Source organism: Nyctibius grandis, chromosome 3 (assembly GCF_013368605.1).
Source record: "Nyctibius grandis isolate bNycGra1 chromosome 3, bNycGra1.pri, whole genome shotgun sequence".
Classification (NCBI taxonomy): domain Eukaryota; kingdom Metazoa; phylum Chordata; class Aves; order Nyctibiiformes; family Nyctibiidae; genus Nyctibius; species Nyctibius grandis.
In genome coordinates, this window is record NC_090660.1 from 102070757 (window position 1) to 102202835 (window position 132079).

The 132079-nt window shown below is 44.2% G+C and overlaps 3 protein-coding genes across 6 annotated transcripts; 1 reads left to right on the forward strand and 2 right to left on the reverse strand.

Moving 5' to 3' along the window:
- Positions 1–28465: 28465 nt before the first annotated feature.
- Positions 28466–35239, reverse strand: KLHL38 (kelch like family member 38). 2 transcript variants are annotated; one of them, XR_011047825.1, is made up of 5 exons: positions 35107–35239; positions 33083–34558; positions 31568–31673; positions 29630–30272; positions 28466–29321 (listed from the first exon to the last, which is right to left on the reverse strand). XR_011047825.1 is itself a non-coding variant. In XM_068396439.1 (4 exons), the coding sequence occupies exons 2-4, from the start codon at positions 34430–34432 to the stop codon at positions 29986–29988; spliced, it is 1743 nt and encodes a 580-aa protein (XP_068252540.1). In that variant the 5' UTR covers positions 34433–34558; positions 35107–35239; the 3' UTR covers positions 28466–29985. The 2 variants fall into 2 exon arrangements, 1 of the variants encoding a protein (XP_068252540.1); XM_068396439.1 differs by having other exon boundaries at positions 28466–30272.
- Positions 35240–43336: 8097 nt separating this feature from the next.
- Positions 43337–76397, reverse strand: ANXA13 (annexin A13). The gene is made up of 11 exons (XM_068397217.1): positions 75828–76397; positions 55668–55746; positions 52846–52940; positions 50988–51158; positions 50292–50325; positions 50132–50211; positions 48303–48371; positions 47996–48097; positions 45817–45892; positions 44865–44977; positions 43337–43654 (listed from the first exon to the last, which is right to left on the reverse strand). The coding sequence occupies exons 1-11, from the start codon at positions 76395–76397 to the stop codon at positions 43535–43537; spliced, it is 1509 nt and encodes a 502-aa protein (XP_068253318.1). The 3' UTR covers positions 43337–43534.
- FAM91A1 (family with sequence similarity 91 member A1) lies at positions 76299–103869 on the forward strand. 3 transcript variants are annotated; one of them, XM_068396098.1, is made up of 24 exons: positions 76299–76467; positions 78421–78505; positions 79229–79380; positions 80264–80321; positions 82017–82084; positions 83346–83459; positions 84354–84444; positions 86384–86446; positions 87524–87630; positions 88371–88409; positions 88515–88627; positions 89512–89630; positions 90055–90167; positions 90370–90456; positions 91223–91355; positions 91743–91891; positions 92378–92512; positions 94696–94809; positions 95747–95819; positions 97088–97237; positions 97743–97850; positions 98141–98264; positions 99374–99443; positions 100815–103869. In XM_068396098.1, exons 1-24 carry the CDS (start codon positions 76396–76398, stop codon positions 100989–100991), a joined length of 2514 nt encoding a protein of 837 aa, XP_068252199.1. In that variant the 5' UTR covers positions 76299–76395; the 3' UTR covers positions 100992–103869. The 3 variants fall into 3 exon arrangements, with proteins under 3 accessions (XP_068252199.1, XP_068252202.1, XP_068252200.1); XM_068396101.1 differs by lacking the exons at positions 98141–98264; positions 99374–99443; positions 100815–103869 and having other exon boundaries at positions 97726–97750; XM_068396099.1 differs by lacking the exons at positions 76299–76467; positions 78421–78505; positions 79229–79380; positions 80264–80321; positions 82017–82084 and adding an exon at positions 82720–82777 and having other exon boundaries at positions 83357–83459.
- The last annotated feature ends 28210 nt before the right edge of the window (positions 103870–132079 follow it).

The window sequence follows — 132079 nt, forward strand, 5'->3', positions numbered from 1 at the left end:
GTTCTTGACTACTGGTGATCATAAGGCCCGTTGGTCTCTCACCCAGCGAGCAACTTATTGGGCTGGAGGTTTAAATCCCTTGGAGAGGGGAGATCCTCTTGCGCTTACAGGCTCGGTGGATCAGCTTGTGGAGAATGTGCAAAAGGCGGCTTGTTTGCAGATGATTTATGATCGGGAATTGAAGTTTAGGCAGGAATCCCCAGTGGTGATACCGGTAGATCCTGAGAGGATGACTCCCCTGATTAGGCAGGTGTCTGCCAATGTGGGAAGCTCCACGCCGGGAGCGTTGGCTGCCCCGGCCACCCCATCTCCATCTCCTGCCGCGGCTTGCCTGGGCGGGTGTTACACGGGGGTTGGCGGGAGGAAGAGTGAAAACCCACCGGCTAAAAGCTGCCATGATTGAAGGGTGCCTGCGGCCCCTGGGGACAGAAAGAGCTTGAGAGCAGCGGAGAGCTGCAGCACATGCAAAAATTAAAATCCAAATACGAGGGCACCAGAGCCGAGGTCTCCTCCTTCTGCCCATCTGACCCACCTCATCAGGACAGCGGTCCCACCTGCCCTTACAGGCAGTGCCAGCTATTTTTTGAGAGGCAGGGGATATTGTTTAAACTGCAAGAGTGCTTTGAGCTGCAAAATCATCTTTGGTGGGTTTCTTCTGCAGTTTAAGTAAGTGCCCCGTGCTTTTGACAAGTGAGCATCTTCCAACACCATCACTGCAGGTGACACCACCCTCCATGTGCCAGGAGACCTGGGAGGGGACCGGGTCTGCAGCAATGGAGCTACTTGGGGCGATGCAACCTCCTAACAGCATCATTGAGCTTGGTGTGGCCCCGAAAGGCTGTGGCTGCCTGTCACCCACGTCCTGCCCTGCAGAGTGGGTTAAGTCAGGCAGATCCATGTCACTGAAAGTATCTTCATCCTTTTAATGAGGATCGCTCAGCAACTCTGAAGTGCAGGTCAGGTTCGGTCTGCAGAAGGGGATGGAGAGAGAAATGAGTGCTAGGGAAGGCAGATGCAGGGATTGATTTGTCCGATCTCTTTTAAAAGCCGTCGTGATCTGGGCAATAACCTGCAAACACCATCAAACCCTTGAGAGCAACCAGGGAGCTGCCAGCGGTCGGCAGCAGGTGGTCAGCTGCTGACTGAAAGCACCGTGTCAGACCATGAGCCGGCGAGAGCCGTGGATCCAACCGAGCAGGGGACGTGCTAAAAACTGTGGAGATTTTAACACGGTGTGGCAGGAGAGCTGCTGCCATCAGCACTTCAGGACAGCCTGAGCCCAAGTTAAAAAATGTTATGATTGAAAAAACAACAAAAAAACCGAGAGTGAAGCTCACTGCATGGACACGCAGGTGCAGAGCCAGTGTTAGCCAGGCTGGATCCGCCACTGGCACTGACATTTTAGAAACAGCAGCGCAGACAGAAATCAGAGCTGCTGCTACAGAGCACAGACCCTTTCCCCGGAGACCAAAACAGACCTGCTGGCGGCTGAGCGGCTCCAGTCCCGCCGGCCGGGTGCAATAGCCATGGTCTACATGGAGTGGGTCGTGGAGGGGCGGCTTTTTTGCGGTCTTCTCCGACAAGCACGTTTCCACACCGGGGTGTTGCAGGGCAGCAGCCTCCTTTATTTACTTCAGCCTTTACTTAGCAGGTACCACAGGCGCTCAAACCCTGCCTTCAGTCCTCTGCAGGCTGTTGGCATGCAGGGGTTAACGAAGCAGGGACAAACCTATACACATGCCTGGGAAGGTGCAGATATTTGCAAATGAGACCCGCAGAGGCATCGGTTTTGTCCAAAGCTGGTACGTCTGTAACCGACTGTGGCTCCATGTTTACGGATCTGGTAATTGGCAGCAGAGAGATTAAAAGCGGCATGTTTACCTGCAAAAGAACGTCCCAATTCCTACACCAGCTCAACAGCTCTTTGTAGGGACCTTGATGCAGCACATCCATCACAGCCAGCATTACCAGCTTTGTAGAAACCGATTACACACGGCCAGCCCAGTGTGCACGTGCACGTTGCACAGCGTCAAAGCAGCCTCTTATCCCTCCTTCTAGACCTCATACACACAACCCCACTCCCCAAACCTTAAACCCCTCTAAGGCTGAGCTCCCTACACTGAGCAATGAGTTTTATCTCAGGGCACGCACTAACCGGGCAGGGCAGCTCGGCCATTGCCCAAAGCAGGCTGGAGCCAGGGGGAATCAGTCATAGCATAGTTTCAAAGGGAAAAAATGAATTTTTAGGATGAGTTGGGTAGAGGGAGACCTTGTCAAGCAGCTACAGCGTGCAGCTGGGAGTGGGCACAGTCCTGGGGCAGTGGCGCAGCCACTTTGGATGGGGGGTGGTGAGGACTTTATTCATACATAGAATCATAGAATGGTTTGGGTTGGAAGGGACCTTAAAGATCATCTAGTTCCAACCCCCCTGCCACAGACAGGGACACCTTCCTCTAGACCAGGTTGCTCAAAGTCTCATCCAACCTGGCCTTAAACACTGCCAGGGAGGGGGCATCCACAACTTCTTTGGGCATCCTGGTCCAGGGTCTCACCATGGTGTCTCGACTTTGACCTGTGTAGACTCACAGTCAGCATATATAGATACCATAGAGCAAAGCTAACAGTGGAAATCAGCTCTGGCAGTGAAAATGGGCACCGAGGCTGCAGGTGAAGGGCACAGGGCAGTGCGTAACACAACCCAGCAGCGCTGGTTTACAGAAAGGCAACGGGTGCTTGACTGTTGGTCGTGACTCACTTGGGTTCCCACAGGTAAGTGGACTTTGGGAGAATTATTGATGTGGTCATTGTATCATCAATGTCTGCATTAAAGGATACATTTCCCATGTGGGGATAAAGCCTCTTTCAGAGCAAACTCTGGGCAACAAACCCTCATTTGGCACACCTTACAGGATCCTGCCCACAGACTCAGGCCATCCCAGACAGGCTCCCACCATCTGATGGGGAGAGGTGTGTAGCCCGTGTTTGGCTGTGACAGCTTGTGCTCTCAAACTTCAGAAGCAAACATATCCCCCTTAGCCAAAAAATGAGCCAGCTGATGGATATTTCCTTACGGAGACAGGCCTGGTAGCCTCTGTGCACCCATCAACCCCAGCTGGGCATGCTGGTGGCTGAGTTGGCATGCCATGGCTCACACTGCTGTGGAAGGGTTTGCCATCTGGCAAAGCCATGCAGTGGTGATGAAGGGCATCTGACTTCGGGAACAGTGAGTCATGGTGTGGCCCAGGCTTTATTTTCCTACACCTCTGTTCCCTGAAAGGAACAGGGATGTTTTAGGTGAGCTGGTTTTCCCCTGGGACTCTCTGTTTCCCCTGCCTGGATGCTCATAGGTGTCCTGTGGAGCCTTACCTTTCTGAAAATTCAATAGCTCTACTCTGGATCAGGTCTCTCTTTGGCCCCGGGCACAGGAGGGGACCCTCCTACCCCTGCCTGGCAGCCTCCTGGTGACTGATGGGGGTGGACGTGGGTCCCTCGATGCACCTGACAGTGAATCCCTTTGGGATCCTCCCAGGAAATGGATGTCACACAAACACCAATGACATAAATGCCTCTCACCACAGACTCCTGCCTGTGCATTGCCACAGCCTGGTTGCAGGTGGGCAGAGCACAGGTCTGACAGCAATAACAGCGGCACCCGGCGATGTACGCTGTTCTTCTCATCTTCAAAGCATTAGCTGGTGGAAATTAATCCCCATACCAGGCAGGCGAGTCTCATGACCCTCGCTCCACAGAAAGACAGAGTAAATGATGTGATGAGGGGTGAATCAGGTCACGGCTGTGATGAAAACATGGCAGTTCCTGCCTGCCCGTCCCGTGACCATTAGACCTTATGTACTCATCAAGGAGGTAGCTGGCATTCAGGGAGGTGCGGGAGCCAGTCTCTCTGCTGGTGGCAAGTCACACAGCCCGTGGGGAGGTGCTGGGACATGACTCACCTTTGGAAGCAGGTTCCAGCACTGGATGTGGCTGGGGAGTCACTGGGTGCATCCTCCGACGACTTGCCCCCAGGGTCTGGCAGTACAAGAGTGTCCAGTTAAGGATGTTGAAAGGCCAAGGGAAGCAGCTCCTGGCAGGATCAGGGTGCCAAAGTTTTTCTTTGTTGCCTTTGAAAGTCTGAGCCCAAGATTTTAACTCTCTGGATGGTGTCTTGGCTGCTGATGTTGGGGTGAGAGGGCCGTTTGTGTAAATCACTAGTGAGGACTCAAGCCAGGAGACCGGCACAAGGGTGGGTTTGGTCTTGCCGGCTACTGCTTGACCTTGGGCGAGTTACTTGATCTCCCCGGGGAGAAGCCCGCTCGGCAATGAAATAGGAGCGGTGCAGGACGGCAGCTCCTTGGGAACCAGAGGAAGAGGAACAACGCAGTTTCCTGGGCAAATACCTGCAAGTGGGTTTGGTGTGAAAATAGAAAATATTTAGGAAAAGTAGGACATGGAGTTGTTGAAGTGAGTCCAGAGGAGGGACACAAAGATGATCAGAGGGCTTGAGCACCTCTCTTATGAAGACAGGCTGAGAGAGTTGGGGCTGTTCAGCCTGGAGAAGAGAAAGCTCCGGGGAGACCTCATAGCAGCCTTCCAGTAGCTGAAGGGGGCCTCCAGGAAAGCGGAAGAGGGCCTTTTTAAAAGGGCAAGTAGTGATAGGAGGAGGGGGAATGGTTTTAAACTGAAAGAGGGTAGATTTAGATTAGATATTAGGAAGAAATTCTTTACTGTGAGGGTAGTGAGACACTGGAACGGGTTGCCCAGAGAAGCTGTGGATGCCCCTCCCTGGCAGTGTTCAAGGCCAGGTTGGATGGGGCTTTGAGCAACCTGGTCTAGTTGAAAGGTGTCCCTGCCTGTGGCAGGGGGGTTGGAACTAGATGATCTTTAAGGTCCCTTCCAACCCAAACCATTCTATGATTCTATGATTCTATGAAGTAAAATGACAGCCTGTCTTTACCTTGGTTAACAGAAACATACCCCTAAACACAGGGTGATGTGGTTAGGACAGCTCACAGAGAGGAGAAAGCCGCAATAGTACTGGCAGTTCCCTGTGTGCAAAAGCCAAACAGCAGGGTGTTGTCTGCGAGCCAACTTCCACATACATCTCACGTGATGAGCCAGCCCATCCTCCCTCCCCATAGGTAGCTCTAAAGGAGGAAAGAGGCTGGCAGCAAATTAATGTCAGCAAACTGATTGAAAAGAGGAGCAGTGTCTTGTCAATTTGGAAGTATATCGGGAAAGTATTTCTTGCTTATAGTAAATTGTGCACGATGTAGCTGACAGCAGGCTTAGGGATTTGATTTCATGGAAAATATATATTTTGCATGTCAAAAGGTGTCTCCACCTCCCACCTGCTGGGTTAAGCCCAGCACTTTGCAGCCGGGAGTTGTTAGTACTTGACATTCAGTTCTACAACGAAGAAGAGCAGGAGTTCGGAGCTGCAGTGGGCAAGTGGCCAGCGGTGTCTGAACTGGCCGCAGTGACAGTCCTGCAGGACATGGGTTTCTCTGTGGGACAGCAATGCACCAAGCCAAGAGCTGGATCAGCTTCAGGGCCTCCCTGAGGTCTACGGCAGTGTGGGTGCTGCACCGCAGGCGCTGGGGAAAGCAAAAGGCACCGAAAGGCACTAAGCTCTGACGGTATCGCACCTGCGAAGATCAAGCCAGCAGTGGCATTGGCTTGGCCCAGCTTTGTAGTGCAGGTCATGGCTGACATCCTAGAATAATCAGTGAGCTCCTGTAGTTACCCCAGGCACATCACGTAGTGGCCATGCCTGTCGTCTCTTCCATCCTCCTTATGGCACATCACGGCTGTGGCTCTTATAATGGGTCTGAAGTTCGTTATCGGTGCTGCAGGGTTGTCTGTGGCTTTCATGGCACCCCGTGCAACAAGCATCGCTGCCTGGTGCCCGCAGTCTCAGGGGACCCAGTTTGGTGACCCAGATTCTCTCTTTTTTTGCCCACTGCTCTTGTTCTCTGGATGCCTGTTACAGGGAGGTGGTTAATGCCAGGTACTCCGTTTTGCAGCCTCCTTGCATCTTAATTTTCCTGTCTCCTACAGGGATTTGGAGCCTTCGGAAGTTGAAGGATGGTGCAGTCCAAGGAGAGAGCCTGCTGCAGAGGATGGATGTCCCTGGAAGGGAAGGTAGGAACACAGATGGAAGGAACAGAGTGTGAAATTTCCACCCTTCTGTTCCCCAGCAGCCTGCAGAAAGCAGCTGTTTCCATGGCGTGAAGAGCCGTCCCGGGCAGGGCAGTTTCCGAAGGTGAGAGGTGGCCCCAGGCAAGGTCTGGGAAGGTGCCAGGGGGTTACAGCCCTGCCCGTCGGGCATGCTGCCCGCTCCAGGCCTCTGTTCAACACACTGGGGGAGAAAATCTGAAGGTAACCCCTTGCTGTTGGACCACACAGCACATCTGCCCTTTCTCACGGGCTCTGGAAGGACTTGTTTTTCTCACCGGCTATTAAGCAAATGCAGATTTCATGGTCATGCTATCGAAACCACCGCAGGGGAAGCATCCCGGGAAGTTGTTCCTGGCTGAATTTGAAGGTGCCCCTTAGCTGACCCTCTTGTCCCTTACGTGTTTCCAACCCAGAACTACCTGTTTTACAGAACAGCTCATTTCTCCATATGTGAGAAAGCCCTCTCCTGCACCAGCAGCTGCTTTCCACAAAAGCCAGAGCTTTGGCCGCTCAGTCTCAAGGAAGAGCCCACAGGAGTTTCTTGGGATGCTCTCCTCCATGTCTGCGGCAGGCTCCAGCCTGGGTCGCTCCACATTTTGCTTACTTCAACACCACCCTGGCAGCATCAGTGGGATGCAGCGAGCATCCCTGCCTGACAGGGAAGGCCATACAAAGCTGCTCTGGGGTGGCTGGGTCTTGTGGGTGGCCAGCACCCAGTGCAGCCATGGGATCTGGCTGCAAAGGGCAGCGGGGCAATTTGCCGTGTAAACCCCACCCCGTGGAGGGAGGAGTGTGGTTATTAGAGAGTTCCGATCCTCCTCACTGTTGGTAGGATACACAACTTTTCCTAAACACAGCCTGTCCAGCTGCATTCCTGAAGCACGCATTCCTTGCCGGCGTAGCTCACCCAGAGTGTGGCCAGGAATAGCGCTGCAGCTTCGTGTGGGACCTCTCCCAAATACATCTGTAATCGAACAGGGCCACTTGGCCCGCATGCTTGAATGCAGACCAGGAGAGAAGCATTGTCATTACCTGTCTTTTTGCCATTTTCTACCTATTGCCATTTATTCGTTATCCCTCACATCTACAACTTAAAAGCACCACCACTCTTTCAGCTTGTTTTTCTGTTTCTTGAGCATCTGACAGATGCTGTGCAAGTACCACTGCTCTCTATTGAGCTCTGCATTGGGCCAGTGCAGGTGCTGGTGAGCAGGGACACCGATGGAGCTGCCTTCTTGAGTTAATACAGTTAAGGCTTGTTGCTGTGCAGTTGGAGGTACTAATTTCTGTCTCTAAAACCACATAGCTGAGATTCAGATGGCTACTCGTAGCCACAAAGAATGCTTTACTGGAAGGGCAGTTGCCAGCTTTCTGATTTTTATTCTAAGTCTTGTGATAGCTGGCTTGCTTTTGACAGCACCAATATCTGGAGCATAGTTTTGGGCTGAGAAGCTCAGCTTTCAGTTTAAATCCAGAATGCATATTTGCAGCCCTGACAGTTGCAGAGAGAAGCTGCAAAATGACTTCCGAGTATGCTCCCATGGCTCAAAAAATGCAAAATACCCTGTGCTTTGGTTACAAAGACAATCAAAAAAGAATACTATGTTTTTTAAGGCTAAGTTGTGGTTCTTGAGTACTTGGCACTGGCAATCTCAGGGAAGATGTACCAGGCCTTTTTGTTATGGAGAAGCTACCCATAATTTTGAGATCCAGGACTGCAGGGATTTAGGTGTCCTGGAATAGGTGACAAATTCTTCCCTTCACTCCTAGGAAGTGCTGAGAAGGGCACAGCTGCAGCAGTGAGCTCAGTGGGCCACCTCTCATGCCCAGAACCTTTCAGAGGAGCAGGTAGGGGGCATGAGACCAGGTTGGCTCCTTTCCCTTGCCCTGCCTATTACTGCCCCCAGGCAACCTTAATGCCAGCACTCTTAATCTGAACACATACAAATAAGATATTTTTATAACCCTTTTCTTTTTTTTTATGAACAGTTGCATGAAAGAGGGACGTTTTCTGATCAGACCTCCTGCTGAAGACCGCCGCACATCTGAGCTTTTCCCTTCCAGTAGGTTATATGAAGATGTATCTTAGGGGCTTTGGCTTAATCTGTCTCAGGCTTGGTATTGTTCCAGTAGAGGCAAAGACTTTGTGGCTCAGCAACCACAGCTTTTAATTCTCTTTTTTGTGCTTCCCTGTGCTGTGTACAGACATAATCACAGTGGTCAGTCCTTGCTTTCAACTTCCCCCTTGCTGCCTTGTGATGTTTACATGGTGTGTAGCGTTCTGTAAGCTTCAGATAAACAGAAACAAAAATCAGTGTTGGTTCTCTTTGTAAGAGTAACCCCTGGAGTCAACAGCCATTCATTGGTTGTAACCTTTAACTCTCGCACCAAGCAGTGACTTTACAGAAGAAATAAATAGACTTTGGGTTTCCATGTGTCACACTGTTTTCACATGAAAGCATTAACAAACTAAACACAGCACGGGAATGAAGCAATAAAGCATCTGGACTTTCTCGGCCAGGCATAGAGTAGAGTGTGCCTGATTTTTCCAGGAAGAAAGTGGATTTGCAGAGAAAGTGCCAAGGAGTCAAAGCAGCATCACTGTTGTTATAACAAGAAGGGGATTTTCAGCACACTGTGCTGAAACAGTGATGGGTGGCTACTACACCTTTGCGATATTTTAGTCTTTCTGCAGGCAATGGGAGCCCAACTCCTAGAAGATACCGGAAAAGGGGAGGCAGCCCAGAGACAGCCCAAGAGCGATATTCTCCAAGGTGTCTTCCATCAATCCACAGCTGGTAGCTGCAAGGAAAGGGCACAGCATTGGTACCTGCAACAGGAGGAATTAATTCAGAGTTTAAAAGTCCATATTTCTTTTCTAAGTTGTAGCTGGGAAAGAGGCAGTCTTCTCCTTGTAAAATAGAAGGAAGATCTAAGTAATACCACATCTATCTTTATAAGTATAAATCGAGTGGTTTGATTTTTCATTTTTAAAATGCAATTAAAACTGCAGGAAATAAAGCAACTTGCTGCTTTGAACAAGTTCAAAAGACAAGTCTCGTCTCTTAATTGGGGCTGACACTGCAATTACATAGCCTGGTGCTGAGTTGCTCGTCTCAACACTTTGTTGATGCGCAGAAGCATTTTTTGGAGAGAATCACAGGTTCCTTTCCCAAAGGCTGAGGTACAAGCCGTGACAATCCCTCAAAGTCACAAAAAGGCCCCTTTATATATTGGCAGGGGTTCAGGTGTTTGGGGTTGATCAAAAAAATAATTCATCCCTGCCATAGTAAAATTGGGATACGGGGCTGCAGGCCTCTAACTCAGCAAGCTCGGTGGGCTCATAATTCAAATGAAGTCTGAGCAGGCCACCTGCATGGCTGGAACATCGATTTGGGGCTTTTTATTGGCAAGAGCTGGTGCGCATTAAGAGCCTCTGAGTTCTGCAAAAGCATTTAGGTGCTCTACCCAGACACTGCAAATCAATCCTAAAGGGGAAAAGTTACCCGTCACCCTTCCTTGGCTCATGGTAAGATATTTTCATGCCACATTACAATTATAGGCCAGTTCAGGAGAAAACTTTGTCCCTCTAATCCAAAATGCATCACCTGGCCCAGGACAGGACCTTTCTTCTGTTTTTTGGCAGTCGAGATGCACAGTTGCCTGGGTTTGACAAGTCCCCATACACGAGGAGAGCTGCAGGGACGCCGTGGCTCTGTGCTCTTCACCTGCACCAGCTTCGGGGTGATGCAACCTGCCTCCCCGCTCGTTAAACAAGGTCAGATTACCTTGCGTTTCACTGGAATCCCAAGGGTGCTCGGGGACAGTTACCGTGGCTCAGCTCACAGGCTGGAAATTGTTAAATATCGGTAATTAACTGCAAGAACGAGTCTGTCAGTTGAGTCTGTCCCAACCTGGTCTTTAGGTTCCAGGTCCTCGGGAGCAGGAGTCACTTTTATTTCAGAGCTATATTCTCTGATGTGATTCCCCACCCATATTGCATCAAAAAAAGGTGAGTGAGACCTCCTAAATTTGCATTTAATTGTAAGGTTCTTTAACTCACCATGGGTTTGCCTAGGCTAGGTGGGACACAGTAGCTGTATCAATCTGAGAGTGCAAAATAGTCTCCTCTGCTGCTGCCAGAACAGCTAATTTGGCATCTGCAGCTGCTGTTGGCGACTCTCCCACTGATATTAGTGGAACAGGTTGTGTTCTTAAATGTGTAGTCCTTGTCCCTAAGGAATACCCTAGCTTGAAACTCGGTGGTGGTTCAAATGAGGCTTTTTGCTGATGGTGCAGCGGACCAGTAGTCCTCTTCCTCCAGCCCTGTTGTCTGGAGGCAGAGCTGGTGGCCAAGAAAAAAAGATTTCCCAGGAGATACCCTCCTATTTATTGGAGGGTGTTGAGCACTGTGCAGAGTATACTAACTTTCAAAGTGTGACCACTGTAAGTTCACCAACTGGAGCACACGGAACGAAAACACTTCTAGATCCAAGTTTAGTGATCAGCTATTCCATTGAGCATGAAACTTGTGTAAGAGCTTACAGCATTCATCTTTCTGTTGAACATCCAACAAGTACTGCAGCAAAATTAACTCCAGATAATACAGTTGAGGTTAACTTAATGGAGAAAAAGCTTGGAAAGCTTTTTTGGAAGGGGATGTGTTGTGTATGTCTATGTATCTATATCTGTTATGGGAAGGACGTTAGCTCTGGTGTGGGAGGATAATGACACATGGGCCCTAACAGAGGTCTCATCATGTGTCTGTGGAAAATACATATCATCTAAGGCAGCGTATGTAGCGTAGGAGAATTAGGAAACCTTGAACAGGTGACAGCTGATGAAACAGCTGAATTTTTAGATCTCTGAGCTATTTGAAATCCAGAGACACATCATAAGACAGCTACCTACCTTAAACTGCCTAAACCCAGACTTTTCCTCCTGTTCCCAGGCACTGCAGCTTACCTTGTACAAAGCTGTTGCTGTTTTGCCTGTGCAGAAACAGCTTTTGTCATCATATTGGAGTCTAACTCCTCCAGCTAAATCAGATCACTGTAGCAGTGTAGACAATATGCAATCCTGCAAGCCAGAATGTAAATTTATTACTTTTCCCATAAAACTAATTTCACAATGTTCTCGGAACAAGCCTTCCAGCTGTCTTTTTGAATAGAGTGTTTAAGTTGAAGGAAGAAAGAGAAGGTAAATTCAACTTAAAATCTTCAGACCCCAGATCAACCCCAAAGCATTCATGTCATCACAGTCAGAAGCCACCTTATCTTCTGGTGTGGTTTCACTGTAGCTGAGAGCTTGCAAGAATGGCTGATTCCATGAGAACAGTTGATCCCTTTTCACCCTTCCCTCGTGCTGGGATTTGTGCAAGATTACATTCAAATGTATTTCTCAAAAAAGTCAACTGGGGATACCACTCAACTCCCTTATCTTGATGGATCGTGAAAGCCATTCCCCATCCCAGTACCCAGCCTTATCTTGATATAAACAGAGATGCTCAGTGCATCTCTGGGCCATCTTCCCTGTGTGGTCAGACTGTACAATCATCAGCTGTCTCAGCAGCAGAAGTTGGTGTAAAAACAAAATGGCTGAAAGGTTTGTAGGCTGTAAAGAAGGGACAAGATGCAAAGCACAGATGGACTCTATTCCCAGAGAGGAGGGGAGTGTGTGTATGGGGGTCAGTCGTGCTCCCTGTTAATCCTCCTGCACAGGGGTGCCTGGGGTCTGGATGGATCCTCCTGAGGGGGCCTTGGGTAAAGACTTGAGGATTTAGATGATGTCAGCGATGCCATGAATTCATGTGCCATTGCACACTGTCAGTTCCCTTGAGAAAGAGGAACCCATTTTCTCTCCTGCTGGGGGCTAAGTACAGAGAGCAGAGCATTACTGCACTGATCTGACTAAGCTGATGTAATAGGCTTCAAATAAATAAGTCCAAGACAGACAGTAATTGCAGTAGCATGGGCTTAGTGGTGAAAACGCAGATTGCCACAGCTATGCCCCAGCTGCAAAGGAGGGCATTGTCTCTTCCTTTGCTCCTCGCCACATAGGATTCCATTTTATAATTTACAATTATAGCTTGATTGGCACTGTAGACCAGAACCAACAGATGAAACGAAACCTGATAGTCCCTCCCTGCTCTTTAAACTGATATTCCTATCCCCCTGTTCCCCAGGCACGGATAGCACAAAGGGCAGAAGAGGACATCGCCTCCCAAATTCTGACTCCATCTCTTTCCCCTAGCTGTAGCCCGGTCGTGTCCTGACTGTTCATACAACGTGCCTAAATACTTCTACCGTTAACAAAAGGAAAAGGGAAAAGGGACATGCTCTATCAGCAGGCAAAATGCCTGGCTGCAACACTTCCAGCAGGAAAAGGATAAATTCAACTTTATGACATTTTTCATGAAGTGTCTGCTTTCCAGGAAAACTCTGGGTTTAGAAATGTTAAGAGTTCACTGCCGTGGTGATATTACCTCAGTGTGCCCCAGGAGGCAGGATTTTTGTTTCTCTGCTTTTCTATGGGCAGTCCTTCTCAGCCACAAAAGGTCTTCTGTGGTGCACCAGCGTCAATGACTACCATAACATACCATTGTCCTTCTCCAGGAGGATAGACTTAAAGGCTTCCTGGGGGTTTTGGTCTTTACCAGTGAAATGGCCCACACAGCTGGCAGCATAAAGTGCATTAACTGCAGGTTCCATAATGTCTAACAGGGATAACAAAAAAGTAAGCACTGGAATTATGCCTCTTCACATGTAAGCCTTATTTTCTGAACAACCACATGCATGACTTTTTAATTTACTTTATCCTGTACAGGCTATCAGCAGCAGTCGGTCTGGTAGCAAGCTGTTGGTTTTTCCCCCTAGAAAAAGCAACACAGAGACGATGTACAGGGTCAGGACTGGAACAAACTAACCTGATGTAAAAGACATTCTAAACAACGTGAAAGTGAGCCTGCACATAAAAGCTTTAAGTGGTGCAACACGATTCCTGCAATTAAACTGACACAGTATCAGTCAGACCATTGATCTGGCTTGCTGGACTAACAGAGGCAGATAAAAACTCAAGTTGGCAGATACCAGAGTTCCAGCCCAGAATTTAGTTCTTGGACTAAAGTCCAAGGCTAAAGTACAGCTCTGAAGGCAGGAGCTCATCCAGTAACTGGTTGATTCCTTCTGCTGGGAAGTGGTAAAAGACATCGCTTTTACCAGTGAACCACATGGATGTCTCTTCCCAGAAAACGCTGTTGTGAACTTCAGAGGCATCATGTTATGTGCAATGTTCATCTCCCTGACATGTTGGATGAAAATACTCGATCCATAATAATAAAGTCATTAGCTGTAATTTAGCATATTAAGCAATCAGGCCTCAAAAGTCATCAGACAGTACATGGGAGGATTTAGCCCCTAGCACAGGCAATCACAGCGTGCGTTTTAGTGATGCAGGTAGTACTAGAACTACCCCCTCTTGAACAAAATACAACATTATCCCAAGCACACAATCAGCATGAATCCACCAAGACCAGTATTTGGAGCGCGGAAGAATCCTGCTGTCCGCCATCATCTGTTCCAGCCAACTTTCTTCCTCCCCTCCCAGGTAAAATGCCCATTAGACCAGATCTGCAGATCTAATGGTAGAATTTGGCTCTCAAAGCTAGGAAGCTCCAATTGTAGCCAAAGTAATATCCTAAAATAGAAAGAAAAATGAGAAACCAGAAATGTTGTTTTCCTCTTTCAAAGGTTTCAGGAGGAAGCTAGCAGTGAGAAACCGCTAAAATGGCACTTTCCCAATTACCTCTCCCAATCTGATCATCGCCTGAAACACTCGAAAGATCCCTCATCCTAAGGTCCAAAGGAACCTCAATTTCATGCCTGTGGCTATGGTATCACTGGAAACCACCTTAAGGTAATTGAGCTCAGGATTTGGTGTATGAATCAGTTTTAGGGAAGCTGACAGCTACAAATCCCCATGTTTTTGTTCTGATGAAAACAGCCTAAAGACCTAAATTTAACAGTCGATTTCACAATGCTCATTTTTGACTGTAAGTAAAATCACCGTTGAAAAATAGCTTGTAATAGGAAGAGATATATTCTCCAGATACTGGAAAAGCAAACCAAAAAAAGCAAACAGGACAAATTTATCCTCATTCACAATTTATACAGCTTCTGATGGAAGCTTTCTACTCTCCGCTTGGGATCTTTGGATGAATACTGTGAATAAAAATAACGTTAGTTACAGAAGAGATTCATAATTCCTGACCCCATTTCAGGGGAAGATACAGCACATATCTGCGGTGTTCGGGTCAAGGGAAACGACGCCTGCAGATAGAATCTGTGATGTGAATGTTTTTTTCACATGAGGAAACCAGACAGAATATTTTTCCAAGATGAAAAAACTCTTCTTCATGCACACAGTTATTCTGATGAATTTCTCCTTGTAGACAAGTTATCACTATCACTTACCCCACAGTCACATTACTACACTTTAACAATGTAAAGAGACCACAGAGTGGATGTAAATATAATTTATAGTTGAAGAATGGCATAAATCACCTGCACATTATGAGGCGATTTATTATAAATGAGAGTGGGGCCTCTACACTGAAAATCTGCTCCGAAGAGTGACAAATGGCATCTTCTACTCAGCGCTTCATATTTGAAACAAGGTCAGGATGGATACCAGAGAATGACCTACATCCTGCTCCTCCTCGTGCCTTGTCAGCAGTTCACTGGGTTCCAGCCCTGCAAATTCATGGAAGAGAGGAAGATGTGCATGTGTCCTTGGAAACATGGTTTTTATTTGGGAACATCCTGAACCTCAGATGCCAGTGTCATTCATCAGTCCAGCACTTAGGAAAAAAGTCATTGCACTTATAAACTGAACGCAGTAGAGACCAGCTACTGCGAGACATTACACAGAGGCTTTTAGAATATAGTGTACCATGTCACAGCCCCTCTGAAAATAGGAGATGTGCACCCACTATGGCTCAGGGCCTGCCTTTGGCCACATCCTATTGATCAGGGGGGTGACGGAGGTGTCCCTGCTGCCTGTGCAGGTGCATGGAGACCTCTGAGAAACCAGTTGGGAAATGGGTGCCAAGGTATGGGCCAGTTGCCCTTCTGGGCCAAGTCCTGGGCCTCCTCTGACCTAGATTCCTCAGGGTGTTTCCCAGTCTGGTAGGACAGTCGAGCATGCAGGGAGACCTGAGGCATCCTCATCTTTCACTTCCTTGGAGGTGGTTGCCCCCAAAGCCATCTGCCCACTCCGGTGGGGGGGTGACACCTGCGTTCTACCACCTCTGTGAGCACCTTCTCTCCTGGAAAAGCTCCTCCTGCATCCCTCAGGAGAGCTGCTGGCAGGAGGGCTGGCACTGCAACTCCCAGTGTCGATGTGGCAGGCAGCTGGGTGCAGCCGGACGAGCCACACTCATGGCAGAAGAATGTGAGGTGCCTCCCTGGGCTTCGAGGCAGCCTGCGGGCAGGCTCAGCGCTGTGTCGGCTGCATGGCCAGTGCATTGCTCTGTCTGCCGTGTGACGGATGAGCAGGTGGTGTGGCATGCCACTGCTCTTCAGCTATCAGTGGGGCCCATCCAGAGAAGCGGTGGGCTGGTGTCAAGCATGATGTGTGCTCAGATGTCTAGCTGGATGGACCATGAGACTCTACCTAGGCTATCAGCTCTGCTCCCTGAATGCAGCTAGCTCCTTGGGAGAGGCAGGGCTTGATAAGCTACATTAGGAGGAGCTGAAGTGGGGCTGATGCTTGCCCCGCAGTCAGGTCTATGTAGCAGTCCCACCAGTAGTCCCACCCCCTTTTGCTGTGCTCCATCCTACCCCCTTACATCCCACTTCTGTTTCAGGTAAAAGTCTGGTCCTCAAGAGATAAACAGCAATAAATATAACTCTTTTTTTATTGATCCTTGACCTCAACTATGCCAGTCCCTTGGACCTTTGGTTGAGCAGACTGCAGCTTCTCTAGTCTGCCTCATGGCTGCCTTGACTTGAGTGCCAACCTCCTAATCCTGCCTCGGCTCAAACCTGGCCCTATGTTTTGAGCTTGATTCTGCCTTGCCCTATTCACGCTTACCTAAGAGGAGAAGGTCTTTCTCTGTTGGGTCCTTGCTCTTCCCTTGAGGGACAAATTCTTCCCACTCTGTGATGGACTTGGTGTCTGCCTTGGAGAACCCATGGACTCAGGTCTGAGCTCCAGCCACCAGCAGCCCCAGGCTGCCATGGACTGCCTCTTTAGGGCCTGGGAGTCTGGAGATACTTGACAGCGGAGCTGTTGTTTTGGGTATTTCTCAGCCCATATTGCCTACTCCTTGTGATAAAGCTACAGTTTCATTCCCCTGAACAGTCTGAGGTGAGGCTGTTAATGAAAATTTAAAAACATAATACCCCATGAGAGACCCCTGACAGTACAAGAACTGGTTTTGTTGACAAAGGCCAGCTCATCGGCTGGAGTTAATCAGTTCAGCATCAGTTTAGTATCAGTGAGGCTTTGTTGATTTGTACACATAGAGGATTTGGCTTCAGTGCCCGGTCCATATTATTTTACAGCAGATAATGAACGCAGCATGTCATGCTTGCTTTTCCTACCCTTCTCTGAAGCTGCAATGTCACAGACCTGAAAACATTTTCCCACTATTAAACTTTCAGTCAGGACATAAGTCCTTTTTAAGATGCTGAACACCACATGATGCTTTCTCCTTGTGTGGGAACAGCTCTGCTGTACCAAGAGGAGGTGTGATCTTGACTTTATGGGATAGAGATTCCTTGTGGCACTGACTCATACGCTGTGCGTTTGCGCTCATTTTCACATCTTCCTCCCGATCCTGTTTTAGGCTGCGCTTCCATTATTCCTCCACCCTGGGGGAGGAATCCTCAGCCAACACAGCTCTAACCCAGAAACCACAGAGGATGAAAAGACCTTTCATAGCAGTAATGATGCCACGTTCCTCTCCTCTGCAGCTGCATTTTGAAAACAAAAGATCAGGAGGACCAAGTCGCTACCCACAAGCAGAACTTTCACCTCTGCAGCCATCGGGGGCTGGTGCAAATGGGCCTAATGCAAATGCCAGAGAACATACTTCCTATTGACACCAGGGAACAACAAGAACCGAAACTATAACTTAATCTAGAGTGAGAACAATCTCTATTTTTGCATATTTAGCAAGGATAGGCTTGGGCCATGAGCTGAGAATTAGCTTTGCCCACACCCTAAAATCTTCACGTTTGTAATCAGCTGTTTGGGTCAATCTATTGTAAAGACTATGGAATGTCTGCAAAATAAGGTGGTGGGTGCACTTCTATTTTGTTGAACCTGGGTAGATACCCGTGCCTATGCACATATTCCAGCTTCAGTGTCGATGAGAGATTCCCCATGAAAGAGATAGGAAGACACGTGGAAGTACATCCAGTAGTTTGGTGAGTCTGTTGTTTAACACAAAGTGTAGAAGAACAGGTTGAAGGCCATGCACCGATGACCTCTTTTTGCTACAGGGTATTGCTAGGCCGGGTTTAGCTGTGAGCTTCTAGGCTGGAGTGCTCCTTGGGTCTTGCTTTTCCAGCACGGATAGCACTTTTGAACGGGCAAAGGGTAGATGATTGACATCAGACAGAAGGCCTAATTTCATCAAGGCTTTGGCATGCCACTTGCTGGAAAATCTATTCCGATAAGTGCCATCCAGTGTTATTATATGTGGCACTGAAAGGTAAACTAAGTCCCTGCCAAGGAACTGCCACTCTGGACTTGTTTGCTCTCTGCTCATACAGGCAGGCCTGATGTTAGTCATCGATGGGAAAAGGTCACTGGGACTAGGAAGGGTCTGGCTGCATCTGGCTTTAACTTCTGAAAGCCCCAGCCACATAGCATCAGTGTAATCCTGTAAGCTTAGTATGTAAAACTCCAGCTCTTCCTTCTCTTGGACAGGCTCAAGAGCATGAATTGGAGGCAAACTATGACTTAAAGCTGGATGGTATTTCACGTGCACTTTATGTGCCAGTGCCCACATGAGGGGTAGGATGGTGGAGAACCAAGCTCAGTGTCCACATAAGACACTGAAATGTCTATGGGAAGTCTTTCTGAGCTTCCCCAGAGACTGTGTTTCAAACCTTGTGCTAATTGTTTTCTTCTTGACCTGCGATGAGTTCGCTCCCATGGCTGCCTGGGGCTTGATAATCTTCGCCGGATCGCAGTGCTCTGCTTGGATTTCTGTCACTGCCTCTGTATGACCTGTCCTCTGCTGGGCAGAAACCTGCAGGGTCACATGAAGTGCCCGTGCTGAGATGGAAACACAGGAATGGATTATTTCTTCTGAGTCGAGTGGGCCCCTAAAATAAGGACCTCATTTCAAATAGCATTTGGCAATGCAGAATGCATTTGTCTTCTCCAACGTGAGAGATAGGGAAGAGCTATTTTCTCCCCGGCATGGAAAGGAAACAGGAGAACTGAGACACCAACGCCCACATCTAGGAAGGTATTTAAGCACTCGCTAGGATCTGCACATTGTGGCCAAGTGGTTTGTTGACAGTCACACGCAGTCTGGGACAGCAGGTGCCTAAACCCCATGTTTCCAAAGTCCTAAGGTACAGCCCTTATCACAGGGTCGGGTTTCTCCAAAGCTCCTTGCAGGACCAATCCTAGGAAAGGGCTGACGCTGTGGGTGCCAGTTCGTCTGTTTGTTTCCACAGTGCCCCATCCCTGCAGACACTTTTCCACCCTGTGCCGTGCAGGTTGCTCTCAGTGTCCAGCTCCGCTCATCCCTCGCGGGTGCCATGGAGGAACCACCTGTTGCTCTAAATCTGACGACGTTTCCTCGTCTCCCCTGCATCCCCATTTCAACTTCTGTAACTACATCTGTGTGACCTGTTCTCTCCTGCTATGTGGAAACTTGGACAGTCACATGGGGACATGTGGGGTCACTTGTATTCCCCTGACCCTGTAAATGTAGAAGGGCAGTTTATTTCCAGAAAGTATGGCTTACATATGGTTTCCCTTTCATTATTTCAGATGTCAGCTAGAAGGGCTCTGCTTGCTCCCTTCAGCAACAGCAAGTAAATACCTGACCTGTTTAGAAAAACTGGAGAAATCTTCGGATGCAAGATGCATGCTGAACTGTGTGTGACCCTCTGAAGAGAAACATTAGCTTAAAATATTAGTAAATGTTTTTTAATGAAGATAAAAGAATATTAAAGAAAATATACAAGGTTTGAGGTCAAAGGCCCCTGTGCAGTCCATTTCCCATTGAAATCAAATGGCCAAAATGAAGAGGTCAGCAGAAGTTTGCTTGAATACAGATTGAGGAAAACAAGGAAAGCTCTTTGCTCACTCCAGGCAGTGCTGTTATCAAGAGGATCTCGTCATAACAGACTGAAGCCAGTATTTTAAAAGCAGTTAATTGCTTTGCTTGCCTCGCTTGAAGCACGCTGAGCGGAGCCACTTTTGGGAAGGTGTGAGAAATGGTGGAAGACCAAGGAGCCCCATGCTAGTCCTGGGAGACTTAACCAAGGCCCTGAGGCTGCTTTGAAGCACTTGACCCATCTACTGTCAGATCAAACTCCAGCGGATAACTTAGAGACTTTTGACTTGGACAAGTGCAGATGAAGGCTGTTGAGTCTCCTGGGCTGCCAGCTTGGCCATCTCCACGCTGTGTCCCCTTTTGTGCCAAGACAGGCACACAGAGGCCAAACAATGGAGATGCTTCATGTTATCTTTAAGATTTCAGGATGAGTTGAGCTTACCAAGACAGGTGGTGCGTGCAGGGACCTAAGGAGTCGTGCTTGGAAGACAAGGTTGAAGGACTACTGCAGTTCACAAATGGTACTTGGGAACCGGATAGTCAAGTACTGCCAGTTCCTAAGATCAGCTTAACGTTAATAGAGTGATGGCAGGTGCCCAAACATCCTTGCAATCCTACATTTGCAGGCAGTTTTCATCACAGAACAGACAAAATAAAATGATTTTTAAAAACAACATACCCTGCAGGTCTCTGTCCTTGCCACTGGGCATATGAAATTTAAACTACAAAAAAAAAACAAAAACAAAAAAAGGGAATGGATTCATATAAATAATGTAGTTGGAGAACCTTGAAAGTAGAAAGAATGTGTGAGACTGTGATGCATTTTTATCCTTTTAAAATAAAACAGATGCTGAGGCGAGGTTATAAGAAGGCGTCTCAGAAAGGATGGTGCAAAAACACTGAAAGAACTGAAAAATTTGCTTTTTCCAAAAGAACCAACAAGGACCTGGTCCTACAGACCTTGGATGTAGAAATGCATGTTATGTAAGTGCCATGTTTTGGCATGATCTGAAATTGCAGACTTGGGAATAAAATGAGTGCATGGAGTGCTCCATACATCATTACTCTGAATTTGAAAAAAAGTTTCAGATGACCTCAAAGGGATGATTTGCATATCTTTGAGCTTACTTGGGAGATTGCCTCCAAGCAGAAGAGCCGTTGCTTAAGTAAAAGCATTACTAGTCCATGGGCATGATCCACCTGCAAACCCTGCAAGTGTTTGTGTCCTTTTCAGAAAGTCCATTCTCCCAATGGGTCTATAACTCCATATTCAATCCATCCTTGACTCCTATGGAAAGCAGTGTACAAAAACACATTGTAGGAAAAGGAGGTGGCGGCTGACTTCAGCCCTATTATTTATAAAAGGCTTTTCTTGACATTGGTAGTCTTTAAAAAGCATTTAGGTTTCTTTTTTTTTTTTTGGGGGGGGTAGCCTTAGTCAAAATCATTTTATAAGTCTTCGTACTTATCCAACTGATGACCAGTTCATTTAAGACCATCCCTGTATTCGTTTAAGAGCAGTGTTTCTATAGGTGTAGTTACTTCCTAAATAGCAAGTAGCTGCAGTAGGAACTGTTCAACAGCAGTCTTTGGCAATTCAGAAAGACAGCATTTTTCAGGCTTTAGTGGATTCATTCGCAATGCCCTTGTGGGGCTGGTATCAGCCTTATTTTAATGACGTGGCAATGGAGACATAAAAGAAATAACGCTCTACCCACAATCACTGAGCAAGTCCCATCCTTTCTCACTTGATTGATGATGCTGCGTAACTCCGCTGCTGGCAAACTAACTCTCATGTCCACCATTAGTGATAACCAAGAGTAAAGTAAGAAGTAAGACAAGAAATGATGAACAGAAAGTCCCCCTGTAAAGAAGGGACTCGTTTTCCCACAGCTGCACATCCGATTTGTTCCTCCCAGTTTCCCCCATTAAATGCACTCGTGTGGGTGCTAGGGGAGTCCCACTCCTGTGCCAGGCAGGGAGATCAAGGTCTGGCTCCACAGGGATGCTTTGTACTGTCCTGAAAGTATAATTTAATCCTGCGAGTGGATAAAAAGCAAAGCAGTGAGGATAATGCACTCTTGACTTTCTGGCTCCTTTGACTCCATCCTTGTCTTGGACAAACTTCCTCTTGTCTCCAAGGAGTTAACTGAGTACAGATCTCGATATTCTCCTCCCCAGAGTTTATTATGAATTTATTAAAAAAAAATCCAATCCCTTCAGCTATGAAAATTACCCTCATTTGTCTGTAAATAGGCTTAACCTCTTAAACTGTGTCAGATGCTGCTGATTCACCAATCTGATCTAGAGCTTCAGATGTTCTCTGCTCCTACAGCTCCAGGGCAAATGACCCATGCTGTTTGCAAGTGCCATATCCCACTGAGCCTGGCAGTAACAGGATTCTGCTAGCAGTGTGTCTGCAGATTTCTACTAAAACCTGGGCAGGGATTTTCTCCCAATCAAGCTGATCTCACCAACATCCTGCAGCCACAAAGCGGTATGTTGTACTTACATGAAAATCCATGTATTTGCATTAGTCCAGCCACAAATCAGCAGAGCAGAATGTATTCTAGAATCTAACAAATATGATAAAGGCAAAACCCTACTGATCCATGAAATCAGTTCCCCAGCTGCATTTCCCTTTCCTGGTGACAGTCCTAGGAAGGTCGGTCTGCATTACCTATCACCTTATCTTTGAAATTGCTTTGGGAATATGAAAGGGAAATGTAAAAGTATTTTCAGTCAATCTAAATGGCTTTTATAGTTTGTTCCTGGAAATCAGAGAGTCCTTAGCTGTCTGAATGTTTTCTCCTCACTCTATAAAGCATTTGTTTTTAAAAGCAGAAGGGATCCACTTTCCCAGTTGTATGCCCATTCCTAGAGTTGTCCCAAACCTTCTGCTGCCTTTGGGGAAAGGGAAAATCTAGATGTTGAAAAACATGGAAAAAACTCTTATCCTAAGTATGTTTTAAGGTAATGATACCCTTCTGACTATGGGGCACCTGGGGACAGAACAGGTTGGTGTTAGACAGCTAATGCCCATCCACCATGTGTTGCCTGAATTTCCAGGAAGCCCTGGACCTTGGCACTTGTTTGGTTGCATTTGTGTGCTGATCTCTGGGATGGGCTGTGGACCAGGGAGCCACAGGGAACAGATGATTTTTTTTTTTTTGAGGTGTACTTCAGTTATCCAGGTTATGGCATAAGGTGTTGCTCTTGCCTAATGAATGAGCTGGATGCTTTGAACTCCAGCTGATGATGCTCTGAGGGTCATGTGCGTCTTCTGCTCTGAATCTCTCATAAGCTCTTTGGAGTAAGGACCCGTGTATTTTACTCTGCCATCACAAATAATGGAGACTCGTCTTGAAATCCGTGATTGACTGTGCAATGTCACATTTCCTGCCATTAAAAACATAAGCTCCAGCTTGGAAGGGCGAACACGCTTTTGGCTTCTCTGCCATTTGTATTTCAGTCTGCAGGCACCACTTCTTTTACTGCATGTTGCTGTTTTTCTCTTGAGAAAATTTCCAGAGCCCCCTACGCCTGGAGAAGAAACAGACTCCATTTACTGACATTTTTTCCAAGTTATAATGAGCAGAAAGACAACTCTTGTAGGCTCTAAATGGGATCTCTCAGCTAGAAGCCTTCAGGGCTTCATCCAGCACCTCCCAAACCCAAAGACTGCCTTCTTTTAAAAAGGTCTGAATTATCCATTAAATGTCACAGCGTCTTGAAGAACATCCATAGGAACTCTTTGCTTTCCTCCTTGGTCAAGGCTTGAGCTGGTGCCCAGTTAAGATGCTGGGAGTCTTCTTCTTAGGATGCCATGGCTATGTGTGCATTGCTTGCACAAGCATGGGTTAGTTCACGCCATGGGTAGGGGGAATTTGCGATCCCATTAATGGCTAATTGAGGGGCAAGCTGCACTGAAAGGGAGTCCTAGGGCTGAAACGTGGCCTGAAGCATACGGAGGCACCATTGACACAGCCTGGGTGACGAGGAGCTCTTCCATGCTTTGGCATAGGATGAACTGTGGGTCAATGCCTTGGGGAGGAATCATCTTCTGCCATCGGCTTCCTAGGCTTCCTATCGGCAAACCTCAGTGCATGGTAAGGGAGTCTCCTCCCACGGCTCACCCTTTTGAGTGTCTCAAAGGGATGCTGTGCTGCCAGGCAGCAGTGGGCAATAGCCATGTACGCCCTGACCCCCTGGGCTGGCTTCCCATGTTATGCTTGCTAACGGTCCTCATGCCAGAGGCAAAGTTTTCTTGACAGGAGCTATATTCTGCAGTGCTCAGGCTGCCTCTAAGAGTAAAAGCCCTACCCAGGGAACAGATAAACAGAACAATGTTTGAGCCTCTGGTACTCTTTAATGTCATATTCAGAGAAATATATGTGTCATAACAACATAAAGCAGGCACAGTTCCCTTGCTTTCGATCTGCCTAGTGCCAGGGTCCACATAATTTCAGCATCAAAACAGATCCAGCAAGTTCATGGTAACTTTGTTCTCCCAAGAGCTGCCTCTTTTGCGCCCTTGGTTTGTACTTGTCTCTTGTCTTCCAGCAGCCTTCCTCACCCCTGTCAGGGGATGTCACGTACTGTTATGGTTAACATCTAATTTTCACTGGAAGTCCTTGGGAATTGGGCCCTTATCTCCACATACCATGCACTTCAGAATGGTTTAATCAACCCTATTAATTCCAGGGCTTGCTGCTGATCTGGATAAAACACTACACTTTCCCAGCACTGAAGCTTTGCAGCCAAGTTTCACATTGCAGCACCCTCCATGCAGTTTGCTCTCTGCTCCTCGAGGCTGGACATGTTCCCCTGCAGTCCCCTGGCTCTCACACAGAGGTGTCAGGGCTGTGCTCCAAGGCTCAGATTGGTTTTGGCTGATTTGCCAGACCAAGAGGATCCCATCAGCTTGAAAATTTGGATTTGCGAGTCCTTGGTGTCACTGGTGCTCTGGGCAGTCATTGCCACCTCCAAACATTGGTGCAGGGCACCTGCAGAGCACATCTGCCCAGTTGTTTGGCCTCAGAAGGTGTCCAAGAGCAGGGAGAAACCTCAGTGACATGCCAAGACCAGGGCAAAACTCAGGGGATGTCATTATAGCTGTGGCACTGGGGGACCTGAGGAAGGGGACATGTCTTTGCCCTTGTCCCAGCATGCCTGCTTTAGGGAGGGGTGGTGGGGCACGGCTTGTTCATCAGACACAGCCTGATCAAGAAACAAACTTCAGAGGACTAGACATAGGAAGATTAGATACAGGAGGATGGTTTATAGACATCTTCCTGACCAGATGAAGAAGTAGACCGGATTCTGCCACCTTTTCCCACCTCCAGCAGTATTTTACCCCATGGCTCACCCCCAGTCTAAAGCCAAATGTCTCCAACAGCTGTGGGGATGCCTCGTGTTTAAAGCAGCCATGAGGCACCCACCTAACAGCCCGGGGCCGCTCAAGACGTGCTGCTCCTTGCTTTTCTTGGAAAAGGTTCTTGCAACATGAAAGAAGTGCAGGCAAACAAAGAGCCCCAGGGAGAGAAGTGACAAGCGGCAGCTGGAGCCAGCGGGTGACTTGCCGAATGACAGAGCAGTTGGGCTCCTCGCGACTCTGCTACTATTTTGGAAACTTCAATAAACAGAAGAGGCCAGATCAATCTCTCAGTGCTCCAGCACAAACCCTGAGGAGCCCCGTTGACTTCGGTGGCAACAGCAGCCTGAGACACCGGTTTCTCCATATGCACTGTGCTTCGTTTTGGACCCTGGGCAAACTCATCAGAAATAGCTGCTGAAAACATCATTAGCAGTTCACTAATTAGCAGGTCTCAGCTCCTTTGCTGGTGCAAGCTTGCACCAAGGAATTCATGCTCATTTGTGCCATGGAGAATATGACTGATGATTAACTTCTGTGTGGGAGCTTTCAAGTAGCTGGAAAAAAAGTATAGATGTTTATATTTTTAAAAAGGGATTGTTTTTGCTGCTGTCAATTATTAATGGCTCTCAGGTCAGGCTAAGGAACAATGCCAGGGATAAATTACCCTGCACGCTATTCATATATGCTCTCCCCAATTGTTTCCTTCTCAACTAGAGGATTCACCTCACAGTGAACTCCTTGGCGTTTGGAAAAAAAGGACTGACGAAGTGATGAACTCGGAGTGCCCGTTTATTTATGCATCGACATCTTTCCTACTTTGTCAGGTGTGTTTAATCAAAAAGAAGCAGGAAATGCATTATAATTATAAACATATTACTGCGCAAGAAAAAGCCTGCCCTTGGAAAGGACTGTATTGTTTGATAAACGGTACAGTGAAAAAAAACAGGCTTAACCTACGAAGCTCTTCGCTAAGATCAAAGCAAAGCTGCCTGCCACCACAGGCTGCCTGTGCAGCAGGATTCAGCTCTGAGTTTGCAGCAAGGCAGAAAGTTAAGAAGAAAATGCAATTTCCTCCCTTCCTTTTTTTTTTTTCTGAAACTTTTCCCCTAGTACAAAAAATGACTTAAACATTAAATATTTGCTGTTAAAATTAATAGAATTAGTGATGAACCCAGCTGAGAACACAGTAATTACGGCCTACTCCAAAGCCCCTTGCTGAAGTCCATGGAGACACATTGTTTTCAATGAGGTCTGGCTCGGGTTCCTGGTGAGCCAAAGCAAAGCCGGAGTTACAGCATAACCCTGGGAGATCCTGGATCTCCTGCAGTCTTTCCATGTGACCTTGCCCAAACTTTCAAGCATTCTGTACTCCACAGCACAGCCAAACCCGAGTCAGTAATCTGCTGCTGCTGTGGAAAGCAAAAGTCCTTCTGGGCTGCGAGACCGGGAGTGCTGTAGGTAAGACACAGAAGGGGTTTATTGCCCTTCTCAGCACTGTGAGGCTGAGCCATGGCCCTGCACTTAAATAAAAAAAAAAAATACAGATTAACTGGAAATTGTCCAGAGGAGAGCAACAAAAATGATCAGAGGTCTAGAAAACATGACTTACGAGGAAAGATTGAAAGGGCTGAGTTTGTTTAGTCTACAGAATTTGAAACATCCTAATAAACTTTAAAGATGTTAAAAAATATATGGTATCAAAAAGGGTAATCAATTGCCCTTTATCTCTGTGGGGATGGCAGAAGGTATAGCAAAGAAGATTTAGGATAGAGAGTATTAAAAGCTGTGAGGTTAATAACGCTCTCAAGTACATTACTTAGGGAGGAAGCAGAGTGTCTCTCATGGGAGATTTTCCATGTGTTGGACAAGTACCTGCCACGTGGGACTGGAAAACTCTCTGCCCCATGGAGCAGGCTGCTTTCAGCCACGTGGTCCCATGGTTTCCATGATCTAATGACTGTCTTGGGACACCCAAGAATGAGACCTTGGGGGTGATGAGCCTTCACAGCACTCCCTGATTTGAAAAAAAACCAGCATGTGCTCAGCCCTTCTAAAAGTTGACCCCCAAATCAACAACCCTTTCTTAAACCCCTCTTTTCCTTGGCTTCCATGGTTATTAAATGAAGAGCAACAAATTCCCACGTCTTCATGGGGCCATCATTGTATTTGTGAAGTACCTTGCTGCTCTCCCATGGGGGATTCCCATCTAAGCAAGTGCTCAAATGCTTGGATATTAGGGTGATGAGACCTCTGGAAAAGAATGGTGTGACTCAGAAAATGTTCCAGGCAGTGGTGGCATTGCAGATAGCTCTCAGGAAAGTCCACTCCTGACACTGGAGAAAGGGGTACCTTGGTCAACCTTTTGCTAGAAGTGCTTTCACCCAAAGCACCACTGGGTACAACAACTGCAAAGCACTTGGGACAGTACTAGGTATTGCTGTAGGTGGGCCAGGTTGTGGTCAGCAGATGATTAGAAAGGCAGCATCCCTTCTCCCCATAGCCTCTGCCCCGGGGCTGCGTATCCCCTGCCCTGAAGCTGCATGTGCTGCTGCCTTCCTGTGACTGAGCGACTCTGCCAGCCTTTGTCTGCACGTTTGCCTCGGTAATGCTCAACACTGTTCTCTGGGTTCAACCCTTTTTGCAATGGGCCCCAAAAGCTCTGGTCACAGTTTGCATCAAAGCCAAATGACTACAAGACAGAAGTCTATCAGAAACCAGGCTTTGTATTTACTTCCCAGCAAACCCAAAGTCCTTGAATTATGGGCATGAGGTGAGGAGTTTGTGAAGGGAAGGAACACAAGATAGCAGCCAGAGCAGAGCTGGCCATAGCCCTTGGCATCTCCAAGGACTTGGGGATGATGTGAGGGCTCCCTGAGAGATGAGGGAAGGATGCTGTGCTCAACACTGCTGCGAATGTGCCTATTCTTTCCACTCCTCATTTCCTGCCCAGCTACAGTTGTGCAAGGTACTATTTGGTCCCTGCATGAATGCTGAGAAAATCACCAGTTATATGATATGGGAATTAAAAAAATCTGTTTGCTTCCAAGCGTAAACCAATGACTGTGGCAATGGTTTGCAAACATAGGGTTATGGCCCCAAGTCAGCTTTTTTTTCCTTGGGTCTGGGTACAGTCATGAGCCTGGCAGGAATCTGTGTCAGCTAAAATGCATGGCAGCAACTGGCGTCTCCTGGAGTTTTGGAGCTAAGCAGGGTAACAACAGGAAGGATTTTGGGAAGGCGGCAGTGCGGGGTTAGGAATAAACATCTCCCCAGAGCAGACTTTCCATAATTGGCCATGACAAGGCTTCTTTCTCCAGAGAGCTGGAGCTGGCCTGTGAGGAAGCAGAATGAATCACTGCTCCAATCCAATTTGGCAAGTGCCGTGATTTAGCCCTGCTTTGCATGGGAAGATGATGATATAGACTGAAAGACAGAGGAGAAACGTAGCCAAAGGCTTCCGAGCTGGGAGACGAGTTTGGGTTCCCACTCATTTTTTGCAGGTTTACTCAGATCCTTAGAAGGAAACCCTGTCAAAAACTGCTGGTACAAAAAAAATTCCCTTTATCAACAATGCAGAGGGAACAATGGGGACTCCTGGACACAGCTCATACAAACAATAATAGCCATTTTATTTTGCATTGTTAAAACAGCAGTTGATACGCAATTCTTCCTTCCAGCCCCCCACTTCATTAACTATTTCTGTTGCCCTTCTGCTCCCAGATACAGATTTATGGGAGGGGATCTTAGCGGTTGGTGTTGGTGTCCTGTAACATGGTGGTGACCACATGGCTGTGCAGCCTTCTGTGAAGAGGAGGGTTGAGTGTGGTTTCCTCATGCCACCCTGTACCCTTGGAAAAGTCCCACTTCCTTTCAAATATGAGGAAAAATGGGTATTGTTTCTGCCACCCTTTCACTAGATGGTGGTCATCAGTGCTATCTTTAAAGCTCCTTGCTATCTCAGCAATCTTACCAAGCCTGGTGACCTGACAGCAGTTCACAGCCTGTTCACTATCTGATGATTAATCCCCTCCCTTTACAAATATGCACTTAGTGGCAGAACCCCACAAAAATATTGGTGGAGACAGAGCTGCTTTGCCAAGTGGCAGACTTAGACTTGCTCTTCTTGGAAAGCTGGTTTCCTGTCACTGGCTTTCTCTCATTGCTGTTTTCCAGTGGTTTGGAGAGAGGAGAAAGGGGAAAAAAAAATTGTTCCTCCCAAATACCTCTTCTTTTTACATCCCCTTTCCTCCATGTGTCCTCTGTGCTATTCCAGTTTTCAGGAATTCCATCAGCCAAAGAGCTCCCTAACTAATCCTACTGCTGTCCCCGATGCAAAGGGAGAAGCAAGCTCCCTGCAAAACAAGTTCCCTCAAAAAAGAAGATGCAAACAATCTTCATTTCCATTCCACCTTCTCCTGCTCCTTCAGAGAACAGGCGATTGGAACAAAAATCTTCTCTGCACTGTGAAAGAGCAATAGTTCAGAAAAGTCAAATCTGCATCTTGTCGCAATGTGAGAGTTCAGATCAAAGCATCAGCCTTTTGCTAATTTCTAATTTGATGTTAGGAACGTTAAAATTTTATTTGTTATGACTACCATAGCTAACGCAGGCAGCTGCTGCTGGGCTGGCTACAAGACTAGAGCTTGTGGCTTCCTATTCTGAATGTTCCCACCACTTCAAATGGAAATCTTGGTCAGCACTGAGTAGCAAAGGGCCGCAGCATGCATCTGAGTTTGTATGCTGACAAATGCAGGTTACCCAGATCTTACCTTCCCTGGAAATAACAGCATTCCTCTTCACCTTTCATTTTAAAGTCTGTACAAGGCAAAATCCTGCACCAGGTTCTTACCCAGAATCTTTTTCCTGTTTTCTGCTGAGACTCTGGGTAAGGCCTCTGGGCTGGACTTAGCAGCACCACATGCAATACTGGTCAGGTGAATACGGCATGAGCACAAAGCTCGTGACCTTTCTGGCAGAGCATTCGGGGAATGACTAATGTCTCTGGTGCCTTCAAGGTCAGGAGTTTGTGTGACCCATGAGGATTCTCCATGTGCTCTCTGGAGAGCAAGGTGGGTCCTTACTGGGAAGGAAAGCACAAAACGTCCTGGGAAGTACCAAAGGTCATTTAGAGAAGGTTAGAACAGGGGACACACTGGAGTGTAAGGCACCCATGGTCAAAGAGTTTGTGTGGCAGTTTTCCCTTTAGTGTCCATGTGTCAGTCTCTGGATCATAACAGTCCAAGGAATCCAAGTCCTCGATGACATTGTCCACAGTGAGACATCGTCCACCTGTGACATACAGCTTGTTCTTGATGACAGTGGCCCCATGATGCATTCGTCTGTCCTTCATGTCTGCACATTTAACAAACTTGTTGCCTTTTGTATCATAAGCAATGATTCTCCGTGTGTACCCTAAATGCAAAGCCAGAGGTGGAAAAGACAGATGGAATTAGAGCTTATGGCCAGCAGAAGGAACGATATTTCCTGCTAGTCTTCAATAAAACCTATTATACTGGTACATAATTTGGCAGAATTAAGATATCTAAGCTGGGAAGCGACGATGTATCACAGGAATGCCTGTCTGTCTACCTTCCCTTCCTGTTTGTCCTCACCCTGTCTCATAGCACCTTGGCAGCCAAGGCTCAATGAGCACCATAAAACCCATGAGATCAGGCAAGCAACCTGACAAACACACTTGGAGTTTTCTGCATGTGCCTTCAAACATCCCAAAGTATTTCTTTTCACCCAACAGACTCCTAGAGCTTCACTCGGAAATACAGAAACAAATGGCACATGGGAAGGGAGCAACAATGCCTTGTTGGGTTGGAGTTGTAGCTGTCTACTGAATGGAGCTTGGTACTCAACAGCACAGTGCCATCGGTGCTCTCTCCCCCCTCCCAAAGCCCTTGGCGTCGTATCTATGTCTCATTTTCCATTAAATAATTTAACACATGCTTCCTCGTGCCAGCCTGTGGTCAGGGGAGCTTCACGAAGGACTGTAGAGTGCCAAACTACCAATGACATGTGATCCATCCAAGGGCCACGGGCAGAGGCTGATCCTCAGGTTGAAAAAGACATTGAGAAGTTTCCCCTCTCCGAGTGTTTCATGCCCCTTGCAGGACATTTCACAATTACCCCCAGGAGGCTGCTACATGACCAATTTACCCCTCATAGCCTTGTAGCCCACCCATCCCAACAAGCCGTCCGTGGTTTTGTGGTAACTGTGCTCTCCACCCTTCCAAGAAGAGCAGGCAGGCAGGGCCAGGCTGTGAGTCAGCAGGAGAGGAGCAGGACCCCCATGCTCTTGGCTTCCTCTCTTCCTCTGCAGAGCAGTAACTTGCATTGGCTTTTCCCCAGTCTCCCCCCGCCCAGGTCCTGCTACCCAGAGTAAGAAGGTGCCCCATGAAGAACTTGTCCCCAATTCCATGGCCATGAGACCCCATGGGAGATGTGTATGGAGGGTAGACACACTCCTTCTGTCCTTCCCAAGCTTCATGTGCTTTTTGGGGGAGCACATCCTGCACATGCCATTTGTCCTTGCAGTGTAATGGCCATGATAGGCATTGGCACTTCTCACTGCTGGGCGGGCTGGCTGTACCTCTGACCATCCCTGTCTGGAGCGGGGAGCACCTTGAGCAGGAAGGGTGTGAAATCCCACAGAAGCTGGGCAGGGGCAGGCGGGAAGGAGGGCAAAACAGAGCTCTTACCTCCTACAATGAGAATCTGGTCTCCAATCACAACAGCTGGTGCACAGACATTCTTCACCACTCTGGTCTCCATCCGAAACCACGTATTCCTGGAGACATGGTAAACCTGACAAATAAATAAAGATACACATGCAGCTGTTTATGTTGTATTTTAACTGGTGATTGTAATTACAAAGGAACTTATGTTTTTTATTTTGTCCTAATGAATACAATCCTCTGGCTTGAACTGCTTGAAATCTGAGAATTTACCCACTTATTTCCCTAATATGTCCCTTTGGAAAGAATTCTAGTTCTCCAGGCCTGTCTGCTCAGGAGATGCTAGCACACACTAAGGCAGACTATATCTGCCATATGCAAGCTTCTCGGCTGTAAATCTTTGCATGGCCATTAAATCACTGTAACTCCTGGATAATGCTCTCCCAAAGTACAAATTTAATTTAATTTTCCAGTTATTCTGTGTATTCCTGCCTTAGCCTTAGCAATTTCGTGGGCAAACAACCCTCAACTTCACCTAGCTCTGCTGGCACCCACTGTGTTTGCCCAGCTGCTATATTTGTGGCTGGTATGCACGCAGATTGGCAAAGAGACTTGTTGATGGGACTTAGAGTGATATCTAAGTCATCAATTTATGTGAGAAAAAGAGCTGTTGCCAGATGATGATCATTCAGTCATCTGTATCTGGGTGATGCAAACTTTTGTATTACCTCATCCGTTTCTTAATATAGCAAATATCTCCAGGACATCTCCCCGCTTAACTGACAAATAGATTTCCTTCCCCCTAATAATCAAGAGTGTTATCACCGTAAGGAATTATTGCTCATGTGCTGGCTGCCACCTTAACCTTTAATGATCCTTCTTAGTTAAAACACCTAAACCAGTGAAAAACACTCATGGGGAAAGTAACACTACAACATTGCTAAAGCATCAAAACAGAGAAGAGAGGATTTAATTTTTTCCTCCTAATAGAGTTTCACTGCTGAAAGCAGGCAGAGAGCCAGCAACATGTGGCAGGAGCCACATTTTTAACACAACTGTTTATACGAAATAACTGTCAGTTTAAGTTCTGGCCTTTTGCTGAGTGAGAATCTAATCGCTCTAATGATTGCCAATCTTTGCTTTCGCTGTGAGCGAGCAGGTGCGTGGCTGAGATCCCAGCTCGGCCACCAAGTGGAAAGCACTGATTTCAGTGAGATCGGCTACAGGCATGAGGCCAGGCAGGGGGGACGGCCACTGCCTGTCATAGCATCACCTGCAGCAGCCCTGGCCTCAGTGCCCGTCAGCGGCAGAGCTGACTGACCCCCAAAGAAGTACCTTGGGGCTTGTGCCTGAAAAACACTGGAAGGGGAAAATGAAAGAGTTGCAGTGCTCCTTGCAGACAAGACTTCCCTGAAGCCATGTGTCTGCTCACCCTGCAACTCACAATTAAGTATTTTGGGGTTTGATTTCCTCAGGAGGGTGATGAACTGTTGAAGGCTTTAGATGAAACTGCCTACAACAAGCAGGACTGACCATTACCTGGATCAGCCGGACAGGGTTTTGCATAATGTCTTCTCCTCCAAAGAGGTAGACCCTCTGATCTTTGGCAGCAACAGCAGGGTGAAGGACAGCAACAGGCATGTTTGCCATGCTCTCACAGGTGTTGTAGATGCTATCGTATCGTTCCACAGAATTCAGGATTTCCTGGTTTTCGCCAATTCCACCGAACGATAAAATATAATTTTTATATGCCAAGCTTCTGTGGGAGTAACGTGGAACTAACATGGGCTCAACCAACCTCCACTGATTGAGTTTGAGGGAGTAAATGTAAATTTTATCACTGACTGGGCCTTTCCTGTTGCTAACAGGCATCCCTCCGAGCACATAAATATTGCTGTGTAAGCTCACTGCAGAGGCTTTGTACAGGCGCATGGGAAGTTTGGCCAGGCTTAGCCATTGGTTTGTCTTCTCATCATAGAGCAGGACATCCCTTGTGGTCTGCTGGCTGTCCTTCCTGCCGCCAATGATGATGAGGAACTCTTGGTTGGAGTACCTGCGAGGAACGTGCAACATGGGCTTGATGTCAGGCGTGTTGGTGCTGTACAAGGAAAACATATGTCTCCGGGCTGACTCAAGGATGCTCCTGCAAGTGGGTGAAGACTGAACGAGGGAGTCGTTGGCGATGAAGTGGAAGAGGAAAGTTGGGTGGACATACTGAAGCCGGACCTTCTTGAACAACTCTTGGATGTAGCCTTGTCTTGCCTGGAGGTCATGCCGGATCCAGACCATCAGTGTCTCAAAGACCTGCTCCTCCTCCCCGCAGAGCTCATCGTCCCCAAGGTAATCGATGAGCTCCAAGGGACAAAGGTCCTTCAGGTCCTCAGAAGAGGCTACCTCAGGGAAACATTTCAAAGCCATAGCCTTGGCTTTCTTATTCAGGCTTTGGCAGTTCAAGACTTTTGCCAGTCTGATCATGCTCAGACAGTTGTCAGGAGTCAGCTTGTCTTGGAGATAGGCAGAGCAGGCCTCAAACAGCTTAGCATACTGCAGCATGGAGGCTGTCTCCAGCAGGCACAGGACATTCTCGGCGGATATAAGAATCTCCCCCGTGTAAATGTAAAGGATAATCTGATCCAAAATCTCGGCGTCGATGCCCTTCAAGATGACTTTAGCCTGGCGACTCTCTCTGAAGTCATTACAGAACATCGCCTTGAAGTATGGACTGCTGGAAGCCAGCACGTTTCTGTGGCAGGGGATTTCGAAGCCCCCGGTGCAGAGCGTAACATCAGTCAGCATCCCACTCTGCCGCAGAGCATTCAGCTGCCTCAGCAGTTCGGAGGAGAAGTCTTGGTCTTTGAAGAGAAACTCCTCAATGGATCCCTCCTCCATAGCAAAATAGGAGAGAGATGAATTCTGGACTTGGCAGAAAAAAACAAATTCTTAGCAGCTTTTATGGCAATATCCAACTCCAAGGGAACAAATTGGGACGTTGATGTTGCTCTAAATATCCATTCACTGTTACGCATAAAAATGGAACATGGGTTAAGCACAGTGGGAAAATAATAAAGAAGCTAAAAGGTCGCTAAGACCCTTTAAAATTTTCATAAAGTTATCAGATAGGTTGCAGCTCTGAGGTCAGCACTGCCTGTGTCCCTGGCAAGAAGCAAAAGCACTGAAGTTATCTCACTGATTTGGGATGAAAGCTGGATGGCTGAAGCAATGGTTTGTTCATTTTAATCATGTTGAATAAATTCACTTAGACATTTATTCACTATTTTAAAGTATTAGCAGTTTAGTAGCTTGCGCCTCTTTCCCGTAGAGTTAGTCACTCCCAAAGAATGTAAATCTGGCAGAGCTGAACTCTGCAGCAGGGCAAATGAAACCCTGGAGACTGGGAATCTGCATTAAAACGGTTATTTATTAACTCTGCTTAGCTGTGGGTTTTTTATGTTAATCAGCCACACAATGACTAAATTAAGTGCCAGGCAGAACAATATGATGAGTATCTATTGTCACAGCTAACTGCCCAACCTGCAGTGAAACAGTAGGGTAGAAATGTTTACCTTCTGTTGTCCTTCACTGCATGCACTTACTCTCTGTCGTTTATTCTCTGCTGAGATTTTCCATAGCTAGAGCCTGGATAAAAAAAACGCTATAAACCCACAGGACGTTTCTTTTCAGTAGGTAAGTGATTCATAGAGGGTGATTTCTGGACGTGTTTATTCTGAAGTCACTTTTGCCGCTTTCAGGAGCTGCACGCAGGAGCGGCGAGGTGGTGGGGCATTGTATACATTCCAGCGCCAAGAATAGGCGCACATGGGCTTCTCGCTGTTATCACATGTGACGCCGCCGTTGCCTTTTGCAATGACCTGGCCTGTACTGAGCATGCCCGAGTGGTGTTTTTCTGGCAAATGTTTACATATAATAAATAGACACGGAGAGGAAAGTTCACTTATAAAAGTCCTGGCCGTCTGTTTGGAAACAGCCGCAGGACCCTGTCCTAAAGTGCCTGGGAACTCTAGAAGCCTGTAAACATTCTGCAATGCCTCGCGCTGGGTAATGCACTGTCACCGTAGTTTCATGGAGAAGGAGGGAGAGAGAAGGGCTTCCAGGGACCCCGGTGGGATGGACCATGTCTCCACCTTATGGAGAGATCTGGGGAGGTTTGGCCCGTTGCAGTCTGGTGGGAGATGCTGATGTACCGGGACCCCTGCGCCCAGGGCTGCCCCAAGGTGGGCAGGGAGAGCCCAGCTACCTCTGCCAAGTTCACTCTTGGAGCAGTTTATGATGCTGCTTGATATTTCATATAGAAAACATCAGGTTGTGGCTTTTTGTGTAAGGACCTCAGCTCTTTGAAACCCTTAGCAAAGAACTTCTGAAGCAGGTGGCTTGAGGAAGCTCAGCGTTATGGGTGGGAGGACTGGAGCGGGTTGCTGAAGTGAGCGCAGCAAGCTGGAAACCAGGGTCCCAGGGTGGCAGGACCCAAGGTGGCACTTAGTTCTGCAGGGCAGACACCTCGATGGGGTCCTTAACTGCAGATGCCCACACATGAACAAGGTGTCTGAGCTCCTGAGCTCCTTTTGCAGCCAGTGAGGTCTAGTCAATATAACCGAGTCGGCCAAGTTATTCAGGTCACCAGTAAGTACCACCTATATTTGGGCAGGTGAACAGTCCTCCAGGCACTGCTAGTTCTCCATGGGTGCTCAGCTGCCTCAGTCACATGTAGGTGTCCATATTTAACACATGTAGGTGTCCATATCTAACACTCCCATGTAGGTATCTGCAATGATGAACCTAAATCCATCCCCAGGGCTGGACCAGTCAAGCACCTCGTGCCAGCAGAGGATCCTCCACAACTCCAGCTGGCCCCTGGCCGGGGTCTCCAGCAGGTCCAGTGTGATGTGTCCCAGCTCCGTGCCAATTTCCTGGGTGTTTCAAGAAAAATGGCATTGGCTGCCCATGCCTGGGTAACTGGGCCCCTCATCTGTGCTGAAATTTCTCCCTTTGTTCTGGGATGGGACTGAATCCAAAATGTCGTTTCTAAGCACCGCTGCCACAGGGAAACACAAGGTTAAAGCAAAACTCCTTCTCATATTTTCAAAGCCAAATCTCACGGATGAGTCATGTCTGCATCTAATCACAGGGAAGCAGAAGAGCGAAAATCGTTGGGAGCCACAATGCCCTTATGTCAACTCCCGCGCCACGCTGGTCTTTGCAGTCCTCCATATGTTCCTGCCTCTGCGTCCATGTCCCAGCAGACTACAGGGATGGGGGCAGCCTGTTCCTCTAAAAACAGCAGCTTTGCATCATGGGTCATGCCATACGTGGCCTTTCCCAGAGACTTTTCAATGCAGCATAAAAACATGGTGAAATGCCTGAAGGCTAGACAAAACCTAGCCTAGGTAGGAAGGCCCTACAGAGGGATCTGGACAGGTCGGATAGATGGGCCGAGACCAACGGCATGAGGTTCAACAAGAACAAGTGCTGGGTCTTACACTTCGGCCACAACAACCCCATGCAGCACTACAGGCTGGGGGAAGAGTAGTTAGAAAACGGCCTGGTGGAAAGAGACCTGGGGGTGCTGATCGACAGCCGGCTAAACATGAGCCAGCAGTGTGCCCAGGTGGCCAAGAAGGCCAATGGCATCCTGGCCTCTATTAGGAATAGTGTAGCCAGCCGGTCTAGGGAAGTGATCGTCCCTCTCTACTCGGCACTGGTGAGGCCGCACCTTGAATACTGTGTCCAGTTCTGGGCCCCGCACTTCAAGGAAGATGTTGAGGTGTTGGAGCGAGTCCAGAGGAGGGCGACCAAGCTGGTGAAGGGTCTGGAGGGTATGACCTATGAGGAACAGCTGAGGGAGCTGGGGTTGTTTAGCCTGGAGAAGAGGAGGCTCCGAGGTGACCTTATTGCAGTCTACAACTACCTGAAGGGAGGTTGTAGTGAAGTGGGAGTTGGCCTCTTCTCCCGGGCAACTAGTGATAGGACAAGAGGACACAGCCTCAAGCTTTGCCAGGGGAGGTTCAGGTTGGACATCAGGAAGAATTTCTTTTCAGAAAGGGCCATTAGACATTGGAATGGGCTGCCCAGGGAGGTGGTGGAGTCACCGTCTCTGGATGTGTTTAAGAAAAGACTGGACATGGCACTTAGTGCCGTGATCTAGTTGACAGAGTGGTGTCAGGGCAATGGTTGGACTCGATGATCCCAGAGGTCTCTTCCAACCTGGTTGATTCTGTGATTCTGTGATTCTGTGACTTTGAGGGTAAACATGGCAACGTGCAGCCTCTTCTGTCTCCTCAACTAAAGAGACAACCCGGAGGATGATGCTGGGGCACTGGGGAAACTGCGCCCTCCCCTCCCTACTCCCCGCCGCCGCTGCCTCACCAGCTGGCCATGATCTTGCTATAAATATTTAGAGTGGCATTGAAAACCCAAAGGAGAATTTCTGTCTCCTTGTCCAGAGAACATTAGCTACGCAAACAAAACGCCCTCTCGCTTTTTTTCTTGCTCCGTATGTATATGCTCTTGTTGCGGTCTGTTTTGATGATTGATTTAGCTTTATATCTCTGTCCTGGCTCTAACTCTTTGCTGCCTGTTTAGTTCTGCCTCTTCCTGGCAGTGGCTATGGATAATTTTTTTAACCCTTAAAGAAACAAATGATGCTGTCTGACTTCACTAATGACACTGTTTTATGGGGTTGGGGGAGGGTAGGTGGGATGTTCTTCTGCTTTAGATCCTGATAAATGTGGCATTTATTTAGAAGATCCCAGGCTCGAGGGCTTTGCACAGTTATGCAAACTCCTGCTAACCCAGAGTACAGAGTGTGCTGTTTAAATAGCTTATTGCTTTCGGGGGGGTTGCTGCTCCCTGCTGAGTCCCCACACAGGTCCCTGCCAATTTGAGGCCAAGGCTCCTGAGCGATGAAGCTCCTGCTGCCTGTGTTACAACTCTCTCTTCTTTCTTTCCCAGAGATTACGGTTTCAGACACATCTCCAACCAAAAGCACACATCAGCACTGCTTAGTTAGGACTTCCTTTATAAACAAACTAGGAACAATTTTTCATGGTATATCCTAGAACAGTATGTCCTAGATGGCCCCTACTGCTGCAGCATGACCCTTGGTGACAGGGAAGAGATGTTTCTTCTGTGGGACAGCGTAACTTGTCTGAGAAAGTCCATTCCTGAATGAGTCCTTGCGGCAGGTTTCCTAGGTTGACATGCTGTTGACCGAACCAGGCCTGAGCACTCTGTTTTGGGAGGACAGGATGCTGCATTAGCCACAGGAGTGGGGTGTCGCCCAGATAACGGGCTGGTCTGAACACCATGTGCAAATGGAAAAGTGGGCTTGTTTGCAGGTTATGTGACCCAGCAGCACTGTGGGATGTGATGCTGCAGGTCCCCTGTAGCCCTTGAGGGAGGCTGGAGCCCTTGGGGGCTGTTAAAAACAGCGACCCTCTGCAACCGGTGCTGTATGAACTCCATCGGTTTCTAGAAAATGGAAATGTCTACCAAGGAATGACCACTTTGCTGCAATGCTGTATACTCATCCTGCTCCTGCTCTCTCTCTCCTTAAGTGTTTGGGATTGCTCAGTTTTGGAATTAGGATGGCTGAACCTTTGATCCGACCCAGAGCAGCTCTTATGTTTTAAAGTAATAGGATGATGAAATGGCTATTATCACTCACTAAGCAACAGAGCAGAAAAAAGCTGTAAGCTAATCAGCCAGCAGACAGGTGCACAGAGAAGACTGGTGATGTCAGACAACTTCTAAAGCTCACACACTGATCCTATTACAATTCAGGTGAAAATGAACAAATATGGATAAGGAAAAAGGACTGTTCAGTGTATTCAGTGTTACATGTGCTGCCACAATGACTACCATCTCCCACAGAGAGAGATCATCCCTTTCCCCAAATTTGCAGTCTAAATAGACAGGGGACAAGAAGAAAATATTCCTTATTATGGTGTTTATAAAAATGGGAGAGGGAACAGAACCCAGGATTAACATTCCTCATTGTAAAAACAGCCAATTACAGGAGTCATAATTAATCAGATGCCACAAGTTGGAGAGGATGGGGAGATGCCCTAAGCAGCAGTGGTGGCTCGCTGGGGTGACAGCCTGCAGTGCAGGCTAAGAGAGCAGCCAGCACTTTCCCGGGGGATGCTGCGTGCCCTGGCAGCATGGAGCTTGGTCGGTGGGCTCTGATGAGGGTAAGATGGGCTCCTGACGCCATTTTGCTCATTTGAAGATGGAGGGGAGAGAAATATGGGGGCAGAAAGGAAGACTAATGTGCTGGGGAATTATTAGATTTATGTATCACATATTTACACATGCATGTAAATGTATATAATGAATATGTGCATTGAAAAAGCAAAGATACATCTATACCAGCAAATTACTATCAAGAGAGAGCATGGATAGGGACCTTTCTACTCAACACGTATGTCTGTATCTCACCCAGATGACAGCACCAGGAGATTTAGCTCCACATGTGATGTCTGGGCCAGACCTGTGAAGGAAATGTTTCCCCACACCCAGCACTTTGTTTTGGACACGTCCTGATACTCCCCGCTGAAGCGGCCTCCCCGAGTCTTGTCCGTGCTCAGTCAGAGCCCAGTGTGGATTACTATTTGTTTCACGGATTGGGAAAACAGCCCTTTGATCCTGTCCTCTAGCTCCCTGGTTCACTGAAGACAATGCAACTCCCCAAGCTAGCAAGCAGCAGAGAAGACATTGATAAGTAAACAGAATCCAGTGTGAATATGGGGAATTGATGGACAATCATACACAACAATAAGATGAAGTCGTTTGTGTTACTTCAGGCAATAGAAATACAATGACTATTCCACATGGCACCGCCAGGTGTGGTCTCCTGCTCACAAACTACCTAATTCTCCTAAAGTAATTGGAAGATTTGGGTATGGGAGCACCTAGGAGCTCACCTAATGCAACCTCCTGCTCACAGCAGGGCTAACCTCAGAGTTAGATCAGGTTGCTCAGGAACTTGTTCAGTTGAATTTTTCAAGTCTTAAAAGATGGAGGTTTCACAACCTCTCTGGACAACTGTCTTTGTTTAGCCCGCACCCAGGGCTAAACAACAACAGTTTTTCTCTTACCCAATATCCCTTCCCCAACTGAGAAAGGAAACTGGGAAAAAGAGGGAGACTCATGGTTTAAAATTAAACAGATTTAATAAAATAAAGAAACCAATATAAATGCTACCACAAAACACACAGAAGTATACTTAGCTACAGGTTGCAGCAAATTGTCCAGGAATAGCAATCATCAGCAATGAGGAAAAGAGGGACACCAGAAGAAAGGAGAGCAAAAACAGGCCCACGTCTCCCCACCAAGCCCTCCCTTTTATAGTGAACTTGATTGGTAATGATATAGAATACACCTGTGGGCCAGCCTGGGGCAGCTGCCCTGCATTTAACTGCTAATGGCCCTGATCACCATGGCTGGCCACAAACTAAAACAAAATCCCAATGAAACCAGGACAACAACCTGCTCCAGTCCTGAACCACTCTCCTGGCGAAGATTTTTTTCTGTATGTCCAATAGGAATTTCCCTTGTTGCAACTTGTGAATGCTGTCTCTTGCTCACAGAGAAGTCTGCTAACTACTAGTTGCCAACTATCTGGTCTTCTTCCTATTCTTTAAGTCCAGATACCCTTATGACCCTTCTCTCTCATTCCTCTGTAACTATTGCATTACTCATATTCTATTCAGCTGCTCAGCAAACATGATTTCCCAGAGTGCCCTGTCACCACAGCTGTCGTTCACATCAGTATGATACTTAATTCTGAACTAAGGCTTAGTTTAAGACTTGATCAAATTTGGCTTTGGTTCTGATTTTGTAGGTGAAGTAACAGACTAGATCTGTAGACACTGGTCTTGAAAGCTGAACTTGAATTTTGAACCCGTGACCTAAACTCTTGTTATAGAGACACAGGGACAAGTTTTACTCTTACAGCATTGGAGACACAGAGCAACTTTGCAAGTGTCACTGCCATCACTGTATGTATTGTGTACAGATAGAGAGAGATAGCATGTAATTCAATAATCACCTTGGCCCAGTATGTGTGGGTGTGAAGATGTGTGGGATCCTGGCTTGGTTTCAGGCCAATCTCTAATTAAAGAGTGAAAGATTAAGATGAAAGCAATTGTACTCTTCCTTCTTTAGTCAGAATGACCTACTAGCGTTAATTAAAACAGTCTTCAGGCAAAAATAAATTTGACTGCCAAAGTTATGTGCTTCACATTAAATAAGGACATAGCTGGGTTTAAAGTGTGCTGAGCTTCTAGAGGTTTCACAGAAATCACTCATATAGCTTTAGGCACTCTTGTTGGAATATTTTAAAACAAATCCTTTGCCTAAACCAGAGCCTTCATGTGCATTTCAGGCACCCACTGGCTATTTCTTCAAACTGCATCATTTGAGAATTGGTACCTGCCAGCTTATCTTGGACTGAACATACAGTGTGGTCTCTGGAGGATAACATATCACCAGGAACACTGGACACCTAAGTAGATTATTCATCTATCCTTTCTGTAGTCTCTGGTTACAAGAGCCCCATGGCAACAGCAACATGGAGATATGCAGATCCTGCACTGCTACGCTCTTTCTGGGTCTGAACGTTAAAATGCCTTTGATAAAGGCAAATCTGGAATCAGATGGTTCATTTCAGGTTCAGGACCTGCCTCTGATATTTTTCGGTTGCTAGAAACATTGCCAAAGGAGGATCAGGCCTCTAAAATGCTGGAACATCCTGTTACACCTGTGTGAGACACAGATCATCCTTCTTAAAAGCCCTCCATCTTTCCCATCTCCCATTTGTTCTGCCCCATCATTACCAACTATAACTAGATGGCCAGGTACTACTGCTGTGACATTGATACAAGCAGGGAGGAACAGGTCCAGTGCTTCAGAAATACTATTTTCAATGGGAATTAGATGCCATCAGCCATCATACCTCAGAGGATCCAGGTCTGAAAGACCCTTCCCTTTGCAGAGCGGTATGCTCAAAAGGGGGAAGGGGCCCAACACAGACAAATGCTCACAAGCCCATCTCCTTGACCCAGACTCTCCTCTCTCTCTAATTTGTCAAGCTCTGACATGTTATTTTCATCTACATTTTCTGTCATATGATTATAGGATTTTAGGGTAATTCAGGGAGGAAGGGACCTCCGGCAGTCTCTACTCCAACCTCCTGTTCAAAGCAGAGTCAGCCATGAGATCAGACCAGGTTGCTCAGGGTTTTATCCAGTCACATCTTGGAAAGCTCCAACGATGTCCTGAGGCCCACATCTGCCTCTGTGGGAATAGCATTTCCCTGCCTGACAGATCCAGCTCATGAAGCCCTGCCTGTTGGCCAGCTGTGCTCCTGCACCATATCCCAGGAGGTGGTGCCAATGGGGACTGCAAGTCCTTGTCTCCCTCATGGTATAACTTAGAAGGTGACTATGCTAAGAGGGCAACTCACAGACAGGGAAATCACGCCGACCTTCCCCGTTGATAGCAGGATTTTAATCAGGGCCTGATTTCAATCATTAATTCACAGCCCTCAGGTTGTTTAAAGAGCTGTGATAACAGGCTGAGAAGAAATTGCTATCCATTTTCTCTTGGCAGGACTGTAATGGCATGATATGGCACCCTTCAAATTGGGGAAAAAACAGGGATAATCTTCAGAAAGAGAGAAAGACAGAAAATCTACCCAGAAGAAAGAATGACAGAAGATTCCTCCACATATGCAAACACAAAGAGGTCAATTTAGATTTAGTTTTTTTAACATGTCTTTATTGCTTAAGGACCTTTGGTGAAATAGCCATAACATAAACCTCATGTCCAGCATTACTTGGCAACACATTTCCCAGCTGGAAAGAAAATAAATTGGATTTTTTTCTTTGTGCTAATGCCACATTTTTTGGATGCTATTTTGGAAACTAATCAAGAGGTGGCTGCTCAGCATGCCTCTTCATTCTTGATGGCTTTTTAGTGCAAAACAGCCAGCAGCAACTTTCTGAAGTCCCCAGAGGTATCAGATCGGACAGCTTCAGCTAACGACTTCTTGTACATTTGCTGGAACTTCTCCTTTATTGCTGGCAGGTCACTCTGAGGAGACACCAAGAGCCTCTTTAGAAGATTGGGACATGCTTTGAGTAATATGCCCTGCTCCTACCAGGACCCCTGGGGTCTTATCCAAGATCCACCACACCCAGTGGGAGGAGGAGAGGAGAAAACAGGAAGTCTAAAATCCTCGGAGGACCTTCCGCTTAATGTTCGGATTTGAGGTAAGCTCATGTCAGATAGTGTGGTGAGGGGACGCTAGCTGCACAGAGGGGTATGGGCCTGTGTGGAGAACCATGCCAGCATGGCCAGGGGTGTCTCTGCCCAGTGCTCAGTGGTGCCATGTGGGCACAGCCTTGGTACTGGACAAACTTGTGCAGGTCGCTGCGAGATCCTGAGGCCGGTCTGTGGTGGCAAGCAGGGAAAGAGGCACTTCCAGGAGTATGGCTAAAAGAGAGTTTTGTTCCACCCACAAAAGTAATTTTATGGTTACTACGGAAGGGAGAATTAAATGCCTTGTCTCGAACTTGCCTGTGAACAGGCAGCCATGGCACGGTTCTGATCTTTATCACTGCGATTTTAAATATTAACATGATTGGACCGTGTCTTAACAGAGAGACTACCCTGGAGACTGATTTCTCACACTGCCCATCATTGAGAAATATGCTCTCCTTGTCCTGGTGAACATCTCCTCCTCTGTGTCAAGACTGAAACAGCCCTGCAGTTACAACCTACACAACTTACAAGCAAGGAAGACTTAAAGACTGTGTTTAGGATTTCAAATGTCTTCTGCAGTTTTGTGCTTTTTAAAATGACAATTATCATCTCCTCTGGCGCTTTATTTTTCTTCCCTCCTCCCCATCTGTTTTTCCCAGCTGGAATCAGAGAGAATTGGCAACATATGTTTATAAGCAATTCTCAATTTGGGAACTGCTGCTTTATCATTACTTGACTAGGAATTTACTTTTAACATCCTATTTGGGCCAGACCTCCCTATGGGCTAGCTTTAACCAGGTACAGTTGACTCCACTTGAAATTGCCTGCATGCTTTCTGATTTACTTTTTATGAAAACAGAAATAGATGCAATATCAAAATTAGAGTTGCCCAGATACAAAAGCAGAGTGTGACCACTGATGTCATTGGGCTGAAATGGGTTGACTGAGCACATGACCTACCACGTCTCACTACATACACTCTACATTTGTATTTCTCCCAGAGCTGATGTGAGTTATTACAGGTCGCAGGATATCCTACCTCGGCCCTGGTCACAAGGATGCGAATCAAGGTCTCTTCATCAGTCCCACATCCTTTCATTGACTTGTGCAGAAGTGTAGCGAAGTAACCTGGGCAGTCTTTGGCACAGCTGACTAGAGAAAACAGTAAGAGAGTTCGTTATACTTGTATATTTACACTTCATGATACATTTTCAATGAGAAGGAAATAAATAAGGAAGAAATAAAGGAAACTCTTTAGGGTTTATGCTCAGGCAGACATATGAGCTGGTAGGGCTTTCATCCTCTGCCTGGTACCCTATCAGTACACAAGAAGTCTCGGAGTCTAAATGGGGATGTACATTTCTCCATGGGGAAAGCATGTTACACAGTGAAATGATCAGCACTGAGTACTCTGCCATTCCACAGTGAAAATTAAATGAATGTGAACAAGCATTTGCTTCTCTGGAGTTCCTCTTGCCCATCTATTCTTGGGGTAGCTGCTCACTCCGCAGCGCACAGGGGCAAGATTTGGGAGAGCCCATATCCAGATAGATAATGCAACACCAGTAAGCTAACAAGAGCCTGGGCACAGGCTTAAATACTGGTCACAGTCACCCCCCATGCTAAATTGCTGTCAAGCACCCTGTACATTTTTGTAGTGGCCGGCTAGCACACTTCCGATGATGCTCAGGGAGCCGCTGGACGTTATCAACAGCCACGGCCTCAGGGGCAGCTTGGAGGTGGCCACTGTGTTAGAAGGCAAATAATTTAGCTGCGTGGAGAGGAGCTGTGTCTAACAAGTTTTCTTTCTAAACCCAAGAGGTCGAAATCACTACTGAAAACTGGCATTTCTTTTCCTGGCATATATGTCAGCTCAGTTTAGGGCTATTTCTATGGCTGTCACCAGGCTGTACACACATCCCCAACAACCAATGATGTCAGATGACGGCAAGAACTAGAAAAGAAAGGTCTTGACACTTTTTTTTTTTTACCAAGAGTGAGATAAGCCTTCTCCAGATCTCCAGATGTTTCACTTTTAATGGATTCTTCTATGTCCTTCCCATACACCTACAAGGACAACAAAAAGGAGCCATCAGGGCCGCTGTCTGTACATGTCATCCCACTGCCATAAAACCAGCATCAGATTTAGGATCCAATGGAAAAAGGCCAATTCAGATCCTTCAGAGCTTTTCCAAGGGAGTAATTCAAGGGTAAATGAAGTCCTCCTCTGGTGTAAGTGCTCACAGATCCACTGGCACCAAGAGAAGAAGGTCTATGCAGCCAGGTAAGGCACAAAAGTTAAGAGATGGACAACCTAAATCAAGCAGTCACATGTATCTGATGGCTTCCAGGACAAAGAAGCTGCAGCTTCTTCTTGAGTGACCCCTAGTCAGGAGAAACTGTTTGAGCTTCATCTAACCCCTCTATCAAAGGCTCTGGATGGCTCCCACAAAAATAAGATGATTTTTGGAGCTTTACCAGCTCTATGAAGTTTTGTTACTTATTGTCTTTGGCTTAACAGGGAAAGTTTACAAGCACTGCAGCTGTTCCCAAGTTTTTGTATTATTCTGTTAAGAAAGGGGAAAAACAGACTTCCACTTCAAAACAGAGTTTATCCTGATCTTCTGTGAACTTCATGAACCTCAAAGCCTTTTACTTTGCTCTGTTTTGCGTATCAGGATGGCCCTGCATGGTTCAAGACTCTAGTGGACTTTTAGGTCAGAGCTGGCTGCCAAATTATTATAATAATATGGTAGCCACTGTTAGAAAACCACAACAGCTACTCTTAATGGAGACCCCAAAAGGTCAGTGTATGACACCAAAAGTGTTACAGGTACAAGGCGGGAAGGGGTACCTTCTGAGTATTTGGGCATGAGTTCTGCAAACCCTCAGCCTGGTTTAAATCTGGCCTTATTTATCTTTCCAAATGCAGAGAAGGACTGATGTTTGCATGTCTCTGATCTTGGCACACCTCTGCTTAAAATGCAGCCATGCAGGATGTGGTAGATTGGTTTGGGCAACCTGATCTGATTGGCTTTAGGCATCAAAAAGCCAAGGTAGCTTGGCTATTGGGGCATTTAACTGAATCCCCAGGGTTTGGGCCACTCCGAGAGAGAGTCTCAGTTAGTGATTGTATTTGTTCTCCTGCCAGCAACAAGTCAAAACTTGGATTAAGCTGCAAACATTTTTCCAACTATGGGTTCCTTATTATGCTGACACTGAAATATGACCTTGACTGGAGTTTTTTTCATCTTCAGTGCCTAGGGTTACAGTTTTCTGATGAACTCAGAGTCATCCTAGGGAAGTTCAGGACTTCCTGAGAACTCCAGGTGTTGGAGAGGGGACCCTCTCCTGAGAATAAATGTCTCTGCTGAGCTTCATAGAATCATAGAATTGTTAGGGTTGGAAAAGACCTAAAAGATCATCAAGTCTAACCGTCGACCCAATGCCACCATGCCTGCTTCCACCTCACTGCCAGGAGAAGGACCTTGTATTCCCATTGCTTTGACTTTCACAGGTCATTTCCAGGTGAGAGGTCTCAGTGGTGGTTGGTTCCAGGCCCAGGCATGAGTAAAATGTCCCTGATGGGTGACACAGGGAGAAGTACCAGACAGATGGGATTCTTGTGGTTGGAGGCAGAGGAAGTGCAGCAAAGTACCTGCACAGGCTGTCTGCTTGGTGTGGGCAGAGCGGAAGAGGCTGGAGATGTGCCTCTGCCCAGCCCAGATGAGCATGTGAAGCAGGGGGATCAGGACGAGAGACCTTGTCAGGCTCTGCTTTGGAGAAGGAGAGGAAAAGATCAGAAAAAGCAAAACCCTGCTTCATGGCAGGAGTTTGTGAACCTGACCCTTTGCTGGTCCTCCTGCAGGAGTGGGGACACCCACCATCGTGCAGCTGTGGGAAGGAAATGACATTGCAACATTTATTTGGCTGGATGTTGTGTGGGTTATGAAGGGGAATAGGTTCTTCACTGGAAGAAGATACAGGTTTTATCCTCTATTTCCATCAGATCAGGATCCAGTTGTATAAAAATGTTTTCCAAGATTCTTAAAGCATTCAAGAAGTTTTAAAATGGCAAAGAAAGGATCGCCTGCTCTACATGTCATTGTAGGGTCTGCAAACTACACGTCAGGCCCTATGCAACCCACATCGCAGAAGAGAATAACTCACCTTTTCGAAGGCTTGAAAAGTAGCTCTCAGCTGACTATAGCTTCTCTTTGCTAAGACCACATTGAAAGCCAGCTCCTCTGTTCCCCAGCGGCCTTCTCCTGCCTTAAAGATTGCATGTTATTTTTTTGAAGCTCTTGTTTATTCGCAGTAGAGACAAAAAGTCAGCCAGAGACCTTGATCCACCAAGCTCCAGCCTCTGTCCCCTTACACTACCATGGTCCCCATGCTTGGTGCATTTAGTCACCCCCGAGGAAGCCCTTGCTGTGCAGCAAGGGGCAAGTGGGGATTTTTCCACACTGGCACTTACTTTATACAGATCTGTGGCATCTTGCTCAGCGAGCTCTGCATTGACCTGTTGGGTCTCATCTCGGGTTGCCTACAGGAAAGGACATGACCGTAAAAAAAACAGACCAAGTACCGGTGACATTTTGTAGGGGAAGGGAAGGTTGTCAGCTGGTGGCCCTCACAAATATTTTGGTTATAGTTTTGCTGCCATCTGCTGACACTGCCTAGTAATGGGGCACGGTGGGACTTGAGTGTATAGTTTTGAACAGTCTGGTCATGTTAACACAGCCCTGGTTTTACTGACTTTAGAGGTGAAGCCTGTATGCTAGGGCTTATCTCCCAGTTTTATCTGCTGTGTGCTGGGACCCTAATGAGACTGCGACACTGATGCGTCTAGAGCAGGAAAGGACTATTGGGTTGAGCAGCTGCACCGCATTAGACTGTAATCTGTGGATGCTCCCCTGTGGCAGGGTGGCCTGCTGGTCCCCCTTGTCACCAGTCTCCTTGCCATCCCACGGGTGTTCCTGCTCCCTCCCCCAGCCAGCATATGTCCAGAGCAGAAAATAAAACCAGAGGAAAACCTGATCTGAGTTTGGAGTTAGCCTTGCTTTGGGGAGGGCCGGACTAGAGGAGCTCCAGAGGTTCCTTCCCACCTGGCTTGTTCTTTCGTTCTGCTTTCTGCCATTTTTTGTGGCTACTTTTCCACTGGTGGGAAGTGGTGGAAGTGGCCAGATGTTGGGGTGGTAATGGGGCTGAGATGTGCAGACAAAGCTGGGGCAGGATGGGCTCAACACAGCCTTTGGCTTTCACGCTCGGAGGGCTGAGCTGCTGGGTACATACAGCACCCTGGGGTCAAAGCAGAAAGTTTCTTTGGAAAGCTGCTGGTGCCTCCATAATCCAGCTACTGTGAAAAGGTTCCCAGTACCTGCAGTGAAGTGCTGCTGGTTTTCGTGGTGCTGGATATGCCCTGATAACTGCAAAGGATTTTCCTGGCTAACCCATATACTCTGAGCATTCACTAACACTGTAATTCCTGGTAGAAATTATGAAGGACTAATCTACGAAAAAGATCTATGAATAATTATGTATTTGTCATGCCTGAAAATATACCCCAAGAGCTTGGAGAGAGCTGTATCAACACTTTCCAGAATGGGAATCTAACTGTGCTGTACTCAGCAATGAGTTAATGACTGTTAAGTCTTTAAAGTTTCTTCTATTTATTGAATCTTTTCATTTCTCAGGGCTGTCTGATCAGACTGGCCACCATGTTGCATTTCTAGGTGTGATCCTACTCTTCTTTGTTATACTGTGTCTTTATGGAGATACTATTTTTTTCTTTATTTCATGTAGCTAGTTTAAAATAAAGTGTGTTCTAATGGAAAATATGCTTTTTTTGGTGAATGTAAAACTGACATAACAGCAATCTCTTTCTTATTTGTTCTGTAACTACCAGAACTGTAAATTCCTCAGCTGAGATGGAAATCAGATTTTGCTGGTTTGGGGAAAAATTCAGCATAATATAGTCATGACCTTGAGTGGGTATTCTCGCCATTAACATAGTACAAATAACAATAAACCAATGCTGTTGTCTTCAAAGTATTGAAATTTATAAAATGACATCTGATTTTATATAATCCGTTAAGTTATATTAAAAAGCTATAAATATAGAAGGCTCTTATCCTGAAGAATGCCTTTTGCTTATTATAATTAACTCATTATTATATTACATGTCATAATCACATTATTATAAATACCAGCTAATACTTATTATGATTACCCAGGGTACACAGGTTAGAGAAAATGAACTACCTCTGTCAGGTTGATGCATAAGAGGAAAGCCCCCAGCCTTACCTCTAGCACAGTGACTAATATCTTCCGTAGGGAGCCACTTGTGTCACTTTTCACATCGGACTCTAGATCCCTATCAAAGACTGTGGAGAAAAAAATCCGTGAGGGTTCACTCCATGATAAAGGCTTTAAATGAAGGTGGTTGGAAGACAATACTACTTACGCTGTTTGTATGCCTCCTTTATGTTTATAATTTCCTAGGCAAATAAACCAAATAAAAAAGCAAATTAATAAATAAGGGAAAATAATTTATAAATAATTAATTTTTTAAATTAATTAATTAGTTAATAAGCAAACAAAATCCCAGCAAGTCAGTACCATGCCCATGTTGCTCAAGGTGTGGCAGGCATGGAGGCAGGAGAAGCCGAATTCCTGCTCATGCTGGAACTCACCACAGCACAGAGACACAGTTCAAACCCAGCCCAGTTCAGGACAGCATTTCGACGGATGCCTGACCATGCAGGCGTCCCTCTGGTTTCACTTGCATTTAGGCATAAGCTAAGAGGATCACGTTCTGGTACCTGGTGGGAACTACCTTTGAATGGTCAGAGCAGTGCCAAAGCTGCCTTTAACAGGCACCTGTGGATTCCTCTGTCATTAGTGTTGCTTCTGTGCCATCCATGGGAAATATGAGCAGGACCAAGGAAGGAATTTTAGTTATATTTCAATATTATATTGAATTAAACTCTTTACTCCTGCAAGAGTTTTGGCTCCAGTATGGCAACCTTGCAGCTGCAGTTACTGACAACAGGCATTTCAGCTGCAGAAGCTGGTCAGATCTCCCCTCGTCGTCCCAGGAGATGCTCTTGATGAGCTCCTTGCCTTGCTACCTAAGGAAGGTCACGCGTGGTGTCCCTACCTTATTGTTTCGTGTGCAGAGAATCTCGATCAGCAGCGACTCATCTGTCCCAGTGCCCTTCATCGCCTTCCAAAGTTCTCGGGCCTCGTACTCACAGGGCCGGTCCAGCAGAGCCAGCACAGCCTTTTCAAAATTCCCACTGAGGTCTCCCTTCAGGACCTCTTCCAAATCCTGCGGGGAAAATCAGAAGGGTTAGTGCAAAAGCTGCAGTGGGATTAGAGTTTTTTTTTAATTTGTTTTGGGGGATTTCATTATTTCAAAACTTCCTCTGTACCAAAAAGGAAGAAAACCATAAAAGAGCCTTTAAATATGTGGACTTTTTTTTCAAAATAAATTCCCTAAAAATTTTTGTTCCATATTGAATTAAATTATTGTCCCATCTTCAAATACCAGCTGATATCAGTCCAGTTTTGACTCTTACTGGTTTAAATAAATGGAAACAAGTGTTTTTAAAAGCTTAACAGGAGACTTTACTCTGAAACACAACACAGAAACTTCCTGCTTTGAAAGAGCTGCAACAGAAGGGACCAAACTTACTAAACTTCTCTTCTAGTTTTGGTTAAAATTGACTTATTTGAAAAAAGCAACAAATTTCTACAAAGTGCTTTGGTGCTAAACAATCAGCATTTTTTTCACAAAAAAAAAAAATCAGCCTTCTGTGATATGATCTATTTAATTCAAAATTTAGTAAGAGCCCAGAGAAGAACTACCTAGTGTATGTACGCTGAGAAGGATGCCTACCAATGATTTATTTGAAGCCTTATTTGCAGTTAACATTTCCTGTAGTATGGGAAGTACTTGACAAGTATGGAATAATGAACGCGAAGCCCAGCTCTATTGTTCTTAAACATCCTCTTACACAATTTGAAGTCAACACTCAATCTATGTAAGTCAACATCTGACATCAGTGTTGGAGCTGTTCCAATGCACGCACCGTGAACCTCCCTTCTTTGAGCGGCATGAGCGCGAAATGGTACAACTCGAGGCTCCTTCCTGAGAGATTCAGGCTGCCCAGGTGAGCGAGAAGGGTTGCTACATGCTGATATAACCGGGATGTCTCATGGCATTTGCTCATTTCTAATGCCTGTTTTTATTAAACCTCATTATAGAACTAAATCGATAGTATTTATGCAACCAAAATCCTTATCATGCTTGCTTTAAGGTTTACATACAGAAGGCTTTCAGTTTCAGTGCTGCCTGCCTTATTAACATTGATTAATGACTAATGAGCAAGCAATATTAAGAAAATACCAATTTAATAATAAGCTCTGCAGGATTGAGCCGCTTACCTAAATAATATATTGGAAGCTTTATTTTTCTTACATGCAAAATCATCAAGGCAGTCTACATTTCCTCCTCCAGAAATCAAGTGCCCAATGAGAATTCTCAGTTTTGCAACGTGTATTCTGCTTCATCACTGGAAAAAGTCAATACTACTTCTATTAAACTCAACAAAAATATAATGATGTAAGATCAAAGAGTTCCTCTGAATTTGTATCTGGTCTGAGAGGGATTCTGACTTAAAATTTCCCTTTTACATTAATTCCTTTTTCTGAATGTTCTGAAGACGAACATGAAATGAAATATTTTTTATTTCAGCTATGAATTCTTTTCTAGCTCTCCCAACTTTGATTAAAATGTGCTGATCTCGTTAAGGCTGATTTCAAGAAGACTCTGAGACCTAAGATTAGGAACATAATTGGTATTCTAGGAGATAAAATAAACTGCTGAATCAGAAAGTAACTGGTGTCCTCCTTAAATCCAGTGTGCCCTTGATACTTTCAAAAGCAGGTGCCTGTAGGCTGTATTTCTAGTAGGCATGCAGTTTGAAACAGAGAGGCCATTTATTTTTAAATACCTTGCTATACAGAGCCTTATACTTCTGTTTTATTTGTTGCCTCTGCTCCGATGTTCGACTTGACAAGACTTCGATAATTTTTTTTTCATCGGTTCCTGAAAAAGAAGTTGTGCATAGGAATTATTTAATCAGAAATCCAACGCAGAGGAAAGAAAACATGATCTCTAGAGAGAAAATAATTGCTATACGTATATATCCCCACTGGTGCCAACTGGTTTGTAGCATCTAAGATTCTTTTGAGGATATATTTAACAGCAGCTACAATGATCAGACCATAAAATAAAAGTTCACCATCTCGTGCCGCTCATATTTTATCAGGGAAATTGAGGCTTCTGTTTGAGAAGGTCAGACAGTGCCCCTAAAATCAGGGTTATGCCGGTGCCCATAGGCTGACATACACATTTTGGTGGCAATGCTTGTTTGAGTAGTCCCGAGGGATCAGCCACCAGATCCAGTTCATTAAGCGCGCCAACGCTTGTGCTGGCACAACAGAACGAATGGTGTGGGGTGAGAGGCCAGGGTAGGCGAGGATGTGTTTAAATTGGGTTCATTAACCCAGAGCCTGAACGTACAGCCTGTACAAAGTAGGTTGTTCTTTGCGCTAAATGGAGTCAGGAAGAGGAGCAGGAACCAGCCTTCATGGTCTGAGTCTGCTGATGCTGTTTTGCTTGGCAAAAATGAGAGTGAAGTGGGAGCACAGGGTGCCCCGGTGATGGGCACCACAGCAGCTGCATCTCCAGGGAACCAGTGGGAACTGAACACAACATGTCTCTCCAGAAGAAAGCCCTGGGGCAGCTTTGAGCTGTAACTTATGCAATGGATGGAAGCAGCTTGCTAAAGGCAATGACCTTGTTCTTGTACTTTTCTTGCCCTCAGACGGATAAACAGATGTTTGTGCTAAACAAAGCTGCTGGAAGGCATTCATTATGTTTGTGGGTAATGGGACAGGACTACAGCGATGCCACTTGGATGTCGGAAAGACACAATAGAGTAGCTATTGCATTAACACACGTGTCCTGGTGCACTTCCACCTCAGGGCCAGCAGCTTGCCTCAGGCATTATTTCTTCAAGACAAGATTGAAATGGAGAATGTATTTCAGGAGAGACATATGACCCTGCATGCGATGGGCACTGCCAAAATGCCCATAACATATAAAGGGTTTAGATGGCAGATCAAAGGCATCAAGCTGTATTCCAGGTCTGCTGATGCATGCACATCATGCTGGTGGACACTGCCCCATGCTCTCCTTGTGTTCTTCCATCTATTGCGTCCACCTACTGGGCTTTGTGCCATGCCTCATTGCAGGCTCTCGGGAGCAGGGACCAACAACAGTTTCCGAGGAGCTACCAGTACAAAGGATAAAAATACCAATGATATTGGCATTCAGCAGCAGCTGATGGGTCTTCATCCCTGCATATCACCACCAGGTACATATAGAACAAGTTTAGGGCATCTTGTCCAGTTCTTCCTGCTTAGAACCAAGGCAGAAGGTATGGTCCAATTTTAGAAGGAAAAGCACTCCTATGTGACAATGTGGGGTTAAACTCTCAGTAGCAGAGTCCTCTGGGAAACTGTCTTGAGGGGGCTCAGTTGATAGAACAAGAACAGTTCCTGAAATTCAGCACTTAACTGATTCTGAATGTCAGTGCTATACCAGGAAGAAATGCTTAAACACATGTTTACTGTGCAAATGCCTGGAGTGAATTAATAACTTATTGCTCTCATGTGCTCCCTGGCTGTTCTTCCTCTGCTGGACATTGTCACCTCTACAGACCTGAGGATCCCATGAACACTGTGCATTCCTCATTCACATCAGTGCACAGTCAGCCAGCTTACTTTAAACTACCTTAGAAGGTGGTGGGAGCAAGTATTTTTGGTCAAAAACCACTGATGCAGATCGAGGAGCATCGTATATTCCTTTCAGCTGATGGAGCTGCAGTGGGCTCTGATGAGCATATGGAGGTGGTGATGTTTTTGATTGGTCCTTGAAGGGCTGGGAAAGGACATATAACCATGACCTTAATCTGACCTGACTACTGGACCCCATGACTGTCATATCAGCCTTGACAGCTTGATGTTCCTATCGCAGGAACCAAATATCATGTTTATGCCAATCCTCTGGAGGCAAGCAATTATCAAACTAGATCTTATCAATCTTTGAGGAACAAACTCGCTTCCCTTTCCATTTATCTCAATCATTTAAAACTTCATGGGTGTGTGTCCTGGTTTTTCAGGGACAAAATTTATAGAATCAATTTTCTGTTACACTTTGTTTCAGCTTGTGGCCAGCTGTGGTATGGTGATCAAGGCCTTTAGCAGTTAAATGCAGGGCAGCCGACCCAGGCTGGACCACAGGTGTATTCTATAACATTAACATCAGGTTCACCATAAATGGGAAAGCTTCCAGGGGCTGAGGGACTCTTTGCTCTGATCTCTTCTCTATCTGTCCTCAGTGGTTGTGGTCCTTAGAGGGACTTACCACCACTCTATGGGCTGAGTATAAGTTTGTATCTTTTGTATTAGTATTGACATTATTTTTCTTATTTTATTAAATCTGTTTAAATTTCAACCCATGAGTCTCCCTCCTTTTCCCAATTCCCTTTCTCAGCTGTGGAGGGGTCTTGGGTGATAGAACAACCGGTTATTGTTTAGCCCTGTGTGGGGGCTAACTGGAGATAGTGTGTATGTTCTTTGAGTCAGTAAGTGACAGAAAGCATAAAGATTACCTGAAACTGGTTGAAACAGTTGTTTTGCCCTAAGTTTATGTATATGCTCTTTATAATCTTGAACTGCTCTTTGTATAAAAAAAGAGCTTTCTTACCTGCTCCTTTGCAGGCACTATGTATTTTCTTGGCATCTCGGTCTGCATCAAAACCATGATGATGGCGTTTAGTGGTTGACTAGCAACAGAGACAAAACAGATACATGGGAAACAATTTTGCATTAGTATCTCTGAATGACAGCAGTTTGGGCCAGGTTCTTGCTTGATCTTTGTTCATTCCATCTAAACCATGAAGTTCATGCTGGGCTTTGCTGAAATACTACATCTATCACTAGAGTTCCTGGAATGGACCACAAATTGCTGTCACCACATGACACAGGATGCTGATCCTATATAACTTTGTTCTACCAGTTCAGGCTTATTCAAATAATTTAAAGGTAATAACTTCATACTAGGCACCTTCATGCCAGATCAAATATTATTTGTTTGTACCACTTTAACAATAGGCCAATACAAATGTCTTATGAGATGCGTACAGAACCATGCCCCATCTCTGCAGTATGTTTGTAAGTACTAGGAGCTTACAATCCCAATCAGCTGAATAAAAACTGGTCCTGCAAACCTTTCTTGCGTTGATGCAAACGCAAACAAGACAATTCGAGATATATAATGTGATAAAGCTGCTGCTTTTTATTTTGGCAAAATAGTACATGTGGTTACCTTGAGCTAAATCTATCAGGGATAATAACTCAAAGTCCACAGCAGCAGTTTACAGCCTGACATAACAATGTCAACAGAAAACCATGCCTGTTGCTACCGATCTGACAAGTTGTGAATCACAAGGGCTGAAATGTTGGTACACCCTCTGTTCTGCTGTTTCTTGGACAAGGGTAGAAGTATCTAAGACCAGGAGGTCAGTAACATTTTCAACCCTGTAAGATCATGAATCAGATCTTTTAAATGCCTAAATTCTAAAATAATACCAGAAAATAGGTCCTAAGCTCCTAAATCAAGTAGAACTATACGCACACCACATACTCAGGGGGTCTAGGCGAGCACTTAAAGTGCTTTGGCATTTCCATTCAAATAGCAACATGTGGATCAGGCTATTTGCTTTGCACGGCTGCCAGGCACTGGCACCACCACTGTTAATTAATGATACCCCAGGGCATGGCACTCTGCTCTGCACTAAATTAGGGATTATGACACCCCAGGGCACAGCAGTCTGCTTTTAAGCCCTTCTGAAAATGCCACCATCCTGCTGAAGAGCAGAAGAGGCTAAATTGTGGATTCAATGAGCATCGTGGAGTAGCATTCAGGAGGATGCTCTGCTGCCTGTTCAATTGAGCATGCCCCGTAGATAGAAGTGTGTGGTGCCAGTACGGTTTTCCCCTCCCCGTAATACCAAGTTTAACATGCAAAGTGTTTTCAACACTTCAGCCCATAATTTAACATATGACTGTTAGTATTGTCAGAGTTACCACTGTGTTGGATAATGTGCTCCTCATTACTTCTTGCATCTGTATCATGCACCCTGGAGCAATCCCAATGGACACTGTAAGCTGGAAAGACTATCCCTCCCTTTCCGCTGCGCCACGTGGAAAGCAGCTGTTTGTAGGAACAGGGTAAATACAATATCTGAATGGAGTAAATGATGGTGACATTAAGCTATTGTTATTTTGCTCTCTCTTTGTGTTAGGCAGCCATTACTGAAGTTATTCTGGAGTTATGAAGAGTTGTTGAAGTAGCTGAAAAATCAGGGAAAAAGGGACCATTCTGGAGCACAAAATGCAGAGAAAAGTGCTAACACATCAAATGCATAGGTTTGACTACTTTGTAGTATCCAAGTGCTATTCTAATTCATAGATCCCCAAATTCACTCCAGCAATATGAGTTGAGAACTGTTGCTCCATAACCACTTCCTTTTGACCTGGGACAGAAGATGCACTGGTGAGAAGTGAGAGGAAAAAGGCTTTGTCTGGCATTTGCTCCCACTTTTCAGTCGTTCAGCCTGAACAGAAACACCTACACAAATGCCCAAAGACAAGGAGCCGGTTTGTGCTTTGCTCTGCCTTACCCACCAGCAGTGCTGGGCTGTGGGTATTGCCCTTGTCATACCGATGCTGCTACCTCCGCAGCTCCCACTGCCCCAACCCTATCACAGATGCACCTGGTTCTGGTAATGTTATCACAGGCTCTGGTATGCCTTGATTGCTGGTCAGTTACACTCAGGTATTAGCAAGTCCCTAACTCCTAGGTGCAACTCGTCGTTGTAGCTGTTGTATTTGTGGGTAACACAGTTGCAACAGGTAGAAAAATGGTAGCACCCACGACTGAAATAACATTGTGGATTTATGAGGATTCATAAAGACATAAAGAAACGTATTTCTTTTCAAAGGAAAAATCATGCAGAAGGGAAGGAAGGACTGTTTCTTAATGATGTTCAGGACATGTTTGTTTTAAAGCACCAGAGGAATCTATTGAGTCAGCTCTGCTAAAGCCTCCATCTTCAAATAAATCACTGTAAAACATTAAATGATGCACCTGGGAGATATCATTCTTATGGTGCAGTGTATACTACTAGCACCAGCTTTATAGATAAGAAATCTGATACGCTGGGTAGGTGACTGTCAAGGCCAACTCCTGAGTCATTTGGAAAGCTCTGGTTAAAATTCACTACCTGCTGGGTCCCAGCCTTGCTCTTGCCCACTGATGCAGCCTTCCCACGCAGGAAAGGGAAAGCTGTTTCAGAACTGCACTGCTTCCTACCCTGTGGATTTTGACAGGTGGATTTTCCTGCATGGGATAAATGGCAAAAGAAATTGATGTTTAATACCAGTTGTAACTTGTAGGTAATCTTTTAAAAATATGGGCAGAGTCATTTTAATATAGTTCTTGTTTTAGAGTTAGGATCTTAGATTAGATTTGAGTAGTTATTGACTTACAAGTGTTACAGCAATTTTGGTGGTCGCATGATGTGGAGTCTGAAATATCAGGCGGACAGATTGCATACAAATTGTGCAGCTGGACATAGGATGTAAGGGAACTTGCTCTCATAAATTCATCCAGCTCCATTTACTCTCTTACTTCATTTTCTTCCACATTTCTCTCCAATACTTCTATGTTAATTAGTGTAACCAGAGTCCTGGTGGTAAGAAACCATCTTTTCACTTCCAGCCTAGCTGTATACATGGACTATCTACACCTGTTTTTTTTGCCAACAGTGTTCCTTAGTTTAAAAAGTTTTTGCCTCACTCAAGCATATTTTTAGTCAACAATCATTTTCCCTTGCAGCTTTGGCTAGAATTGTCACAGATTTATTTCTATTAAACTGGATGGATTATAACTGATCTAAGACTAACACTTCTACCCTGTTGTAAAGCACACCAAGTAGTTTATCCTTTTGTAAATTACATTCGATTTTAAGGACATGTAAGATGAGTTTATGGTTAAAGATGGTCTGCAATGCTTAGAGAAGCATTTGGAGACTGTTCTTTGTTATATTTCAGGATGTGGAGCCCTTCTTATGGTGCACAAATAAACAGTTTAACAAAAAGGTCAGCAAAACCAAGACAGACACGGGGCGGGGAGAATAAGAGCTCTGGTGGATTCAAGGCATCAGTAGTTAGAATTAGTGGGATGTTGCAATACATTGCAGACATTTCTGAAGACAAAATCTCATATCTTCCTTCAGCTAAAGACAATTAAGTTTGCAGTAGATACAAAGTGCTCATCAGTCAGTAGACAAGAACAGAGGAAACACTACCATGAGCATGCCCTGTAGCTTCAAAAGACAGACAATGTACCCTACCTGAAAATAGCTGATATAACAGCTGACCAATGACAGCTATTTTTCCATTTCCATCATCTTAAGCAGATGCCACACTCATGCTTGGGACCAGAGGATGATGGAGGAGCAATATCAAAACATCAGCAAGGGTAGCTGCTCAGGCTGCTGCTGACAGCGCTCACCCGCTGCAGCTCTAACACAGATCAATGCTGATAATGTACATGGATAAATGCAGATGCAGACCCTTACAAGCAAATTGCTAGGAAGAGCCAGCAGGAATGCAACTGCTGACCAAAGCAGTCGTGATGAAGGTCTAATAGCTATGGGCAGAGCTCTAAAAAGGGCTGGACTGATCCAGGGATGTTGAGTGTCTACTCCAGCCTTCATTTTTGCCATGTGTCCATTTTGTGTGCTTTATTTAGTGGATGTCTAATTTCAAGCTTCCCTTTGGTTGCTGTTTTCGTTTTTCTTTGGCTTAACAGAAATAAAAATTGAATCTCAAAATGGCAGCACATAGAAAGGGCAGACTGATCGAGCCATGCTCTTTACAGCACTGACTCCTTCACATGGTGGGGTCTGGAATAAAATTTAGGGCAGTATTCAGTTGTCTAAACACAGGTAACTGGTGCCACTAGAGGTGCCCCAGGGTAAGCTGTCTGCTGCCTATCAGAAATGTGTGGTCTCCTGTGGGACCTGCATCTGTCAACCCGGTGCGGATGTCTCGCATTATCTGAGGGCATCACCAATGGCTACTGGAGGTGGGCAACAGAACCACACCACAGCTGTTTCACCAATTTGCTTATTCTTCATATATATCCAATTATGTTCACAAAAATGCATTGGAGAAAAACGAGGTTTTAAAAAGTGTGACATAAACCAGTTCCATGTGCAACACTATGAGCTTTCCTTTCTACCAAGCAGGTGAGCAGCAGAAACCCCTCTGCCTGGTTTCCCACAGATTTACATCTCCTGTCTGGCTGATTTTGGTGCCACTACTGCCTACTGCAGCTGAAGAAATTCCTGTGATGGGCACAGGCATAATGGCTCATCACTGTGTGGATTCTCTGGTGTCTTATAAGGGTTGAGCTCGTGTCTCAGTCTTTTGCTCAGGGGATTTCTAATACAGTCTCTCTCTTCTCAAGATTTTCAACAAACGTAACAGGCACCTAATAATTTTAAGACTAACACCCTGCTGGTAACGTAATCTAAAAAGTGTCCAGTGGGTTCAAATATTTTTAGCTAGAGTAACAGATATATACATACTGCAGTGTCATGCATCCTGTTTCTTTAGGAAGTCAAGCCCCAAATAATCCATAATGTCCCAAAGGTGAGCACAGGAATGTCAGAAAAACAAACAGATGAGCCATAACAATTGAAAACCCATCACAGATAGGAAACTCTGGAACCTGTCGAGATTTCTCAGTTCTCACCGTGCACACTGACTCACCAGTTCAAAGACCTTCGGGGAGCCTTGGCTCCAAGTAATGAGCCAGTTCTCCTCCAACTCAGCACTGCTAGAGCTGCCAGGGCTGGTTTGGGCAGAGATGATCTTGCTGGAGGCAATGGATAAGTGAGCTGACCTCTCAAGGTGCCTTTCAATTCTATGATTTTCTGTATTTCTGTTTTGTGTGGAAAGGAAAATCTGTTTTCTCTGTCTACCAAGAAATGTTCCAAACAATCTAGTCACCTTGTTAGCATAATAAATGACAGGACTGAGGTGTTCAACTCATTAGTTAAATTGTATCTAATATACTACGATCACGGAAGACAGCTTTTGGCAAATCAGCACCTACATGATTAATTTTTTATCAACACACATATACTCAAGATTAATTATTTATCCTTGCAGAAGCCTTTAGTGAGCTATAATGCAACTAGAATCCAAAGTTAACTAGACTAACAGTACTGGATAGGAAAAGAAAAAGGACATGTTTTCTTAGACCCTGTGGTTTTAGTCTTCTAGTACATTACAGGTTGTCAGGATAACATCCTGTTAACAGAACAAACTCTGAACTCCCACTCAAAGGGACAGTCTTACTGACAAACAGCCCAAATCTCATCGCTCATTTTCAAGAATTTCCGTTTACATGAATGAAACACAAGAACAAACATGGGACTAGGCTGCTGTATTTTGATTCTCACCTACTTCCAAAGACAGACTGAAAACATGATGCTACGTTTGTACTTCATCAATATTCTGATTTACTAGAACAGACATTTCCAGTCATAAATATTTTTTTCCATATTTAATGCTACCTGAGGGCCCTTTGAACTGGATCAATTTTTGGATCATAGTAGAAGGTATGAGGATAACAGGAATAGTCACAGCCTTCTACCCTTTATAAGGTATATTATTCTTTTATAATATTGTCACCTTATTTTAAACCTATACATTCCTAATAGAAAATATATCTGCCTGCTTGTGTAGGTATCACACATCTCCGAGCTGTGTGTGGGAGGGCTCTCGGAGCTGGCAGGCAGAGGATCGCCTCTCCGCCGGCAGCCTCCGGCTTTGCTGTGGGATGTATGAGGCAAACTGGCAATGGGGCCCGGCGACCTGTGACTGCTTTCAGTGGCAGCGAGGCCAGCACAGCCCCATTCCTGGCCGTGTCATCCAGTCTGGTGCAGGGCTGCAGATATTCCTGGGGAATAAATGGGTGACTTGCTCAGAAAGCTCCAGACCATCAATCAGAAAGGCTAGAAAAGCAGATAAAACCCATTTTGTTTCAGTGTATGGGTACTTCCATGAGAAAAACTTCCAAATATTAGAGCTCTTCAATATAGCAGAGAAGCAAAAGAAACAAAGAGCAATTACTAGTAGGCAAGGTCAGGTATCATCCAACTGGGAAAGGCTGTCCTTCGGTGAGGATACCTAGTTATTAGCAGATGGTGGGTTCCCCATCTCCTGTCATCCTTGCATCAAAGAAAGATGTTCTTCGGCAAGTTCGTCTTCAGTGAAATTCAAATAATTGAGCTCAATTATTCAGGAAGGAATTTACAAGAAATGTAAAGGCTACTAACATTTGAAAACAAACAGAAGCAAACAGCTGTGGCGTGTTGGCAGCGAGGCAGTATCAGCAAGCACCAGGGTTTGTGCTACGGTAATAAAAAGGTGGGGCTGATAAACACCTTTTTGACATACATCAATTGGCAAGTGCTACCTTAAGGACTATGTGTGTCCTTTTGACCGCAAGGTTTCTTCCTCTGCTGTTTTGTAAAACATACCTATCACTTTTTGTTTGTTTGAGCAATTTTCTCAGTCAACCACAATATATAACTGGAAAATTGTCATATGCCTCCTTGACTGCTCAGAGAATGGTATCGGCGTCTCCAAATGCCATCTGCCAGGCAGGCTGTCACTCTCCCAAATCCTTACGGCTGTTTTAGGTCTAACAGCTGTCCGACAGCAACCTGTACTGTCAGGCTAGCTTGTTGCTGACAGTGTGTTGCGATCATGAACAAAATAATTTCTATATGAATTCTATACTGGACGATACAATAAATGTAAGTCACATAGATTAGACTTCATTACTCAACAGCCTTTCAATGTCTCAGTGACTCTTTCCAAACTGAGAGGTGCAAATAATCTTGTTTTCTACATCTGAAACTAAAACTACAGTGACAAGAAGATCCTAATAGAATTAGTCGCATTTATTTTTCCTACTACAAACAAGTGGCAATAGTGAAGCTAATTGCTCTGACAGTTAATTAAACTGCAAAATTTAAACCATCTCTGTCCTACAACGTCCCTCCTGTTTCTAAGTATCTGTTAATATATCATCTCATAATAGCTTATGGCTAATTTTTTATCCACTCAATTTATTCATGCTCATCACCATGATAAAGTAGTCCACAATGAAGAGAAAAAAACGCTTGGAGGGGGTTGTCTCATGGCTGAATTTTACATTGTCTGATTTTAATGTGTCCAAACCCTCTTGTGGCTGGTGGAAATTCTTAACACAGATTACATGAAAAATCTGTTATCGAGCAGGGTACCATGCAGTGGGAATGCTGAAATTTCAAAACTGCACATTTTATTTCTAGAGGGTTCAATTCATCTGCTTAAATACAGACACCTTTGAGATGTCCCAGAGCACCCGGCGTCTGCATGGGGCTGGCAGAGGTGACACAGGGCTGACAGGGACCTGCCTCCCAGGTGTGGCAGCTGAAGCTGAGGCAGGAAAAGATGGTAGAAATCTCCACCATGCCTGTATTTAGGCATGAGTCATGCCTCACATCTCATCCTTTTAATACTTGTCCTGCAAATGGAAGCCACAAAAAAAAGGCAAACAAATGGCTTTATTCACCTAGGATAAACCTAGAATTCTAAGTCTGGAATAATTCTCTCTTACACTGGAGGTGGATTTGTCTACTTTTATTTTATTGACCATAATCACTGTTTGGAAAACACTTTGTATGCTGGGCCATTAGGTATAATGATAACTAAAATGATTGGAAACTGGCATATTCTGCCTCTTTTTCAGCTGAGATACCAAATCTCTGACTCGCATACTGATACAGAGCTAGCTCAAGTGTTCTTACGTCTTATTAAAAAATTTTACACTCATTACCTCAACTAAGTCTTGTGATGAGTTCTGGTAAGTTAACGTTGGTGGAACTGAAGTAAATTTTTGTGTATGCCAGTACGAAAGCTAACATGACTTACGTATACCTACGCAGGGCTGAAATACACAGACACAATCTTTGGGAACATCATGCTGACTCTTTCACATATTTTAAAGCTCAGTTATTTAAAAGGAGAAGAACTTGAAGGATGTTGCACCCCATCAGGGAAGCCTCAAGATTACATGCTTCTCCTCTTGGCCCCTTCATTGTTTTTAAAACATTCCTCTGCAAGATGCATTATCTAAACACCATCTATGTATTCATAGACACATAGAAGGGCTGTTACTATACAGACATTGCAAGTTTAGTGTCCGACAAACCAACTGTGTCTACTGAACTTGGAGGTTTCTGTGTCTAACTCCTTTCCATCTCACAGGGTGGAGGAGGTCTCAAGATACCCCCACGTCAGCCGAGTCACCCAGAGCAGCAGTAATCAGTCCACTGCTTCAGTCAGTAGTCGTAGTTAACAATAAAGGCAGAGTAATTTTTCTGGATAGTAACAACAGAACTTGGTAGAATATACTAAAATGTTGTATACAAAGGAGAGCGTTAGAGTGAAGATATTTTGGATTTTTTTATGTTTTTGTAAAACATAATTGTTTGACCTGTTTACATTATGTAAAACATAAATGTAATGACCCTTTGATACTTCAGATGGGTTATTTTTTTTTGCCACAAATGCATCATAAATTTTGCATGGGTAGACACTTGTTAACACCTACCACAGCTGCACTCACAGGACAGCCTCAGACCTAAAAGGAACAGCAAATATCCTGGATAAAAGGGGACCATGGAAATGAGAAGAATCTGCCACAGCTCTTCCCCAGTGTTGTGTGGCTGAACAAGAAGGTATTTCTGTTTTCTGCTGACTCTGGGCTTATGGCCAGAGACTGAACAAGAATCGACTGTCACTGAATATTGGTCTGCCAGGGAAAGAAACAACTAGCAATTGTTGAGCTTTTTAATAAAATCACACTGTGGTAAGTAATACTTGTACTAAGGAAACATTTCTACAAGGATACAAAAGTCCACAGGCAACACAGAGGCCCTTGTGATGTTTGTGAATTTATGCCCAATAGGACTTCTCAGGCAGATATGTTCTCCACGTTATACTTACTTTTTTTACCTTCAAGTTCTCAAATCATCTGGCCCATGACAACCTGCCACCCCCCCTTCTTGCATTATATAGTCCTCCCTGGCAGAAGGTTTGGGCTGCTTTACAATGAGAAGATGAAACTCAAGGGCATCCCAGAGAATCTCAAAAAGTGGTTTAAATTAAAAACAAAGAATTCACCCACCCCCCAGATTCATTCAAGTCACAAACATACAAGAGAACAACAGAATACCACATGAAGAGTCTTCCTGGGTTCTTGAGAGACAGAAAATGAAAAAAACAACTACACAGTTTCACAAAAGTCAAAATCCATCAAACTTTTCAAACTGTCATACCACCAAACCCATTGCTGCTATTCCCAAAATGTCCCCAAAGCACCTTTCTTACAGCAGAGCAGCTACCCAGATTTCCAGGTGTATTGATTCTACTTGTGGTAATTTTGAAGACAGCAGAAATACAGATAAGCTTGATGCAAAACTGCAAACAGAGAAAATAATTAGAGACTTTAAATCTCTAAGGATGTGCAGTCAAAAACTTTGTTTAATTGTAGAAAAAGGGACCAGATCGAGTTCAGAGAGCAAAAAAGCGTGTGGAAGTATGCAGATTTGGAGCTGTAACATTGCATCAGGTGCAGCTCTTAACCTAGAGCTCAGTTTCTAAGAGAAAAGTACACTTTAGAGCTGGTTGGAAATTTTTTGTTGAAAGCATTGTTTTCAGTAAAATTTGTTGCTTTTGTTCAAATTAACATGTTCAGGAAGATATTAATTTTGATGAAAGCCCAATTTTAACATAAGACATTTTGATATAGCTGAAAAGTTCCATTTTAACATCCATGTAATGGAACCTTTTCTTTGAACAATGCTTAGCTTTCAGTGAAAACGTCATTTGATAATGACATTTTTTTAAAAAGTTTTAAAACCTAAATCCATTTAACCAAATAAAATACCTCTTCTGACACAGATTATTAATTTGATATTTCTCCCAGCAGAATTTGGGCTATTCAAAAAAATTTCACTTCTGAAATTTCAAAGCAGACAACTTTTTGGAAAGATGCAGTATTCAACAGCATGAAACAACGCAGTTTAACCCAGCTTTCCAGTGCCAGTCTTGACCATGAAAGAGGAGTTGCGTTTGTGCACTGCAGTGCCTCCCAAAGCCACCACAAACCACAGCAACATGTGCTGCAACACCACAGTGCCCCTTTCATCCTTCACAACAGAAGTGCTTACTGGGTCATCTGCTGACAAACTGGTAGTCCCTATAGTTGGTTTCCGTATATCCTCTGTGAGTCTGTAAGACTTGCTCTGGAGGTTTAAAAAACACAATACATAAGACACTCATGAACCTATGGTTGCAAAACATGAGATTAGGAGAAAGAACAAACTGAAGCTGAAAAGCTCTGTTAAGAACGCAATATTTTCAGGCTGTTCCAGAAGCTGTTCTCTGACACAGATGCAGGCATTTCTCCAAGATTACCTGTAATTTCCTAGGGACAAACACAGAATGATGCAATTCTCAGTTGAGTCATGGGATGAATCATGAGATTCTCTTCCAACATGGGCTCACACCTCTTCCCACTGAAGCCTATAGCAAAACTCTGGTGCACTGCACATCCAGGCTACCTAGTCCAGCATGAAGCTCATAAAACTGCTAAACCTGCCTGAGATGCACTGCTGTGATCTCTCTTGCCATAGATAGACCTCAGCTGGCTAGTTTAAACCTAAATTGAATGTGCTTTGCTCTACACTGCATTCAGTGCATTGTCCAGTGAAAGGCTCTCCAGGGTCAGGACGCTCAGGAGATATCTGCCAACAACCCTATGATGTGTGCTTATCACAGAATCACAGAATGGTTGGGGTTGGAAGGGACCTCTGGAGATCATCTAGTCCAACCCCCTGCCAAACCAGGTTCCCCTAAAGCATGTTGCACAGGGTTGTGTACAGGCAGGTTTTGAGTATCTCCAGAGAAGGAGACTCCATGACCTCCCTGGGCAGCCTGTTCCAGTGCTCTGTCACCCTCTACCCTATGTGGAAACATGGGGCTGTGCAGCAGGAGCCTTCTTGGCCTTCTTTCCTATGCAAAGATAAGTTGCTGAACTGCTCGCTTCTTTCCCCCTACACAAGCAGCCAGGCCACAAAAGGATGGTGTGGAGATGGGACCATCCACCCTTTCACAGGGAGACAAAAACTCCTTTGCTCAGTAGCTGGAGCTTTGTGCAAATGGTGTGGGCTCTCTTGCTCAGTCTGTCAAAGAAAACGTCCTGGAGTGCCGTCCAAAAGCAGCAGATGCTCGGCATCTCTCAAGGTCTTGCTGAATTTTAATTAAAAAAATAGTCACGTAATAAAATAATGTAAATCTTAGAGAAACTAATGTAACATTAGCGTGTATCAACAAACAGGCTGTCTTCTATTGATACATACTGTAAAACTGCAGGTTTTCAGCACCCAAGAAGAAAATGTGTTGCTGAATAAATATTGCCTTTTATTCATTAGGTTTAAAATTGGAGCTAAAAGCCCCCAACTACTTCAGCACAAGTGACTTAACTTTCAGAAGCACCAATCATTCACAGCTACCACACAAACTTTTGACAATCAGGTTGTTTTGAAGTTAAATATCTTTGTGCAGATTTAGATATTTATTATTAAACACCCAAATGTTAGCTAAAATTGTCTCAGTCAAAACTCATATGGTAATCTGATGTAGTAAATCCTGACACCTGAATTTTAATCAGGTCCTTCTGTGAGCACCACACTTGGAGATTACTCCTGTCCCTACTATTCAGTGGTAAACTTATGCAAATTTTGACAGTGTTGGCCTTTGGGACAGGATGTTTTTCAAACATCTTTAGGGAATTATTTTAGTGTTCAGAACGTTCCAACACAAACGTGCTAAACTAACTAAAATTAGATTTCCCATGACATCCTACGCATAATTTCTTTTTCCCAAAATTAAAGTGCTGTCCTTTTTAACTAAGCCACAATGAGTGTTAGAACACTCCAAACCTGTATGTTACAGTGATAGTTTCATTATTCATGTACTGCAATTAAGCGATGTTATCAGCTACATACAAGTTTCCCACCCACACTTAGATTAGATTTTGAGGTAAAGTCTTCATTTGCAGCTGTATTAATGCCATTTAAAGTGAAAATGGACAAAAATAAAACCAGGAAATTGTTGCATTCTTGACAATCCAAATGAAATAACTACTTACATGTGAACTGCCCATTTTTGCTTAGCCTGAGTGTGGAAGATGCAACTCTTCTGCTCTTCAGTAAAACAAGCATTCAGATGGAATAGTCAACTTTTACTACAGCAGCTAAATCCTACCCAACCCTGGGTTAATCAATAACTTCTGACATTATTTAAATTCTAGTCATTTCAAGGTGGGGCGTATTCATCATTATATGGTGGCTTTATTATCCCTACTATCTAATATCACATCCTATTGGGTCATGGAGCTGGCTGGTTTTCCAAGGAAAATCAGGATTTCACAATATAAGCCTCAAGATTAGACATACTCATTTATCTAATTGTTATTAAATGATTTATAACATATAGCTATGGTAGTGCCCAACACAAGCTTTCAAGACATTTTAGAAGGAAGGATGTCTCCTCTGAAGGGTTTATATTGGATCTTATGGGATTTAGTGGTATTTAATATGTCATTGAGGACCTCCATCTCCTACAAAATATTTCAAACAGAATCTCACTGCTTTTATTGGGTTTCCATGACAAGGTTTTGGTAGTGGGGGGGTTGCAAGGGTGGCCTCTGTAAGAAGAGACCAGTGCCAGCTGACTCCAAAATGGACCGACCACTGGACAAAGCTGAGCCCTATCGGCGACACTGGTGGTGCCCCTGTGATAACATATTTAAGAAATGGTAAAAAATACTGCACAGCAGCTGTGAGAGAGAAATGAGAAAAATGTGAGAGAAACAGCCTGCAGACACCAAGGTCGGTGAGGAAGGAGGGGGAGGAGGTGCTCCAGGTGCTACAGCAGGGAGTCTCCTGCAGCCTGTGGAGAAGACCATGGGGAAGCAGGTTGTCCCCCTGCAGCCCACGGAGGACCCCACACCAGAGCAGGTCGATGTGCCCTGAGGGAAGTGGCAGCCTATGGAGAGCCTGTGCTGGAGCAGGCTCCTGGCAGGAACTGTGGTCTGGGGAAAGGAGCCCCTACAGGAGCAAGTTTTCTAGCAGGATCTGTGACTGTCCTGGTTTCATTAGGATTTGTTTCAGTTTGTGGCTAGCCATGGTAATCAAGGCCCTGAGCAGTTAAATCCAGGGCAGCTGACCCAGGCTGGCCCACAGGTGTATCCTATAACATAACATCAAGTTCACTATAAAAGGGAGGGCTTGCTGGGGAAAGAGGGGGGGTTCTTTTTGCTCTTCTTGTCATCTTCCTGCTCTTCTTCATTCCTGAAGCAACTCACAAGTGCTCTATAGATAAGTATAATTTTGTGTGTTCTGTGTTGGTTTTGGTTTCTTTATTTCATTAAATCTGCTTAACTTTAAACCTGTGAGTCTGCCTCTTTTTCCCAATTCCCTTCCTTGGTTGGGGAAGGGACATTGGGTGATAGAAAAGCTGTTTATTTTTTAGCCCTGGGTGTGGGCTAAACAGAGACAGTGACCCTGTGGGTTAGTCATGCTGGAGCAGGGGAAGAACATGAGGAGGAAGGAGCAGCAGAGACAAAGTATTATGGACTGACTGCAACCCCCATTCTGCATCCCCTGGTGTTGCTCAGGGGGAAAAGGTGGAGAAGTTGGGAATGAAGGAGTGAAGTTGAGCCTGGGAAGAAGGGGGGCAGGAAGGTGTTTTTAGTTTTGTCTTTGTTTCTCACTATCCTGCTCTATTTTTAATTGGCAATAAAATAAATTAATTTCCCTAAGTCAAGCCTGTTTTGCCCATAATGGTAACTGGTGAACAATCTCCCTGTCTTTATCTCAACTCATGAGCTGCTTCATCTTATTTTCTCCTTCTGTCCTTTTGAGGAGGGGGAGTGAGAGAGCAGCTTGGTGGGCACCTGGCAGCCAGCACAGGTTCTGATTTAGACCTCAGGTAGGACACTCAGAGAAAAATAAGAGAAGAAAACAAGTATACTTTAATTTATAGCAGTTCAGGGGAAAACAAAAATATCTATGTGATTATCTAAGCAAGCAAAAGAAAATCACTGTGTTACTGAAAGTGAGGTAGTAATTCCAGGTTTTAAATAGTTTGATAGACAGTACTTTCCTGCAAAGAACTCCCTACCATTCAAACACACTTAAAAATAAATAGTCAGCTTTGATTATGGTGTTCAAACACATGCAATGTAAAAATCAAATGTGAGTATGAAGAATTTTATCCATAATTCAATGCTTTGTGGTAACATACTGTCTCAAAAGCATCTTCAAAGCCTTTGAGCTGCGAATTACCAACTTCTTTAATAATATTTTTGGGAATAAAGCTGTCCCAAATGACATTAAAGGAAATTCTAAAGTTGGAGAGAAAGCAACTGCAGGGTTTCTCTGGAATGGAGGGCACTCATCAGCTCAAATACAGACTGGTAATCCTACTGCTTTTGCTGGTTGTGAGTGAAATACAGCAGCCCAGAAGGCACAACTCATTAAGGATTTAAAACAAGCAGCAGATTGAGTCATACTATATCATGCTGTGCATGCAAATGGTCTATCTAAACATGCAAATAAGGTATCAATAGGAAAACTGCGCTACTCCCACTGATCAATTTGGTTGACTTAGTTTATGTACTGGGAGTTTAAAAGTTTGAATAATTAATAAAAATTAAGGATTGTATGGTACTTTTCAGCTTTGTAAATAACAGGACTGACTCCCTGCAGAAGACCTGAGGGCCCTACTCCTGTGAGTGATAGACCCCAGGCAACAAGATATCTAGTGAATGGAGTCTGCTTCTACCTATTTCTTCCTTCTTTTGCCAGCAGGATGGAGAACTGAGGGATGGGTATTATGCCATGGCAAGGTCAAGCAGGCTGGATGTAGAGGACAAGAAGGCACTAAGGGCTTATCAGAAGGTTGCCTATCAACATTCTCCTCTGAAAGGTGGAGCAGGGAGAATTCAGAAAGGTGAAAAGGAGATTAAATATTATCCCAGGTAAGAAACACCAAACACTGCATTGCATAACTGTTGATTGTCAATGTTGCTACTCTGGAGATTATTGCTGGTGGCCTAATCACAGCTCTGCTCAATTATTCTGCCCCTCTGAAGATCTACCCCATGTCAATAGTTTCTTTCTAATTGTCTCATTTTTTCTTCCCTTTTGCCAGTGCAATCACTGAAAAGTCTGAGGCAGCTGATAATGGAATAGGAATACTGCATACATTACTGTTACCCTGAGCACTTGAATTTTTAGCTTGTGCATTCTTGTATCTGTGTCTTACTAAAAGTATTATTCAGGTGCTGGTTCCACTAGCAAGATAATTTACCTCAGAACCATCCAAGAAGAAAAAAAAATTGTCCTGCCCTATCGAGAGGTGTGTCTCATTACTGTTATCAAAAGCAAACAGACAGTACCAGCCAAAGACCCATACCATCTGGTTCCTGTGGCAATGGGCAAGGCAAAACGGGTTTCTTATTAATGTCTTTTCATACATCATTTATAAACCATTGTACGGTGTGACAGAGAAAGGCTCATAAGAAACCTAACTGGGGTTGAAAGAATTAAGGATGAGGTCAGGTTGGCAGGCTGTGACCGTGTTCCTGGACTGAATCCTGCCAGTGATATGAGCAGGGAGGCCTTATGTGAGACTCTGGAGATTGTGAGCTGCTCACCTTCTCCTCAGCTGCAGGGATCTATGTGTATCAGCACCATGGGGCATGTCTGCAGGCTGAGGCTTTGTGTCTCTGCAGTTACGCAGAACTGTGATCATCAAAGATACCGGTGACGCCAAAGAAGTAGAACTGGGTCTGCAGTTCTCTGGGGACCTACTTGAAGATAACAGAGCACGGAGTTTCCTTCTGTTGCTTTCAGCTCTGTCACCACTGCTCCAAGGTTATTACCAAGCATGCAGGATAACAGTCTTAAAAAAATCAATGGCACAAGTGATCAGGGGCTCACTTGCTTTGTTTATTCTGCTTATATATCAAATAATTCACTAAAATGTTGTATAGTGTTAAAAATACAGAGACCTTCCCCTATCTGTAATTCCCTGACACTTAAGCAGTAAGAAAATGCTTCTGCATGGGAAGTTGGCACTGATTTTGACACTGGTAAGACTTTAAATGACTCACAAAACCCAAGCTCCTAAGACAAGGAGGGGCACCTGCTGCTATTTTCACAGAATCACAGAATGTTAGGGATTGGAAGGGACCTCAAAAGATCATCTAGTCCAATCCCCCTGCCGGGGCAGGATTGCCTAGACCATATCACACAGGAACGCGTCCAGGCGGGTTTTGAATGTCTCCACAGAAGGAGACTCCACAACCTCTCTGGGCAGCCTGTTCCAGTGTTCAGTCACCCTCACCGTAAAGAAGTTTTTCCTCATATTTAAGTGGAACCTCCTGTGTTCCAGCTTGCACCCATTGCCCCTTGTCCTGTCAAGGGATGTCACTGAGAAGAGCGTGGCTCCATCCTCATGACACTTGCCCTTTACATATTTATAAACATTAATGAGGTCACCCCTCAGTCTCCTCTTCTCCAAGCTAAAGAGACCCAGCTCCCTCAGCCTCTCCTCATAAGGGAGATGTTCCACTCCCTTAATCATCTTCATGGCTCTGCGCTGGACTCTCTCTAGCAGTTCCCTGTCCTTCTTGAACTGAGGGGCCCAGAACTGGACACAATATTCCAGATGCGGCCTCACCAGGGCAGAGTAGAGGGGGAGGAGAACCTCTCTTGACCTGCTGACCACACCCCTTCTAATACACCCCAGGATGCCATTGGCCTTCTTGGCCACAAGGGCACACTGCTGGCTCATGGTCATCCTGTTGTCCACTAGGACCCCCAGGTCCCTTTCCCCTACGCTGCTCTCCAACAGCTCTGCCCCCAACTTGTACTGGTACATGGGGTTGTTCTTGCCCAGATGCAGGACTCTACACTTGCCCTTGTTATATTTCATTAAATTTCTCCCTGCCCAACTCTCCAGCCTGTCTAGGTCCCTCTGAATGGCTGCGCAGCCTTCCGGCGCATCAGCCACTCCTCCCAGTTTTGTGTCATCAGCGAACTTGCTGACAGCGCACTCTAATCCCTCATCCAAGTCATTAATGAATATATTGAATAGAACTGGTCCCAGAACCGACCCTTGCGGGACTCCGCTAGACACAGACCTCCAACTGGACTCTGTCCCATTGACCACCACTCTCTGGCTTCTTTCCTTCAGCCAGTTCACAATCCACCTCACTACCCGATCATCCAGACCACACTTCCTCAGTTTAGCTGCGAGAATGCTGTGGGAGACCGTGTCAAACGCTTTACTGAAATCGAGACAGACCACATCCACAGCTTTACCATCATCTATCCACCGGGTAACATCCTCATAAAAGGCTATCAAGTTGGTTGAGCATGACTTCCCCTTGGTGAAGCCATGCTGAGTGCCCCTAATGATCCCCCTATCCTTGATGTGCCTAGAGACAGCACCAAGAACAAGTTGTTCCATCACCTTTCCGGGGATGGAGGTGAGGCTGACCGGTCTATAGTTACCCGGGTCCTCCTTCTTGCCCTTTTTGAGGACTGGAGTGACATTCGCTTTCCTCCAGTCCTCAGGCACCTCTCCCGTTGCCCACGACTTAGCAAAGATGATGGAGAGTGGCCTAGCAATGACTTCCGCCAGCTCCCTCAGCACCCGCGGGTGCATCCCAGCAGGGCCCATGGATTTATGGACGTCCAGGTTGCTTAATTGGTCCCTGACCCAGCCCTCATCAACCAAGACAGATTTCTCCTCTATCCTGACTTCTGAGGCCTCAGGGGTCCGGGGCTCCTCAGGACAGCCTCCAACAGTATAGACAGAGGCAAAGAAGGCATTCAGTAACTCTGCCTTCTTTTTATCCTCTGTCTCCAGGGCCCCCACCTCATTCATCAGTGGGCCTACATTGCCTCTAGTGTTGGTTTTACCTGCAATGTATTTGAAGAAGCCCTTTCTGTTGTCCTTGACCTCTCTTGCAAGGTTTAATTCCAAGGAGGCCTTAGCTTTCCTAGTTGCCTCCCTACATCCTCTGACAACAGACTTATAGTCCTCCCAAGTGGCCAGCCCCTCCTTCCATGATCTGTACACCCTCTTCTTCCACTTGAGTTTGCCCAGCAGTTCCCTGTTTAACCATGCAGGTCTCCTGGTACCCTTCCTTGACTTCCTACCTGTTGGGATGCTCTGATCTTGAGCTCGGAAGAAGCAGTCCTTGAATGCTAACCAACTATCTTGGGCCCCCTTACCTTCTAGTACCCTGTCGCATGGGATTTCCCCTAGCAATTGCTTGAAAAGGCCAAAGTTGGCCCTCCTGAAGTTCAGGGTTGTGATTCTGCTAGCTATTCTGTTCCTGCCACATGAGATCCTGAACTCTACCATCTCATGGTCACTACAACCAAGGCTGCCCTCAACCTTCACCTCTTCAACCAGACCCTCCTTGTTAGTGAGGATAAGATCCAGCAGTGCTCCTCTCCTAGTTGGCTCATCCACCATTTGCATCAGAAAGTTATCATCAACGCACTGGAGGAACCTCCTGGACTGGGGATGGCTGGCTGAGTAGGCCTCCCAGCAAATATCAGGGTAGTTGAAATCCCCCATGACAACCAGGCCCTGTAATTGCGAGACTGCTCTCAGCTGCCTGTAGAAGGCCTCATCACCTTCCTCATCCTGATCCGGTGGCCTGTAATAGACACCCACAACAGTATCACCCCTGCCAGCCTGCCCCTTAATTCGCACCCACAAACTCTCAGCTCAAGGAAGCAGCTTCCTTGATGATATTAATCCACTTCCTCAAGACCCTGTATGAATAAGACAGGCTGCTGTTGGCATTCAGGTCTGCACGCTTTCAGTCCCCACACTATGCAGACCACATCCACTCAGCTGGTGTAGCCCAGGGCCACTGCTAAATGAAATCATCTTGCTCAGTCCTTGTTGTGAAATGCTTATTTCTGCTCCTGTACCTGCCCTTGCTTTGTGCAGTCACTAGCATTTGTCCAGGTGTATTGTGAACTGCGCTGCCGCACCTTGAATTCTATGTTCAGTTTTGGGCCACTCACTACAAGAAAGACACTGAGGTGCTGGAGCGAGACCAAAGAAGGGCAACAAAGCTGGTGAAGGGTCTAGGGCACAAGTCTTATGAGGAGCGGCTGAGGGAACTGGGGTTGTTTAGACTGGAGAAAAGGAGGCTGAGGGGAGACCTTATGGCTCTCTACAACTACCTGAAAGGAGGTTGTACCGAGGGGGGGTGTCAGTCTCTTCTCCTAGGTAACAAGCGATATGACAAGAGGAAGCGGCCTCAAGTTGTGCCAGGAGAGGTTTCAATTGGATATCAGGAAAAATTTCTTCACAGAAAGGGTTATCAAGCAGTGGAGCAGGCTGCCCAGGGAGGTGATGGAGTCACCATCCCTGGAGGTGTTTAAAAGACGAGTAGATGTGGTGCTTAGGGACATGGTTTAGTGGTGGACTTGGCAGTGTTAGGTTAATGGTTGGACTTTATGATCTTAAAGGTCCTTTCCAACCAAAACAATCCGATGATTCTATGAACCTAAGGTTAGAACTAACCAAGCAGGTGAGGTGTTCCAAGCTTGGATCTGTTCCCAACCTGTGTCAGCCCGCGGACGGTTGTGTTGCTGTACGGCAGAAGTGGCCAAGGTGAGGGATAACCTTTTCGAGGCACAAGCACCTGCGACTCCAAGGGCCCGTGGAAGTACAGCGCGGGCAGGGCCCGGACACCACCGCCGCCGCTGGCCGCCACGCACAGCCCTCGCCTCCGCTTACGGCGGCTTAGTAACACCGACCGAAATAACCTCGCCGCGCTCCCCTGCCGCCCGACGAATCGGGCGAAGGTAGCGGGGCTCCGGGGCTCGCCCCGCCGCGAAGCCGCGTTCCGTCCCCCTCCAGGCCACCGCCCGCAGCCGCCAAGGGGCCGCCCGCCAGCCCCGCGTCCATGCGCAGCCGCGCCCCCACCCCGCCACCGGCCGTACTCCTCTCCCCGCCGGAACTGACGTCTGAGGAGCTTCCGGGGGCGTAACGCGGAAGGGGCGGTGGCGGGCGGGAGGCGGTGACGGGGGCGCCGAGAGCAGGGCGGCCCCGGGGCTGGAGCGCCTCCCGGGCTGGAACGTCTCCCGGCGGCGGGGCCCCGCGGCGCGGCCAGGCCCGGCCTCCTCGCCATGAACATCGACGTGGAGTTTCACATCCGCCACAACTACCCCTGGGCCCGGCTGCCGGCCAGCGTCAAGCAGGTGCCGGCGGGTGGATAGGGCTCGGGCTGCCGAGCTTCTGGGCCGGGAAAGCGGAGGGCGGGGGGGGGCGCCTGGCAGTGTGCGGGGGGACGTGGGGACTCAGCCCTGCCTGCCCCGGGGGAAGGCGGGCGGCCATGGCCACGGGGGCCGTGGGACGTCGGCGTTGCGGGGGGAGGTGTGTGGCTGTGGGGAGAGGGGGGATATGAGAGCGGGCTTTCTGTGGGGAGAGGGGGCTATGGGGAGGGTGTGGGGCTTTCTGTGGGAGAGGGAGGCGTGAGGAGGGTGTGGGGTCTGCATGGGAAGTAGGGGAGGCGTGGGGAGGGTACACGGCCCCTCTGTGAGGAGGGGGGGATGTGTTGGAGGTGTCTGTGGGGAGAATGGTGTATGAGAGTGGTGTGGGGTGTGTATGTGAGGAGTGGGGCATGTACACGTGTGTTTGGGGGGGCCTCAGTGAGGAGAGGGGGACATAGCGATAGCTTAGGGTCTCTGTGGGCAGAGGGAGATGTGGGGGTGTGTGAGGTGCTCTCTCAACTTGTGCAGACACAAGGCCAGCTCAGGCAGGTATCCCCCATGCAACCCATGAATAGTGTGAGCTGAACCAGGACAGGTGTCATCAGAGACTTGTGCAGCCCTGTGTCTCAGTAGCCAGGGAACTGTTGCAGTGAGTGGCTCGTGGAAAAGAAAACCTCATGAAATTTTGATTTGCTGGGTTTAGTGGGCCTCTGACAGCAGAGAGGAGGTATTGTGTCAAGCTGAAGGGATGGTCTCGTCTCCAAAGTCTTATTTATGCTGCTTGAAAGGAGATGCTGAAAAACAATTCCTGCTCTTGTACAAAGGAAGGATGGAGAGGATGAGTAGTGGCTGGAGGCCCCGAGTAATTGAATTCCTTGAGTTTGAGATTTCAGGAGCTGAATGATGATTTCTCTTTACCTGCCTAGCAGAGTGCCATACTGTTGGCTACGTGATTCAGGATAGAAAACGTACTAGTATTTGGTGCATTATTTACTTTAATGTAACTTCTGGAATGCTGTTTTGTTTACTGGAGTGTTAGAATATTCCTTAATAATTTTGTACTTTGAATGAATACTTGGATTCCTCTTTGGATAGTTAATCAATTATGGACCCTGTCTGTGATATCAGGTGTTTCTTTTCTAATACCTGATTCTGCAGTATGTGTGCAACTTACTTGTTTATCCCATGTATGCAGTAAAGTACCTTTTTATGTAAGGATCCTCTTTAATATGAGCATCAATGAAGGAACCAGGAGAGGGAAAAAAAAAAAACCAAACCAGATTGCTTGTTGTTGATGCAGAGTAGAAGAGTCATGTGAAGAGTTTTGAGGGGAGAGTTTTTGAAATAAGGCATTTAAAGCATCAGCTAAAGTTCTCTTCTAATTTTCTTTCATGACAGTCAAGTAATGTGCTGTACTTACACCTTAATCTTGTGATCTAAGATCACTTGATTGCCTTACTTGTGTGAAGCTACAACTTGAGCTGTTTCATTATTTATTTTTTGCATTATACATTTCTTAGGTGCAGCAGTTGAAGCTTCACGTGTCATTCACCATGCTTGGTTTATGCTACGCTATTTCTGGGTAATTCGTCAAGGCTGTAAGATGCTGAATACTTGGCTAAATGCTTGATCCTTCATATATTACAAAAGACAGTTTAAAACCTTTGATTTGAGATTTAGATGCTCCCTTTTTCATCAGAATGGTCCTAGGAAAAAGAAAATCTAAAGATTATTGCTTAAATCTGTGTCCTGTGTAGTGAGACCTATTTAACTAAAGATACTTTTGAGCTCGTACAGAGACTGAAGATCCTATCACTGTATTGAACTGGGGGACTCCCTGAGTAATAACTGCCTGCATGTGTTTCCTCATAAGACACATTGCAGTGGTTTAACTGAAAGGGGTTTTGTGCATGTCAGCTAAAAGGCCTTTATGTTTTCAAGGGTCTTGGAAACTCTCAGAGGGAATATGAAAGGCAGGTCGTACTCTACAGCATCCGCAATCAGTTACGATACCGGAATAACTTAGGTGAGTAAAGAAGCTAAGTAACTTCTAATTGCTACCCAATTCTTCTGTGTGGAAGCTTGTCTTTACTGTAGAACTGCAAGAACTAGCCCCCTTCAGAGGTCCCTCCTTCCCTGAAAATAAGTACTTTTAAATGATAAAACACCAAGAAAAGTCTTGACTTTTGAGTCCGTTTGTCAGCTTTTCTAGCAAAGCACTCTTTAAGGTTACTGAGTTGGCAGGTGGAACTGAATTCCTGCTGTAGTTATGCTGCCCTTTTCCAAGAAATTAAGAGAAGATTTGACTAATAAAATAAAGCCTGTCACTAGATGAGATGCAGACAGTTGCCCTGGCTCACGTAAGCTATTGGCTATGACTTGTTTGCAGACTTTCAATTTATTTTGCGTTGACTGCATCCCCTTTTGTCTTCCCAAAGTAGATAATAGTTTCACTAATTAAAAGATAATTTTCTACAGCCTGAATGAGTTCTGTCTCAATGGGCCACTTCCTGGTAACCTGTAAAATAAATCTGCTCTGTTCTAATGTCATCTTTAAAGGCTCCGAGAGTACTTCTATCCTATGTAGAAATCCCTGGATGCTGAATGCCCTGCACCACTCCTTTATTTTGTTTTTAGTTTTCTGTCAATTGCCATTATACTATTTTTGATCCTTTTATTGTGACACTTTTTTTTTTTTAATTCAACTTCATATAACAGCGTAACTTACTTTTTTTTTTCCCCCTTGTAGTTAAGCATGTGAAGAAAGATGAACGTAAATATTATGAGGATCTCTTAAAATACAGTCGAGATCATCTCATGTTGTACCCTTATCATTTGTCTGACATCATGGTAAAAGGTCTGAGAGTAACACCGTTTTCATATTACACGGGCATAATGGAGGTGAGTATGAAACTATGGCGAGAATATGTTGTTTTCTGTCCTAGAGATGTTGGTGACGGCCCTGTAATGCATGCAAGGCAGTGTCATGTAGTTTGTTTGCTTTTGGGTAGGGTATGCTAACAACTAAGGAAACAGTAAGGAACCTTTCTAGAGAACATCTTGAACCTGCAGATTTTTCCCTTCTGCCCCTGTAAGCCTTTCAAGAGCTGAACTTTGTCATGTGGAACAGGGGTGGGACTCACTCTGAGGCCAGTCTTTCTCTTTCGATGTTTGAGATTGTGACTCCTCACTTCGAACGGTAAAAGAAATGGATTCTGTTAGATTAATAAAACAAAGAATTTCCATTTTTAAAAAACAGTGCATTTGAACAGTTATTTTCTTTTTTGAACACTTAACCATGTTAGAAGCTTTTTCAAAAGATTGAAGCAGATCCTTTTCTGTGAGAACAAAGATGGTTCTGTTTTCTGTCAGCACTCTGGCAACCTTATTTTCATTGGATATCGGAAGTGCTTTTTTTATTTTCGTATAGTGATTACAGACATAATGGATGAGTTGTTACCTTACTCTGTTATTAGCGTTAGCAATTCCGTGTGCCGGTGGGGTTTTTTTTGTGAAGACAGATACAGGATTTTATCTTTATAATTCTGTCAATCAGCATTTTTCTTTGTAAAGCTTACATTAAACAGAAGTCTCTTTTTTTATGTGTTCAACTTCTTGTTTAATGATTAATCAAGTAATTGGCAAGTTCGATAAGGTAACTGACTAATAGATTTGTTTTAATTTCATTTTGTTCTTAAAAAAAAAAAAGGCAGGCAGAATTTTGGACCTGCTTCTCTGAAACAACTACTTTCTTGTTGCAACTAAGTTTTCTTGTCTTATTAAGGATATAATGAACAGTGAAAAAAGCTACGATTCATTACCCAACTTCACTGCTGCTGACTGTAAGTATTATGTAGTTGCGTTACTGCTTTCAATGAGTTGGGAATAAGGAACTTCTGAAAGCGGTTTTGCAGGCATCTGTTTGCTTGAACATAAGCATGTGAATGAAGGTGCAGCATTTAAATAGTGATATTAAGGAGCATGTGCTCTCCATACAGAGTTCTGTCCATATGGTCAGCACTGGAACTGGGCTAGTTTGAGTACAGATAGGAATGATGCAAAACCTTGTGCAGCTGCTGTCCTTCCTTGTATTGCTTTCTTGTTTGCTTGGACTTCTGGATGGAAAGTCTTACTGGCCATTGTGCATCAGTAAGCTGAGCTCTTGGTCCTTTCCTAGTGCGGTTTTTAGCATGTGTTAGGCAGAAAGTTTTAGGAAGACACTGAAAGGCTATTGACACTCATGTGAATTATCATTAGTGTGGACTGAGGGATGATGTACCAGAAAAGAGAGAGAAGAGTATCTGGTATTTTATGACACTCCTGGATGTGTCAGATGTTTTAACCTGCTTTCTATTAGACTGTTGTGGGTATGAGATGGGGAGTTGAGGAAAGCAAAAACGTTGAACCTGGTGGAGGAGAACAGAGTAAGAGCAATAGCCTACTGATAAGTCTTATAGAGGAAAATGCAAACTGCTGGTATAGGGAAGGTGTTAATCAAACCTGCCACTGCTAAGTTATTTATAGCTAAAGACTTCAATCCTCACCTTCGGTGTGAATTTATATAGTTCTCTTTAAGGATAGTGTGTAGATAGGTGAGGAGTAGCTTGCACCTTTTGAAAACAGTTGGGTTTTTTTGTTTTGTTTTGTTTTTTAAAAGGATATTGTCAGTTAAGTGTACTAATTTGCCTCTATGTAATGTCGTCACTGGGGAAACAGATAAGGAAAAACTTTTTTCCTCAGCACCATGTAGCTTGTTGGAAATCTAGTGTTACTCAGGAGTATGAAGAGAGGAAAGACTTCTCTGTGGTGTTTCCCCCCTCCCCCAGCAATTCTGTTATTTTAGCAGCAGCTGTAGGTCAGTGACTGTGGTATAATTAAGTTAAACATATTTGTTAACATTTTAGCATAAAAACTAGTGTCAAGCTAGAAAGAGTTAAAACTGAGATGTAATATGGGTTAAAGCTAATGAGTGGCTTTCCAGTCTCTGTTCATAGTTCCTTAATGGTTGAAGACTAGAGATTATAGAATTAAATTTTGATTCAGTTTAACTCAGCTAGATCTTAATCATCTTCCTTAGAGGCTTATGTGGCCGTTTGTGCTCTAATTCTTAGTTTAGAGTTCTAATCCAGTGCATGGTGTGGGATTTATTAGGGGGAAGAAAAACTATTGACCAAAGCCTGGTACAACTTTAGTTCTGTTAATATGAAGCGTAGTTATTCCTTGTTGTTGTGAGTGTAGGAGAGAAAGGGGTTGGATTATTCCGTGCTACCCTGTGACTTGAGAGCTGTGGTATGTTGGTTTTTTTTTTAACCTGTACAGAGTAAATGAATGGGGATGGATTCTGGTTTTAGATGCATGTGGTTCTTTGTCAAATTCAGTTAAAACTGAATTTAACTCCTATAACTATCCTTTTATTTGGGGAAGAAAGAGTAATTAAAAATATTATAATGAAAGTAGGTCTGATTCTTTGAAGAATGTTTTATGTATCTTCAGCTTAAACCTGTCTTAAGAGAAATAAAACCTTACTTATTTTTCAGGTCTAAGACTTCTTGGTATAGGAAGAAACCAGTATATAGATCTAATGAACCAATGTAGGTCTTCAAAAGTAAGTTTGTCTTTAATTTCCTCTCCCTTTCCTTCCCTCCTCCCCCCCATATTATTTCATAGGAAATGAAGAATGGCATAATTTCATGGATCTGGTTAGCTTAATAGTATGGCTAATTGAATGTGACATAGTGTATTGCTAATTATATTGTGTTTCCTGAAGGTAATAAAGAGCTTTTTAATGTAAAATCAAAGTATACTAAAGAAAAATATATTTAGTGCTATGTCTTTTTTTTTTCTCCTTTTTTCAAAACGTATATTTTCAGAGCTAAATTTACTTTATGGCACCAGATAACTAATGTCTCCTGGCCAGTATAAACATGAAATAAAGATACTGATTCTGGAAGAATTATTCCATGTTTCTATGGGTGCAGTTGAGATCAGAGTTTATTCTGGGAGAGTCTTCCATCTAGGTATAAATTTTTGTAGTATGTCTGTTTTTCTCTGAGACAATGGTAATGAGTGTGAACAGGCATCCTTGCATGTGAACAGCACATGTGGAAAACATTGTAATGACTGATGATAAAAGTAGGCCTTTTAGTTTGCAACAGTTCCTTTCTTTTTTCAGGAAACTCCTAAGTGCTGTTGCAGTGGCTTCACGGTGCTCTTTCAACCAAAAGTGTGCTTACCAAACATGAAGTTGATAGAGTAAACCGAAAAGTAATGGCTATACAATGGAAGAAAAGCTATTTAGGTCTATAAATAAACAGTACCCTCCAATTTTTCTTTCTTGGACTGAAATTCACTGTGCTTTTTTAGCATCATGCTTATTGAGAATGTAGGGTACTTTGTCCTTTAAAGTAAATAAAATGTTCCTAAAATGTTTTTTTAAGACCAGTGAACTTCTTTGAAATACCCCATTTGTATACTTTGTTTGCTATGCTCTCTTACCTGTTCACATCAGAAAATGTCATAAAGAGTTTAAATTTGGACTTGATCCTAGTGTTTGAATAGTGTGGTTTTTAATTAGTGACACATACAATATGGGTTTATGTGAAGATTTAACACAGATTAATCAGATGTAAATATTTTTTTTCCTTCCCATTTTCATATGATTTGAGGGAGGAGAGAAATTTTTTTTTCCGAACAAGGGTGTGCTTTTACTAAATGGCAAGGCTGATAGTATTTATGTGTATCCAGTCTGTGAATATAATGTACTTAAAAATGGATGTTTATAAAAATCAGCTTATATAAAGGTAGATGGCTGTCTGCATGTGTGAAGTGCTCTTTATTACTATCTCAAATGGACTGTACCACTGCAGAAATTTTTCAGAAGGAAAACTGCTCATGATCTCTTACCCATGAAACCCGTGGAGATTGCTGTAGAAGCTTGGTGGGTTGTGCAGTCTGGCTACATCACCGAGGATGACATCAAGGTATTTTAGTATGGATTGCATCTCTAATTTTGGTTGAATACTGGTAGTCCCTGAAAACAGTGGCTTACCTTCTGCACTGCGTACCATGCTGAGGTGGTTTTCTGTCAACCAGTCTGTGGTAACTAATGTGCACGATGATGTGCTTTGTAGGGAACAAGCAACAAAATATGTTTTCTTAAATTTTATACTTAAGCTCTGACAGCTTGGTTTTGACTGAAGCTTCACGTTCAGTATAATTAGAATTAGAATGTTAGTGGACTTTATTTTATATATATTGTTTCTGTTCCTTGTGTGTCCTTATTTTTTTTTTTTTGTTGTTTGCATGTGAAAAACTTGTGAGCTGACTAAATTCTACGTCCATTCTCAGTTTCTTTTAACAGTCACCTGGCCATTTGATCTGATTTAATTCCTTCTCTGGAATTCTTTTGTTTAGATTGTGACGTATTTAAAGCAGTGATGGAATCTTTTTTTTTTTGTCTACTATTGGGAGTATCTTGGGCAGTAGCTACTTATATTCTGACATCCTGTCAACCCAGAGTGGTTAACCTGAGTCACGTTACTTTGATATTGTAATGGATGTCTTTCTAGGATGGTTCCAGTTGTGTGGTTGAACACTCAGTTTATACTGTGGACTTCACTTGCCAAATGCCTGTGCAATTAAGTACCATTTCTAAAGCATACATAACTCTGGGCCGAGTAAAAAATTTTAAGACTTTATCAGGAACTGCAGTGAATTCTTCAGTGCAAATATTTTGATTAAGAGCATGAGTTACTTCCTACATTCTTACTTATGATTGACATGAGGCTGTAATGTTTTTGGATTTTTTTGAGTGGTATTAAATAAGTTGCATAGACTCATTTCTACAAAAGACTAACATGATTTCTTTTACCTAGATTTGTACTACGTCAGAGAAGTCTGCTATTGATAAGATAATTGATTCAGGTCCTCAGCTTGCTGGCTCATTAGACTTCAATGTAGTGCACAGTAAGTGTTTAATGGACATTCCTTTTCTGTTTGTAGATCTTGCTCAGTAAATTATAAGAGTAGGAATAAAAGGGGATGTAGACAGCTGAAGCATAAGAGGAGTTGGAGGAAAATACTCAAGAGCTTGTACAGGCTGCAGTCTAGACTTGTAAATGATTTAACAGTGAGCCATTAGGAGCTGTTGCTCTGTTATTGTTTGAGTCAACAAATTCTTTCATTAGAAACTGTCAGTAAAGATTGTGGGGGAGGCAGATGAGGACAAGAGAAACTAAAATTAAAAAAGTCGGAGTTTGGTAATCATGGGTGGTAAAACTTCACTGCTTGCTTTTCAAAGAAAAGTTTTTGTAATTTTGTACTGTTTGAACATCATGAAAATGGGGCTTAAATCTAAGAGGCTGTCTTGTTTCTCAAAGGTCTGCAGCTGTTACTGAAAAATGGTGTGCACGTGTTTCCCCATTTCAGCGTAACAAGTATTAGATATAGAGAAATCGTATTAGTCAAGGGAGTACAAATTCACTGACAAACTTCTTGCGAAGTTGATCTGTAAATGCTTGGCTTAGTACAAGCAATCAAATCTGTGCACTGTACTTTTGTTAAGAAACTGAGGCAGAATCCCACTGCCTGTTACTGAAGCAGAAGAAAACAATAAAAACAAAAGTGAGGCAGGTGAAATTCAAGAAAGAATATATCAGCTGTGAGGGCTGAATCTGAAGGAGAGACAGTGAAAAGCACCCTTAGCACATGGATGGCTTGTAATGTCATCCTGATCCATTAAAGCTGGTTTGTTGATACACATCGGTTTGCATAGCTGAGTATGTGTCACTGCCCATGCTGAACTGCAGTTGTGTCAGCATACATTCAGGTTAGTTGTTGGTGTACTGCAGGCATTTTATTTAAGATCTGGTTGGGGGTAGTAATTTTAATATATATAGTATAGATATACACCTATATACACACACAGAATTCACTCCAGCTATATTGTGTGTGTGAAACATCCTGACAATTTTGCTTCACGTGTTTAATAACACTTCACTGGAGGGTGTTGGTACACTTCCTCCCTGCTGTAATGAATATGGTGTAGATGGAGTGATATTGGATAATGTCAAAGGAACCACTGACAATAAATTGGGCTTATTTTGTACTGTGTAATTTAGCTTTATGCTTTACTTTTAGAGTGCAGCTGTTACATGCCTTCCTTAAAAACTTCTCCCTGGCATATCTTCTCTGCAGAACTCAGTTGAGATGCTTAGTGCTCAAATCAGTCTCTTGGGGAAAGTGTCATTTAAAATCTACCATATAATTGTCCTTATTGTATGCAGTGCCCCTCTGTATCTGCTGCAGCTTTGCCAATGCCTTGTGCTGAAGTGCCCCAGAACTTATTTTTGCGGTTGTATAAAAAAAGACTTTCTGTGAAGGTGTGTGGGAAGGACACATGAGGACTATCAGAACTGATGTGATTTAGTTTGTATCGTTGCTACAAAGTATGTGAGTTCCAGCCTGAGTTAGGGCAGATCTAAAATGTAGGCAGCATCCTCAGCTGACAAAACTAATTCAGGATAAAAAAACACCCCCTGTTTCTTGACAGTACAGTGATGATGGTGAAAACTAAGTTAACATTTAGGCAGGGCCACGCCCATCTTTGTCAAATGTAAGTGCTTCAACCGGTGGTCGTTCTGCTGTGCTCGATTTGTCCTGAAAGTACTTGTAGAGCTCCAAGTGTACTGCATCAGAGTGCAAGTAAAGAACTCTGGTTTAGGGTGACACCTGTTTAGTATTAGATGTGATTTATTGATCCATGCATTGCAAAGTAATATTCTGTTGCGGAGGCTATTGGGAAAAATTACTTTAAGTTCTGTATTTGCTGATGGGGAAGTCTACTTTGTATCATTAGTACTCTGGAAAATGCTTTTTCTAAAATTATGTGCTTTTATTTATAAAGGTTTGTATAACAAAGGATTTATTTACCTTGATGTACCAATATCTGATGACAGCTGTATAGCAGGTAAGTAAATATTTAGTGGTATTATACCTATGTTTTCTTGGTTTCATTTCAGTTATCCTGTAGTTGTCTGTCTTGGAAGCTGCTTATCTGTGTGCATGAGTTTGCTTAAACAAAACATTTGACCTATGAAATTTTTTCCTGACTAAATCTTTTCCACCCTCTTAAAACATTGTTTTTATTGTATATAGGATTTATTTCAACCTGAACTCTTAGGTTATTTTGTATACATATTTAGGTAAGATGAGATTCTTTTAAAGAGTCATGGCATGAATTAATAAGTACCCTGCCATATGTAATGAAGAAGAAGAATAGCACAGAGAAAGGTAGTTGCCTTACCAAAAGGACATGGGGTTTTGACTCCTGTTTTCTAAATACGTGCAACTTCTTTATAGATATTGGTTCCATCCTTCATGGTCTTGTCACCTCAGTTATAGTCATGCACTGTGTTTGGGGACTATGTAGGAGTTTAAACTAGCACAGCATATGGCTGCCCTTTGAACAACTCATTATGCTATGCTAGGTCTCAGGGGTTTCTGGATTCAGTATGATCTGCAAAGACATAAATTGTTTGGAACCTGGCCATGCAGAAGTACCTGTCATTGCTGTAATAGAGATCAGTTAAGTGAAAGTCCTCTAAATACAAGAGACTTACTGCTTAGGTAATAGCTTTGGGAGTCTCAGCTCTGGAGTGGGTGGATGAGGTGGGTTTTTTGTGTTCCACTCCAATCAGAGCCATGGTTTAATATCCGTCCACATTACAAAATCATTTTATGGGCTGGATGACTGGAAATTATCTGTAGTGGATGAGCTGGAGACTGCAAGGCTATGATATGAGGTAGAGTGGCTTTAGTTTTTTATCAGAAAACACATTGACAACCATTACTTTTGTTAAGGACTGGGAGAATTTTAAATACCGTGTACAATATCTTTAGGCTTTTAATCTTTATGGCTGGGAAATCCTCAAAGTTTCAGGTACCATGAAAACTAAATAAGTGTAAATTTTTTTTTCTGGTTTTATGCAGTTTCAGTTTAATAAACTTACCAAATTGTAATTTTGGAAGTAATTCTTCTTTTTAGTGCCACCCCTTGAAGGTTTTGTGATGAACAGAGTGCAAGGTGATTACTTTGAAACACTCCTGTACAAGATATTTGTTTCAATAGATGAGCACACTAATGTGGCAGAGGTAAGTAAAATTTACCCTGTGTCAGGGAAGTAGGAAAACTGAAAGGGCCCAAAGCACACTGCTGAAAATGCTTAATGCAGAGATATGGATCGATAACAAGTGATTTCATTTAGAGATATTGCCAGTCTTGACTATAACTTTTATAGCGCTTCAGGCTTGAAGGAGTACCTTCAATTCAGTGAAACAGTTCCATCAGCTGGAAGGAATTTATACCGGTGTGACTAATGTAGACTATTTTACACGAGCTAGAACTGGAACAGAGTCTGTTTTGCTAGTGTGAAATAAAGAAACAATTTTTTTCTTTGGCAGTGAAAACATTCAGGGTGTTGGCTTAAAGTAAGAATGTAACTTTTGCATAAGTATTTATGGTTTTAATATGAGAAATAGATTTTCATAAGATCTTATTCTTAAAACTTGGGGAATAAGCACCTGAAAAGTACCCATTAAATATATCCGGGATTTGTTTTCCTCTTTGTGTGTCTTCTGATATACATGATTAACCTAGAAATTACACAGTGGAAGATAACCTCATATTTCTTTTGCATTCTTTAAAGGGGAACAATTATGAGACTTCATCCCCTTTTTTTATCACTTTTGATGAAGACAAAATTGCTCCTACAAGTACAGGCTGAGTTTAAAAATAAACAAAACCATCAAAAAGATGACAAAGCTCACAAGTGGTGAATTACCTTATGTTGTTAATACTGTATTGTAGATTCTTCTTTTTTTTTTTTTTTTAGCTTGCAAATGTCCTGGAGATTGACTTATCTTTAGTAAAGGTATGTGTGTATAACGCATCTGTTGAACCTGATATGGAAAGTTCACTGTCTTGCAACCTGGTTTCATACAGCAGTTGCTTATTACGTGTATGTGTGTTTCTTCAGAATGCTGTGTCCATGTATTGTCGGTTAGGCTTTGCTCATAAAAAAGGCCAAGTAATAAACCTGGATAATCTTCATCCATCGTGGAAGAATGTTCCTTCAGTAAACAGACTGAAGTAAGTGTCTCCGTTCTTTCATAAAGCTTATTTTTCTCATTGAAAAGAAAGTTAGAACTAAAATCTAATTGTAAAGCTATTGGTTGCTTTCTTTGCCTTCTGCAACAACAAATCTCACTTGGCTTTCTAATGTGTATAATGACAAGAATACTCAATCCTCTCTTTAATCTGAGGATAAGGGGTGGTAATTTAGCCTGTAAGTTCAATGTACTACTTTTGTTGCTGTTACTTAGTGCTGGCTTTTTGACCTTTAAATGCCTAGTTGATCACTTTTAAGGCAGACAAGTGTACATTTGCTTTAAACTCCTGGGGTGAAAAATAACAGCTGTTACTGTGCTATTACGGAGACAATGTCTCTTGGCACTGCTGTCAGTGAATATATACATGAAGTTTGCTTGCTTGCTGTCAGGTACCATTGCAGTTCTGTCATTGACACTCTCGCATATATGTATATCTGTATCAAATCCTGGGAGAGTGATGTTAATACTAGTCAACAAATGGTTCTCTAAGTTGGAGTGCCAAGTTGCATTAATTAAGAATTGTCAGTTCAATATCTATTAAGCTATTTAAAATGGCTGCTATGCCTGAGTTTAATGCTAATTCAAGTGAATTAGATTTTTTCCATTGGATTCTTCAGTGATGGTGGTTTGATTTTTTCAGATCTCTTTTTTTAAAATCTGGTATTTTCAAACCCCAAAAAACCCCTTTCTGCCGAAGCTAAAGCAAGACTCTGAGAGACACCAAGCTTGACTGGTTTAGGGCTTAGAAGTATTGAAAGGCATGTATCAAGTATGCCTATGCGTAGGCTACTAGCACTGGAAGGCAGAGATACTTCTCTGGTACTACAGTGACCGCTAGATGTGGATTTTAATTCACATTAATAGGAATACTTTGGACCCACAAAAGATGCTGCTTTCATGGGACAGTGGGGAAAACAGAAGTCCTGTACAGGAAGCTGGGTCATCAGCCACAGATACAGATACCAACAGTCAAGATGATCCAGGTTAGCACTAATAGTAAATTTTAATACATTAGGATCAATTATTTTTATATTGCTGGAGTGCCATAGGCTGTTAAAGGGGTCTAGAAACAAGTAAAACACAGATTGTGTAAATCCTTTTTTCATGTGGAATATACAGTGGGGGAGGTTGTGTCTATTTCTCAGTTTAAGATTCTTTAGCCAAACAGCTTTTTTTTTTCTGAAGATGAGGCTGATCTGTATTATGGATATCAACTGATGCAGAGATACCAACTTCTGAATTAAGTCAATCAGTAGTTTATTAGTGATAAGGGAATTCTGTTCTACTCAGTATAGCAATAACTGATGGGTTTTTTCTTCTTTTGTTAGTAGATATGACTTAAACTTGATGATTTTATTTTTAAATAAAACAAATGTGATCATATGTTTTCTTTTTGTTCTCTATTAGCTGAAACAGCCAGCGTGAGCAGCCTGAATCTGTCTAGTGGACACACAAAGCGTATTGCCTTCCTGTTTGATTCTACTCTCACTGCCTTTTTAATGATGGGAAATCTTTCACCAGTATGTCAAAATTGTTCAATGTATTATGCCAAGAATAAATATGTAGAGTTTTAAAATCCTTTGACTTCAATATAATACAGCTGTAATTATTTTTAAAAAACTTCTGTATTGTTCATTGTTAAGAAATGCTTTTGCTTAATAAAACTTTTACTTTCCCATTCCGTTCTCAAAGAATTACGACGGTTTCATTTTGTTGTTCCAGAATTTGAAAAGTCACGCAGTCACTATGTTTGAAGTTGGGAAACTGTCAGATGAGAGTCTTGACAGCTTCTTGGTGGAGCTGGAAAAGGTAATGTTACATGTTTGACCAAATGCTTTTTCAGCACTTCGGGTGTTAAGGGGCCATAAAACTCCATTTTTTTCATTGTGTAAAACTGCTTATTTAACAATCCAGTGATAAGAACAAGCACCTTATCATACCGAGCCTAAGTAGTTCAGTTAAAATGTTTCTTATTCCCAGCGTTTATACCTCTAGTGACTTTCAGGGACACTCTGTGCATGTGTATGAATGTGGTGAGTCTGGTGAGCAAAGTGAGTTCATGAACTACATTTGCCCAAGTCTGTGTACACACACCTGCATTAGGGCTTGTTCAATGGAAATCACTTTCCTTTTAGGAAGGTGTTAATGTTTCTGAAAGTCTGCACATCATTTTTGTAGGAAAATTTGACCATTATGTGCTGGAATGTTTAACCTATTCACTTAAAGATAATTCTAGAAGGACAGCTGTAGAATTATGTAGGAGGACTGCTGTTCATTGCTGTATCTTTTTATACCAGTCAGGATGATTGGACATTTAAATCCTTTTACCTAAAGACTGAGTAGTACTTCTGGTTTATAGATATTGTCTTTGTGTACTTTTTGACCGTTTGACTAGCACGGCCAAGACTCACTTTTCATTTAATAGTTGCTATAAATCAGCTTTGCGTATAAGCTGCAGGGTTGTTTCTCAGTTAAAAAGCTTTAAAATGCTAATTTGTTAAACTTTCCTTTTGTGTAATTGATGCATGTGGAAACAACGTGCCACTTGTGTGCATTTATTTTGTTTCTTGTTTAGGTTCAAAGCACAGGTGAAGGGGAAGCACAGCGGTACTTTGATCATGCGCTTACGCTGAGAAACACAATACTGTTTTTGCGGCATAATAAAGACCTAGGGGCACAATCTGTACAGCCTGATCAACCAAGTAATGGTACTGTGAGCACTTTTGAGGAAATCCTTCTAAGTTTGTTTACTTACCCGCTGTGGACTCAGCTTTCTGATTAAGCTGCTATTTCAGAAAGTATCTTACTTGTTTTAAAGTATTTTGAAGCCAAAACGTCACTTTTTCATCATCTTTTTTGCCTGCATTACTGGTTTTGCCTGTTGAATGGCAGATTTGGTTGCCAAGGCTTGGACTTAACATCCAAAGCAACAGATTAAAGCATAATGATGGCATTCACCCTAATAATTTAAAACATAGTTGTGGAAAATATTGTGTTCATGGCTTAGCAGGGGAAAAAGGAAAATCTGAAATCATATTTTGGGTTGTATGTTCCATCTTAAGTGATAACTTAAGAATCTTGCATTTTGAACATAGGGTTTCCCTTGGACCTCTTACGATGCGAGAGTTTGCTCGGCTTGGATCCAGCTACCTGCAGCAGAGTTCTCAACAAAAATTATGCTCTGCTGGTTTCCATGGCACCACTCACCAATGAAATTCGACCTATTAGCAGCTGTACACCCCAGGTGAAAAAATACTGGGGTTTTCCCTCCAGTATTTAGTAATTTAATATCTTAATGGCTTTGGTTTGGATACATCTGTTAGATGTCCCTTTTAAAGTGACTTAGTTATTGGCATGTAGAATAGTATTGCAATTCAACTAAAAAAAAGTGTTTAGTGAGGGAAAATGTGAATACTTAGTGAATTGTTTCTTCAAGTAAATTGTTTGTTTATTTTATTAACAATTTATCAGTTCAAGTAGAGTCAATGGCAGATACTTTGTCCTTGAATTTATACTTATAGAAAATACCTTACTATTATCTTTCTGTAGAGAGTCTTGCAATACTGGACTAAGTACCTAGAATATCATCAGCAGCAGAGTAATACATTTGAAATCCTGTGCTGCAAAACTAGATTTATTTCTTTAAAGCTGTTGATTCTTGAATTATATCTGTACATATAACAGTTGCAATATTAAGTTCTTTCTAATTTCTTGAATAATCTCTCTTCAGCATATTGGACCTGCGATACCAGAAGTCAGTTCAGTTTGGTTCAAACTGTATATTTACCATATAACTGGACAAGGACCACCCTCTCTGTTGCTCTCTAAAGGAACACGTCTTCGAAAACTTCCAGACATTTTTCAGGTAGCGTATGTATGGATTTATTCTTCCTCCCTTCTCCAAACGTGTCAAAGATATGCTGTACCCTATTTAGGGCTAACAGTTGAAGTCAGAGGTACAGTTCATTGTAGTTGATGTACATTTTCTAGAAGCAACTTTTATGTAGCATCTTTGGTTTGTTTTCTTTCTAGGTTCTGAAATAGGAATGCTACTTATGTCTCTCTTCTTGTCACAATGTGACTCCAGTGTTTTTGATGCTACCCCGTTCAATTTTAGTGTAAAATGTGGTACTGCAGTCATTGTGAATTTAAGTTTGTAAGCCCATCCCTAGAGTGTGTTACGAAGATGTAGAAGAGCTATATCAAAAGATAGAGACTTGGTATGTTGTGCGTGCTTTTTCTAGTATCATATGAGAAAGGGCACCTCTACATACAAGTTTGCCTGGTTTAGAAGATGGCTAAGATGATCACTGCTAGTTTGTCCACTGTAGGATTCTGTGATGGAGACTTTGAAGTTCTAGGCTGTAATTCTCCCTGCAGTTTAAATGACAGAATAATTTAATAGAGGTGGCACTAGGTTGGACAAAAGGTCTTCCTAGCCCAGTAGCCTGTCTCTAGCAGTGGCTGGAAGTAGGAATAATAAGCACAATATGTAATACTTCCTCTTAAGAACTTTCCAGCCCTCCTGATGTTCTGGTCTGGAACTTCCTGAGTTGTATGTGATTTTCTGTATGGAGAGGTTATGACTGGAATTCTTGTCTCTGCAGTGATCAGTTCCTCTCCTGAATTCCTTGAATCCACCTAACTTTTTAGCATCCATACAGTGCTTTGGCAAGGAGTTCCAGAAAACAGAGCAGGTGATCAGCTCATGCCTGAAAGACTCCAGATGCTGCCTTCTGCCATTCTGTCTCTGAGATGCTGATAAGGACAAATGTGCCACAAAAGAGTACTGTTAGATATTCTGTATCCTAGGAAAATGTAGGTGGAAGTAGCCATGGCAACTTCTAAACTTGCCTGAACCAAAAATCATTGTATCTATTGACTTTGATTTGAAATGCTGCAGACGCTTAGCAGTGTTTGGGTCTTGCTGCTCACAATGGAATTTGTAAACTAATATTGTTCAAATTTATAATTGCAGAGAGGCCTCTACAGTTTTCATCTCATCATTCTGAGTAGATACTTGAGGAGCTAAATATATTAGAATGGTATGGAAACATTCAGAGAGGGATGTGTATTCTCAGGTGTACCTACATCAGCAGTCATCTCTGGCTCTAGGATTTGTAGATGTATTTTCCATTCCTCAAACCTCTTGCACATGTCCTTTCCCTTTCCGATTTAAAAAACTTTGTTGATACTTCTATTTCTAAGACTTAACTTTAAGGTAACGTAGGATTAAGTGAATTAAGGCTTCTAGAGCAGAAGATGTTTTGTAAGGCCATTGGTGATGAGCTCGATTCAAACCTTAGCATGTCATTAGCTTAAACTACCAGTAAATGTATGGATTGTCCACTTGAGTAAAATGCGTTCAGTGTGGTAGCCTTGGAAAATGTCAATACTACTTGAATCTCAGTGTGCTGACAGGTCAGGTTTTCTTGTACTAAATGATGTCACATTCTGCACTATCACAAACTTATTGAAGCTTTTTTTCCTCTGCATGCATATGTGAATGTTTCTGTCCTGCTGCTGTTTTGCAGTGTCATTTTCTTAGGAAACTGCCAAGACATTTCTAGAAATCTTATGGAGGTGCAGGGGACTTCAATCTTGAAAACTGAGAAACTAGGAAATTACTTCCTAGTCAGTGTTCTTGTCTTCATGTCCCTCCCCCTTGGATAAGGATTTTGGGGGTTGATATATCTTTGTTGTCTTTGATGGTGTTAGTTTATCTAGCTTATATTTTGCTTTTAAATTTACGTGGGATTATTTTCATCTCCTATTTGGTAGGAGGCTGCAGCGCTGGCCACATAGGAATTGGTGACAGATACCTCCTGTTCAAAGTAGCATGTTAACTTTGAGGTTGGCAAACTTCTGTCTTTGCCAAGAATATGAACATGAGTGATCCTTGGTACAAAGTATAACACTGTAGAGTTGTAGTTACCTGTGGTAACTTCCTAATTGTAATAATATGCTAATGTCCAACTCCAATATTTCACTTTATGTGCTTGGATAGTCCATTACAACTGTAAATACTCTTTAATTTTTCTCTTCTAGGGTTATGATCGCTTACTAATAACATCCTGGGGTCACGACCCAGGAGTAGTGCCTACTTCAAATGTGCTCACAATGTTGAATGATGCTTTAACGCATTCTGCTGTTCTGATTCAGGTACACAGTGCTCTGTATAATTGATGAAAACATGCATAACTTTTTGAGTTAAGGTTTTACGTGGTAGAGGACATTAACAACGTAAGAGAGCTATACTTTTGCCAAGAGCTGAAAAGTACATTTAACTTCTGTAGCCAGTGCTGCTGAGATTCAGTGGTGGTTCAGACATGGGTTTTGAACTGAGTGCATATTAAGTATGCATTATTGTATTATGGGCAGATAGAATAGAGTTTTGCTAGCTAAAAATGAGATGTGGATTTATGAGAGTGTTGGGGATATAGGAAACTGGAATGAAAGTGAAGAGCCTACAAGCTTCTTAGACAGTAGTGGTATAAGGTAGCTGGAAGTATGAACTGTTATTCAAGAAAAGCACTTTTTTGGAGTGCTTAGTGTTCAGCTTTTACAGTAAATTATAGCAAAACATGCTCTTTATCACAAACAGCGGAGATAGAGTGGGTTTATCCATTTGGGAGAAGTAAAGTAGCTTCCTCTTCTGTTTCGTCAGTTCAGCTGAACTCTCAGAATTAATCATTCAAATAAATAGGTGTTTAATATTGTAACAAACATAAAATTACACGTTCTCAAAAGCCCACTTGTGACAGCCTTGACTGCTCAAAAACATGCTGTGCTTAGGGGTGGAAACTCCGTTTTGCTCCAGAAGTGCTCAGTGATTATGAAATCTGTTTATAACTAGTAATTGGAGAGAAAAATTGCTCCTCTTCACAGAAATTGAGCTTCAGTGTGTTTACTCACATGCATTTTAGGGGGAAGGATAGGGTATTTTATTTAACTACTTATTTCAGCTATGCAAGAACTTTAATGATCTGCTTATTTTTTTCATGAACTCGACTGGTACTCCTTAAAAGGGAGCACAACTAGGACTAAGTAAGCTGATGACTGTATTTTTCTGTTCCTAATTTAATTTCTTGATGTTCAGGGGCATGGCATGCACGGAATGGGAGAAACAATACACATACCTTTTCCCTTCGATGAAGCTGAGCAGCAGGGAGGTAACTGACTGTCCTTAATGTAATCTCTACACCACCATATTTAATTTTCTTGCACATTACCTGTGCAATAAGGTTGCAATAATCCTTTTAATACAAATTTTCTTATACTTATGTGTCAAGTTAGATGAGAAAATTCAGAGAATATTTAAATGGCTGACAAGCATGTTCTGAGCTTAGAGATACGGTCTTCTACTTTCGTCTCTCTCCTAATTAGAATGTGTTCTCTGGCCTCTCTTCTCTCCTAGCACAGATCTAAAGAAGTAACTTCCGCAAACACCTCCGACTCTTTCTTTGTGCATACTTGTTTATTAACTAGCATATTTATTAACTGCATAAATAAATCTTCCATGTGTTCTGTTCACCATCTCTTAACTGTAAGACAGGTGAGACTAAAACTGAACTAATGTATCTTGATTAGTAACACTAGGAACTATTATGGAGTTTTTTTTCCCCAGGAAGAGCATTGCTAGCAAAATCTCCTATTCCTTCCAAGTCTGCCTAGCTCAACTGATTTTGAAAGGCAGGAATTAACATATTCTGAAATACTCCTCAGTGAGTAGCATACAAGCTTTGCTAGTTGAGGCCATAGCTTCCAACTGAGAGCTGTCATAAATGTATGAATTTCCAGATATGAAATTTAAAACTATTTAAGCTACCACTTAGAAAAATCTGGGCCAACTAGGAGTAAAGCTAACTTCCTAATTTAGTTTTTACTAGGTTTAAAATGAGTTACTTTTATATTTGTGCTCTCTGGGATGTCTGTTTTCTTCCGACTTGAGTCTAGGTGAAAAATCTTCAAGGCAGAATCTCTAAGTTCTAGCATGAACAACTCAATGTTGAAACTCCTTGTTAACCTCTAATACTGTATTCTGATTCTTCAGAATTTCAGATATGTGGAACGTGTATCTTGTATTGAATTTGCCATAAAAGACTCTGGCACTGAAAGAGCTGGACATCTGATTCCTAGCTGAACCTTGCCATCTCTGCTGTCTGTATGTGTCTGTGTGTGAGAGAGATATCATCTTCTGTTTATATTTTTCTTTCTCCTTGGCTCTTTTACTGTACTATAAAATACAAATTTGTGCTTGGTGTGGGAAGATTGTGATCACTTATGTGTTATCCCAGATCTACCGATGTGATCTCTAAGATGGAGCATTACAAGAGAGAAAAATCCAGATAAAAAACTTAGCCTGGCCTAGAGATGAACTGTATGGTTATGGAGGAGGCTCCTTGTAAAGTAAGCCGAAATACATGTTGTTTTCTTCTAGACTTCTCTCGTGTGAACATGGCAATTCATACGGCTTTAAAAATACTGAGAAACAAAGTAGACTTGCAGCATTTTTGTGGCTATGTCACTATGTTGAATCCTTCAAGTCAGCATGCTACCAGAAAGCTGAGCGATGCTTCTGATGGAAGAGGTTGGTTACCAATAGTTGTCTTTTTTTGGCTGTGTTCCCTTAATTTCACGTACAATCACTTTAGCAAAGGTGAACAAAGGATTAAATTCTTTGATGTGGAACTCTACAAAATACTCTCCAATACAGATAGGAACCCATTTTGAGTGTAAATCTATTGGCAGTAGGCTTACTTTCTAATTCTTCTTTGTGACTAGTTCATAAATAGCAAATACAGACTGAAAAATCACTGTACTAGAATAGTCAACAGAAGAAAAAAAAAAATAATTTCAAAACATTAAAGTAAATTGGGTCATTTGTATTTGCCAAACTTAATCTTTCATAAGTGTGTTGAGGATCCCTAAGTGACTCTTTAGTCTTAAAATGAGTCAGGCCCTGTGTTTCTCCATATCCCTTGCTCCAATTTTATAGCTGTATGTTCTTTGGGCAAAGCTTGTGTCATGTTCCGTACATCAGGTGTTAACTAATATTCATCTACATGTTTATGTAAGAATTACTTTACCTTTAGGAGAGACTGAACTAGCATTGGGATCTGATGTAAATGGGAGCACAGAATCATTTGAGATGGTACTAGAAGAAACCTCAATGGATTCTGCAGTCAAGCAAAGCCTTGAAGGTAAACACATGACAAATGGCTTGTACTAAACATTTTCCGTCCAAGGAGATACCTTGTTTCTAAGGATCTGAACACATTGTTTGATAATCGTATGGGACAGTACAACACTAGCTGTTCTTCCTCCTTAAAATTCAGATTCCCTTAAATCTTTGAGCAGTTCAGTAAATGAACTGTCCTAAAAAGTGTGAACTGTCCAATGAATTCTGATCTGAGAACTGATTCTGGATCGATATTCTTGCTTTGCCTTTTCTTAAAATTTGGTTGTCTCTCTCTTGGTTTTCTTTCTGTAGCAGCCACAACAGAACTGGAATGGGTTCCCCTGGAATTATGCTTTGGCATTCCACTCTTCAGCTCTGAGTTGAATCAGAAAGTCTGCAGAAAAATTGCCACTCACGGATTATGTAGTAAAGAAAGGTGAGCTGTAATTTTTCAGCTACAGGTTTAACAGGTTGTATGTGGTATGTCTAGAGCTTCTGCAAAAAATGATACTTACAACTGAATGACTATAAGAGCAGAACTGAACTAAGTTTCATAGAGTACTTAATTCTAGTCTGTAAGGTGGTTGCTTTTTGGCTCATAGATACTAGCTACAATGTACAATCTAGTAGTCCTTAGTTGTGGTAAGATTATAATATTAGGCGGTTTTTATAGTTTCTGCAAGGCAAAGATTAATTCTTTGTAGTAAACTGTCTATGAACAGTTCAGGAAAAAAAGTAAATTTGTGTGCTTTCCTACTCATTTCCCCTTCCTAGCCTAGCACAGGCTTTCTTTCCTCCCCCTAACTGTTCTGGGCAGGGGACGGGAAGCTTGCTGGTAATGCTTTGATGTAAAATGCGTTTAGCTCTTGTGGAAATTTTCTTTACTATTTGTATCTTATTTGCTAATTTTAGTCATGGCTTATGATCAATTTATCTTCTGCTTTTTACTGTAGCTTTTTTTAATGAAAAAGCTTTATGTAGCTTTTTCTTTATGAAATCTCTTTCAACAATGGGATTTTGGGTTTTGTTTCCTTTGTGTTGTTTTTTTGTTGTTGTTGTTGTTGTTGTGGTTTTTTTTTTTTTCTCCCCCTAGGGCATGGTTCTGGAGACCAAAAATAACGCTGCTTGAAAACATGGCTTAAGGATTTTTATTACAGTAGTCGAACTGCTTTTTAACAGTGTGTCATTAATCTGCTTCTTAGAAGTTATATTACCAGACTGTCCTAGATAAGAATGAGACATGGTAAAGTCTAATATATTGGTATCTTATGTAAAATAGCATTTTTTAATTGCAAGAGTTTCCCTTTAGTGCAGTGTAAAGGGTAGGGAAAATAGCATTTAGCTGACTAGACTCAAGAGCAGGTGAGTCAAGTCGAGTATCTCTACAGTGATAACAATATTATCAAGCTTTCTGTGTGAAAGCTTTTAACTTTGTCACATGATGTTAGGTACTACTGGAGCTACTTGTGAGCAAGGTACTGTGGTGGTACTTTACTAGTAAAAATTGGTGCACCTTGGTCATAGCTTCTCTTTTGTTTTTGACAGCCTTCAAAAACTCTTACATTCCAGTAGAAAGCTGTCTCTTCAGGTCCTTAATTTTGTCCATTCATTCCAGGTAAGGAGCAATAATCCAGATATAAATCATTCTGTATAGTCTATCATCCCTTTTTGCCCTCCTGCTTGCCATTCTTGGGTGTATGGAAACATACATGATTTGTTTTATTTGCTTTTTCTTTAAATGGTAACTGTATTAAAAGCATTATCAACCTCAGATTCTACTGGTAGCAAAAAGTGAGTACTTCCCTATCCCTTTTCTAGCCTTATTTAATACTTGTCTCTTAACTTCTGTGGCTGCATCTTGTCTCATTAGTTCATTGTTTTTTTATGGGACTTGCACAGCAAAATTGTTCTTTACTTCTCCTGTTGTAACACAGCCTACTCTGCTGGTTACTTGGTTGCTTCTTACATATGTTAGGGAGATGTACTGCAAACCATAGATATGCTAATCTTTTGAGATTTTATCTGCATTTCAAGTCAACTGTGTCCCCTTAGGAAAAAATAAAATACATTAACATGTATTTCATACCAGTTACTTGGTGCTGAATGAGTATAAATATGTAAAACTGCATACTCTGGGAGGATTTTTTTAAGAGCATAGATAGAGAATAGGGGTCTCGTGTGGCAAGCAAGGAGGAATGCCAGGTCTGCAGGCAGCTATAATTCTGCATGGAAGAGTATGCTAGCAAGGCATGTCCACATGTAGCATGGAATCTGCTTAGCTGCTTATGTCCTATGATGCTTTTCTCTAAAATTCTATCTTTTCAGTAAGGTAAGAAACTTGCAGGTTGCTTAACTAGGTAGTGTTATGGATGGTGTGACCCTGAAACTGCTTCCTCAGGGGAATGTTGGAGATTCCCAGTAGGTTAGAAGCCTTGAAACCATCTGTCAATCAATCTCATGTGATTCCTGTCCTAATCTCTTAGATGTTATCTCTGAGGTACACTTCTCTTGATGATGGTCTGTATAGAGAGAAAAAGAGAAGGTGCTGAAGTGATTTTTAAGCTTGGAAAACCAAAATTCTGGGGCATAAAACTACTCAAAATATGATCAAGTCAGTGCCTCCAAATATATGCATAGCTCTTAGCACAGTATGGGATTAAATAGCAGTATGTTATTTCTTACATTCATTTTGCTAGGCCTTTCCTTTCCTTCAATTTTAAGCCTCAAACTCCCCTGAAGGTTTCTTGGAAGCCAAATAATGCATGCACAGATGCAACTGAGGCAACTGTATGCTTAGTTCATGCTTCCCTTTCTTTATTCTGTTCTTACTTCATTAATGATTTGGTATTTATTGGATTAAAATAACATACTTTAGAAACATTTAAGTATATTTGCAGATTAGATTAGCCTGTCATATTCTACCTGTTAAATCCTTCAGTGTTTGTATTGTTTTTAAGATGCTATTTTTTCTTCCTTTTGCTTTTAGGAAGGTATTTCAACACTGGATCAGCTCCATGATGCTGGTTCTTCAGGTTCACTTTTACAGTCTATTTCTGCAGATATGGGTGTTCCACTTCCTGCCAAGAATCTCGTGTTCAAAGAAGGTGTATTATCTGAGTGGAACGGATGGTCCCCTTCTTCAGTTTTTTTCAAACACATCTAAGGAACAGGTCAAATAGGGATTCTCATGCATTGATCACTAAATGCCTTTCTTCTATTACGGTTAATTCCTAGTGCCAACCACTAAGAAGTGTACTGCTGCTGCAGCATAACCCATGTAAAAGTAGCTTTACAAAAATGTGTTGTGTTGCAGTATTGGGGAAATGCTTAAACCGTCTAGAACTTGTTACTCATTACTGCGTATCTTGCTGCAACAGAGTGCTTTTTAGCTGTCAGCACTGTTTTTATCTTGAGACAATCTTTCTTTTATAACTAAACATGCCCTTTCTAGGCTTTCTGATGATTGTTAAATTTCTATGCTGTCACCACAAAATTGCAATAGTAGTTTTCTATGTTCGTTACTCAGACATAAATTCTGTTTAGTTTTGTACTGTATTACTGAAAATCTTTCTGTATAAAAGGTAAGAGATTTCGCTCTTCCTCTGAAAGCTCAGTGATACCAACTGTTTAAAAAAAGTATCATGGTGATATGGGGCATTAAGAATTGTTGAATTCTGTAGTCAGCTTAACACTGAGGCCTTGACAAATGAGTACAATGGAAAGAGATTTGATGCTTACAGGAGGCTGAGTTAGTGCAGACTCGAAGGCCTGCTGATGACTTAAGGCCACTTAGAAGAAGAGTGGTGCACTTTCATCTGTGGCAGAATTTGATGAAGGTGCGGAATTATGGAAGAGCTGAAGTGGTCGGCTCTGTTCATGGGGTTATTCATGGTAATAGATTTGTCTTGCTCTTTGTATGAACCCAGGAGTGTCTGAGACTTGATCACACTGGGTTAGTCCCTTGTTGTTATTTGAAGCTGGTGATGATTGCTGTGGTAAAACTCCTGATGTCATAAATTGAGTTTAAGGTAGACAACTAAATCTGTCCTGTTGATTAATGTTTGAAAGAACAGAGCTCTTGATTTTTAGCGTGACAGTCATTAGCAAAGGAAGATGACAGCAGAGGGAGTGTAAGCAGAGACTTCTCTGAATCTGTTATCCTTGAACCATTAGCTGCTGATTATGACAAACATTAACAGTGTTTCATCTAAAATCATGTTCTAGCTCTATTTGTAGGGGATGATTTTATGTAGCATGATTTCACTTGGTTTATATTAGGCATTAACAACTTTTTGCCAGCTTAAAAAAAGTCTGTCCCATTTAGCACACGAGGAGAACAAGAGGTGTAAAATGTTAAGACTTTTAACCCAGCTGACTAAAGTACTCTGCCAACTCTCTCCTTTACTGGAACTGCCTTGTTTTAAATAGTCATAATTAAAAATGAGACTTAACTATCCTGTCGTTACTAGCCTATGATACGTAATGGACCAAGAATCTGGTCCAGCGTAGATGATGCTGGACAACAGCAAGGAGAAAAATGGCAACATTTGGGTTTATATTCTGTTCTGTATGGCTGTAAGGAAAAACATGACTGAAGTTTGAAAAGTACAAACATACCATGATAGGATAATGCAGTGGCTTCAGTTACAACTGTGAAAATTCCATTCTCTTTTTCCTTTGCTTATATACATTCCTAAAGTATAAGTGTGGGACTTGCGCTCTATAGAAACTGGAAGTCTTCAGTACTTCAGTTTGCTCAGTGCTGCTTTCTTACATCTGTTTTGGTTTTGTATTTTACCAACACCATCTGAACTTAGTATTCTGCGTACAGAGCTAGATTATCGATATAAAGTTGATAATTTAAACTACAGTGTCTTTTGTACTGAATGTGCACACTCTCCATAGTGGAGAGTTGCCTTATTTCCTTCAAAAGAAATTAAAGAGGAATTGGATGTCAGTCTGGTGGAAATGGCAGAGGACACATTTACTGTGAGAATTATGTGGAAATTAAGCCAGTATCTAGCACTGTAGAGAAATTAAGCAGTAGGCGATGACTTAATACTTTCAGTACTATAGATGTTACTTTAAGTGCTACAGTGAGCTGTAGTAGATGAGATAGTTTGGCATATTGTATCGAATTTTGCCATGCACTGTCTATATTAGTATGTAAAATGATGTTAGCACAAGTTGTATGGAACTTTGAAAATGTATGAAAATTTCTTGTTCTCACTGCATATTCTTCAGTGTTACTAAGTGAAGGATACCCTTTGTTGTTAGGTTGTCTAAAGTTTCTAAATAAAAGTAGTCTGCTCTTCAGAGTTTAATACCCATAACTCTTACAGTTAATGGTGAGAATTGCAGATATGTTGCAGTTTTTAGAACTCAAGCCACTCTAATTTAGGTGCTTCAGCACTAGTTTAGGAGTTTAAATGTTTGAGTCTGCGTATCTGAAGTTTACAGAGTAGATTGCAACCAAAGAAGTCCCTAAAATACCTGAAACTCGACTACAGCGCCAGTGCTTGGGATGGTCCAGAGGCTTTATTCAAAGTATGTGACTTTTGTTTTAAATGTGGTATAAAAATAAGATCTGGAAGATCTTCATACCAAAAGAATCTATTTTATATTGTATTGCAAATAAAAACAAATTACATCAATTTCTTTTCTTCAGGTAGTTTTATTGACAGTGGGGAAAAATCACATGCAGTACACATTGTAAAGCTATTTTAAGTTTCTGTCTTCAGCAAGATTTTTAACTTGTAGAAGAGAGGTTGGCTTTGTGCTCTGGCACAACCCAAGTAGTGTTCATTCTTGATGGATATACCTGAAGATGTTCAGGAGTCAAATAGAAAGTGTGTGCTATGTTTGTTTTCAGTTTTTTTGATCATGACTTATTATTTCAAGTTCTTTTTTCTATCATTGTTCTCAAGTTTTCCTTTCTCGTTCAATGTTTCAGACGGTTTGTGTTTTGAAGGTTTTAAAGTATGACTGTAACCGAATACAGTTGCACTCTTCTAGTGTGACACTGTTAATATTATACATTGAATTGTACAAAGTCTGTGTTCAGTTAAATTATTGGCACATGTAACAGTTGTTTACAAATAAACTGTGGTATAGGTCAAACCATGTGCAGAATACTTCACATGCAGTAGTTTTCTTCTTGGGCACAGCACCAAACTGTCACTCTGTCACTGTAGTGCTCAAGACTACCAAATGTCATCAAAGTATCTTTTTCCCGTATGTCTGCAGTTCTGCAGAAATGCCATTTTAGCAATAGAAACCTCTTATTTTATTGTAGTCTTCTCCATACCATATGCTTAACCTCTGAGAAGAATGGGAAGTACAGGAGGATGAGGTATGCTCTGTCTCCTCTTTCAGGCACAGTCTAAACCCGTAGTGTTTGATATTGGATATTTGAAGGTACTAGTGTAAGTGGTGTCATATCCCTTTTCTTGCCTAAAGACATTTTTGACTGAGAACTTGGAAGAAACGAGACCAAAACTGTCATTTGTTTCTTTAAAGTAATCCAGGCCCAGGATTCATGTTAGCAGTATAACTACAGAGAGTCTGATTGCAATATAAAGAAGAAATACAGACATAGGTGGTGAAAGAAACCTAATAACCTTCTTGGGTTTAAATCTTCCTTTATTCTATCTCAGATTTTCTTGAGAATGTGTATGTAACTATATATGTATATTTTTTTCCCCACCCCAAAGCCTTTTTTTCGACTTGAATACTATGCCAGTAGGATGATGGAGGCATTGGTTTATGACAGCTTTAATGAATACTTACATTGAATTCCTGCAAATTAATGGAGACATAATTTGTTTAATTGTTGTCTCTTCTTTATGGATCTGTGTCCTGTATCTCAAGCTTCCCACTCTCCATCTTTGGCTTTCCCTCTGCTCCCCCAACCACTCAAAAAACTATTACAAGTCCAAGCAGAATGATGAGAGAACCTCAAAATAAGTGCACAGATGACCTATGTTTTCTCCTGCTATCTTTCTGCACCACAGCAATATAATTTCTTACTATTGCTTATTTGTTGGTTTGGTTGTTTTTTTCCCTGCAAAGGATGTAAGGAAAAGCTTTTTTTGCAATTAAGACAGTAAAGTACTGGAGCAGGCTGCCCAGAGGTGGTGTGCAGCCTTGTCACGGTTTAAAGCTGGGCTAGCTATTAACCAGGTGGCAGATGCTCTCTGTTAACCCTCTCCCCCACCCCCCCAAGGGAAAGGGAAAGGGAAAAGGGAGAGAGACTTATGGGTTGAAAAGTTAAAACAGTTTTAATAAACTATAATAATGAAAAAGAGTATAATAACAATAATAATAGAAATAACCAAATATATACAAATATGTACAAAACCAAGATCAAGAGCTTGGAAATCCTCCTCAGGCAGAGTTGCTCCCCCCAGCACAAGCAGAGGGGAAAATGCAGTAGCTCCACCCAGCACGGGCAGAGGGCAAAATGCAATAGCTCTCCTGCCATCACACCTGCAGGCTTTTAACTGGAGATTTGGCAAAGCTGGTACCAATCAGTGGGAGACAGGAGTGCCCCTCCCTCCTGGGCCCCACCTCCAGGAAGCAGTGGGTTAGTGATAAGCAGGAAAGTGAGAATGACATGTATGGGATGGAATACCTTGCCGGTCAATCCTGGGTCACCTGCCCCGTCCACTCCTCCCTGCAGGTACAACCCCCTTCGGCTCTTCACTCGTAAGCAGTGAGGAATTTAGCAGTGACCTTGGTTTCTCTAAGACTAATTGGCCTGGTTTGGGCCAAACCAGGACAAGCCTCCATACGTGGAGGCTTTAAAAAACAAGTCTGGATAAAAAGCCCTGAGCAACTTCATCTGATCTTGGAGGTGACCTTGCTCTGAGCAGGAGGTTGGGCTACAGATCACCTGAGGTCCTTTTCAACCTCCATTATTCTATGTTCCTTGTGTATAAAATCACTCCATGTATTTTATAACTTGTTTTTAAGTATGGCAGGGCTGAATGCTAGACAAAATTTGAATTGTGGATTTGGAGAACACTAGTATAGCAGAACATACAGCCAGTACTACAGCACAACACATTTTTGTGAAACTGGTGTTTGTGTGATACCAACTGCTTTGCAGAAGCAAATGAGCCAGTGACAAGAAAACTTAATGACAGCAAGAAGACTGGGGCTAGAGCCTGGGGCAGCAGCAAAGTGCTGAGGACTGAGGCCTTGGAGGAGGAGAGGGTGGATGAATGAAGATGGGGGTGATCAAATGCTACAAAGCAGGAAGGTGATGCTGCTGAGAATAGTAGCAAGGAGGCATGTCACGGCAGCAACTTGGAAGTTATTGATGTGCTTCCAGGTTCTCTCTTACCTGCTGGTGTCTGGTATGGGGGAATTTACTGCTTTCCTCGTCCAGCAGCACTGAATGGCTTCTGTGGCCTCAAGCTCTGGGTGTGAGTTTTGCTGCTGAGAAACCCCCAACACTGCTTCAGCTGTGGCTGTCTAGCAGTAGTGAGTTTTCCTTTGTGGCTCTGTTATGTAGGTCAATACCAGAAGGTTCTTTAGTGGTTACCGGGCAGCTAACCTGATTTCCTAACCTCAGCAGTGGCTGCTTTTTTATTGACTTTTCTGTCCTATTGTGTTCAGGGTTTTTGTTCCCCATATGAAAGAGGGAAATACTAATGAATTGGCTGCATCCTTTATTTCTAGATGTAATGTGCCTGTAGGAAACATCCCAGCTGAAAAAAAAAGACACTGTGAGAAACTGGTAAGAGATCTGTTGCAAGGCTTTCATAAGTTGTTCTGTTTGTGTCTTCTGAATTGCTTCTGCGTTGTACAAATCAATGATAATATCACTTGAGAACAGTGGTTTCTGTGTTGGTCTTGTTTCAGCCTATTTGCCATTTCGTTTGTAAATGATAAGGGTTTTATTCTTTTATGCTTTTACCATCATAGGACTTGAACTTGTTATTCCTGGGCTGTAGCTTTTGCTTGCTTGCTTTCTACAGACAGAAAATCTATCACATTTTCTGTGATGCCCGTATTCTCCTTGACGTTTTGTTTCCTGAGAGTTTTTGTGCTGCAGCCTCAGCTTTTTACCTGCAGCTAGCCTACATGTCCCTCTTGGTCGCTTTACACTGTGCTTTTCAGACTTATGCAAAATCTAACCTTCAACCTCTGCTTGTCTTTCCCAATATTAATAATGTTCATGTGGGTTTTTCCTTTTCTAAAGCCTTTAGAAAGCTGAAATCTTTCTTTCATCGCAGTTATTGCATAAAATCCCATATGGGGGTGAGAGGACCTCCGTTTTTCTGTTCTCCATCACACTACACATGGGCTTTTACCCTCGCCACAAGTCTGCCGCTTGCTCCATCTGTTTGAAGGGCAGCATTGCATACATCAATAGCTCTAAATTTCTATGAGTTATCTGGGCCTTTACTTCCAAGAAGCTGCTGAATTCAGACATGGGTTCAGACACGGGTTCTGATTGAGAGATTTGGCTTGGCAAGACACTACTTTGTTCTTTCTTCAATTTGTAAGCATCATTCTTCAAAAGATGGAATGGAACAGATCATCCTGAGTGCCATTACACGGCACACGCAGGACAATCGGGGCATCGGGGCCAGCCAACATGGATTCATGAAAGGCAGGTCCTGCTCGACCAACCTGGTCTACTTCTATGACCAAGTGACCCGCTTAGTAGATGAGAGCAGGGCTGTGGATGTAGTCTATCTAGACTTCAGTAAGGCATTCGACACTGTCTCCCACAGCATCCTCCTAGACAAACTAGCTGCCCAGGGCTTGGATGGGTGGACTCTTCGATGGGTTAAAAATTGGCTGGATGGCCGAGCTCAGAGAGTGGTGGTGAATGGGGCAAAGTCCAACTGGCGGCCGGTCACTAGCGGTGTTCCCCAGGGCTCAGTTCTGGGGCCGGTGCTGTTCAATATCTTTATAGATGATCTAGACGTAGGGATTGAGTGCACCCTCAGCAAATTTGCAGATGACACCAAGCTGGGTGGGAGTGTCGATCTGCTGGAGGGTAGGAAGGCCCTACAGAGGGATCTGGACAGGTTAGATAGATGGGCCGAGACCAACGGCATGAGGTTCAACAAGAACAAGTGCCGGGTCTTACACTTCGGCCACAACAACCCCATGCAGCTCTACAGGCTGGGGGAAGAGCGATTAGAAAGCGGCCCGGTGGAAAGAGACCTGGGGGTGCTGATCGACAGCCGGCTAAACATGAGCCAGCAGTGTGCCCAGGTGGCCAAGAAGGCCAATGGCATCCTGGCCTCTATTAGGAATAGTGTAGCCAGCCGGTCTAGGGAAGTGATCATCTCTCTCTACTCGGCACTGGTGAGGCTGCACCTTGAATACTGTGTCCAGTTCTGGGCCCCACACTTCAAGAAAGATGTTGAGGTGTTGGAGCGAGTCCAGAGGAGGGCGACCAATCTGGTGAAGGGTCTGGAGGGTCTGACCTACGAGGAACGGCTGAGGGAGCTGGGGTTGTTTAGCCTGGAGAAGAGGAGGCTCCGAGGTGACCTTATTGCAGTCTACAACTACCTGAAGGGAGGTTGTAGTGAAGTGGGAGTTGGCCTCTTCTCCCTGGCAACTAGCGATAGGACAAGAGGAGATAGCCTCAAGCTTCACCAGGGGAGGTTCAGGTTGGACATTAGGAAGAATTTCTTTTCAGAAAGGGTTATTAGACATTGGAATGTGCTGCCCAGGGAGGTGGTGGAGTCACCATCTCTGGATGTGCTTAAGAAAAGACTGGACATGACACTTAGAGCCATGGTCTAGTTGACAGGGTGGTGTAAGGGCAATGGTTGGACTCGATGATCCCAGAGGTCTCTTCCAACCTGACTGATTCTGTGAAAAGCTGCAGGACAGTGGGGTCCCTGGTCCTGGAAAGAGATTTAGAAACAATGGGAAGAATTAAGTCAGTTGTCAGAAATAAAACATTCGATGTGACATCGATGCTGAACTCGCAGTGATTTGTAAGCTGTTCTGTAGCATGTATAGCCTGTGACACGTGTAGCATGTATATAAGCCACGAGGTTTAGCGAATAGAGTCTTGGCCCGGCGTTGTTGACTGGAAAGAGTTGTTGCGATAGAAAGAATATATTCAACTGGGGAACAGAAATGGAAATGTGAAGAAGCTAATGGTGAGAAGGGACAAGGAATAATAGTCTAGAAAAAGTGCTGGGAGAAGGGGGAAGTGTCTGTCTGACCTGTTATATCCTGGAGCTCACTCTTACAGAACAGAGAGATGGAAACGCACCTCTTAATTACAAGTCGTCAAGGACCATTCCTACCCCAAAAAACTGGGAAAGAAGTCAGACACAGAAATAATAGGTGCCGAGGATGTGAGCAGACTGGGAAGCAGGGAGTAGAAATAGAATTGGAAAGTACTCTCATGGCTTGTTTTTCCAGCTCTCTGAACTCTTTGAAACAATCAACATGAATTGGCCTGGATTGTATTTTCTCCTGATGTATGAAAACAAAACACATTTTAAAAGGAGTGATGAGGTATTAACCCCAATCAGTTTTTAAATTAAATCAGACCAAGTAGCTGTCATACTCTTAAATCATATGCTTAACTGGACCATACGGTGTGAGTGATGCAGTAGGACTTACTGGACTGAGGTTTCTGGACACACAAATGTCTTGCCCTGTAGGTGTCAGCATTTCTCTTATTATCGTCTTGACTCCCAGCAACAGGAAAAAACAGTGGATTTGGTTTGGGTTTTTTTTTTATTAAAAGTGTTATTCAAGTAGATGTTCTTTGCTAGTGAACACTACTAAGTAAGGCAGTTTTATATAATTAACAGGCAGAGCTTTCCTTGCTGGATAAAGAGGCTTCAGAAAATAGACTTGGTTAAAATGTGCCTTGCAGAATATCACGTATCTGTTTATAAAACTATCTAAATAACAGGACTAAGCCTTTGGCAAATATTCATATGATGAATGACATTCATCAATTGTAATGAATTAGTTCATTCCATAAGCATGGCCATATATGACAGTGTCTCTTAGGCTAAGCGTTAGCTCCAGGTTGGCCAAGTTCTGGCTTTTGAAGCAGAGCCAGGAACCTCTTGAGAGAGGATGGGTTGTAGGACTTTGTTACTCCTTACATGCAACTGGTTCACATTCATGTTTGTTGTATACCCAACAAGGGCAGAGTTACTCTAACTCAGCTTTCCTGAAGGACTCGAGTCCTGCTATGGAAAGGTGGTTCAGTGCTGAGTAACTGTGTGAGACTCGAGTGTCTGAGCAACCTGGGGAATCTGGGTCTGGGACACCTTGGAAACAAAGGGAGGGACGTTGTCTTAGCCCAACTCTGTTTACATAAGATTTTTTTATAATTGTGAATGGAAGGGTGGAAGAGTGAGTTTGAAATGTCTTTTTAATGCATAGATAGAAAATCAGCATGGAGAATCCTCTCTTTTGGTCCTGGTACTCCCTCAAGTGCCTTGCAAGTCTGACAGTGCTCGCATAGCCATTTGATTTGGAAATAAATTGGGATTTGTATTCGAAAGACAGCTGAAGCTCGGTTTTGTAGCGTTCCTTGCACTTCTTGCTCTGCATCGATCCTGGCTGGCAGTTTTTCTAGTCTGTCTCTGTATTCCTGACCTTGTGAATTACCAAAGAGAGCTCTCTTCCTTGGCACTTGCTTCCAAGGCAGTCCGATAAAGTATTGTTAGTTGAATTTCCATGTGGCAGTTTCTAAAGTATTAGTTGCTTTAGCTAACAAATCTGATTATGTTGGCTCATATTCTCCATTGGACCAACATTTCTTGCCCTCTTCCTAGAGAACTGATGAGCTATGCAGAATGTGCCTCGAGGGGACCGAATAGACGTCAGTGACGAAACTGAAGGTTTATCCATGGTAACACATGTGATGTTTCAGAAGGGAGAAGGATATATTGTGTTTTCATTTCTAGTCTTCAGAGTGGATGCATCTCAAATCCATTATTAAACAGCAGGATCTATAATTGGAGTTCTCTGTATGTTTGTCTTCAGTCTAGCTGTCCAGGAGGTGAAGGTGCTGTGAGGTATGAGTGAAGCAAGATAAAATAAAATGGTGCCAGTTCCTCTGGACAGGATGGTCTGGAGATTATCTTTTGTCTTAAGTTCATGCATTGCAATAATGACTTTATCTATGTCAAGCCTGCAGAGTGAGTTGATGGAGCCAGTAGCTCCTGGGGATGTCGCTGAGCTTGTTTTAAGTGAGGTGAGTTGGACAAAGCCAGCCTGCTCCATCCAAAGCCAGCCTGCCCTGTCCAAAGCCAGCAGCAGGGGAGACCTCAGCTACAAAATGTACCCATGAGGCTGCTTAAATACATGGAGTGCCTGAGTCAGCCTCTGCTTCTGGAAACTGATGGCAGGCGGTGAGTGAGAACAGACCCAGGTGGATCCCCTTGTGCCAAAGGAGACACCTGTGCGAAGCAGTGTGTGGACACCTTCTCTGCACACTTTGTGTAAACGTGCACTTTAGACCAGCTAAATTAGAACTGGTTGGGAACTTTTTACAAGCAGTCCTGGATAGAAAGTGCTGATTTGCTGAAAGGGAACTTCATGGGCCCGAGATGCCTGTATGTGTACAATGAATGGATCCTGTTTCCCCTGCAGAAGGGAGATGTCTGCAGGGCACTCGGTCCCTGCTCTGAACCAGGTGTGTCATTACTGTGAAGTGGTATCCGCTTCTTTGCTGTAACTAGTATAATTCATATAAATAGCTGCATATTATGGAAAGAAACTAAGTAGCCTGCAATTAGGAAAAAAAAAAAAAAAAAAATCAGCATCCCGCATAGAAGAATTGTGTATGGTCCTTGCTCTGAGTTGGGCAGAACAGCTGCTTTGTTTATGAAGGGAAAAATCTAGATACTGCTTTCTTAGGATGCAGAACAAACTGTTACTTTTTTCATAAGCTGATTTTTAACTCCCAGCCAGTGGTCCCACTGTCCTGCTGATACTAGAAAAGTACCAATTGCTGCCTGATAGCGTTTTAATAGGATGCAAACAGTAGGCACGGCTTCTCCAATCCAACAGAGGGCAGTCTTGTGTTTAAAAAATGAGACTAATGTATTGCAGAGAAATGCTGTTGTGTCTGCTCCTTCTGGGTTAGGAGTGAGAGCAGCTACACAGCAGCTCTTGATTTTAGAAAAATATGCTTTTGTTTTTTTAAACAGTCCTTCTTCCCTCCTATCCCTGTTCCTGGCTGACTCTTCATCTGCAGAGTGGATGAGCTTGCTGTGAAGGTATTGAGTGTCTCACTGCCACTCCTGGCTTGGCTCCTCACTTTTATCACAGAATCATAGAATGGTTTGGGTTGGAAGGGACCTTAAAGATCATCTAGTTGCAACCCCTTCCACTAGTGGACACCTTCCACTAGACCAGGTTGCTCAAAGTCCCATCCAACCTGGCCTTGAACACTGCCAGGGAGGGGGCATACACAGCTTCTCTGGGCAACCTCTTCCAGTGTCTCACTACCCTCACAGTAAAGAATTTCTTCCTAATATCTAATCTAAATCTGCCCTCTTTCAGTTTAAAACCATTACCCTTTGTCCTATCACTACGTGCCCTTGTAAAAAGCCCCTCTCCCGCTTTCCTGTAGGCCCCTTCAGGTACTGGAAGGCGGCTGCTATAAGGTCTCCCTGGAGCCTTCTCTTCTCCAGGCTGAACAAGCCCAACTCTCTCAGCCTGTCTTCATAGGAGAGGTGCTCCAGCCCTCTGATCATCTTCGTGGGTTACTTCATCTTTGCGAGTGCTTGCAGGGCAGATGTGACTTCTCGCTGTGTGCCGGTGTGGTGCTCGCAGCAGTGGTCCCTACCTGTCCACCGAGGACCCCGGGAGGTATCGGCATGGTGTGCCTGCAAGCCGCATCCCCGCCTGGACGATTGCCTTTTCTCAAAGATGATGAGTTTTGTACTGTTTGAACAGCCCAACTGCTGACCTCTGTGCTTGCTTGCAGTCAGTGTGCATACATCCACATGGCAAAGCCCATCACTCCCTTTGCACTTAAAAGGGACCCCTGGACCGCTTAAGCAACACAGCCTAAGCAGATGTCCCCTAAAGCAGTTTCATCTCTGTGTCCTACCCCTTTGGACCATCGAATGCCAGCAAAACAAGGCTGGATTCCCTGCTGCTCTTGCAGTGGGGCAGGTGTTGGCTGGCTTCTTGCAATCCCAAGCTGGTGGCACGACATGATGGATTATCATATGTCATTTGTAGCCAGGTGTCCTCTGGGCTCCAGGTTATGCTTTGCTTTTTTGTGGGCTAACAGTCAGACATAGTCAGGTAATATTTTGTGGGAGGAGGGAAGGAGAGAGAGGAAGAAATGACTCTTAGTGTGTAGATTTTATTAGACCTTAAGAAAAAAACCTTAATTTTTAATGCTCTTAATAGATTTCCATTTGCTTGACTAGAGAAGAACTCAGGTGGATTTCTTAAAATATTTAGATGATCAGTTTAATTTGATTAAACACTATGTGGTCTGCCACTGAAGAAAGTTGCTATGATGGAAAAAATCGCCCCTTCTGAGATAAATTAGTCTGTGCTGAGATCACTTACCAGTGCTGGTGGGGTGATTCAAGGGAAGGAGCCTGACAGTGGGGTACTTCTGGGCTCTTAGCAGGGCTGTGGGGGAAGAAGAGTAGAGATAGATGGTACCACACAACTGAGGGGACTCGCAGGAATTTTATTGCTATTGTGGCTGCATTTCTATGCCAGGACTGCTGGGCCAGGATTGCTTTTGCAACACTTTCCACTCCACTTCCTCTGGCTCTGCTGTCAGACCCATAACTTGCTCCGTGTTGCTGTTCCAGCACATAAAAGCTCTTTGGAAAGGGTTTTCCCCTCATGACAGAGCCGCACTGTGCCTGTTAGCTGAGGCTCCTGCCTGTGCACACCTCCCCTTCCCACCCACAGCACCTTTACCATGCTGGATGAGAAGGGATGGAGATGAAATGCATCCCAAACTGCTCCTGAACATCTCAGGGTCCTGTCATCTCAGATGGCTTTAGAAAGGTCTGTGCAGGGACCTGGGGTTGGAAGGGATAGCTGGGCCACTGGGCAGCCATGGCCAATGGGTGCCTCTGATAGAGCTGTACTGTCTCTGCAAGAAGAAACTGTGTCTCCTGAATGTATGTGCTGATAACTGAGTCCTTCAGAGCTGCAAAGCTGTATGCAGCCATTAATCTTGGAAGGATTGAACAGGCAGCCCAGGGAAGTGGTGGAGTCACCATCCCTGGAGGTATTTAAAAGACGTGTAGATGTGGTGCTTAGGGATATAGTTCAGTGGTGGACTTGGCAGTGTTAGGTTAATGGTTGGAGTCGATGATCTTAAAGGTCCATTCCAACCAAAGCGTTGCTGTGATTCTGTTCTATGATTGCTCCATACATGAGAAAAATTAAGACTGATGTAGGCAGAAGCCTTGCAAAGTGTTAGAAGACATGAAGGGTTACACGTGGGGGAAAAAATGTAGCAAGATTTTTTTTTAACGGCATGGACTCCTTTTAACTGTTGTATTTGTGTCACTGAAATAAATCTTTCTGATCATAATCACTATAAAGTGTAATTTTTCTAGAGCAGGGAATTGAATGGCATCTTGGGAAGAGGGTAATCACGCTTCAAAGCAGAGTCATCATTCTGGAATAGCGTTTTTTTTAATTTAGGGTTAGGTGCCCCCATGGGGGAGTTACACTGGCATACCTGAGCTGCCTGATCACTCTGCTGGAGTATTGCTCGCCCTTTCCTCTGTCCTCGGGTGGTCTTACGGGTTTCATCTGCTTAAAGTTTGCTTTGTCCTATATTATGGTCCTCAAGGTCTAAAAATAGCAGCTAATTTAACAGCAAGCTTCAAACCGCCAATCAAACTTTAGTTGCACATGAAGGCAAAAATGACAGAAAACCGTCAAATGCTTCAAAGAATTCATCAGATGAGTCTACCTGTCAAATAAGGGTTTTTTACTCATGTATGTCTGGTAATGACTGTAGCTATCCTCCTGGGCCAGGCTTAACTTGAAAAAAAAGAGATTTTGCAGAACTGGGCTCCTACCTCCAAACTAGTTTTGACTTTTGCATATTTATTGACATATAGGATGCAACCTCCCCTTCCTGCCTCCGTCCCCTGTTCCTCAGGAAATTTCTGCCCTGGGGAGCTTTGCAGAGGTTGGACACCCTGCAGAGTTTGCTCACTGCACAAAGCTGCTCCGCAGGGACCTGTCTGTGCAGAGCCCAGTCCAGCCTGGCTGATTTCAACCTGATATAATGGATTATTAAGAAGGTGGCTCCAGCTCCTGAGCTCACCTGATCGCAAGTGGGGTGGCTGAAATGGTGGCCAGCTGGGGCTTGGTGGTGGTGGCTTCATGGATGACTCTGACATGGGTGGCTGCTGTGGTTGAGATGTGCACGGGCTGAGCATGTTTGTGTTCCTGGTCCTTTGGTTTCTGTAGTCCTTTTATAGCCTTTTCTTTTAAAAAGTGTTTGAAGGAGGAGGAGAGGGAATGGCCAGTGACATTGAAGTGTTCCTGGATATCGCTTCCCACCTGGGAGTATTTAATGCAGGCTTTTGGCTTTTTATGGTGGCTCCAATGAACCAGTTTGCTGTCCTCACTTCTCAAACACACGACACGTACATACAGCAGTGGGATGAAAAGGTTTCCTCTTGGGTTTCATAGAAATCCTAGCAGAAATTGTAAATCCACATTTTGAGCATGGTTTCTCTATATTTTAAATGTCCACTGTGAGGATATATACCTCTTGTCCCCTTGCCATGATCCTGTAGCCAGATACCTAATGGTACCCTGGCTTCGAAGGCCAGTCCCAGGAAAGTGCTTTCTCGAATTATCTGGGGCTATAGAGCAATTACAGCCTCAGCTCATTTTACCCTGCCAAAATGGTCAAAATTTGCATTTGGGGAGCCCTGTGCAATTCTTTCCTGCCCTGATGTGAATGATTGGCACAGGAGTTTGGTACTGGGGGTGAATTAGGTTCGTTTCCTGATGTACTGCTTTGCAGAACAACGAAAGCGTTGTCCCTGGAGCGCGTTGCTTTCTCACGTGGCGGGTGCAGGGGGAGCTCTGCCGCTTGCTGCCTTTGGAAACGTCCGGCTTTGGAGCAACTGCGGGAAACGATCGAAAGCAAATTTCCTTGCAGCAGATCAGTTTGAAAAGGCTGTGGAAATTGATGCAGGTTATTTTCAGAATGAAAGGTATTATCACCAAAAGTAGCTTGAATTTCTTTGGTTTGGTCCTTCTCAAGAAGCTCTGCCAAAGTGGACAGGGGTATAAGCAACATGGGTGTAAAGGGGAGGGGTGACACACATCTGACGTGAGCTTTGACAGCTTGTATGAGTGTGGAGCTTCTCCCTGATGCACCTGAGGCCTCGCAGCGATCTGTTTTATTTCAGCAGACTGAGGTGCTTTAGGAACAGGCGATGTCCTTCCCTTGGAGGGGCACTTCTGTGTGTTGTCAGACCTGGCTCCCAGGTGAGAGGCAGAGCTGAGCGCCATGTCCATGGCCTGGGACCACAGGGCACTGAAGAGGAGGCAGTGGCATCCTTTGCAGCCACTCTTTGCTCCCAGCTGAGTTCACAGGTGATGAAACAACAGGTTAAACTGCACACAGGAGCTCAACTTCTGATGTTAGCCAGGCTGCTGGCTCCTGCTGGGCCTTTGCAAGTTGCTTCTCTGTCTCTTTTCTTGTCTGTGAGACGCAAACACAACATCACCGTCCTCGCTACTGTCACCTCTGCAAAACCTCTTGCAGAGGAGACAGGTGCTGTAAGAGCGTTCCTGTTGCTGCAAGCGCCGCGGAGGGCCCCCAGCTGAATTAGCTGCCTGCTTGCTCTCCTGGGGCTGCTTCAGCCCAGACAGTGCTGGCCGGGTCCTTGGGCCAGCCATGCTGAGCTCCCTTCTGCCAGGGTTAAGCTGCAGGAAAGCCGTGAGCTTAAATCGGGCTTATCTTAGGGCTTTGCGATTTTCTCCAGCAAGTTCCATGTCCTTCCTTCAGAGGACTTCAGCAAGGCAGCACGCAGGGAGGCTGGGCTGGGAGGCTTAGCCGCACGCCTGAGCACCCTGACCTATTTCATAGGCCGATCTAATACGCTTAACACAGCTCATCGGGACTGGCGGGGTTGGGTACGTCTCCAGCCTGAGGACAACCAGCAGGTGACTGGAGTGATCTTGTAACCTGTTGTTCCGCTGCTCTCGTGTTGCCTGATGCTGACAAACCATCGTGGCGTTGCGGAAGTAGCAAACACTGCCCTTTGCAGCTGCTTTCTCACTTTGCCACCCCCGAGCTACACTGCATTTTGATGTAGCTGTGCATGTCCCAGTTATGCTTGTGGAAGGCAATGCCAGGGTCTGGATGCTTGAGATACAGTTCATTATCCTAATCTTTCTGCATCTCTGTGGTGTTAACCATGAGCTACAGTGAGGTGAAAGAGAAGAATCGGAGAATGGTTGGTTTTGGATATTTAGAAATTGAAAGGGTTTGGTGGCACTGAAGGGGACAGGTTTAGTGGCTGTCCCTGGGATGCCCCTGGTCCTGCAGGTACAGACCTGCAGGAGAAACCACCTGGAGCTGTCTGTCTCCAACCCTGATCTAGATGCTGACATTTCTTTAGGTAATGAATACAGTCACCAGCATCCCAGTAGGCTTTTTACCTCCTTCTCCAAACAAACCTAAATTTCCAAGTAATGATTAATCCATCATGCTAATTACAGCTGTGGGGCAAGGCTAGCCCTGTCTGCCAATAACTCGTCTGCATCGCTGAGGCACAGGTCAGACCCAGGAAGAGTTTTTCCACCACAGATCTATATTTAATCACGGTAGCAGTTCTAGGCTTTGTTATTACAGCAGTGCAGACATCCTCCGTTGATTCATATTGTATCGCCGTGTGTGTCACACGGGGGCTTGAGGCTTCGGTGCTCAGCGAATTCTCAGGCTGCATGAGGCTGCCTGCAAGTGGGTGACGTGGGGAGCGGGCTCAGGGCTGAGACTGCAGGTTTGCGGGGAGGAAAGAATGCTTAAACCAAATGAAAATGGACGAGGATCTTCTGAGGTTTGGGACATGTTGTTAATATCTAGAAATAGAGCTCCTAGCTCCGACAATTACAGAATCATGCTGTGTATCAAGTCATTTTACTGCAGGCTTGTCTTTACCTTAAGTGGTACAGAAGAGAATGCGACTGCATTGTGCCATTTTATTTGTAAATAAAAATAGGTGGGCCACCTATGACTTTGCTATAAGCAGTATAGATACCTCCTTATTAATAATTAGAAAAAAAAAAGATACTTCACCCCTGAAGGCTGCATTTCTAAGCAATTATAACAAGGTCAGAAAGGTCTTGCAGCTGGCACTGGGATGTTGGTACCTGCAGAGCAGTGTCGATGCTCTAGAAGTGATGGAGACCTCTTCCCCTTGACCTACCCCTTTCCTGGGTTACTGCCAGAGCTCTTGCCAGGGCTTGAGTCAGCAGAAGGTCAAATGTGGGTGAATGGATGGAGGTGACACAGGAGATGTTCCAGCTTTGCGCTGCCTCTGTGCTGGGCTGTGTCTAAAAAGCACCGAGCTCTGATGGAATGAATTTGCTGTAGATTTGCCAACTTGACTGAACTTAACTTTAATTGCCCAGAAAGCTACTGGAAGCTTGTTCTGCATCCTGCATAGCAGGGACAACCCCGTCTTTGCTGTGAAGAGCTCTACGCAACATTGCCTGCTTCTGCTGAAACCTATGGGTCTAATGCATAATTTTGTATGAAGCTGGTAGGGAAGTTATAGAATCATAGAATCGTTCTCGTTGGAAAGGACCAACCATTAACCTGGCACTGCCAGTTGTGTATGTATCTGTGTACATGCATATATAGTGCCGTGTATATGTTCCTTTCTTCTATACCCTTTTTCCCTGCTCTGAAATGTGTCCCCTGTCAAATGGCTCTGGAGGAAATGCTGACAAACTGTTGAGTCTGTACCTACAAAATGCGGAAAAACCTCCTACCTTAACACCCTGTCACAGACCCTCTCTGGGGGGATCCGCATCATCCCTTTCTGTCAGATACTTTAAAATATATAAATCTTAAATAAAGATATGAATCTTAAAGATTTTAAATATATAAATTCATAGCAAAAATTCATCTTTGTCCCCCTAGTAAGTTGGTTAAAACTCCTATACTGAAGAGCAAAGAAGAAACCAGAGGTGTTAATGAACAGCTTGGAGCTAATTATCGCTCTCCACAACTACCTGAAAGGAGGTTGTAGCGAGGAGGGTGTTGGTCCCTTCCGAAGTAACAAGTGATAGGATGAGAGGCAACAGCCTCAAGTTGTGCCAGGGGAGGTTTAGATTGGATATCAGGAAAAATTTCTTCACCGAAAGGGTTGTCAAACATTGGAACAGGCTGCCCAGGGAAGTGATGGAGTCACCATCCCTGAAGGTATTTAAAAGACGTGTAGATTTGGTGCTTAGGGATATGGTTTAGTGGTGGACTTGGCAGTGCTGGGTTAATGGTTGGACTTGATGATCTTAAAGGTCTTTTCCAACCAAAACAATTCTATGATTCTGATTAAAATCTAAATCTGGTAATCCTGTGAGAACAGCCTGACTTTCTGTGCTAGATGCCACCTCATTTCAAGGCAGATGATACCAAATTCTCATGAAGTGACTGAAAAAAGGCCAAATCTGTCATTGTTCCATGTGCTATCAGAGATGCAGTGCTCAAGTGTCCGGCCAGCACAAGTCTTCCCAACATAAAAAAAAAAAAAGACATAAAATATGAGAAAACTATGTTGAGGGATTTTTGCCTTTGATTGTAGAATCAGCGGTTTATGCTCAGATAATGGGCCAGGACTAGGTTTTCTAAAAAATGCACATGATAATCAAGTGCAGTCACACAGCTCCATGAGAAACCCTGAAGTTCTTGTTATCTGCAGCACCAATTATGCAGCGAGGCAACTTTCCGAATCTGTTTTGCTTTCAGCAATAAAAGAATGGTTATTTGTATCACAAAAGGCAAAGACAATAAAACATCAGTTCACAGTCCAGATCCTTCTTCTCTTAGTTTCAAAGGACAAAAGTTATTTTAAGTCAATTATTTGACTTTTGCAGGGGATGCTAACCTTTTCTGGCCCACATCTCCTTTTTTAACTTTCTCCTGCAAATTCTTTAGAGGCCATGCACAGTCAAGTAAAATTATTCTTATAACAATTCATGGTGGTTCAGCCTGGTGCAGCAAAACACACACGTGGTCATTTTACTGAGTGTGACTGTAATGGCATGAAACATGGGATTATGCATGGTTTGAAGGTCACATACGTGACTCCCTAGCTTGCTGGGTTTAAGTTTTTGTGATGGCATCACTGAGCACAGGTGACACTTTCCACGTATTATGCTGGCTGCCTGCAGTGCTATGTAAACCTTGTGAGTAAAAGGCTGCTGGTCTGATTTCTGCTTGCCTTAGGGTCTTGCTCCTTCATCAAAAGTCATTTTGAGCCAAGAGCTTGAGGCTGAAGGAGAGGAAGGGTGCCGCTGGGCATGGCAATATGCGCTGTGGTGCCCCAGTGTCTTTCCACACAGCAGAGCCCCAAGAGCTTTTGATCGCGCTTAGTGAAGTTACAGTCCACGGTACGGTCTGCTCTTGGCCATGCTGACAGCGTAATGCAAATGTCTCAGGCCCACACAGGCATCTCTGGCAAATGCAAGCAGGAGATCCAGCATCAGTGATGGTGTGAGCACCACGTGGGACATTCTGCTCTGATACAGGAATGAGTAGCTACGGAGGTAGCACTAATATTGTCAGAAATGCGCTGGGGTTTTGTGGTTGTCCAAGACTCATGCATGATGTTGTCTCTGGATCAGGTGGAAAACTTACCCTCATCCACCTTGTAGTGGTAAAGGAGGGCAGACGTGTGAAGTTCCTGAACAGTGGAGCTGAGATGTCTAGACTTCATGAGGATGCAGAAAGAAACAAGTGAAAAGATACAAAAACGTCTGTGTGACATTTTTACAATAGCAGGTCAGGGAGATAGATACCCTTTGAGCTGTTGACTGGATTTGGCTGAAAGCACTCAGGAAGGCAGCAAGGAGCTTACCAAAACTGAGCTGAGACTCTCCAGTCTGAATAGCAGTGGGGGTGCCCAAAACATGAAGTGCATCTGAAACACTTGTCTGAATGTGGGACTGAGGATGCCAGATTCATGAACAATATTTTGTCGTTGTAATTTGAAAGTCTGTTATGGTCTCCACAGACTTCAGCTGAGCTTATGGCATTTTACTGTCATATTTAATATTGGCTTTTTTTTACTGTAAATGTTTGACTTCCCAGTGTGATTTTGTGCCCTGGACTCAATTTGATATTTTCATCAGACTAGTTGGATGGCAAACTAGTGGGAATTAAAACCCAAACCAAATATATGATGCATAGTCATACTATAACAATTTATATCTTTAAAACCTATTAGATTGTTGTAGACAGAGGGATTTAGTATGGCTTGTATGTTGACTTTTATGCACAGGAACATTAACTGGCATTATCTGTGTTAGCAACTTCTGGATGGAGTTGTACTTCTGAGAATGGGAATAGTAATGCCAAAAGGATCAGAGGGTTTAGTACTTGCCTGCAAAAAGAGTAATATTTAAGTGACTGCCTTCCCCATGGTGTTTAATCCCTGCCTAACACCTGCTGTCCATAAAGCTTTGGCCCTGATGCTGGTGCCGTAGTTCTCTACAAAGTATTCAAGAGCTGTACAGGGTGCTGGCGTTTCTCTAAATGGATTTGAGTTATCTGCTCAGAAAAGGTTGAGAAGTCACTAAATTAGACTCTGGAAGAGCTGTTCCTAGTTTTACAGATCACTGTAAAAGCGTGACACTTGCTTTTTCCAAAAAGACAACTACCTGAAATTAAAATATTAAGAATAATGCAGTTTTTTTATTTTGAACAACAAAAAAACCCAATCCAAATAATGTTAGTTAGACACAAAACTTTTCAACATTTAGAAATTAATTGATTTGCAATTGCAAATTGAGCTGGCTTGTGTGGTTGAAGCAGATATTCAGTGCTGAAAACGTAGAAATGTGTTTGGGAACCTGATTTACAGTCAAAGGTCTGTTGGCAACAGTGGTACTATTGTATTTGCTTCCACTGAGGTGAGAACGTCTGTTTTCAGCATGGAAGTTTTCTGAAGTATGTTTACCTACCTGAACGTCATGTCTCAAGTGATGATACGGGAAAGAAAAGCCAGTGTGACAGTTCTGTTAGACCCTGCTCACAGCGTGGGCTGAGCTACGGCAGCGCCAGGCTCTTGCCCACTGGGACATCAGCACTTGGAAATGGTAATTAAAACATCCCCACGCAAGTCTGTCTGTCTGATGTAGGGTATTTCCAACATTGCTGTGGCTGTAGAGGAAAGCATACAGCCCTATTTGCATCCCGAAAAGGAGGCTCAGGGGAGACCTTATCGCTGTCTACAAGTACCTGAAAGGAGGTTGTAGCAAGGAGGGTGTTAGTCTCTTCTCCCAGGTAACAAGGGATAGGATGAGAGGAAATGGCATCAAGTTGCACCAGGGGAGGTTTGGATTGGGTATCAGGAAAAATTTCTTCACCGAAAGGGTTGTCAAGCATTGGAACTGGCTGCCCAGGGAAGTGGTGGAGTCACCATCCCTAGAGGTATTTAAAAGACGTGTAGATGTGGTGCTTAGGGACATGGTTTAGTGGTGGAGTTGGCAGTGCTGGGTTAATGGTTGGACTCAATGATCTTAAAGGTCCTTTCCAACTAAAATTATTCTATGATTCTATAATTTCATTTGCAGACAGAAGCAAGGCATGGGGGAGAACGGGGTATCTGGCAGGGGACAGAGAGGGCAGCTAGCAGGGTTTACAGCAGAGACGGTGCTGTTCTTTCCCTTGCCCAGTACAGGCAGGGACTGAGATTGTGAGAAAGAATATTCTGTTTTGTATTCCTCCCAGGGGATGCCACGTGCTGTTCCCTGACTCTCGCTTTGAACTCTGTTCCAGCCTGCGCGCCACAAACCGCAGGGTAATCTGCAGTGAGCTTGGGCTGCTGCCTGCCCTGGGCAAAGCCGAGGAGAAACCATCTCCTCTGGTGTGTTTTGGAGCAGAACAGATGAACGCTTTATTGCCCAAGACATGTGTGGCCTCTTGCTGGTGTTACGTGTTAGATGCCCTTTGGCTGTTTTTAGCATCCTCACGTGAGAAAGAAGCCATGGATGAGCCAGTGTCACAGAATCACAGAATCACAGAATCAACCAGGTTGGAAGAGACCTCAGGGATCATCGAGTCTAACCGTTGCCCTGACACCACCCTGTCAACTAGACCATGGCACTAAGTGCCATGTCCAGTCTTTTCTTAAACACATCCAGAGATGGTGACTCCACCACCTCCCTGGGCAGCACATTCCAATGTCTAATAACCCTTTCTGTAAAGAAATTCTTCCTGATGTCCAACCTGAACCTCCCCTGGCGAAGCTTGAGGCTGTGTCCTCTTGTCCTATCACTAGTTGCCCGGGAGAAGAGGCCAACTCCCACTTCACTACAACCTCCCTTCAGGTAGTTGTAGACTGCAATAAGGTCACCTCGGAGCCTCCTCTTCTCCAGGCTAAACAACCCCAGCTCCCTCAGCCGTTCCTCGTAGGACAGACCCTCAAGACCCTTCACCAGCTTGGTCGCCCTCCTCTGGACTCGCTCCAACACCTCAACGTGTTTCTTGAAGTGCGGGGCCCAGAACTGGACACAGTACTCAAGGTGCGGCCTCACCAGTGCCGAGTAGAGAGGGACGATCACTTCCCTAGAGCGGCTGGCTACACTATTCCTAAGAGAGGCCAGGATGCCATTGGCGTTCTTGGCCACCTGGGCACACTGCTGGCTCATGTTTAGCCGGCTGTCGATCAGCACCCCCAGGTCTCTTTCCACCGGGCCGCTTTCTAACCACTCTTCCCCCAGCCTGTAGAGCTGCATGGGGTTGTTGTGGCCGAAGTGTAAGACCCGGCACTTGTTCTTGTTGAACCTCATGCCGTTGGTCTCGGCCCATCTATCTAACCTGTCCAGATCCCTCTGTAGGGCCTTCCTACCCTCCAGCAGATCGACACTCCCACCCAGCTTGGTGTCATCTGCAAATTTGCTGAGGGTGCACTCAATCCCTACGTCTAGATCATCTATAAAGATATTGAACAGCACCGGCCCCAGAACTGAGCCCTGGGGAACACCGCTAGTGACCGGCCGCCAGTTGGACTTTGCCCCATTCACCACCACTCTCTGAGCTCGGCCATCCAGCCAATTTTTAACCCATCGAAGAGTCCACCCATCCAAGCCCCGGGCAGCCAGTTTGTCCAGGAGGATGCTGTGGGAGACAGTGTTGAATGCCTTACTGAAGTCTAGATAGACTACATCCACAGCCCTGCTCTCATCTACTAAGCGGGTCACTTTGTCATAGAAGTAGACCAGGTTGGTCGAGCAGGACCTGCCTTTCATGAATCCATGTTGGCTGGCCCCGATGCCCCGATTGTCCTGAATGTGCCGTGTAATGGCACTCAGGATCACAGAATCACAGAATGTTAGGGATTGGAAGGGACCTCGAAAGATCATCTAGTCCAATCCCCCTGCCAGAGCAGGATTGCCTGACAGGCCTATAGTTCCCTGGATCGTCCTTCCGGCCCTTCTTGTAGATGGGCGTTACATTTGCTAATTTCCAGTCAGCTGGAACTTCTCCAGTTAACCAGGACTGCCAGTAGATAACAGAGAGTTGTTTGGCAAGTTCGTTTGCCAGTTCCTTCATTACTCTGGGGTGAATCTCATCCGGGCCCATAGCCTTGTGGGTGTCCAACTGGCACAGCAGGTCACTAACCGTCTCCTCTTGGATTACGGGGGGTTCACACAGCCCCCCGTCCCTAACTTCAGGCTCTGGGGGCCGAGTCTCCTGAGGACAACCGGTCTTGACATTAAAGACCGAGGCAAAGAAGGCATTGAGCACCTCTGCCTTTTCCTCATCTCCTGACACTACACTACCCTCCTCATTCAGCAAGTGGTGGAGGCTCTCCTTGACCCTCCTTTTGCTGTTGATGTATTTGTAAAAGCTTTTTTTGTTGTCTTTGACTGTAGCAGCCAAATCAAGCTCTAATTGAGCTTTGGCCCTTCTAATCTTCTCCCTACACGACCTGGCCACATCCCTATAGACCTCCCAAGTTACCCGACCCTTCTTCCAGAGCAAGTAGGTTCTCTTTTTTTCCTTAAGTTCTAGCCTAAGTTCTCTGTTTAACCAGGCTGGTCTTTTTCCCCGACGGCTCATCTTCCTACAGACTGGGACAGCCTGCTCCTGAATATTTAGCAATTCCCTTTTGAAGCATGTCCAGCCTTCCGGGACTCCTTTGCCCTTCAGGACCAATTGCCAAGGGACTCTGTCCACCAGCCTCTTAAACAGGCTAAAGTCAGCCCGCCAGAAATCTAAGGCAGAAGTTCTACTCTTGCCCCTCCTTACTTCCCCCACTATCGAAAACTCTAACATTTCGTGGTCGCTACTCCCAAGACAGCCACCGACCCTCACATCTCCCACTAGTCCTTCTCTGTTCACAAACAACAGGTCAAGCAGGGCCCCTCCTCTAGTGGGCTCATTTACCACTTGCATGAGGAAGTTGTCCTCCACACATTCGAGGAACCTCCTAGATTGCTTCCTCTCTGCCATGTTGTATTTCCAGCAGACATCCGACAAGTTGAAGTTGCCCACGAGTACAAGGGCCAGCGACCGGGCGGCTTCTGACAGCCGCTTGTAAAACGCCTCGTCCGCCTGCTCATCCTGGTTGGGTGGTCTATAACAGACTCCCGCCTGCCGCCTGTAATGTCCGCCCTGCCGACCTTCCCCCTGATCTTCACCCATAAACATTCAACCTTGTCATCCTCACCATCTTCCTCAATTTCAACACAGTCCAAGCACTCCCTAACATACAGCGCTACCCCACCGCCTTTCCTGCTTCGCCTGTCCCTCTTAAAGAGCCTATAGCCATCCATAGCTGCACTCCAGTCATGAGAGTCATCCCACCACGTTTCTGTGATGGCAACCACATCATAACCTTCCTGCTGTACAGTGGCTTCTAGCTCTTCCTGTTTGCTGCCCATACTGCGTGCATTGGTGTAAACACACTTTAGCTGGGCTAGCGGCCTTGCCCCCGACGCAGGCCTGTCACCCCTAGGTTCATTTGTGGCTGCCCTGGTCTTATCCCCCTCCCCCATCGAACCTAGTTTAAAGACCTCTTGATCAGCCCTGCCAACTTCTGGGCCATAACCCTTTTCCCCTTCTGATTCAGCTGTTCCCCATCCGGCATAAGCAGGCCCGGTGCCATGAAAGCCGCCCCATGGTCAACAAACCCAAAATCCCACCTCCGGCACCAGTCTCTTAGCCACATATTAATCTGTTGTACTTTCATAGTCTTTTCCCTATTTTCACCAAACACTGAAGTAATTGAAGAGAATATCACCTGCGCACCTACCCCCTTTACCAAACGCCCCAGGGCCCTGAAGTCCCTTTTGATTGCCCTGGGACTTCTCTCTTCAATCTCATCCCTACCCACCTGGAATACTAATAGTGGGTAGTAGTCAGAGGGCCTCACCAGTTGAGGAATCCTCCTGGCAACATCCCTTACCCAAGCCCCAGGGAGGCAGCAGACTTCCCTGTGAGTCGGGTCTGGCCTGCATATGGGGCCCTCCGTTCCCCTTAGCAGGGAGTCGCCTATAACAATTACTTTTCTTTTCTCCTTTTTGGAGCTGGTTGCAACCCTCTTACTTGGTTGCTTCTGTTTACGTAGCCCCGTAGAGGGTCTTTCACCTAGATTTGTGTCTTCCTGACGCTTAGGAAGACGCTCAGGCTCCAGCACCTCATACCTATTCTGCAGGGGGACGTGGGGAGGGGAGGAAGGTCGGGATGGGATTTGCCTGCCACCCCGAGCAAGGACCTGCCTCCATTCCCCCCCATCCCCTAGGCCTCCTTCTGCTCCTTGTGGAGGAGGAAGAGGATCCTCCACTACCCGGGGAACATTAGGCCCGTCCATTTTCCCCAGGACAGGCAGGGAACAGCACTGCCCGCCACCCTCTTCCTGGGATGCTCTTGTACTCCTTAACCTTTCCACCTCCTCCTTGAGCTGGGCCACCAAGGAGATCAGGTCGTCGACCTGTTCGCACCTCACACAGGTGAGGTCTCCGTTACCCTCGAGTGCCAGGGCCAGGCTCTGGCACTCCCTGCAGCCTGCCACCTGCACCTCCGCATGCTTCCGCGGCAGGTCCGTGTGGGTTGCCATGTCTTTTCTGGCACCCGCAAGGGACTTAGGGCCCCGCCGAGTGGAAACCATACCTACCTGCCTGCCTGCCTACCCTGCTCGCCCGCCCTGCCTGCGAGAACTGCTGTGCAAACTGCCACGCCCCTGTTTGCATGCTCCGGGTCGCTCGTGGTCCCCAGGGGCTCTTCAAATCTCCCACGGTGTCTCCGGCTACACCCCCTCCGGCTACACCCCTTCCTCTCCTGGGACGGGACTCAGGGGCTGCTGCTCAGGTGGCCCTGAGTACGGAACCTGCCCGGTCACGTACCTGTATTCTCTAGTCTGTGTTTTAATTGTGTTTCCTCCCTTGGTAATTCCTTGCTATGGGAATTACAGCTGAAAAGGTTTGGTAAGAGAAATACGGTCCAGACGGTTTGTGCCTAGGAGTGTCAGATGTTTCATTTCAGAGTGCCGCGAGCCCTTCTTCAGAAATGAAAATCACTTGAAGGTCTTCCTCTGATCATATTTCATTTATTCTGAAATAGGTGAAAATTTCCCTTCCACAGCCTGTCATCTCGAACTCTGAAAACTAGAACTGTTTTTACATCTGCATGCCTGGCTATGGAGGAGAAGATTCAGCTGCTGTGCTGTGCACATCTCCTGCTGTGCTGCATACCTCTCACAGGTGTGCTCCGCAGGTGTTGCTTTTGTCAGCTCTTCCTTGGGATCATTGCAGACAGCAGAAAAAAAATGAATTGTCTGTGTTCTGCTGCTCAGATTTATCTAGTGATTTCACCCTCACTTGATTAAAAAATTTGCAAACCAATCTGCAGTCCTGCGCAAGGAGTAGGATGACAGAGAGATTCATGCCTGCACCACACTAATTTGTTTTTATCACTCACTTCAAAGAATATAGATAAGTGGTATTTGCTAGAGGAACTGAGTTAATCTTTTTTAACACAAGGCATAAAACAAAATTAAAAAGAAAATTGTTGAGGCAATTTTATCTGAGAAAGGAATAAAAATACTCGCACTAATATCAAAGTGCTTATTTACAGGGTTATGTTATGGTTTATGGTTATCCCTGAAAGAATCATCATAATATTTTTAAAAAAATCAGCTGGAGTGTCACCCCATTTCCTTCCTGATGCAAACAAACCAGTTAAAGCTGAAGACTGGAGCTGAGACGCTCTGAATGACATATTTTGGACAAATAGTTTACCTGTTGGAAAAATGCAAATAAAACAGGCTTTTTTTTTTGCTGAACTGTTTGCTGATTTCACCTAAATATATTCCATTGTGAGATATTTTGCCTACACGTAAATTAGAAAGCTAAATAAAAAAATCATGCTAAAGTAGGCATTTCATTCAGTCCCGAACTAATCAAGGTTATATTCTTCCCTTCACCAGCAGAACCGAACTGGTCCTTTCCTTTCTGTTGGTGACACAAAACGTGAGACAGCTGTGAGGCCACTGCATGTTCCCTGGGGCATCTGATGGAGATCAGTCCCAGCTGCTCCTCAGGGGGAGAGCCCTGCCAGGTCTAGAGGTGCAATGGTCCTGCATGGATCTATAGAAGCTGCTGCTTTCAGAGTCTTTGAAGGGAAGAGGAACCGCATCAAATTTGTGGGGCCAATTTCCTCTTCTCCAAACCCTTTTGGTTCAAATGCCACCATGGGACCATCCTTGCTGGAAGGCAGGGAGAGATGCTCAGCCAGGGCTGCTGCCATGCCCCATACCACCGGCACAGCTCTGGTGCCCACGCCTGAGGGAGCAGCAGCCGCAAACCATGATCAGCCGGTGTGAGCTTGTTGGGGAGGCAAAGTGCTAAAGTTGGACTGCAACCATCTATGTCAATAGGTTTTTCTGTTGGAGAGATGTAAAGGGCAAAAAGGTTTTAATTCTAGGTAATCACTCTCTTTTCTTGACTTGCTGAGTAGCAGTGCTGTGTGTATGTGTCATCTGGCTGGTACCTGGAACAATGATACTTTGTAATAAGGAGTAAAGACCTGGATGAAAACAGAAGGACAGAAGTGAAGGGATTTCCTAATCACAGTGGTCTCTACCAGCCTCTTAGGACTGACTCATTCATCACATCAATTTTATATATGGCATTGTGGTGGTCAAATAATTCCTTTTATTTTAGAGGAAAAGAACGGAGATTCGGATCATCACACTGAAATGAAGAAATGTTTATTTCCTAATTGTGCTGAATGACAGATTGCTGAAACACTCCAAAGCCAGTATGGTAACCACAATAGCGAGTTCCCCAGGAGCAACCCTGGTACAGTGATCTGTAACAATAAAAGAGGCAAAATGGCTTTCAATGCACCAGGCTAGTTCCAAAAATAGCTTGCAAATTCCTGTGTCTTGTAAGTTCAGTTACAGCTGTGTTTCCGTAGCGTAGTTTGAAATGGCTCTTTGGCAGACAGTAAGTGTATTTCTAAATAGACACACACAATGCACCGTGGCCTGCCTTTCTGGCAAATATTTGGTTAAATGGATGTTGATGGGAATGTGCTGCTGTTGTTGACACTAAGGGTTTGTCATTGCAAGTTAGAGGACAAAATGGTTTAATGTTTCCAAAGATGGGGGAAAAAATCCACATGCCTGTCCCAGTTGCTGGTTGCAGGAGAGTTTTGTCCCACTGTCAGCCAGAATGGGGATTTTATTCCTGCTGTATTCTTGAATCAGGGTGAAAAAACCCACAAATGTTATTCAATGTGATGCTGCAGTCATTGCAGTATGAGGCAGATAACATAAATACAAGGTCTAGCTTCAACTGCTCTGACCTGTGTCTACAGGGACCCTTGGAGTCCCGAGTTATTCAGGCAACTGCAGGCAACTGAATTTCTCTCAATATCATAAATCCACCAGAGTTTTTAAAAACACGAGAGACCAGGTAACACTGGTCTTCTACCAGACATGTCCCCTCTGCTCTGCCAAGGAGGTCACTACTGGTTTTTCTGTTTTTGGAGGCAGAGAGGCTGCAGTCATTCTGGAAAGAGAGGTTTGGGCAGGCAATGGTTCCAGGTCTCCTAAGCCATGGATTTGCTTTATGGGAACAGCCTGCAGTTAAATAAATCTGGAGAATTATGCTAATGAAGATGCCCTTAACAACCAGACCAAGAGGAAATAAAGTACAATGGGAAAAGTCCAGCATCGTGGGAATTGCCATCAGGAAAAATAAAGATGGTTGTATCTTTCTTACAGGCAAACTGGTTTTGGAAGTAGCTGACCTAAAAATAAATTAGAAAACACTGACACCAGCCCTCAAATTCCTCCACGGTGCATTTGCTCTGCGTTCAGCCCCTGACTGCCTGCTCACATGCTCTGCTGGCACACTGCCTTCCCGGGCTGCCCCAGGGCCTGGCTACCCTGTGCCATGGCAGCCTAGCACCTGGGGGACAGGGCTGGCAGAGAGCCAAGATCCTTTTGTTTTGTATTTTGTTGTGTTTGGAGAACATGTTTGTCTGCTGGCCCCGAGACCCAGCCTGGACTCAGCCCAGCCGAGGGTGGTGAGCCTGCGTCTGCTGTCGGCTGTACGGTGCGTGTGCTGGTTCAGGGACCCCCTCCCCGGCTGCCCCGTGAATATACCATCATTTATATAAAGCAGAAGGACAAGTTCAGGAGAGACTGAGACTCATGTTTCCTTTCTCTTTTCATTTTTTCCTGAATTCACAGTGTCGTGGTTAGCGCATCCAGGCAGGATGCAGAAGGCTCACCGCTCGGTCTGGTTTCTGTCAGACGACTTGACCTGGCATTTCCCACATTTTTATAGAAATGCCTTAGCAGGTGTTGAGTGTCAGGACTTTATCATGGAAAGCTTCAATTGCTGTAGAGACACGTTAGGAGAAATGCCTAGAGTTTTTGGAAATAAATGTCATTTCAGATTAATAACTGGCTTCATCCAGCCTTTGATAAATGGATGTTTGACTCCTGAATATATATATTCTGCTCCAAGACACAGTGTTATTTGCAGTGTGTGGTCAGAGCTCTGTGTGTGTTCCCAATGCTGCAGCTGAGTTTCCATAGCTGTGGTGGAAATGGATCTCTAAGAAAAGGGCTCTGCTCCTGTGGCTTTTGGGGGGAAAGGGAGAGAGCGGGCGGGCTCCAGGCTCCGCTTGCAAATGATTCTTTACACAGAAAGAAAGCAATTAAGTGACAAAGGATTGTGGTCATCCTTCGTAAAAAAACCATCGAGCTTTCTTTCCTTCAATACTGTTCCGTCCTTGTGTGAAAACATAATGACAGTTAAATAAGCTTTGTTAAATCTTTCATAAAACATGTTAGCTGTAGAGAAGGTGGAGGATTTAAAATAAAGTCTAGCGTTTTCCCTGCAGACTTTCTTGCAGGTGATCTTAAAGGTCTTTTCCAACCAAGACGATTCTATGAAATACTGAGGTCTGCAAATCTGTGATTCCTACATGCAGTTGTTCATTTTTGCATGCAGAAATTCCTGTGAGTGGCTGTTTCAAGAGAAATCTCACGGATCCTGAATTTTCTGCTATTCCATCTGAAGTCATTTTTCCCCAATCCAATTCCATCTGAAGTCTGTTTTCTCCATTTTTCTCCATTTTTCCAAACGAGGGAAATTTTTTGTGTAAATGTGACAGTGTTTTTAAGTCAACTGTTTTTTCATGAAGGATCAGCTAACTATTTTTGAAAGATCTGTACAGAGAAGAGAAGAGACAGGCTTTTGGGGACAGCTATAAATTTCTTAGATAATCACATTTCTGGCTTGATAAACTATCCCTGGATATGAAACCCTGTATGAGAGCAATCCAAGTCTGTGTTTTACAGAGATTTTGGAAAAAGCAAAAGCTGTACATGCTCAAATGCTGATGTAAGTAAGTTATATCACAGCTGACTGACAGCTTCGTTTCCAGCTTCAATTATTATCACAGTGCTACTTGGCTTTGTCTTGTACTAATTAAATTTTAGCATGTCTCAACTTTGTGTTAGTATCTTCTTTATTATATTAATATCTAAATTCAAATTGAAAAACATGGCTAGCAGC

Bases quoted from the DNA above. Each gene is read 5' to 3' on its own strand.
- KLHL38 (XM_068396439.1), bottom strand. From the start codon at position 34,432: ATGGAGGAGGGATCCATTGAGGAGTTTCTCTTCAAAGACCAAGACTTC. The intron at 31,674-33,082 runs GTAATGGTCAGT...TTTATTTGTCAG, and splicing joins ACCCTGTCCGGCTGATCCAG to GTTTACCATGTCTCCAGGAA. The intron at 30,273-31,567 runs GTAAGAGCTCTG...CTTTGCATTTAG, and splicing joins CCAGATTCTCATTGTAGGAG to GGTACACACGGAGAATCATT.
- FAM91A1 (XM_068396098.1), top strand. From the start codon at position 76,396: ATGAACATCGACGTGGAGTTTCACATCCGCCACAACTACCCCTGGGCC. The intron at 79,381-80,263 runs GTGAGTATGAAA...TGTCTTATTAAG, and splicing joins ATTACACGGGCATAATGGAG to GATATAATGAACAGTGAAAA. The intron at 82,085-83,345 runs GTAAGTTTGTCT...GTACCACTGCAG, and splicing joins ACCAATGTAGGTCTTCAAAA to AAATTTTTCAGAAGGAAAAC.
- ANXA13 (XM_068397217.1), bottom strand. From the start codon at position 76,397: ATGGCGAGGAGGCCGGGCCTGGCCGCGCCGCGGGGCCCCGCCGCCGGG. The intron at 55,747-75,827 runs GTTGGGAACAGA...CTCTGTTGCTAG, and splicing joins CCGTCCGCGGGCTGACACAG to TCAACCACTAAACGCCATCA. The intron at 45,893-47,995 runs GTGAGTTATTCT...TTGTCCTTGTAG, and splicing joins CTTTTCAAGCCTTCGAAAAG to GTGTATGGGAAGGACATAGA.